Source organism: Antechinus flavipes, chromosome 6, assembly GCF_016432865.1.
Source record: "Antechinus flavipes isolate AdamAnt ecotype Samford, QLD, Australia chromosome 6, AdamAnt_v2, whole genome shotgun sequence".
NCBI lineage: Eukaryota > Metazoa > Chordata > Mammalia > Dasyuromorphia > Dasyuridae > Antechinus > Antechinus flavipes.
In genome coordinates this window covers 257,826,404-257,960,932 of record NC_067403.1, presented here as the reverse complement: position 1 = coordinate 257,960,932, position 134,529 = coordinate 257,826,404, and the positions used below count along the sequence as shown (strand labels likewise).

The window sequence follows — 134,529 nt, the reverse complement described above, 5'->3', positions numbered from 1 at the left end:
AAAACAAATAAGTTTTGTCTTCTGAGTTGGTGTCATGCTCTTTCCTATCACCGTTGGAGTTTTTTAGGTGAAGATTATTTCTTTTTTCTGGCTCATTTCATGGTTTGGCTTTGAGAGCTGAGCTCTGCTCAAGCGTCTTTTGCGAGGTCACTGGCTTTCAGTGGGTTTGATGACTTGTTTGCCATGCTGAGACCTAGTTAGGTTGAGAGCTCCCCCCCCCCATTTCTTTATAGGTTCTGTCACCTCCAAAGCTTCCTTTAACATTGCTTCCGAGGGAATGCCAAGAACAGTGACAGATTTATCTGACCTCCTCTCACCTGGGCTCTCTAGTGCCTTTCTCTCTTGCCTCCTATTCTCTTCTTAACTCTCAGATGTCTGGCTTCTGACCACGTCCTTCAACCAAAGCCACCATCTCTTAAGTGACCAGTGATGTCTTACTTTTCTAAGTCCTCATCCTTTCTGGCCCGGCCACAGCCCATGAGATGCTGCTCTTTCACCTCCGTTTTCCCAACACTTCTCTCTCCTGATGTTCCTCACACCTGTCAGCTCCCTACTCTGTCTCTTGGATGGGTCTTCACCCACATTTTGCCCTCGAGCCACGGGTGCTCTCCAAGGTGCTGGTATTTCTCTAGTATTCTACTGGTATTCTCATTATTGTCCATGATTGTCCCAATGCTGATGATTCTCAGATTTAGATTCTCAGCCCCACCTCTCTCCTGACTTCTGGACTTGCGTCTCTAATTGCCTATCAGAAATCTTCAACTGGGAATCCCATCAATATATTAAAATCAGCATGTTCAAAACTTACCCCTGAAAGCTCTCCCCTCCCTAAGTTCTCTATTACTATTGAGGGAAGCACCATCCTTCCCATCACCCAAATTTGAAACCCCAGTATTGCCCTCAACTTCTCAATTTCTTCCCTCTCCCCTCATAGCCAATCTGTTGCCAATTTCCATCTCTCACACGTGCCCATTCTCTCCTCTGATGTGGCCCCCAACCTGTCACAGACTATTGCATATCCCTGCTGGGGTGGGAGGGTCTGCCTGCCTCAGTTTCTCCCCCCTCCAGTCCGTCCTCCATTTAGCCACCAAATTGATCTTCCTAAACATGTCTGGCCATGTTACCCTCCCCTCTATACCCCCAATCTGCATATCCTCTGTGTTTAATGGTTCCCTGTTACATATGGGATCAAATAGAAGTTATTTCTATCATTTCTGTTACCTTTGTTTCATAGTCTTCCATAAATATTGGGATACTTTTGCTTCTGATTTTTGCCTCTGAACAAGTTTATTTTTTTTATTTTTTTCTTAAAACTTTTTATTTTCAAAACATATGCATATAATTTTCAGCATTCACCCTTGCAAAATCTTGTGTTCCAAATTTTGTTCCTTCCTCTCCCCACCCCTTCCCTAGATGGTAAATGATCGAAAATATGTTAAACATGTGCCATTCTCTATACATATTTCCATAATTCTCAGGCTGCACAAGAAAAATAAGATCAAAAAGGGGGAAATGAGAAAGAAAAAAAAGCAAGCAAACGACAACAAAAAGGTCAAACTCCTAGGTTGTACTCCACATTCGGTCCCCACAGGCCTCTCTCTGGGTGCAGATGGCTCTTTCCATTGGACCCTTCAAACTGGCCTGAATCTACTATTTACAAGGAGCCACCTCTGAGCTAGTTTCCTTTAAACCCCAGCTAAAATCCCACCTTCTACAAGAACTCTCCCTATTCCCTTCAAAACGAGTGCCTTCCCACTGAAATTGTCCTCCAAAAATCCTGTCTGTGACTTGTTTGCCTAAAACTGTTGGTAAGTTCTCTCCCCATAAGATAGGGAGCTCCCTGAGGATTTGATTTTGCCTTTCTTTGAACCCCCAGATGTAAGCACAGTGCCTGACATGCAGTCAGCACTTAATAAATGCCTATTAATATTAATTAATAAATAAAAATTATTAATAAAATAAATTGATCAAAATCAGGAAGAACAGTTGGACAAGATCAAGCACGTCACAGGAATTCTATACTGATGGTGAAACTTTTAAAGCAAAAAAAAAAAAAACCCAAAGGATTATTTTACAGAATATCTCAAAAAGGGGAATGTGCCAAAAGAAAGGGAAAGAACAACTCACATGTAGTATTATTGCCAAGAAAAAAAACAAATGTCCATTGTTTACTCTTCTCGTGAAATTGGACAGGCTGTCTCTTGAATTAGTCTATTAATATTGAGATCAAATTAAAAAACAACACAGACTTAGAGCTGGGAGAGGCTTTCAATGCCATTTGTCCAACCTTTCTTTTTACAAATGAGGAAATTTAAGCCTAGAAAGGTTGTTACTTGCCCATCATCATTTGATAATTAAGTAACAGAGGCAAGATTTCTCAAAAAAATATTTTTTCCAATGACATACAAGACCAATTTTTAGCCTTTGATAATTAGATCTGAGAATCATCCTTATTGAGCTAATCATTAAATCCATGGGCAATAATGAGAATCCTAGTGAAATAGTGTTGAGGACAGTGGTTTAGAGAACATTTTAACATTTTTTTTAAAAGTTTGAATTCCAAATTCTCTATTTCTTCCCTCCCTCCTCATTGAAAAGGCAAGTAATTTGATATACATGTATAATCATACAAAATATATTTCCATATTAGTCATGTTGGGAAAGAAAACAGAAACCCAAAAAATCCCAATAAAAAACTCCCTAACAACAAAGAAAAATGAAGTTTGAAAAAGTCTGCTTTGATCTACATTCAGATTCCATCAGGTTTTTTCTCTGGAGGAGGATGGCGTTTTTGATCCAGAATCCTTTGGGATTGTCTTGGATCCTGGCATTATTGAGAATAGCTGCATTATTCACAGCTGATCATCACAGTGTGCTGCTGTTACTGTGTACAATGATTTTCTCCTGGTCCTGCTCACTGTACTCTGTATCAGTTCTTCTAAGTCTTCCCAGGCTTTTCTGAAATCATCCTGTTTTTTGGGAGAGACAGGATTTGAACGCAGACCTTCTCTCCCCAGAGCCAGTGTTCCTTCCCTTGTACAATTCTTCCCCGGTCAATCAGAAATTTATTTTTATTATTTATTTACATTACTAGCAATTGGTAAGGTCTGAGATAGTGCCTGCTGGCCTTCATGGAGGGTTTCTAGAAGAAGAGGGCTGGAGTGTCCCCCAAAGTAAGACAATAACTTGCCTGGACATCCAAAGTAGCCACCGAGATGAGACCTTCCCCACCCCATCCTTCATATTGGAACAGATGAAGAACTTTTAATTCCTCCATTTTTCAGAGGAAACTGAGCCTTGCCCAGGGACTCAAAGCAAGCAAGTATCAAAACTGGGGCTAGACCCCAGCTCTTTCCTGATTTATTTAATATATATTTGTTGAAGTGGAGCAATCCTCTGGGATCACTTCCTTTACTCACTTGAAGGAGCAAGTGGAGTTCCCAAAGAGCAAAGATTAACATTTTCCTCGTGGTTCTGAGGGATGAGGTTCTAAATACTACAGCTTGTGAGCCCCCATCAGCGTGCTTTTCATTATCAGTCAGCCAATTGAAGCTCGTAAGCTTTTACAAAATAGATTTACTGAAAAGTTATAATAAGAGCAGTTGGTACAAGATAATTTCTTCAAACAAGGTTCACTCTCCCCTTGAACACATAAAGTCTCCAGGTAAAATCAGCTCAAAGTTCAAGTGCATGGGTGTGGAACCTCCAGACTCCCAGCTCTTTTCTTGCTTTATGGAGTCTCACAAAATTCTTAAGATGGAGCCCTTTGATGAGAAGCTCTGGAGTCTACAGGCAGCATTTCTCTGCCACAAAGCTTGTCTTCCATTGACTGTTTTCCCATAGCTACCTACAAGACCTTCTTCTGAGCTATACTGTACTATATTATACTATATACTGTCCTATACCACTCCAACGGAGACTGCCACTGACTTTGAGATCTCTGAGTGTGTGTGAGGCTGCATATGGTAGAACAATAAATAGAGCCCTAGGTCTAGAGTCAGGAAGTCCTAAGTTTAAAATCCAGTTTCAGACATGTACTAGCTGTGTGACCCTAAATAAGTCACTTAATTCACCTGCCTCAGTTTCTTCAATTGTAGAATGAAGAATAAAAACTTAACCTCACGAGGTTGTTGTGAGGACCAAATGAGGAAATACTAGAAAAGCACTGAGTGTCTGGCATACGGTAAACACTATAAAAATGCTCCGTCCATTCCCTTTCCTGCTACTCTGAACAATCTTCTCATCTCTCACAATCTCATGCCTGCACATTCTGAGCAGGAATTCACCTAAAATCAGGAAAGAATGGTCACAAAAAGCCAGGCCACGAGCACATGTTCAATTGCCCTTTCCCCCACTCAGAAATTCACAGAAATTCTTGCTTCATTCAGTGTCAGGAAAGGAAAGAGCCATTTCTGGGCAGTCCCTCTGCTGTGTGAACTCAGTTCTGGCTCAGCATCTCTTGAATTGTTTTTTCTGGCTTCACAGTCAATTAAAAGACTCTCTGTCATCCCACAGTAGCAGCCCTCAAGGCTGCCTGGGTTGTATTGGACCCAGGGCAGGGGGACGTCTGCATGCTTGGGGTGGCCCACTAGGAAGGCCAATCTGCTCACGTCCTGCTGACAGTGACCCCCTTGGTCTGCCTCTACCCCCTTCCCCCACCCCAATTACAAACATTCCCGATAGACTCATAGATTAAGACCTGGAAGGAATATTAGAGATTCCAACCCCTTTGATTTACAGACCAAGGAACTGAGGCCCAAAAGTGACTGGCTCATGGTCACCCAGAGAGCAATGGCCCACCAGGATTAGGATTTGGGCTTTTCATTGTTTCCTGACTCCAGATCAATGGTGTCCCCAATGGCCTTGTCCTGGTTCACCCTAAGTGGGAGGCAGGAGGGATGGCGAGGAGGCTCCCAAGCTAGAACGCTCAGGACTACGCTTTTCCTCTGGGCTCCCTTCCCTTCCTCCTGCCGCTCACCTAAAAGCCAGCCGTCCCCTCCCCACCCCAGCTCCTCACTTCATGGAAGGATTCTCAGAAAGGAGCAATTAGCAGGGGGTGGGATGGCAGTGGAGAGTGGGCAGGAAAACTGCCTGGGGTAAAAGATCAGCAGGCGATTAGCTCTGGTGGAAAGGACACCTGCACTCCTAAAGACCAGGGGCAGTTTGCCTGTTAATGAAAAGTGGGACTGAGCAGACTGGGCTCAGAACTTGTTGAACCAGATTCTGTTCAGGAAGGGGCCAGCTTCTGGGTCAGCTTCATTTTAACCCTTATAGGCCCAAATCATCTGCTGTGTATTTTAGATTTGGGGAGAGCAGATTTCAAAAGTTTAAAGGAAGGAAAGGGAGGTTCTCATAAACTTTAGAAAAAGGAAGCCAAGCCAGTTCCAATGGTTTTGTGATGGGGAGCCATCTGTACCTAGAGAGAGAATTGTTGGGGACTGAGTGTGGATCCCAACATAATATTTTCATTTTTTTGCTTGTTGTTTCCTTGTTTTCTTGCATAATTTTTTTTTCTGTTTTGATCTGATTTTTCTTGTGTAGCATGGTAATTATGGAAATATGTATAGAAGAATTGCACATTTGCGCATGTTTAACATATATTGGATTACTTGCCATCTAGGGAAAGGAGTGTAGGGAAGGGAGGGAGAAAAAAATTTTGCAACACGAGGTCTTGCAAAGGTGAATGTTGAAAACTATGCATATGCTTTGAAAATAAAAAAAAAGCTTTTTTAAAAAAGGAAAAAAAGAAAGAAAGAGGAAGTCAGAACAAGAAGAATGGATAATTCGAGAATGGAAGGCTGAAGGCACAGAGAACAATGTCTCCAGTGAAGGGGCAGCACAGAATTTGTTGACTTGTTGGGGTTTTTTGATTCATTGTTGCTCGGTAATTTTTTTTAATTGAATGCTCTATTTCCCAGTTCACTGATTTATTCTTTTTCTTTTTTATTAAAAAAGTATGTAGAAATTAATTCCCCACTTACAATTTCTTTAATTGAATCCTTTAGAAAGGGGCATATTGTTTTATTAACATTTTCTTTGATGAACTTTTCTATTGTTTCTCCAATTGGCATTCTGACTCACTAGTTCTTTAGAATTGTATCATCTAATTTGCATTTACTTTTAGTTCTTTCCTCAATACCATTTATTGAATAGAATTTTCTCTCATTGTGATCAGTAAATGATGTGTTTAGTATTTCTGCTTTTCTGTATTTGTATAAGGTCTTTACACCCCTCAAAACATTGTCAATAAATTATGTACAATTGAGAAATATACAAATTTGTTTACTATAGCTTAATCTGAAATCATAATTGCTACCTCTGCTGTTTGAGTTTAGATTAAGAGGCTTTACTCCAGTCTTTCATTTGTATTCCATGTGAATCTTTGTGTTTCTTGCAGGCCTATAGTGTTGGATTTTGTTTTCTAATTCAATATGCTATGCTCTTCTCTTTTATAGGTGAATGAATCCCATTCATATTCAGTTATTATTGTTAATTGTGCACCTCCTTTCATTTTGTCCTCTTACACTTATTCTTTGCTTTCATCATCTCTTTACAAATTAGGAGAAGGATAATAAAAGAGAGGAAGTTTCCCCAACATTTGCTTTCTATAAATAAATGACCTGTTTCTGCTCTTTTGTAGCTCTTCTTTTCCCCTTGTATGACCCTGATCCCAGGTTTTTACTCTTTCTTTCCTTTCTTTTTCTCTCCCCTTCACACTTTTCTTTAGCATTTAAATTTGTCTTATTTGTGACTGTTTCCCTACCTATCCTGTCTTTCTCCATCCTTTGTCCCTGCCCTCTCCATTATATTCATAGCAACACAGATTTAAAATTAGGAGTCCAGGCCTCTTCCCTGAGTGCCAAAGAGGGGAAGTGATTTAGCCAGCACCCACATATAGGAAGGAACAAAGCTAGGATTAACATCCAGGTCTTCTGCTTTTATTTGCCAGAAACAGTTAAATACCATTCTTGTATGCTTTGCTATTGAGCAAATGAAATACTTTCGACACGTGATTTGGTTGCCTCATAGATGGTGGGTGGAAGTTTTTGGCTAGAGAAGTTCATCTTCTGGAAGATGGACTGACTGTCTAGAAACAGAGCATGGATTCAGATCCTGCCTTAGACCCTTCCCAGCACTGAGATCTTGTATAGGTGTCCTTCCCTCACTTATTTGGGTCTCAATTTCCCCATCTAGAAAAAAAAAAAAAAAAAAAGGAGAGTCCTTGCACCTAGTACCTACTTGCTCTCAAGATTCTGAGCTGAAATAATGACTGTAAAGTGCTTTGGGAACTTTCCTCTCTGATAAGAGGCAGTCAATGGGGAGAGCCCCCTCCAAGTCAGGAAAGCCAAGTCTGGCCTCTGACTAGGAGACAGCCAGGGCCAAGAAGGACAATTTACTAATTTATTGATGAGAAAAGGGCATGCAGCAGGAAAGTGACAGGCAGGGGTCGAACTAGGTTCTGCCTCCAGAATCTGCCCACTTTTCATGCTTCAAAAGGTCTGGCGCGGAGAGGCCCCTTGATGTCCCAGAAGACCAGCAAGTCCTCGGGACTTCTGATCTGTGTCCACAGATAAAATCACAGGCTTGAGCCTAAAGGACAGATGCTGCTGTACTTTGAGAGCCAAGGCGTGCTCCTGGCACCTGCACCAGAGGGCATAGGCTTTTGCCACCCACATCTTCCTCTCCCTCCTGCAGGGATCAGGGCTGCTGGTCATAGAACAGCCGGGCTGGGGACAGAGGAGCTGGAAGGACCAAGGAGTCCATACAGTTCAGCCATCTCAGTTTACAGCTGGGGAAACTGAGGCCCCAACGGGGTAAGCCTCCTGTCCAAGGTCACTCAGAAGTTCAGTAAGTGGCTGGACCAGGATGCAGATGCTGGTCTCATTGCTACTTCTGGCACCTCGAGGACTGTGTCAAATACTGGGGAGGAAACTACTGTGAGAAAGGCTTCCCTCCAATAGTACTCAAAAATCCCAAGCAATTCTTGCTTCTTGCAAGCAATTCTTGCTTCTTGCAAGCAAGTCCAGGCCCCTGCTGTTCCCACCTTTCACTTGTCCCTGAAATCGGGGCTCACGCAGCCCCCAGCCCAGGGTCTCCTCCCCCCTTCCCCTGCCCCGTCCCAGCTCCTCGTGGCCTCCAGCATCAACAGAGGCCAGCCTCCTTAGTGTTCCCGGCCAATCTTCCAGCTTCTTGGACCTCGCTGCCCACCTGTGAGCTGGACAGTCTGACTGACCTTCCCTTCCTGACCTTCAGGCTGCCCCATGTCACCGAGTCCTCCCCCTCCCTTCAGGCTCTCCGGGCTCCATCTCCTTCGTGAAGCTTTTCCTGATCACCCCAAGTCCCAGAGCCCCCCCCCCGATAATCTTGCTTTGATTTCTGGGTGTGTGTGATACCCACAGGCATAAAAGCATCTGCTTATATGTAAGTATATGTAAATTCATTTAATAATTATGCTGCATATATTTGTATACATTGTCATCCTCTCCTTTAGAGTGACATCAGTTCCTGGCTAGTGGGAATTGCTTCCCTTTTTCTAAATACATCCCCAGAGCCTAGCATAGTACCCAGCACATAGTAGGTACCTAATAAGTATTTATTGATTAATTGGTTTTGCTCATGGGGATTGCTTCCCTTTTGCTAAATATATCCCCAGAGCCTAGCATAGTACCCAGCACATAGTAGGTACCTAATAAGTATTTATTGATTAATTGGTTTTGCTCATGGGGATTGCTTCCCTTTTGCTAAATATATCCCCAGAGCCTAGCATAGTACCCAGCACATAGTAGGTACTTAATAAGTATTTATTGATTGATTAATTGGTTCAATGACGACTTTCTCAGCCTTCTTAGAAATGCAGACATTGCTCTAATCACACAAGTTAAAGCCGCCTAGTGTTTGCACCCAAGTTGCACATCTTCAGGCTAATAGTTCCTGACTTTTATACAGCACCTACTAGATGCCAGGTCCTACGCTAAGTGCTTTGTGAATATGCTCTCATTTAACAACTCTGAGAGATAGGTGCCATTACTGCCCCTGTTTTATAGTCGAGGAAATGGAGATATTCAGAAGTAAAATGACATGCCCAGAGTCACACAGCCAGTAAGAATGTTGGCCATCCACGAGTGCCAGCCATGGTGGCCATCCGTAAGTGCCTCCAAGCTAGGAATGGGGGCACAGATGGACCAACGGGGAGGTGCCCGCCGCCGGGTCAGCGCCTTGTCCCTGGTTGGGTCGGGCTCTCTAGCCAAGGCCTCCTTCTCACCCAGACTGTGCCAGACCGGAGCTGGACCCTCTTTCCCACATCTGAAACGATCTAATTCCTTGGCAGTGCCCGCTGGGATCAGGAGCTTGCAGATGGGCCTGCGGGTCAGCATTCGTGTTGTTCAAGGCCCAGTGACCACAGGCCCAGACTCTGTCCTGGGATCTCTCTGGCCCATGGGCTCAGCTTTTCTCTCACACAGGAAACTGGAGCAGGGAGATACAGGGGTCTGCCCACAGGGCTCCTAGCTGGGTCTCTCCCCACGGCCTCCCCGGGCCAAACTGCTCTGTGACCCTCGTCTCTCGGCATCCATCCTTCCGGCCTCCCCTGATCCTCCGCAGGTAAGAAGCTGGCTGGGTGTTCTGTGGGTAAGGGGACTCTGAAACATGGCGATCCACCCGAGGGAACACTGAGAGGCGACCAGGGGCCGTGGAGGCCTCCGATGGCGCCTCCATGAGGAAGATGCTAGAGGAAGGCTTCCGGGAGAGAAGGGAGGGCTCAGAGGCAGAAGCTACCCCGGGCGCCGTCCCAACCGCTCTACAGACATCACCTCGTCCAGTGTTTCTGGACAGAAAACGCCTGGAAAAAGATCTCGGAGATTGAATGGAAATCAAGCCCTGCTAGGTTCCCTTCTTTGTACTTTTTCCCCTCTCATGGTTTTCCCTTTTGCTCTGATTTTTCTCTCCGAACATGATTCATAAAGCAACGTGTCTTAAAAATAAGAAACAGTTACTACAACAAAAGAGGTTAAAAACAAAGATATCATCGAGATATCATCTCATTTGAGTCTAAGAGTCTCATGACGATAACTAAGGAGCATGTGCAGACATTCTTTGGCCGGTTCTGGGTAACTCCCTCCATGCGGTGGCGGCTCTTTGGCTGCCGAGGCGTCCAGGTGAGCCCGTTACCTGCTGCTCTGGAGCTTGGAGCTCTGGAAGGGAGGGGGGCCTGGGCAGTTCCAAGAGGGTTTCCCGGCAACCCCCTTCCGCGGTCTGGGTCCCGCAGCCCACGGCACTGAGGCAACGGCACGAGGAGTCTCCCTGGCAGGGGCCTCTGGGAGCCCGGTCTGGGGGAGCTGAGGCCCAAGGCCGTCTGTCTGCCTCCGGATGGGAACTGAGCCCAAGTCAGAGAGGAAGTGATGTAGGGAAGACCATGGCTCCGTGCTGTTGTCTTTGTTCTGGCCGGGTCCTTGAAGTATAGACCCCATGCAAAAAATCAATGTTTGTTATTATTAATTATAGCTATAGATAAATGGAACTGGAGGAGCTTGTCCCTAGTCCGTTAACAATGGAGGCGCACAGCTGGTGGGGGCTTGAACTCCGCAGTAGGGAACAGACGCTCCTAACCCCCCTTCCCCAAATAAGCAAGAACTCCCGGGGTGATGTTGGAGGCCTGGAGCTCCATCAATAAATGTGGACGAGTATTGCCTGGACCCAGAAACAGCTTAGCCTGGGCAGGGGGTAAAAGGCGTTCAGGGTGGGGGGAGATGGAAGTTCCCACAAGAGGGATATTTAAAAGGGAGATGATGGGGATGGGGGGAAGAGGTAGGTGCTATTGTGCCCATCTCACAGGTCAGGAAACTGAGGCTCAGAGGCAGGTACCCGTCTCCCCTCTTTCCCCAAGCTTCCTTTTCTCTCATCATAACTGTGACCCGGAATCAGAACTCGGGGCCTCTGGCTTCAGATTCAGAGGTTTTCCCCACTACCGGTGGCTGTGTAAACAAGAGTCTGCTGAGCAGGGGAGTTTCCCCGCAGGTTGTGGGGGCTTTCTGGGAGCCTGAATGAGAGGTGGCAGGTCCTAAAGAGCCCCACGCCATCTGGGAGCAGGGACCCTCGGTCTCAGGCTCTGCCTCCCCCGCCCCTCTTCTTGTCCCCCTCCAGGCTCCTTACATCTCAGAGAATATCTCCGGAGATTCCCATTTCCCTCAATCTCGGAACCTCTTCCTGCTTCTTTCCTATTTATCACATCCTCAGTTTCCTTGGGCATACTTGCTGGCTCTTATCTCCCCTTAGCCTGGGAGATCCCTGAAGGCTTTTGCTTTTTGTGTATCCCCAGTGCTTAGCACAGCGCCTGGCATACAGTAGGTGCTTAATGAATGCTTATGGGCGGATGGAATTCTGTTTGAGTGGACACATGGGCACAGGACCAGAATTAGAGCTAGGGCTCTCAGAGGCCGTGGCCCTTGCTTTAGCAATCCCCAACGTCACGTGGGGAGTCGTCACCATGGTGGGTGGGATTTGAATCCAGATCTTCTTCCTCCAGATCTCACGGCCTTTCTGCTGGTCTGTGATGCTTCCACCACGAGCTTCACCTCTAAATTACAGAGAAGGTGCCGACCTCCAGGGCCGAAGGGGGGGGGTCTGGGAGTCCCCCCTACTCACACAGGCCTGGTCTCTGCTTCTCTGACTCTGTCCCTCCCCCCGCACTGTGTTACATGTGATCGGATGAGAGCACGAGGCCCAATCGAGTCCAAAAGCCACTTTTCACATCCGGGAAGTGACTCTCCAGCAAGTTAGGATCCAGCACGAGGAGCCGGGGCTTCCCAGGACTCTGCAGCTCCAGCTAAACGATCCAGGACAATTCCAAAGAGCTCATGATGGAAGCCCATCTTCTCCACAGAAAGAACCCATGAGTCCAGATGCACATTGAAGGACTTTCACTTTATTCTTCTCGTGGGTTTTTCTCTTGGTTTATTTTTTTAATAACATAACTAATATGGAAATATGTCCTCTCTGGTTGTACGTATGTAACCTATATCCAACTGTTAAACATCTTAGGGAGAAAAGTTACAACTCAAAATTCGTTTTTAAAATGAATGTCGGGAGAGCTGGCTGGCGCAGGGGATCGGATACTGATTGTGAGTTCAAGACCAGCCTCAGACACTTAACCCTTCCTAGCTGTGTGATCCTAGGCAGGTCACTTAACCCCAATTGCCTTGTTCCTCAAATGAATGTTACAAATTGCTTTATATGTAATTGGAAAAAAATTAAATGCTATTTAAAAAGAAAAAAAACAGACCTTTAAGTGATGATGTCATGGAAAGAAACTGGCTTTAAAGCCAGAACATCAGGATTCAAATCTAGCCTCTGCTACTTGCTTCCCCTGTGATTTATCTCTTTGGATCTCAGTTTTCGCATCTATAAACCAGAGCTCACTAATCGTGCCTTTTGACCCACTCATTCTTTAACTGGGGCTTCGTTCTCAAGGTACTAAAAGGGGGAAACAAGGACTTGCTACCAATGGAAAATGAAAATGAAACAACCTATATGGCCAATGAAAGGGGAACAGCTAAATAAATTTATTAATATCATGGAATAAATGGCATTATGGGAGAAAAAGAGAGTAAAAATACCAAAAAAAATTTCAATCAATAATCAATAACCATTTATTTATTTTTTCTTTTTTTAATTTAATTTTATTATAGCTTTTTATTTACAAATTATATGCATAGGTAATTTTTTCAGCATTGACAATTGCAAATCCTTTTGTTTCAACTTTTTCCCTCTTTCCTCCCACCCCCTCCCCCAGATGGCAAGTTGACCAATACATGTTAAGTATGTTAAAGTATAAGTTAAATACGATATATGTATACACGTCCAAACCATTATTTTGCTGTACAAAAAGAATCGGACTCTGAAATAGTGTACAATTAGCCCGTGAAGGAAATCAAAAATGCAGGCGGACAGAAATAGAGGGTTAATAACCATTTATTAAGCCCCTACTGTGTACCAGACACTATAATCAGCACCAAACCAAGCAACGATTTTGTTGAAATCCGATGAGAAACTACGTTAAATTGCATCTTCCATACAAGTTCTAAAAACCAATCTCTAGGAAAGGAGGCAAACAAAACCAGAGCCAGCCTAGACAAACAAGCCCGCAGCTTCCCAGAGATGATTAGGAACTATGGGGGGCATGTAAGGCTTTGTGCCTGGAGGAGCAAGATGAAAAGAGACCCTGGGAAAGCCTCAGGAGCTCTGAAATAATCAGGATCACACAGGGAGCCTCCGGGAAGGTCAATCAAGACAACACCGCAGTGTTTAAATCAGGCCAGCCCAGGCCTAGGGGCACTAATCTCTAGAACACTCTATCTGGATATGTCATAAAGGATGTGAGGGTACAGGACTTTTAACCTTAAAACTCTAGGGGGAGCTGGGAGGGCTAACCCTGGGATGTGGTGTCAAAGCGGGGACCCGGGACAAGGTCAAACCACACCGCCCATCTCCCCTAAAAGCACAATGAGGAGCACAAAGCCCCAGTTCAAAAATCAAAGTGGGAAAGATGAGAAAATACAAGAATACATTGTCCAGTTCACACAATTATTGGAGAGCTGGAGGGTCCCCGTGAGAAGAATCAAGTAACAACTGCAAGCAGTGACTCAGGAAAAATAGCAATGAAAAGAAATGAAGTAAAAAAAAAATCTCTGGAGGAAAGAGTGTATAAGATACACATTATTTATACATATAATTTTTGTTTATATAGTCATTTAATGTTATTTGTAATTGATGTTTATAATATACATATTTAAAAAAATATATATATAAATCTTACCCAAGTAACAGATGCCCAGAATTATTTCATAATAATTCAAACAAACAAAAAACCCCATAATAATTCAAAGATATCAATAACTTCACGAGGAAGAAAATAATAGAACGAAATTGAAAATGAAAAATAGAAAAAAATATAAAATAGCTGATATTTTGAAAATATCACCAATCGACAAAATAAAAATGTTAAATATCATTTGACTTCCTGAAAACTCTGCTTTTTTAAAAGATCCTAACTGCTAAGCATAATGTGACAGGGATAAAGGTGGTTCTTTAATGGAAGAGAGGCCTTTCAAGCATATTTGATGGAAAGAAGAGAACTACGTAAGAATTCTGAAATACAAACACAAGAGTTCAAAAAAACCTTGAGGGTAAATTTCTCTGAGGAACTGGGAAGGGTTGTGCAATGATATAATGCTACCATTCTAAGAAAGAGAAACTTGATCCCTTTAGAGGATATTGAGGGAGTTAGAAAAGAAAAACTGACGTCCCGAGGATGGACTAGTTCTGTTCTGAGGGATTGAAGAGGAAAAAGGGAAGGAAAAGTCAAAAAAATAAACTAACATAAATAAGAAAGCAAATAGAGAATTGTCTCCTCACAGCATGATTTTTAGTTCTGGGGTTTTAATAATGCAGCATCTGAAACTCATTACTTTCTATAGCCAAGTGGGCTCCTGTAATGGGGGAGGGGGGTTGCTATTTCTTGGGGTATCTAAGAAAATTACGGAAATGTGGAAGAAGGAGAGGGGAACCTGTGGGCATCAGATGAACTTCATTCCTAACTGAAATGAACAACGGAGGGTTGGATCCACACACACAGTTTTATGTAGAAATACATCAAAACACATGGGGATTAGGGAGGGCAAGTTAAAAGGAAAATGAACTGAAAAGAAGACTAAAAGAGGGGGGAAATCTAGGATTTTAGGGAGGATGCCCACTAATGGGGGAGCAGCTAAATAAATTACGGTCTATGAGTGCAGTAGAATTGTTGAGTCATAACAAATAAATAAAAGTGCAGATTTCAGAATCCTGGGGACTATGACGTGATGTAATGAGAGTGGAGAAAACAATTTATACAACGTTACCAATGAAAACAACTCGGAATCCCTCAAGAACTCTAGTCCTTCATGTGTCCAGAAGACTGATGAAACAATTTGTCCACCTCTTGACACAGAAGAGATGAGCACAAGGTACAGAAAGAGACCTATTTCGAGTATCTAATCTTCAGATTTCTTTTGTTTGACTTTGTTTATTCATAACAAGGCTTTGGCTTTTTTTTCTCTTGGTTTTTAATGGAGAAGGGATAGAAAAGTGGGGCGGGGGGGGGGGGTAATGGCCCTCTCCCAAAATGACATTTAAAAAAAAAAGCTTAATGAACGATAATTTTTAAAAAACACGCAGAAAAGAACTGACAGGAGGTCAGAAGGGAGCACAGAGGAGCGGGACAGCTTTGAAAGCATGTTGCATTATGCTGTACTTTTACAAAAGGAATGGTATGAAACAGATTCACAGTTTCATCTGCAATCATCTTTTTGTGTCTGTGGCTATATTGTTACTGTGGTTCATCCTTGGTACCCAGTCATGGGTTTGCTCTGACTCACGTACAAATCGGATTTAAGGGAGGCAGAAGGGACGCGCTCCGCTCTTGTTCCCGAGGGGGCCCGGGGATGCAGCGGACGACCTTGGGGCCCCGGATGGCGGACCCAGAATTCCACGCGCCTGCTTTGGCCCTCGCAGTGGCCTTTGGAACAGATTGTTCTCCTCCGCCCCTCCTGCTGGGCAGGCTAACTCCTCCTTCCTGGAAGGTTTTTATCAGGGTGGGGCCGTGTGCAGCTACAGTTTCTAGGAAGCCCAGGTGAGAATCAGGTGACAGGCGGACACCAAAGCTGGTCAAGCCACCCTGGAAAGGCCTCCCGCTCCCTCACCAGAAACACTTGTCCTTCTGACCTTTGTGACAAGAAAATGTGGAAAGACAAGAAGTGACCCAAAAAACGAGGTTCTCAGAACAACGGCATGCGCACCCGTTACCAGCATACTCTCAAAGCACACACTCACACTCAAACCCCAGATGGAGCAATTTTAAACGTACAAAGAGACGCAGAGAAATTAACATTTTTAAAAACTTGTTTTCAGTAAAATGTACATTATGTATTTTTTCCAAGCTCCCTTAGGGTAGGAGTTTCCTAATGCACAGAGGAACTTAAGAGGGCTGTTCTGAAGGGCTCTGTCAGCAAGCAGGATGGACTCGCGTTGCATGGCCCAGATTTTCCCTGACAAGTCAAATGCTGAGAGTGAAGGAGGCCCCGGATGTAGCCCCCCACGTTGTTAGGACTGGAGGAGATCTCAGAGAAGAGGTAGTCTTGCAGACAGGGACACTGAGGCTGAGAGAACAAGAGACTTGGCCAAGATCAAGCCGCTCTGGACAGCAGAGAAAGGTGGGAGCCAAAGTCGGGGGTCCCGAGATCGCCGGGCAGCGGGAGCGGGCACGAGCCCGGAGCAGGCCCAGGCTGGGCTGTGGGTCTGTGGAGTAAGAGAGGCGCATGACATGGCCAGGACCGGGCTGGGAGCTGGGCAGGCGCATGTGGATGATAAGGTGATCCAGGGTGACTTGGACCCAGGCTGGGCACGGAGGCCAGGACTTATTGGACGAGCAGAGAGGGAGTGAACCGCCCTGAGGCCCTGTGCAGGGTAAGGAAAACAGTCCCTCAGTGGGAAGTGGAGAAAGGCTCTGGTCCTGAATTTTAAAAAGGAGAAGGCTCATTCCCCAACAGAAAAGTGCTCCAAGAATATGAACACCCAGAGAAAAACAGCTGCAAGTATTCATGGGTAAACAAAAAGGGATGGTTACACCGAGCAGCCAGCCTTCGTGCACAAGCACAGCTCCCTCGGCCTGCCATCGCCCGCCAGGAGACGCAGGGATCGTGGGTCTCGGTCCTCCGGACCCCTCTGAATAGCCAGCAGTTTGTGGGCTCCCCGGAGCAGGGATGAATTGCCACTTGGTCGGTCGGGTGTCCACAAAGAGGGAGACCTTCTCTCCCCTGGAGTCATTGCCGAGAGCTCCAGGGCCATCGCCAATGCTAGGCCCCCGCTCTCCCCACCCGGGCAGACTTGGGCCTTTCTGTTGCTTCTTTTTCTGTAGGTTCTTTTCTGCCCCAGCCTTGCCGGGGACCTCATTAGTGTGAGTGGGGACAGAGTCTCCAAGTAGATCTAGAGAAGCCTGGGAAGACACAGGATGACGAGATACACAATGACAACAATGATGAAAAAGGAAATAACCAAAAACAATGCAACAAAACTGGAAAACCATCATTACAAACTTATTCCTGAGGAAGACATGTGGGAACTGCCTCTCTGAACAACTCTTTGTAAAGGCAGGGCCTCTACACATAGAGTCAGACTGTTTCAATATGCCGGTTAATTTTGATTAATTGGTTCTTTTTTTTAAAATTCCTTATAGGGATGGCTCTCTGGTAGGGGGAGGAACGAGACAAAGAAATGTAGGTGATGGAAAAACTAAAGATAGCACTTTTTTTTTTTTTTTTTTTAAGGAGAGATAACTGGTAACCGCATGGAACCAGTATGGATTCACAAAGCTTAAGTCAAACCCATTGCCTTTTCTCTGCTAGAATTGCTTGGTCAGTTGGGGAGTCGCTGTGAACAATTGCTCTGGATTTCTGCAAGCACCTGGGCCACGCCTCCCGATAGCCTCATGGACAAGTCGGATAAAGGTTGGCTGAGTAAGCACCTCAGAGGATTTGAGTAATGGTCATATGTCACCCCAGAGGAAGAAATGGTCACATGACAGTATCCTTGGGTCGGTCCCCTTAGGTTCGACCTTTTTTTAATCATTAACTTGAAGATGTGATTGGCCGGGAGGGGACGCGGCAAAGCAAGTCACATGAAAACGACTGGAGGTTTGGTTGGCTGCAAGCTTGTCATTCCATTTCGGTGAGCTGGCGCGCGCAGGACGCCGAACTAGGCCCTGGACGCCACAGAGCCTCGCCCGCCGCGAGAGCAGGGTAAAGCAGCTTTCCCAAGGTCTCGGAGGCAGGGCGGGCTCGACCGCCAGGCCCGAAGCAAGAGGTCAGGGAGGGATGATCAGGCTTCCCTCTGTTTGGAAGGAAGCTGGACCTTTGCTTTAAGAGCTTTGGGGAAAGCTGCCGACCTGCCTCTGGAGGCTTCGCTATGATTGCCCACGGGCACGGCACCCGGCGAATCTGGCCAATGGTGGCACGATGGAGCACCTTCAGCTCCTCCACCTCCTTTAAAGGCCAGGGATGAGCTTTCCCATGGAGGCCGTGGCACCGTGCAGTGTTGGCCAGAGGGGGCCGCATCTGCCCATCCCCCAGCCCCCACATCCAGCCCGGTGCCAGGGTCTGTCCGTCTCCTCCCCCACCCAGGTACAGGCGCTCATCACTTCAGACCTGGGCAAATGCAAGGTGGGTCTGCCCGCCTCCAGTCCGCCCCCTGCCGCACCGAGTCCCTCGCCTGCGCCATCCACTTCGCTGGCTCCTGTCACTTCCAGGATCCATGATTGCCTACCTTGTCCCTTCCCTGCACTCCGAGGCCGGGGGCACCGGCGGTCCCACTACGACTAAAATGGCGGGCCCGTGATTTGCCTCCGGGTCCTGACTCACACCCGTCTCTTCGTTGTAGCACGAAACTTTCCCGGGACCCCCTTTCTCTTAGGGTCGTGTCATCAGGCGAAAAGCACGTAGTGTCTGTGTGTGCAACATGGACGGTGTTCTAGGAACCCCAAGCACGAGTCCCTGGAAATCATTACAGACTTTTTTGTGAAGGCTCGCGTGCGTTTCCTACCGAACCCCCTCCCCCTTAGGGCTGTGGTCACTTAAAGAAACAGTGCGACGTAGACAGAGCTTTAGGAGCCTGGAAGCGGAATCACTGTACATGGTCACTGTTTTGCAGAGGCCAGTGCGCGTTTCCTATGGAGCGGAGACGAGGAGGAAGGAGGAATGGAGAAACGTCAGTGACAAAGGGGTCAAGGAGAGGGGGATGGGGACGAGATAAAAAGTTGGCCGAGGATGGAGCGATTCACTTGTAGAATCATCTGGAGTCCATTAGGTTGGTATTTCATGCTATAGGGAGGCTTCTGGCACGAGAAAGCTGAGGTTCGCAGAGGTGGCGGCGACCCCGGGTCACCCAGCGGGAGCCGAGCCAAGCTCTGGCCCGGACGGACGGCAGGGGCCCTATCTGAGGCCCGATTTTGGGCTGCAAATGGGAGTGTTTTCACCCCCCCACAAAGGAACTAAACCAAGTTCCCTTAATCTTAGAGAGGATGAACTCAAAAGCCCTCAATGAGGAACCCGAAGCACAAAGCCATGCTCAGTGGCTCGGGAGCCAATCAGTGGGCAGCAGGGGAGAGGCCGGGGCCGCTGGCAGCAGCATGGACGCCGTGGGCTCCCACAGCCCCATCCCTGCCAGCTCCTTGCGGGGTCTGAGCTCCTGGGAATCTCTCTAATATCCTTAATGAGGCAGCTTCCCCGTCCCCCGGGGGGCTGCGCTCCCACAAAAGCTACCCTGGCTTTTCCCAGCTCAGCTGGGCAGCAATCAGAAAAGAAAGGCACATTTCACTGGGAATCCTCCTCCCTTTCACAGCTTTCCTCATCTCTTCTTGGGAGATTTCCAGCATTCCTCCCAGATTAACCAGCCGCCTGTCATTGGTTAGTAGGACAAAGGGGACTGTCACCTGGAAGGGCCTGGCAGCCGGCCGCTGCCTCGGAACCTTGGGCTTCCCCCTCCCCAGCTCCCCACCCTGGGAGAAACGACCCCCCTCCCGAGAAGGGGAAGGGCGCGATTATTCCGGCCGTCCCCACCGCGGGCTCGGGCCTGGAGTGTCTGCAGTGGGCGAGGAGGCCATAAAGGCCATTGCTGCTTCCTGGTGGCCGGGCACCTTTGTAAAACGACACCCCGTGGGGAGCCTTGGAACGGGGGAGGGGGAGGGCCCGGGGGCCAAAGGCGGACTTTTGTGACCCAGCTTGGGAGAGAGGCTACAAGTACCCCGGGCCCCAGAGTCCTGCATCCCTGACCCGACAAGCAGGGCCGCTCCGGGCCTAACTCAAGGGAGACTTGGGAGCAGTGGGGTCGGGGCTTCCCGGCCCACAAGGGGTCTGGGGCCAGCCCCAGATTGCGGGCAGTCAGCACCTGGGAAGAGTGAACAGCTGCCCCTCCCACAGCCCGGCGGGGCCTCCCTGGGCTGCAGCCAGAAGTCTCCCGAAAGCCCGGCCCTGTAGCCCAGCTCGGGGTCCTCAGATGGGCCGGAGAGGCGGCCGAGGCAAGGTCCGAGCCCCGCATCCATCTGCCAGGCCGGTGGGCAGGGCCGGGCACCCTTCCCCAAGGTCATCCCCAGCGCCTGTACCAGCCGGCCTTCTCCCCCCGCCCCCAGCCGGCTCATCCTCCCTTTCGCTGATATCACCGCATTTTGGATGGCCCTAAAAAGGCGTCCAAACCAAGTCCTGAGGCCGGCAGGGCCCCTGCAGCCCAGGGAGGGGAGCCCCTCCCCCATCTTCCCTTCTCCCCCTCCCCTCCCCATTTTTCCTGTCTTCCTTTTCACCTGTTTCCCCCTCCTCCGCCTTTTCTCACCCCATTCTCTCTCCTCCTCCCTCTTCTTCCTCCCTTTCCCTGCCCAGTCCCCTCCTCCTAACGTCTCTGTCTTCTCTTCCGCTAACCCTTCCCCTCCTCTCGGGCTCCTCCTCCACCTGTTCCCCTCTTCTTGCCCAGCTCCTCGCCAGTCCCTTTTCCCCTCCACCTGTTCCTCCGTCTCTTTCCCCTCCCCCTGGTATGGCCCCCTCCCCCTCCTCTCCCCTTTCTTTCCTCCCCCCGACCCGGTCCTCTAGCCCGAGTGGCCCCGCCCCCCGCCTTTCCCCGCAAGGCTGCAGAGCCCGAGGCGCCGGGGGGCGGTGCCCGCGCCTTCTCCGCCTTCTTGCCGGCGCCGGCCGCCGGTTGGTTACGAAGTGGGCTCCGGGGCGGGGCCTGTCTCGCGGGCACCAATGGGCGCCGGCGGGCTGTGACGCCGCGGGCGGCGGGGGCTCCTCGTGCCGCGCGCCGGGAGGTGTAGGCAGCGCCGAGCCCGCGACCGCCTCAGACGCGCCGACCGCCGTGGACCGCGCTTCAGCCTCCGCCCTCGCTCCCGCTCCGGCTCCCGCCGCCGCTACCGGCCGCTACCCGCCGACCCCGCCGCCTCGCCGGCAGCAGAGCCTGAGCCCGAGCCCGAAGCTGCGGCCGAGGCGCCCCCACGCCCCTCCCGCCGCCCCGCGCCGCCGCCCCTTTGTGCGGCGTCCCCGGCTCCCGGCCCCCGGCTCCCGGCCCCTCCGCCCCCGGCCCCCGGCTCCCGGCCCCGCCCGCCCCCGGCCCTCTCGGCCCGCGCGCCATGAAGACCAAGTTCTGTAACGGCGGCGAAGCGGAGCCTTCGACCCTGGGGCTGTTGCTGAGCTGCGGGGGGGGCGGCGGCGGGGGGGGCGCGCCCTCGCCCGTGGGGGGGCCCGCGCAGCAGCGCGACGCCGACACTGAGCTCGAGGTGGGGGAGCGCGGAGGCGGCGAGGGCGGCGGAGGCCCCTGCTGCCGGCCCGAGCGGGACGACGAGCCCGACGAGCCGGAGAACACGGCCGACGCCGACACCCCCGAGCCCCGCACTCGCCGCAAGGCCTACCTCTGGTGCAAGGAGTTCCTGCCCGGAGCCTGGAGGGCGCTGCCCGAGGACCAGTTCCACATCAGCGTCGTCAGGTCCGGGCCGGGCCCTGGGGGAGGGGAAAGGAGGGGAGAGAGAGGCCCCGCCCCCAATACCGGGAGCGGGGGTGGGGGTGGGGGTGGGAGAGACTGAGGTCCGACCCCCACTGGGGAGGGCCAGACCCCGCCCCCAACATAGAGATGGGGACTGAAGCTGGGGGAGAGGGAGGGAGGGCCAGGCCCCACCCCCAACATGAAAAGGGGGAGAGAACTATGGTTACAACGGAGAGGGGGAGAGGGGAGGACCAGGTCCCTCTCTCCCAACCAGGAAGAAATGGACTGTGGTGTGGGAAAGAGAGCTCCCCATCCCCCGGGGGAAATGAGGCTCCGACCTTGGGGAGGGGGCAGAAGGAGAACTCTATGGGAAGGGAGAGAGATGGAAAGCATCCCTGAGCCAGAGGGGAAACTGAGGCTCAGTCCTTGGCCAGTGCGGCTGGTGGGGGCTTGGGACCCTGGGCAGAGAGCCTTTGGCCCGTTAGCTCGGACTCCGCCTCCTCCCCGCCCATTGGGGGCCTAGAGATGGGGGGCGGGGATAAGAATCCCAGAGAGCAGGCTGGGACCCAACCCCTATCCAGACTGGGGCCAGCCCCTCACCCCACATTTTGCGGAGGCTTTCGGGGAGGGGAACTTAGGTATGTGAGGCACCCTTCCTCTCCTCCTCACCCCAGCTTTGGGGAGGGGGGGCAGGAATGGGGGAAATTGGCAGGCTAGTGGCGGAACCTTTTGTTTGGGAACCCGGGAACTGCCCACTAAAAGGCCCTGAGGCATCCTGTCCTTATCTGGTGACCTAATTCACTTCCCAAGGCCACTGCCTCTGGGAAGGCCTCCCTACCCTCTGCTGGGGAAGTCCCAGCCTCAACTCCCGCAGAGCCATTTCTAGAACGCGGGGGTCCTGAAGCCCACCGCCCCTTGGATTGGAGAGCCAGGAGATGGAGGAATCCGGCCTCCTAATTCTACAGAGAGGGAAATTGAGGCTGGTGAGGGAAGGCCTCGGGCCCAAGGTCACTCAGGTTACAATCCAGACTATGGGGAATGTCGATGAATTGAGTTTGTCGTGTCCTGTTTGGAAGGTGGCACTAGGCACTGGCTCCCACTGTTTTTTAAAAATCCCTTAAAGGGAAAAGGATTTTCTTATGTAGTCCCAGTCAGTGTCAATCCTAACACACGCAGAAAGCTGTTTCCTTGGGACCTCACCCCAGAGAAGGTGGCGGAGAAGCCGCAGCTTGTGCTTCGGGTCTGCGGGGTGGCTGGTTAGTGTGGGTTCTAGTACAGTAGGCTGAGCCTGCTGGCTTCCCTTGGATTTGCCCACGGGGGCACCGCAGAGAACTCCCTGGGCTGTGGGGCACAAGAGGGGTACAGAGCAGGCTTGCTCTGCGCCCAGCGGGCCCACATCCAATCAGTTTCAATTTCTCTGCCCAGAAGGCCGAGTTTGTGGCACATGGAGCCCGTGGACCTTCACTTCCTCTTTATCCCTCTACAGCGTTGGGCCCATAGAAACCCCCTGACAAGCCCTGGCCTCCCCAGGAAAATATTTCCCCAAATACACACAAGTGTCCAAGAAGGATCCGGCAAGGCACGGGGCGAGGTGGGGGGGGGGGGTCTGAGCGACATCCCCCCCAGCAGCCGACTGCCATTTCCAGAGAAGGGGCAAAAATGAGCGGCCTAAATAAGCTGAAGCTGGCGGCGGGCCACAAAAGGCTGGGACCCGGGTTAGTCCAGAAATGACGTCAGAGTTTTGGAGGGTGATTTCAGGTGTTTTCAGCTGCCTGTGAGCCGGCCTCCCCTGTGTGAAGCCTTGTGGTGGCCACTTGGTGGTGAGGGTTGGAGCTTTTACAGCTCGGAGAGAGTGGCTGCAGTGGGTGCACTCTTGAGTCTGCCATTGTGGAGTGCATTTATTAACTGCCTCTTGTGTGCCGCTTACTGTGTGAGGCAAAGGTCAGGGCTACCAAAGATGGCCCAGGAACTTCTACCCTCAGGAGGGAACCACAAGCAAAGGAGTGTGTCCAGATCAGCCGGTGAACAGGAAATCCTTCACCGGGAGATGGTAGCCGGGAGGCTGAGTCAAGGAGGGGCCTGGGAGCTGAGGGATGGGTGTCTTGCTCATAATAGCCTGGAGTCTGGGATTCCTGGAAAGAAGAGCAATTGTCAGAAGTGAGGTGATTAAAAATCTCTGTCCTGGAGGGGAGTACTGGTGGGGAAGGTTTATCTGAGTGTCAGGCCTTTCGGGGAGATGGATGAGATTGGGGGGGGGGTTGGGGCTTTGGGTTAGGTTTGTTTATTTTATTTGTTTTTTTGGCAAGTTCTGCTAGGCTGCGGTCATTGTGTTGTGTTAGCCTCTTCCTCTGAAATGACTTTCTTTTATCTGTGGAGCATTTAATTTAGTGGATAGAAACTTTTCCTTCTGTCACCTCTCACCAGTGCTCATAGTCACTGTTTAATACATTTGTATTCCATTAAGAAATGACAGGTCGGTGTTTTGGATTGCCCCTCAGGAAAGAGTCCTTTAGAAGATTATTGAGGTGACCCCTCTGAACGGGTGGGTCTTTTATTATGGGTGAATTTAATTTGCCCTTTGGTAGTGGATAGAATTCCTTGCTGAGCTCACAATTTGTCAATCACCTGACATAGTTGATGCTCCCTCCCTGGATTGCGTCTCATGGTGGCCACATCCCTCTCGCATACCGGGGCTGGAAACCGATACTGTGGTAATCTGAGCTTGAGAAGAGATCCATAGCTGCTCCTCTTTAGATCCAGTGTGTGTCTTTTTTCTTGTTTGTGTATAAGAAGGTGGGGCAACCTAATGGTATTCCCTGAGTTAAGAATATTGCCTTTATCCCTTGGTTTCCTATCCTATGTGGTCTGATCTTTGTGTTTATGTTTCAGTTTTTCATAGTAATCTTGTCCAATTGAGGCTTTATTTATAGGACCTTTTTTAAAATCAGTATTGATTATGAGAAGTGCTCATTCTTGTTGGTTTTGAGACATTTCAATCGTGTCCAACTTCCATGACCCCATCTGAGGTTTTCTTGGCAAAGATACCGGAGTGGTTTGCCATTTCTTTCAGCTCAGTTTACCTGGCCTAGGGTCACACAGCTTGTGTCTGCACCTAGATTTGAACTCGGGGTCTCCTGTCTTCAGGCCATGCCATCCTCACCGAGCCACCTCGTCAGCAGTAATACTGGCCACTGCTTCTGGTCGAGACTAGAACGTCATTGTTACAATAGCCCCTTCTAGTGTGTAGATGGCGGCCCTGCCGGGGCTCTGCGCAGAGCTTTGGTTTGTCCAGGGAGACAGAGGGCTCACAAAACCTTGGTGGGACGTCCGACGGCTGCTCGGCAGAGATACGGGCCAACGTCTTGTGCCTCTTGAGGAACGCTGGAGATCCCCCTGCCGTCCTGAAGGAAGAGGGGCTAAACCTTTGGTTGGCAGGGTCTACATGTAGAAAGCGGCTTAGAGATTGATTAATGAAAAAACCCGATTACACTCGGCATCCAATTACTTCTAATGGAGATTCAGTGAAAAGAGGGCTAGATGGCACTGGCCTGGAGTCATGCGGGCCTGAGTTCAAATACAGCCTCAGATACTTAACACTTCCTGCTTGAATGATCCTGGGCAAGTCACTGAACCCCAATTGCCTCAGCAAAAGAAAGGGGGAAAAAAGAGGACTTTACTATCTTCATTTTAGTCTTTTTAGAAAAATTTACTTAAAAATTCTGTGGGAGAAGAAGCTTCAGGGTCAGGCTTATCCATCCCCATGAGGAAATGGTTATATAGCCCTGGCTGGAAAACTTGGGGAGAGGGTTATCTGTTTCCTGAGGCAGCCCCTTTCACTTGGACAACTCTTATTGTTAGAAAGTTAGACCTTGCAGCAAGCCAGCCTCCATCTGCCTTTCTCCCATTTCCTGCTCTCTGGGGCCAAACTAAGCTTTACATCCTCAAAAAGGATTACGGAAAGTTTTTGTCTTTCTGTTCTCTTTTGTGCATAAGACAAAGGGGGCAGCTTTGAAAGAGTCAGCCTGTCGGATATATTATACTTTGATGCATGTCATGGGGACTTGGAGCTTGCTGCCCACTCTTCTGTTTTACTTGATTCACCAAGAAAACTTCTCCAGGTCACATAGAAGGGCCCTCGGAAATGTTCATTTCTTTAACTTTACAGATAAGGACACTGAGGCTCTTTCCCCAAAATCAAGCTGCCACATGAGCTCAGATTTTCCAATGTCCAGTTCTATCCCTGGCATTTGTCCTCTTTCCTCCCCAGATTGTCCTCAGGAGTGCCAGGGGCACATTGCAGTTTGCCGCAGGGACATGCTGAAGCTCATGGCCAGCCAGGTTTTCTCCACCCCGGGCTTGCCAAACTGTGTTTTCAGACCTGTATAACCCAAAAGATGCTCATCCCCATTAAGTATAATAGTACAATATCTGACCCAACATTCTAGTCTGTTACCTCATATATTGGCCGTCCCACCTGACTTGGCACTATACCAAGTCCTTCTGAGGGCAAGTCTTACTGACATAATAACAGCATGGCAAAGTCCAGATGTGAAAATAATAATTATTTTTTCTGGACATGCCTTTTAAAAATCTTAAGTTTTGTGAGCTCCATATTTTATCGACAAGACTCTCCAGGGCTGGTTCCTTTTCTTCCTCATTGGATGGGATGGCCTCAGAATTTGGTGGGCTTGGATTAATTTAAGTCCTAGGAGCCTCAGACCCTTGTCTGCCTTCCTCAGAGGCCCCTAGATCTGACTCTTCAACATTCCTTTCTTTCTCGTCTACCCACAGGTTTTTTTTTTTTTTCCCTTCTTTTCCACCCTAGAACCTGAGATCCAGATGCAGTTCATCAGTTCTTCCATCTTTCTGGGAAGCCAAAACAAGTATTAGGCCTTTTGCTTCAGGCAAAATGTCCCCCTATGTCATGCTTCCAAGAGCTCTTATATTTCTTCCTTCTGCCTAGGTGGTCTCTAATGTACTCCAGAGGTTTTAGGGCTTCAGCTTCTGATGCTTTCCCCAATCTCCTTCCTGAATTTCCTCACATCCAATCACTTTGACCATCTCTTTTTCTTTGGAGCAAGAGAAGAAATTCAAAGCCAAATTCTAGTCCCTTTCCACTAAGCCTCTGTTCTACCTGTGCGGTCAGATGTTCCTGATGTAGTGGATTCTTGGGTTTTTGTTTTTTTTTTTCCTGTGGCATTCTTACGTGGTGCATATTATCTGAGCAGCCTGGGCCATGAATTTTATTGTTGGCTCCTCTCTTGAATTTTATCTCCAATGAATTGTTGGGATTTTCTATTGTTCTCTACCCTGTAGCAAAGCTTTTTGTTATTCAGTGTGTCGACTCATAAAGACAATTTTCTTCCTCTCTTTCCTCTCTTTTGAGTTGGGCAAAGCCATTTGGATTCAGTTTGCCAGACTTCATGCTTATTTACCAGTGGTTGTTAGATATCCCTGGCCAAGAACAAGTCTTTTCTCAGACATCAGCTTTTAAACTTAACACATCTAAGTCTTCCTTTTCTCTGAAGCCCTTGCCTTCAACAGCAACAGTGAGAGAAACAGAAATATCAACTGTCCCCCTCCTAAAAAACAGAGCACTTTGTCTAACTGGATTGTTTGAGCTGAGCAGCATCTGATAAATCCTTACTATAGGAATTAAAAATTGACCAGTGGTCATTTTGGAGCTTTTTGTTATTTTTCAGTCACGTCTGACTCTGTGACCATGGGAACCATACTGTCCAAAAATCTTAGATTAAGGCAAACAGCTAAAGTGACTTGTGCAGGGCCACATAGCTAGTGGGTGAGGCCAGATTTGCTTAACTATCCTTGGAATTATCTTAACGGTCCCTTGTCTTTTTTAATATAATAGGTGTTGTTTATTTTCTAGTGAACATTGAGGCAAAAGTGATAAATAAAATACTAGCAAGATTGCTGCAATAGATCATGAAGGTCATATATTTATGATCATTTAAAACCAGGATTTATACCGGAAATATAGGGCTGGTTCAATATTAAGAAAATTACAAGCATAATTGATTATTTCAGTAATAAAAACAACAATAACCATATGATTATCTCAATAGATTTGCAAAAAATTTTTGACAAAATGCAGTACCCATTCCTATTAAAAAATACTAGGAAGTGTGGAAATGAATAGAACTTTTTTCAACATGAATAGCAAAGACCTGAGTTAAAATCTAGCCTCAGACATTTACTACCTGTATGACCCTTTAATCCCTCTGTGCCTCAGTTTTCTCAAGTGTAAAATAGGAATGATAACAGCATCTACTTTTCAGGATTGTTGTGAGGATCAAATGAAAAAAAAATTGTAAAATGCTTAGCACCACCTTCATGTAATAGACACTTAAGACATATTTGTTTCTCACACCTAAGCTCTAGGCGAGATAGATTTTTAATGACATTTAATTGTTAAATGATAAATTTTTATTTGACATAATTAAATGATAAAAATATAATTTTTAATGAATGAAAACCATTTTGTAAGGGTTTTTGAAAATGGATCTATCTAAAACCAAGAGCAACCGTTATCTGTAATGGAGGTAAACTAGAAGCCTTTCCAGTAAGATCAGGGCGGAAGCAAGCATGTCTCTTATCTTTATTAATTAATATTGTACTGGGAATGCTAGCTCTAGCAATAAGACAGGGAAAAAGAAATTGAAGGAAATTCCCTTTTTATCGACAATATGATGAAATCAACCAAAAAACTAGTTGATAGAATGAACAATTTGAGCAAAATTCTAAGATATAAAATAAACCAATGTAAATCATTAGAATTTCTACTTATTACCAAGAAAATCCAGCAAGAAGAGATAGAAAGAAAAATTCAATTTTAAAATGACTTTAGATTCCCAAGTATTTGTTGTCTATTACTATCTGCCAAGATTCACTAGGATGTTTTTTTTTAATTTTTTTAATTAAAGCTTTTTATTTACAAAACATATGCATGAGTAATTTTTCAACATTGACCCTTGCAAAACCTTCTGTTCCAAATTTTCCCTCCTTCGCCCACCCCTCCTTAGATGGCAGGTAGTCCAATACATATTAAATATGTTAAATCCAATATATTTATACATAGTTATACAGTTACCTTGCTGCACAAGGAAAATCTGATCAAGAAAAAAAAACCTGAGAAAACAAAATGCAAGCAAACAGCAACAGAGAGTGAAACTGCTATGTTGTGGTCCATACTCAGTTCCCAGGGTCCTCTCTCTAGGTGTAGATGACTGTCTTCATCACTGAACAACTGGAATTGGCCTGAATTATCTCACTGTTGAAGAGAGCCACAGCCATCAGAATTGATTATTGTATAGTCTTCTTGTTGCCGTGTACAATGATCTCCTGGTTCTGCTCACTTCCCTCAGCATCAGTCCATGTAAGTCTCTCCAGGCCTCTTTGAAATCATCCTCCTGATCGTTTCTTACAGAACAATAATACATTCATATACCATATTCAGCCATTCCCCAACTCATGGGCATCCATTCCATTTCCAGTTTGTTACTACTATAAAAAAAGGCTGCCACAAACATTTTTGCACATGTGGGTCCCTTTCCCTAAGATGTTGTTGTTATTATTATTATTATTATTTTTGCTGAGGCAATTGGGGTTAAGTGACTTGCCCAGGATCACACAGCTAGGAAGTATTGTGTTATGACCAGATTTGAACTCATATGCTCTTGAATTCAGGGCTGGTGCTCTATCCACTGTACCATCCTGCTTCCCCAGATGTTATTTTTAAAGGACAAATAACATACTATCTTTAATATAGGAATAGGATAAAAATTGGGATATTTATGAATTTATACTTGGTCGTTATGCTACTATAGTACCTATGATTTGTTAAGAGTGAATAGGACTGGGGTGATTTGCTTTCTGAAAAAGAGGAGGTCACAGATAAGGAGAAAAGCTGCGGGAATTTCCTTTCATTTGGTGATGTCCTAAGGTGTGCCACTGATTTGGATCAGTTACAGCAGTTGACATTTAATGCTTTAAATACTTGACCTCTGCATTCTCCTTGGTTACTACAATCCTTGGGAGGAGGGTGGAGACCCTTCCCTTGGAGAAGCATGGGTCAGGCAGCTGATAAGTATCTAAAGCAGGATTCTAACTCCAGATTTAGGTTTGTGATCTCCTACAGCACTTAGTGGGTGGTCTTTGGCTTCTTTTTAACTCCCTCCCAGACTTCAGAATATTGTGTACATAGAGGGAGCGATCAGTGGCCCAGAGGAATCGATCTGCCAGCTTTTAGCCAGCACCCATTGCATGCCCTGTAGTTAGACAATGTGCTAAGTGTTAGGCCTGGATTCTGTTCCCTTATGAACAGTAAGTAAAGTGTACTAAATGGCTCTTAACCTTTCTGAAGGCAGAGGATTTGTTCACACGCTCACCCTAGGAGGCCGACTTTTTGTGGGTGTTGAGGCGCTCCTGAGCAGCCCCTTTGCCTGAAGTGGAAGGTCATCCAGGGAGATACTCTTAGGAGGTTTTGATCAGCATGTGGAAGCAGGAATGACTCTGGGCTGGGACTTCCAGTGGAATGAGTCACTGTTGCCTAATTCCCTTGCCTAAAGGCGGACTGGCCATATAGTAGATAGTACAGACCCACGTGGAGTTGGAAGACTTTAGGGCTGAGTCCCGCCTTGGTTAGCTAGTTCAGGTGACAGTGTGTGCTTCGGGCTGTTACACAGGAAGGGATGGTGGAGGAGAGCTGCTTACTCTGTCAGGGATTGTGTCATCAGTGTCACGGACCATTTTCTTGGGCATTCGTTGTTGGATGTTTTGTGGAACCCACTTGTGGTGAAACTTAAGTTCTAGTTTTCCCGGGAAGAATCAATGAGATACATTGAACAGCCCAGACTTTTGGTCAGATTTCCTAAGACAACTGACCACTAATGAAGATTACGTTATGGGAACAGTATCCTCCCCGGGAGGCGGGTTGTAAGACTAGTGCATGGGAAAAAGGCACTTCTAATTAAAACGGCTCTGGAAAATCCCTTAAATCTCCCCCAATGAATGATCTAGAATCTTTAAATGGAGAGGGAATAGGGTCTTTGAAGAAAGCAACCTGTCTTGGAGGGCAGGTGGAGTTGAGCCAGTTGATAACTAGATCTTTGGAGATGAATTTTCTTTCTTGCTCTAAGTTCTTGATTTTGAGGTGGGGTGAGGGGGAAGTACTATCTCATGGTTCTCAAATGAAGAAAAAAGATCAGTAAAAGGGCTTCCCTCAAAGGGTGGCCCTCTAGGTGAGCAACCTCGCTGTGGGGATGGTTACTTGTGTTCTGGTACCTTCAGCAGTGACACAGGCAGGATCACCTTGAGGAGAAGGGCAGGCCCAATGGTCTGTGCTCTTGGTTACTTACACAGAAGTCCTTCCTTCTGTTTCCCAGCAAAGCCAGCCTGGTAACAAAGACTAAAAGGAGGGAAAGAGAAGCAGTTCAGCTGAGTCTGGTCTTGGCAGTGTCCCTCACCTCACTAGCACCCATTTTTAAGTGCCAGCCGTGTGCCAAGTGCTGTGCTAAGTACTGGGCATAGGAAAAAAAGGCAAAAGGCTTGCAAAGTCTAGGGACAAACAAGTTATGGAGAGGATCCATTGGGATCAGCGTCAAGGCAGGCCCCTTGGGCAAGGGGAGGACTGGGGAGGACTTCCTGCTCAAGAAGCAAAGAGAAGGAGTTCTGCCAGATTGGGGTGGAGTATTTTAATCAAGGAACAGCAAGAGATGCCTGTTTGTGGAGGGAGTGAGGTAAGAAGACTGGGAGGGTCGTTGGCAGGGGCTGGGGGGCTGATGGTTGAGCCTGGTTGTAATAGGGAACCCTCAGGGTTTGCTGAATGGCTGTTTTAGGAAGGTCACTTGGGCAGCTGAATGGAGGACAGAAGTGGAGAGAGACTGGGGGGGGGTGGCTCTTCCCTAAGAGTTATGGCCATAACACAGATGGGAGGTGCTGAGACTTGTACTGGGAAGAGAGAAGAAATACTAGAAGGTGGGAATGGCAGGACTCAGCCACTGATTGATTTGGGGGCCTGAAAGAAGACCCAAGGGCAACCCTTCAATTTGAGGCCTGGGTAACTGGGAGAGTAGTGGGGCCTACACAGGAAAAGGGGAGCATTTAAGTCTGAGAGGATCTTGCCCGGCTTTATCCTTTCAGGTGACTCACGGGCTGGGTTGGCCCGTCAGGGACAGCTGTCCCCAAGGTGGGAGCGATGTCGCAGAGGGTGTGTAGTAGAGAGCAGTCGGTGCTCTTCTAGTTGGGGTTAAAACTGTCTGTTGGCCCAGAAGTGAGTCAGCAAGAATACTTGGCAAAGTCAGCATCAGCAGTGACCAGCATTTAATGCTCGCTCAGTGACGAGGTCCCAAGAAGGGGGGGCAGGAGACGGAAGGAAGAAGTCCGAATTGTCCCTGGCATTTTGGGCCATTCCCTGGGGGGGAGAACTCCAGTTAGAAGGAAGCATCTTCTCCAGGGGAACCTTCGGGAGGTTTCTTGCATCAGTGATGCTTGCACCCCTGGGTCACTAGGCCAGAAGCTGGGTGACCTTCGAGGGAGGCTGAGTTCCAGGTGGCCTTGGATTCTCCCCTTTAGAGAAGCTGTTCACTAACTGGGGACATCCATGTATCAGTGCCCGGAATTTGGAATGGCCACAGGCATTTCTGGGGGTGCTCCCTTTCTAAGGTGTGTCCCTTTTTCCCGAGTTCTTCCTCTTTTCTGCTCCCATTGTGTCTCCTTATTCCCTTACCTTTGCTGGTGGGACTAACAGGCATTATTTCTAGCACTTGGTTGACATTGAAGGTCAGGTAAGTTACTGACCTACTCTAAGGGAGGGGAGAGAGAATGAAATCGAGAGTGTGTGTATGTAAATGCAGAAGGTTCTTCAGAAGTTTGAGAACAAATGTCAGACTGCTGAGTTGGCTCTCGGTGTGGGGAGGTGGCAGGAGGCAGGGTTCGCATCCTGAAACTTTTGAAATGTTTGCAAAGATTTCTTCTGCAATCATGATCCTCTCTGGAAGACAGGAGGTGAGAGAACAGGAGGCCTCCTAGGCCTTCGCCCGCCCTCCAGGTTCGGTGCTGAATGCCGAGCCCGGCCCTGGCCAGTCACACGGGACCCTCTCTAATTTCTCCCAAGTTCCTCTTTATCATTGAATCTTTTGAAGGCACTGATGGCAGAAACCACAGTGAGTCTCAGGCTTCCCGGTCCTTGGCAGAAGGGACTTGGAGTGGCTCAGAGGAAGGATTGTAGCATCAGCTGAGGAAACCGAGTCCCAAATCCTGCCAGGGAGGATACAGAGTCAGAAGGGACCTTTGGGCACGTAGAGGTGACGTGATTAGTTAAGGACTTAGCAGGGTCATGCAGCTGCTAAGGTCGGAGACTGCAGCTGGGCTTTGGCTTCCTCGCTGTGGCTCCGGCTGATGTCTCCCTGGAGTAGACATCCCTCTCTGGCTGCGCTTGGAGGCTGTTGCCGTGCTGCCTCCTGCCCCCATCTCTGCTGGTCCGACCTGCTCATGTCTGAAAGTTGCAGGATAAGGGCCTAGGAATCCCAGAGCGCAGCTGCTGATCGCATATGACCGCATGCAATTGGTCAGTTAATTGACAAAGAGAAGAGACCTTTCATTGGTTGGCAGATGCCTATAGAAGCTGACGCTTGCTGGTGTCAGAGGGGAGATTATGGAGAGGAGGAGAGAGAAGAAATAATAGTGGCCCAGAACACAATGGCCTTGCCCTCTGAATTACATAAAGCAGGGGATTCCTGCAGGTGGAGTCGCACGTGTTAATTACACCCATGCAACCGAAGCGGTCCTTGGCGCCTCCGGAAGCACCACATCGCCCCGGACGCTGGTTGGCGCTGATGGGCAGATGTGGAGCGGAGCAGCCCAGGCTGAGGTGTCTGCCTTCTCTCTCCGCCGGCTAGCACGTGCCGTTTTTCTTTGGTTTGGGATTTGTGCCCCACCCGTTGGAGGATTTCACACAACATTCCCACGTGACACCACCTGCAGAGCTATGGTAACTTGGAGAGCCAAATCACTTTTCTCAAAACATTCTGGGGGCGTTTGCCTATATATACTATGGTAACTTTTTCACTCGTTGGTTCCTTTAAGAGAAAGAGGCGTTCTTAGCTTAAATAGATTTATTCACAAGAGACGTTCTGAAGGAGAACCTGAAAGAACCTCCCAGATTCACTTAGACCACTTGCCTTGCAGCAATGTCGTTAGCTATAATAGGACTTTCCATTTCCCACAGAAGTATTTCTACTTCCATATTCTTGTGTTGTGGAATTTGAGCCAGTTGTGGCCTGACAGGAGCTCATGGGTAAGCAAAGGGCTGGGTTTGGAAATGATGGGATGCCTGTCGCCCAACAGAAGAGCAGTCTGCTTGAAGTTACTTTACTGACTTGAAGTAACCAACTACTTGTCCCGTCTAACTTCCTGCTTCCTGTGAGGCTTACTCTGTGAAACTTGAAATCTGTGAAATTTATTTGATAGAATATATTTATCAATTGAAGGATATCTTAAGGGCTTGCATGGCTTAGTTCCCAGGTTCAGGTATAGTGCTCAGATTTTTAAAAATAATAATAGCTTTTAATTTTTTATAATCATTTTTTATTTTTCAAAATACATGCAAAGATAGTTAAGCAAAACCTTGTGTTCCAAATTTTTCTCCCTTCCTCCCCTAGATAGCAAGCAAAGATAGGCAAATTTCTTCTAAATACTTCCACATTTCTCATGCTGCACAAGAAAAATCAGATCAAAAAAAGAAAACAGGAAAAAAATAAGCTAACAACACCAACAAAGGTGAAAATAATCTGTTGTGATCCACACTTAGTTCCCACAGTCCTCTCTCTGAGTGCAGATGGCTCTCTCCCTCACAAGTCTCTTGGACTTGTCCTGAATCACCTCACTATTGAAAAGATCCATGTCCATTAGAGTTGATCAGTCACATAACCTTGTTGTTGCCATGTACAGTGTTCTCCTGGTTCTACCCACTTCACTTAGCCTCAGTTCATGCAAGTCTCCAGGTTGAGACTGAAATCATCCTGCTGTTTGTTTCATGTAGAACGATAATATTCCATAACATACACATGCCATAACTTATTCAGCCGTTCCCCAACTGATGGGTAGCCACAGTTTTCTTGCCGTTACAAAAAGGGCTGTCACAACTTTTTTTGGACATGTGGGTCCCTTTTCTCTTTTTTATGATCTCTTTGGGGTACGGGCCCAGTAGACACACTACATGGCCCTTTGGGCATAGTTCCAAATTATAGTACTCAAATCTTAGGCCAGACTGAGCACCTGAGCTCCTGCCACCATCTCAGTCACAATGTCCTCCTGTCTTTGAGTGTCTGTTGGAACTGGCTGTTTTAACCTCTATGTCTCTGGCCCTTCTTTACCGTTGGTGCTTCAGCTACAAGGCCATTGACAGTCACCTTTGTGTAACTTAAGCCGTTTGGGCAGTACTTTCAAAGGAGTCACGTAGAGAAAATCCGAGAGCTAAGGTTTCCAGGTTGTCAGGAATCATTTGGCTTAAGCCAAGCTGGCCGGCCTGCCCATTTAGGAACACATTCAGTAATCCCCTGGAGAACAGTAGCTTGTCTGTTTGCTCAAGCTTTTAGTTGCACTTTTCACCGTGTGACAGGAAGGGGACAACCGCTTCCCTTGGAGGTGGTGCCAGTCTTGTTGCTTAGTGACCAGAAGCCCATTTGGATCATGTCTGGCACGACAATAGAATTAGGATGAGGTTGTACCAATAGAGCAGACTGGCTTTGGACGGAAATCTCAGAGCTCTCAAGTGGTGCTTTTCCCCCCTGTATTTTTTGGGTGAATCTGCCTTCCCAAGACTTGGGTCTTTCCCAGCCATGTAGTTCTTCACTCACCCACCTTGATTCCTCCTCTGCGTGGAGACTGGGCAAATAGCTTAGTTGTTTCCTTCCTGGTCCCAGGAGTCCGACACACCAGATGGATCCTTCCCTTCTGTCCTATTTGTTTGACTTCTTCCTCCCCCCAGAGGACTCTGATTGATTCTCTGACTGTGGGTGTGCCTCAATTCCACCCCAAAGCTTTCCAGTAGTTAGTTAGGCAGTGAAAAGGCGGCAAGGCAACTCAGGCTTTACTTCCTCTCTCACTCTCTTTCTTTTTACTCTGTCCTCAAAAAAACAAAACAAACAAACAAAAAAAAAAACTCAAAAGCAAACTATTATCACTTGATGAGAAACTTAATGGAGATTACCATTCTGCTCTTGCAGCCTCAGACAAATGGCTTCTTTGGGCCCCTTTGCAGCTGAGGGAGTTGGATGACCCCCTCCCCCCACCCCCTCAGCTTTGTTAGAAAACACTGCCTCAAAGTTGTAGCTTGAGCTCAGGGTAATAATCAGTATTGCAGTCACCGTGGCTAGAGGGCCGCTTGGCAAGAAGAATGGCCAATCAAAGCCAGTTATTTTGCTTCACCCTTAAAAAAATGTCAACTAGACAGTTGGTGGAATTTTCCCCTAGGGCTTAGAAAGCCCTTGCTTTCTAAGTTTATGCTTTGGAGTCTTCACAAGATTAAATAGTAATTTTATGTCAAAATGTGACCTATAACTTACTGATGATGCTACTCTCTAAAGCTGCTGTTGGGTGACTTTACATTTAGCTTCATCCAGGCTGCATTTGGGAAGTCTGGGCTGCTTTTGTTCTTAGGTGGTTTTCACCAGACTACCAAGAGGACGGGGAGCTTAAATGACGTAGGTTCATCCTGATAGCTTAGTTCTTTTGCCTCAGAATGACTATAGTTTGGGTAGGAGATAGATAGAGGAGCCAGGGGACAAGGGGACTGCCCACCTGACCCCATACCAAGAATCCTGCCTGCTCCTTCGGGACTGATTGTCCTAGTGGGGTCCTGTCCCACGCTGGCTAGGCTGCTATGTATAAGGAGAAACCAGGACAGAAGGTCCCTTTAAGAAGTGAACACTAAATTGTGTTTTTCTGTTTACAAGTTTCTCATTATTTTACTTTTTGTAGATTGGTTGGACTTCTATGGGGGCAGAGCAAAGGCAGGGCTTAACGGAGGAAAAATTTTAGGAGAAGGGGAAGCTGTTGCTGACTTTGGGAGGTACAAATGTGAGGCGAGCTCAGGGGGTTTAGTGCTTTTCCATTGTCCAGCTCGGCCCTCTTCCCTCGCTTTCATCTCTGGGCACCCTAGACCCCAAAGTCTAGGCCTTCAAGGTCATCAAGCGGGAATCTTTATGAGTAAAGAAAAGTTTATGAGGCCAGAATCGGGCAGTGTTGTTACCCAAAGTCCTGTGATTGGGGTTCCAGGCCAGGCTGGCTGGCCCAGACCTAGTGCTCCAGCCACCCTGCTGCACATGCTGCCTCCTGTTCCCCAGGAGTCACCTCGTGTTAAATTACCCAGGTATCCTGAGGGGGCTGTTTGATCACGTTGGTGTCTTTGAAATTAGGTGGGCTTTCATTTTTACCAGTCCTCCCTCTAAGGAGTGTGTGTTTTGAGTATTGAACCCTTGGGATGAGTGGAGGTCAGCAGTTTCCTTAGTCCCGAGTGGTCTTGCTCTGGAAGTAGAAGGGGCTACATTGACTCTGTGACTCCTAGGAGACAATCACATCTTGAAAACCCTCAAGGTCAGTGACTGTTCCTGGTTTAGTCAGATTTATGTTCTCACTCACTCCCCCTCAGCCTGAGGGATCTTGGAGTTTTTTGTAACATTTGTTTAAAGCACAGAGCTCCTACGTGTCAGGGTTGGCCTTGTTCTCATCAGTGAACCAGTGCTTCTGGGAAGAAGCAGCACCCCAGTGGCAGCCCTGGTGTTGAGTAGTGAATGTCAGAGAAGTGATAGCAGAAGGATCTCCCTCCCCTCCCCCCGGAGGGCCCGGCAGGGGCCACATGGACACTGACGAGAAAAGCCTTTCGTGAGCCCAGGTGGTTCTTAGGCAATACTGAAATGAATGTGATCCGTGTTGGTGCCTTTGCCCAGACATCTGGCTCCCCTGGCTCAGAGAAACAACACTTTCCTGTTTTTTACTGCGTGAAAGGGCTCTCAAAGGTGGCCTTGAAGCTGCTTTCCCAGCCTTCCCCACACTACTCCACATGTAACAGTAATGGCATTAACAGCATCTCGGACTAACAACCATGTTGCGTTAGGGGATACAGGCATCGGGCACCATGGATGCTCTGTACGCTTGAGGGAGCTAAGGGTGCCTCAGGAAGCTGTTTGTGAGAATGAGCTGAGCTGGCTTTGGAACCCAACTCCTCCTTATCTCCATGTCTGATGTTCTCTGTGGAAACTCTCCCTTCTTGGGCCCCCTTGATTCCTTCCTCTGTTTGTTAGCCTAGCATGTTGGGCAGTGGCGGAAAGGGCTAGATTCTCCCTCCAGAACTCTCCAGAAGTTGATGCTGCCAGTTGTTAGAAAGCGTACTCGCTGTGCTGTCAGAATGGAGATGAGCTCAGGATTAAGGAGACTTTTAAATCAGCAATGGGTGGATTCTTGGAACTTCCTCAAGGGAAACATTTGCTTTCTTTTTTTGTGTTTAGTAAGCTATGGAGAGAAAGGCTTCAGAATGTCCTATGCATAGCAGTTAGAAGTTACTGAAAAGTTTCTGAAGCTGATTGAGAATGGGACTATGGGAATATGAGAGAACTTTGTTTAAATAATGAGAACTTTTTATTTTTCAAATTACATGTAAAAAGATAGTTTTCTTTTGGGGGGGGGATACCATCAATTTTTTTTTTTCAAAATAGAAAGACAAATTTCAACATTTGTCCTTGTCAAACCTTTTTGTTCCAAAATTTTTTTCCTCCCCATCCCCTAGACATCAAGCAATTCAATATAGGTTAAACATGGGCAATTCTTCTAGACTTATTTCCACATTTAGTCTGCTTCGCAAGAAAAATCCACTCAAAAGGGGGGGGGGGAGGAATGAAAGGAAAAAAGCAAGCAAACAACAAAAAAAAGGTGAAAATACTATGTTGTGATCCACACTTAGCCCCACCACAGTCTGTCTCTGGGTGCAGATGGTTCCCTCCATCACAAGACCATTGGAAATGGCATGAATCCTCTTACTATGTGAGGGAACTTAACAGTAGTTAGCATTATGTGGAAATAGCCAGTGGATACCATTGGATCATTTCTTGGGGTCTCGAATCGATGTTCCAAGAACTGTTTTTTCCTCTTGAGGGAGGAAATAAGCATCCACATGACTCTGTTGTCTCTCCTCCCCACAGAGGCGGCCTCAGTAACATGCTCTTCCTCTGCTCCTTACCTGACTGTGTCCAATCTGTCTCAGATGAGCCCCGGAAAGTGCTTCTGCGCCTGTATGGTGCCATTCTGCAGATGGTGAGTTGATTCTTTGGGAGTGGGGGAGGAGGACGTTGGCCTAATCTGTCACTGTTGAGATGTAGTCATTTGGAGTCTGGTGAGAAGGTACCTGTATTGCTCTGCCCTTGCTAATTCTATTCCTGTTCTGATTTGTGTTCCCCTGGCACGGACCTCCTGTCCCGCCAGACCCCACTGTCCACCAGGGCTGTAGGGGCAGGCTGGGCAGAAATCAAAGCTGTTTTCTAAAACCCAGGAGAATGTTCTCTTCAGAGCCTCCACAGCCTGGAAGAGACTCTTCAGGGGAGGACTTTTGCCTGGCATGGTTGGCAAGTTTTAGAGCGTACTTATCATTAAAACTGTTAAGAGGAAGGACACAGGCTTCATCTCCCCTCAGAGGTTTGAAGTCGAGCTCTGAATTAGGTACAGATTTATAATCCAGCATATCTAGATTACCTAAAAATCTAGTCTTAATTTGTAGTTTGAAAGCCCACTATTTGCTGAACTGCCTTCATTATAATGTTTTTAACTTGAAAATGTGAAATCCTCAATATTTGTTTGCCAGAATATTTAAGCTATGTAATTAATATTTTAATGACCATGAAAAGAAATGTTTTGTAAATATGAACTTTGTTTCTCAATATACTTGATGATTCCATTAACTTGCTTTTGGAAGGGTCCATTCACAGAATTACCAAAATTGGCATTTTACTCCGAAGGAAGCCTGTATACCTGGCAGTTTTCTCCTCACAGTTTCTAAATGTGTACAAAGCCCTTCTTTTAGAGGGGTGTGTGACTTAGCTTCGACCGGTTGTTAGGAGGCTCTCCATTTGCCCCATGTTCTTCCTGGGGGCTGAAAAGAGTCGGAATTGTCCCAGGGCCAGGGTCACTGCTCCCAAGCAGCCTTACTGGCACCGCTGTCCTGGCATCTCTGCCTGAGAATGAAAAATGCTCCCTGTGATCCAGAAAGTCTTACAGCTAAGGGAGAAACTTATGTGAATAGGCCCTTTCATTATGCAAATTTTCCCTTTATTGTGTCAGTGTGTGAAAACGCTGGGAATGGTGTCCTGTTTGGGGACATTTTAGGTTCTCCTTTCCCTTCAACAGTGGCATTTTACAAAGCCTGTCTCAGGGCCTTTGGTTCCTGTGAGCTCTTGCGAGCACGGCTGGGACTCTGGTCTCTCGGCTTCACTCCTAACCCCTGAAAATCCCCTTTAGAAACAAAATAAAACTAACCGACTGAACTCCTGAGGACATCCACCTGGGCCCATGGCAAGGTTTACGGGCTCCTAGAGGGCCGGCAGGAGTAGAAGCAGGCTGTTTCAGCTCTTAAGGCAATTTTAATTAGAAGCATTCAGGCCTCCAAGCAAATGTGAAGCAAGAGACAGAACGTTCTACGGCACTTTGGGGTTCTGTCTTAGCCCAGTTATTTTTAGTGCTTTTTTAAAAAGCATGAATGATTTTACTGGCAGCTGAGCCTTGAACAGTAGCCTAGCATTCCTGCCCAAACCAAGCATTTGCAGGCCTGACTCTGTTACCAAGAGTCAGGTTCTTCTGCTATATTGAATTTGAATTCGCTATAACCCACACCTCATCCATTCTTGAATGAGTAAGGGTCTCACCCCTCCCAGGGCAGCAGAAGTAACAGAAAATGGAGGCTTTCTACTTTCATTGATAAGACCTACTGAAAATGAGAGGGGCTTCAGAGCTACTTGAGTAAAAAGAGCCACTATCAAATCTGCCCATTAAATATCCCCAAATGCTTTAGCTACACACTACTTACCTGATGGTCACTTCCTTAGCATTCCCAGAGGACCCAGGTGAGACAGGCCAGCGTGGCTGGAACCACACACGTTGGGTGGCCACTGGTGATCGAGACGGGCACTGTGGGCCCTTTCTTGAGGTAGTGAAGCATTAGAGACAGACTTTTGTTCCAGTTTATGAAGATCGTACTTTTTAAAAGCAGATTTGTTTGACATTCTGAACCTATAAAATTTGGATTTTTAAGACTCCATTTTATGGAGCCCGAAACCTTAAATTTGACATCTTCCCATGTGGGCTATTTGCTCCGAGAAGAATCCACACTGACTCTCTTAACCACTGTAGGCAAGCCCCGGATGAGGAGACGGGGCAGGCCAGGCTGAGGATGGGATCCGAGGGGCTGCCACTCTCCCGAGGTCTCCCCTCGCTTCCCCTCAGCCCGGCCTCACTGTCCAGATGATCGGTTCTGTGATAGAACCAGTAGGAAATAGAACTCGTTTTACAGAATTTTTAATAAATACCTTCCTGGAATGGTTTTTCACAAAAGAACAGACTCCATATTGTAGCCCTTAAAGGGCGTCCCCACCTCAGAGGCCTGCTGACACCATGGCGTGAGGCAGGCGGTCTTGCCCCATGCCGGGCCAGTCCCTTTGTCCCCCCTGTGTCATTTAAGCGGGTGAACCTTCAGTCCCCGGCCAGACTCCCCCAGTGTTGATGGTTAAGTGTGTGTACGATTGAGGGTTGGCTGACGAGTGGGGGGAGGGGGCCGAGCACCATGTCTCCTCGGTGTTTTGAGATGTCTAATCTCCTTTATTTCCATAGTGGCAATGAAATGACACTAAGGGTTAACTAGCAGAGTCAAGGTAAAACTTTGAGATTGCCCTGAGGGGCGGGTGCACTTTCTGTGCCACAAACATCTGTCTCTTCAGCAACTATTTCTACGTAAGATAAAACCTAAGTAACCTTCTTAACTGTTGTTCTGGAGACTTCTTTGGGGCTGGATCTGTGTGAACGTTTAGGTGGCATGTGCACATGGAGGGGGGTGGGCTAGAGCCAAAGTCGTTCCTTTAAAAAAAAGAGCATAAACAAGATCAACAAGACATTCATGCACTGTTCATTACGTTTTATTTTGTTTGGAAACATTTAGAACATCCCTAGAAAATTAATTGAATACGTTCTAGAATCTAATCACAAAACTGCCTAGAAATGCAACGATTTCAAACTTACTCCTGATGATTCTTAATACAGTTGATGCAGGAGGAAGGCCCCCGCTTTAACAAACGAGACCAACTGGGAAGAGGGAGCGGGACAAAATCTCCCTTAAGTAAAGCAGGGCAGTTTGTGTTCTGACTCCTAGCAATGCCGAGGGCAAGAACAATTTGCCATTCAGAAAGGGCACCACCTAGTTGGTCAAAGAGAATTTGGAAGGAGCCTGTAAAAGTTGTGACTCCCTGTGCTCGCCCGCTTGAATCTCTCCTTTCTGCTCTCGGGAAGGATGAGGAGCAGCCAATTTGGCAAGTTGACCAACCGTCCATCACCAATTTTGGAAGGCACAGACCATCTGTCTCGCTCATTCGGCGGCAGCTCTGTCGATTGATTGCGTTTGCCTCAGAGGAACACTTTGTACCTTCCTCAGGCAGAATTTGGATTCTCTGTTTAAAGCGATTCCTGTGCATGAATGGGAAGATTTGGCCTCGCCATTATGGGCAATCCCCCTGGCATGAATGTCTGTATCCGTACACATCAAGGGCCTCTGAATTGTGGGTTTGAGTCGGGTTTTTTATTTTTTAACAGTAGAATGCTAATATTAGTGCTTGTTTGAGTACTAACTGTAATGAAGTTTAAAGGTTCAAGGCCCAAGGCAGATATGCTTTAATTATTCAAAAAAAGATACTTGGGAGGCGACATTTTTTTTTTTCTTTTTACCGTCCAGCTGGTTTCCCAGGAAACCAATTTCCTTCCCTTCCTCCCTCCTTTCTAATTGAAGATAAATATTTGCTTGTAGTAGCCTATGAACCATTAACTGTAAAGCAGTATGTCCTCTGAAGCAAAGTGACTCCTATTATTTTCCTCCCTTGTAAAACTAGAGCTCTTTAGTTTGGGATCTCACAAATTTTTAAAAACTATCGGTCTCATCCCACTTTGTGAGCACTCCTGTTAATAGATTGTTGTTCTAGACACTACTTCTCAGAAAGTTAATTTGGTTTGTTCATTTCCTTGAGTCCACAAAAATTGGTTTCCTTTGAGTGATGAACATTCTATAACAACATGTCACCATTAACTAGAAATAACTAAATTCAATTTGTTTTCATTGCTAATAGGATCACTGCCTCAGTTACATTTACTTTTGTTCAGTTGCCCAAAAAAAAAAAAAAAAAAAAAAAAGCAAACCGAATCGACCAGGCAGCCCAGTGCCCCTCCACTTGGATGAGAGTCAGGCCGCAGCTGCTTTGATCATCTCAGCCCAAGCCAACTCTCCTCTAAAAACAAGAGTTCCTAGTGCTGTATGTGCCCACCATGTGTCAGTGCCCCCGGATGGTGGCCAGGTCGCTGCCCAGAGTCCTCCCATACCTGCTTTGGTGCCTCCTTCGGGCGGCTCCAGGAGCTCCCGACCATTGTCTAATCTCGACAGTCAGTCTCTTTGTGTTGCTGGTCCTAAATGTTGGGGGGTTTGTCGCATGATGCAAACACAGATGCCTGGTGCCTGGCCGAGCACCTCGGATGGGGACGTGGCTGTGCTGGGTGGCGCGAAGGGGTTGGGGGGGTAATGTACCACTTGAGCTGTATGTGCATGTGTTCTCTGCTGCAGGCTTGCCCATGCGATCGTGCCTAGAGCACTCTGGTTTCCAGGTGACAGACACGATTCACGGTATAGTATATGAGACCTCTGAAGTGGGAGCATTCTCTACAGCTCTAATTTCTTTCTTTTAGTTCTTGGTTTCAAGAAATGCTTTTTTAAAAAGAAAGTTGTAATGCTTGTTTAAGTAGCACCAGCTACATAAGTCTGGGCTGGGTTTGCAGAGCTCGAAAGCAGCTGCCAATCCAGACGGGGGATGCCTGGTCCTTGGGCCGAGGCGAACCAGACACGTGGTTTCTGTTTCCTCAGTAAAGAAGGGTGTTTAATCTCCTAGTCCCCAGTGGGGTCCTCACTTCTCAGGATCAGGTGAAGTAGTGGAGGCTTGGAGGCTTCCCTCCTCCCACACAATTCCAAAATGTAGTCAGCCCCGTCCGTCCCTGTAAATCCAAGTTAGGGACTTGACGCTCTGAGCTCCAACTTCCAAGATTTAACATCAGCCCAGACCCCATAAAGGCCCTCCCCCTCCCCCCAGGCTCTTACTTAGGACGTGACATTTTCAATGTCATTGGGTTTGGGAGGAAGAAAAATGAATTTGAAATTAATTTTCTTAATTGGAGACATTCTGGGGCATCCCAGACAAGGGCTGGAAATCAGTAGGCTGGTTTTTCCCTTGTCACTGCTCCTCGTACCAATTCCTCTGGTGCTTTCACCAAAGGAAACTTTCTTTTGGTGCTTTAAAATTCACTGGGACGTTATCAGAGGAGTCTTGGGAAGCAGGGGCACAGCTACTCAAGTTCAATGGAGTTCCCTGGCCAGAATTCGGTGATAACCGAACAGGGCGATTATTAGACATTTGGAAGATTTTCATCTTAAGAAATAAGGGCGACTTGCCACGCCCAGAACCCTTGAGCCTTTTCTTCTCGGTTCCTTTAGTAACCAAGCACCATTCTCCTGCTTCGGCCGCTGCCAAGGAAACTCATTTATTTGGTCCTGGAACTCAGGCTGACCCTTGGACATGCATGACCTTGACTTTCCCAGCTCTCAGTTTCCTCTTCTGGGAAATGAGGAAGTTAGCTGCCTGCTGAGTTCCCTGTAGTCCCGTCTCCTAGGAGTTGGCTGTGGACTGGCAGCCCCAGCTTCTGTGCGCCCCTTCTGTTTAGCTTTGCATGGACAGAATAGCGACATAAACCAGCTCCAGCCACCATTATGCTTCTTAACGTTTTATTTCCATAGCCATTCGCATTTATTGATGAGCTTTTTTTGACACTACAGCTACTTTCCCACAAATGCTCAGATGGATTCCTTTGGGAATAAATAAGCTTGCCATTTTTTCTGGACTGGGCGCTGCCATGAAAGATAGTTTTAACAACAAAGCCAAGGCTTGTTGGTCAAATGCTTACCCATCTTGGAAAGTCAGTTGTGTCCCATGAGTAGAATTTCAAGGATCCCCCGGTTCTTCAGCTCTTGTTTATTAAAGAGAGAGAGAGAACTGGTGGGGGTCTCTCCGTCCTCGCCAGAGCAGATTTCCCGCTGTCTGTCCTCGGCTCAGGACCCGGCCCACTTCCCCCCACGTGACGTAGAGAAGCCTCGTCTTCTGTACTGAGGAAACAGACCAGACCCGGGCTGCCTTCCTGGTGGTGCTGCTCTTTCAGACCATCTCCCATTCGGTGGCGGGGGGAGGAGGAGGGAGAGAAGGGAGGACGGCAGATTCCTTTGGAAAGGAGCTGACCGTCAAAGGGATGTGGCCTTCACAGAGCAGTGGTGGGGCCTTTGTGGGCCTTCAGGCCTGGAGAAAACGAAGCAATTTGTAACTTTGGATGGAATAACTTTCTTGCAGGAGCACCATTAGGTAAGGCAAAGGGGCTTCTTCCATTGGCAGAGTAACCCTTTAACTGTGTCACCCCCGAGAAGATACAGCTCTTGTTATAACAGTGAGGTAATGACCGTAGCTCTGTTTAGAATTTGTACGCAGGTCAAATCCCGTTACAACACCTTGGAGGCAGAGAGGCCGAGAGCTCTTGGCTTAGCTTTTCTGGAGGGGGAGGGGGTGGCCCTGGAGGGAGGGGCATGGAGCAGGGTGCACCCCCCAGGTGCTCTTGGGCAGAGGCTCGAGGTCACTCGACTCGAGGGTCCCGAGCACTCGCCCAGCTGCTTGGCCTGACTTGGAAGCGTTGCCCTAGCTCCCCTAGCACCTTCCCCTGCCTCCCATCCCCTACAGGGGTGCCCGACGCCAGAGCCTGGCGCCGTGGAAGCTGCCCGGGCCGTGCCTTCTAAAAGCAGAATCTAGCTGGAGGGGAGAGGTTTCCTTGTGGGACGTTTGGAGTCGAGTTCTAAGGTAGTAGACGCTAGCTAACATTTATAATGTTTCTTTAAGGTTTGCAAAATGTTTTACACACATTCTAACTTGACCCTCACAACAACTCTGTGAGGTAGGTGCTCTTTTTATCCCCCTTTAACAGGTGAGAACTGAGTCCAAGAGAGGTTGATTGGCTTGCTCAGGGTAACATGCCCATTAGTAAGTGCCAAGAGGGAGTTGAACTCAGGGTTTCCTGACCCCCAAGTCCAGCACTCTCCATTGCATCGCGCTGCCTCCCACCAGAGCAGTGAGAGAGCTAGAGGGCGGATCCCATTGACTTCACGGAGAGGGATCATTTGAGGATGAGCGCGAGGACAAGAAATAGGTTTCCCCCAACCTTGAGTTGTAAGGCTTTCCTTGTAACGGGATTTGACCTATAGCCCCTTGGCTCAAAGGAGAATAAATTTCGTGAAATTGCCCCATTTGTCCCTTAGTCCAGCAGCTCAGCTGGGTTTCACTCAGTGTAAACTTAGGAAGGGAGGGGTGAGTCTGTGCAGTTGGACCTTGAGGATCCCTTCCTCATGAGGGGGAAGCAGTGGGAGCTTCCAGTTTGTATTCTTGCATCTTGGGGGCCCTTAGCTCTCCCTAAGAATCAGCCCCATGATGTTGCCAGAGATGCTGGCGAGGCTTACCTGGCCTTCGCTTTTTCCAGTCACACGTCCACCTCGGGCACAGGGGTTTTTGTTAAAGCTGGGGGACCAGAAGGTGTGCTGCTCCTGAGACTCCCCCAATCCTGTGCCTTTTTTGAAATTTAGGAAAAAAGAGGCTTCCCTTATGGGCTTCTTTGTGTTTGTTCTCTAGCAGTCTAGAACAAACCGTCCTTGGGGAAGCGCTCTCTGAAGGTCAAGGCTGCTGCCGTGACAATGACCTTGTGGACTTCTTTCTTCCCCATCCCTTTCTTAAAGTTGGCAGAGCCCAGGGGATGGATTGGGCAGGGACCATGGTGGTGCATTTTAAAAAGCTTCTCCGGGGCTTTTAATGCAATCTTTGTTCAGTAGCCTATTGACAGGCATAGAATTTATTCCTCTTTACCAGTAGTTTGAAGTTTCATGGAGGGAAGGGATAGAAGAGGACCTAATTAGGGGGGAACCTAACTAGCTGAGAGATTTCACTTCAGTTCTCACCGCCCCGTCTGTGACGGAGGACAAAGGAGGTGACTACTGGAGTGACTGCTTTGAAAAGTCAATGACCAGCTAGCGGAGCCAGAAGCGTTCCCGCCCGTGCCTGGGGAGAGCTCGCTCGGCAGCTTCCTACCTTTCAGCTCCGGCACGGCCAGGCTTAGGGCCCCCCGAAGCCTTAGCTGACCTTGGACAAGGGAAGAGCGCCCCCCCCTCCCCCCACAGTAGGTTGTTGAAGGCTAGACTTGACAGTTGATTTGGACGCTCACCCCTCCAGCCCTTAGAAATTCTGCCTGGAAGATGGAAGCATTCCAGTTACTTTCCTCGAGCAATGAAATTGTTCCTAGGCGCAAGGTGAAGATGCTATTTGGACTCATGGCTCAGTCTTCTTTTTTTAAAAGATAATTTGGAGCCATTTGTAAGATGTTGGTGCTTATTTATGGTGGATTTTGGTGGCGTAGGGTAGGCTGATGCTGGTCAGATCTGACCTGTTAAGAGGCTAGCTCTTCTAGTTCTGTGATTTGGTTTTGTCTTAATTGTGATGGCTGCAAGTTGAGTCTGCGTTCGCTTTCACCGTCTCACTGGAAGTGTTTGCTTTTTCTCATTCATAGAGGTCCTGTAACAAAGAAGGCGCCGGACAGGCATTGACCGAGAACCCGGGCCAAGTGAGTGATCATGGGAGGGCTGGGCTGGGGAGGGAGAAATCAAGCTGTGCTTGGAGAAGGTCCTCTCTGTCCTGGGCATATAGAGCCTTCTCACCTGGAGTCAGATCGGAGTGTGGAAGGTGCCGGGCTTAGGCTTTGGGATGGGAGGGAGAGGGCAGGCAGTGTTTGAGCCAACTGACAGATGGAACGAGGCTGCTAGGCTGCAGTTCAGCCGCTGGATGAGAAGACACATTTTAAAACCTAGAATTGGGGACCAGTACAAAACGTAGGGTAGCAGTTAGGTTGGAAAGCATTTTGCATGACCGTCTGAGACAGCAGTTGAGAGAGCTTGGGGATCGTGGGCAAGCGAGGCAAGAGGGGAGCAGCCTCCAGGGCCAGGGGCTGCCTTGTCTGCCCTCATCTGAAGTGGCCAGGACACTTTGATGAGCTGGAGGGTCTAGAGCTGGGCAGCCAGCTTGGGAGAGAGCCTTCAGGACTGCTGGACTGAAAGACCCTTCTCGGTAGCCCCAGAGGCTGTGGCCATCGTGCTCCTCGTTCTTTCCTCCTGAGCACTACCTTCTAGCTTGAGAATTCCCATCTGGAAGAAAAACACATCAGGTGGGGACGGGAGTTAGGAGGGAAGTTAAGAGGCAGCCGTCTCGTCCGGCCGCTGCAAGACCTTCAGATGAGATGGGCAGGGGAAGCTCACCAGGCCTTGGCCTCCCTCCATCCAGAGGAATGGTTAGGGGTCAGAGGTACAGGTAAAACAGTCTGTCACAGGGGCCAGGTCCACAGGAAGGGCGCTTGGGGTCATTTCTAGAACAGGGAGAGGTGACCGCTCGTGACTTTGTGTCTTTGCAGGGTGCCGAGGCCATGGTGTTGGAAAGCGTTATGTTTGCCATCCTTGCCGAGAGGTCCCTCGGCCCAAAGCTATATGGAATCTTCCCACAAGGCCGTCTGGAGCAGTTCATCCCTGTAAGACTCCTGCCTTTTCTGCCCAAAGCGGGTCTGATTTTAAGCTTTGCTCGATTCAGAAAGGCCCCTGGATCGGGCCCTTTGGGGAAGATGGCTGTTGCTAAGTCCAGTGAGGATTCCCTGACTTAATTGAGTGTTTAAAAGAAAATTTTGAAGGTCAGGTAGACTGAAGTAGCAGCAGCAGTCAGGGGGCATTTTCTTTTGCAAGTATCCCGTCCTACAAAGACGGCCAGAACAGAAAGGATCTCTCTGCCCTTGTAAGAAAGGCAGTTCCCTCTCTGGTATACTCTGCCAGCTGTTGGCCCCTTTGCTCTCTATCCACTCTGGGACCGGCCCCCTGGTGGTGAGCCTCTCACACCTGTGGCTCTTGAGTGGAACTTGGGAATTATAGGGTCTCTGTTGGAAGGGACCTGGGTGGCGGGCTGCTTCCTCGCGGACTCCATTCTGCTTTGGTGTAGCCAGAGACATGGTCAGCGACCCAGAGCGTCCAGAAGTCTCTGGGGAGGAGCGCGGCTGTTGTCATCTACCGCTAGACTTTTATTTCATAAGATGCTTCTTGGTGACATCTTCTAAGGGGACAGACTCTTGTCTGCCCCAAAGCCTTTCTCTTTCAAGTCTGAGCTGCCTGGGCTGGGGGTGGGGAGGGGATTATTCCTTACAAGTGTCTCCCAGGTTTCCCATCGTTTCTCTGCATCGCACCTAGCTTCTCCCGATCGGTCAGCATCCAGTCCTGAAGAGCAAGATGATTGTTTGTGGTCACATGGTTAGGCTTAGGTGGGAGATAAATCAAGATCTGCCAGAGCAGGGGCTACAGGTCACTGCCTGCATGTCCCATTCAGGGGTGCTGAAATGACCAAATGACTTTGGGTGAATGTGATCGAGAGGCTTGATTTTTAACTGGGATGGAGTTGGGGCTCTTGCTTTCTGCCTTTTCCCAGGTCATGTGAATCTTGCCCTGACCCCCAAGAAAGGGAGCTGCTTTCATAGGGCCAGGAATTCCTGAGATGCTTCTACAAGTTCACCTTGGTCTTAGATGTTGTGTCTCAGTTTCCTCATCTGTAAAATGGGAATCATAAGTAGTGCCCACCTCTCAAGGTGGTTGTGAGGATCCCCTGAGAAACTGTTTTGGCACACAGTAGGGCGCTTCGTGCTTACTTTGTTCCTTCTTGAGCGGAGAACCAGACCGGATACTTTAATGGGACAAATGAACTGTTTACTTTGATGGTGATTAAACCTACAATGGGAAATAGTAGCTGGGACAAGTACTTGGAATCTTGGGCTGCATTAATATCTTAGCTGGAGCAAGAGACTTGGCCAGACTTTCCTGGCCAGACCAGCCCTGGAGCATCATGGTCAGCTTGACCAAGCAAAGGTGATAAGCATGGTGTAGAGGCCCCGGAGAGGTCGTTTTGAGGGTGAGGAGATGAGAGAATTGTCTTCAAATGGAGGGTGATCAGAGAAGGGCAGGTCATACGCATTGTGACTTGGTGTAGGGATAGGGGAGGTCCAGAGCCTGCGCTGGGTGAGGGAGGCAGGCCCTGTGCCCCCCAGAGAAGGTACGAAGGAGATGTGACTCGTGTTTTTGTTTATTTTTCCTCTTAGAGTCGCCGTTTAGACACTGAGGAGTTAAGTTTGCCAGATATCTCTGCAGAAATAGCTGAGAAAATGGCCACGTTTCATGGTATGAAGATGCCGTTCAATAAAGAACCCAAGTGGCTTTTTGGAACCATGGAGAAGTAAGTGGTGGGAGCGGTCTGGCCGCTGTTGCGTCGTCCACGAGGGATGCTTCTTCCTCGCAGTGTCAGTGGTGGTGTAGCTTGGCAGATCCCGCCGCCTCCGATGGGAGACGCGGCGAGCCGCCCCTGCTCTCTCTGCTCTCCTGTACAGAAAGGGTTCCGCCCCTGCCACTTCTAAGTTCCGAGAAATGCCATTAAACAGATTTCTGGCTAACAGGGTAGGGTCATCCCCCCCCAGTCATCCCTGGCTTGGATTGGATGGTGGAGGGTTCTCGCCTAAGAACGTAGGATTGAATTTATGAGCTTAGATTAGGTTCATCAGACTGTGTGTAGAACAATCACAAAAGGGTGAAATCAATTGTCTAAGCTTCCTTTTTCTTTTTTTCACAAAGATATTTAAATCAAGTTCTGAGAATTAAATTTACCAGAGAATCCAGAGTTAAAAAACTAAACAAACTCCTCAGTTATAATCTGCCTTTGGAAATGGAAAATCTCAGGTGAGTTTTCCTTTTATTTTTTGATCCTATGAATTAAGTCTTTCTAAAAGATTTAAGTTTTCTCCCTGTCACCATAGCCACCTCATAATTGACTAAACAATGTAGAGCTGTAAGATCCATTGTTTGCTTTGGAAAAGGCCCTGGGCTCCCATCAGGAGAACACGAGGCCGCCTTAGAACCTCTTTCAATTCGGTGTCCCCGCTTGAGGGTCAAGAACCTTCTGGCCGGAAGGAGAGCCGGTGCAGAGAATAGCACTGAGGCGCGGTGCTCTGGCCCGAGGCCTGGTCGAGTCTCCCCAAAGAGAGAAGCGTTTGGCCTCCCGGACCTCGGGTGAAGACCCAGGCAGGAACGGGACCTCTCATCTCACCACAGCCTGGATGGATGCTCACGCCGCTTGTGTGGCAGCGCCTGGGGCAGGCGGGATCAGTGGGTGGGGAGCTGGGCCCGGGCTGAATGAGGAAGATGAAGTGGACTCGATCCTACGACTGGAAGGCGAGGACATGGTCGCTTGCCAAGAGGGAAAAATGGCAGGAGGAGAGCCAGAGTGGGCTCCGTTGGTACAGCCCCATTGCCCCATCAGAGACGAGGACGACATCTCTCCCCTCGTGGCCAACCGTTGGGAGGGCTGTCATTGGATGGAACTCGCACTCAGACACCTGCCGTAACCGTATTGGACAACCAACATACACTTAATGGAGCATTGCTGGTATTTTAAGGAGTAAAGGGGAGCACCTGGAAAAGGATCCTCCAAAAGCTTACGGGGCCAATGAATGTGGCCTGGGCAACTCTCTGTGGTGCCCGAGACACTTTTTCCTCCAAGTTGTCTGAGAGGCCGTGGATGCTCTTCGGAGGAGGTCACTTTTAGGAGCCAGCCAGATGATGGAAGAGCCGCTGGGCAGCTTGTGGGCAAGGGAAGCTGAGGAGCCCCAGGGCCGGGCCTCCCTCGGGACCTGGCCGCTCGGCCCTGCTTGTGGTGGGGGAGGAGGAGACTCATCTCTTGTCTGCACAGGTGGGGTGCGGGCCACTCGGCTGGCCCCGCCCTTCCCGGCCTCGAGCTTCTGAAGACAGGTGCCTGCTGTGCCCGAGTATGTTTGTGTGACACTGAAAAACTTGTCCTTTTCTAGGTCTCTGCTGGAATCCACTCCGTCTCCAGTGGTGTTTTGCCATAATGACTGCCAGGAAGGTAGGAGGCCCTTATGCAGCTCGGTGCCCGAGGCGGGCAGGGCTTAAACCCACCCTGGGTGTGAGTGATGGAGGCGGGGGGGCTTTTAGAAGTGTCTGTCTCTGAGTCCTGAGAGTAGTGCCCAACCCTTAACTGACAGAGAACCACTCTTCATGTATTTAAATAGAGAGGTAAAAGCAGCTGGGGCCAGCACAGGGCACTGGACCCTCCTCACTCACTAGATGTCACGTCACCTGTTTGCCTCAGTTTCCTCTAAATGGCTAGAAGGACTGGTGTGAAGATCAAATGAGGATGCATGTTTAGGGTGCTCAGCACGGTCCTTGTACATAGTGGTGCTTAATACACATTTGATCCCTTCCTCCAGTAACCTTGCTACAGAACACGGTGGTTTCTCGGTGCTCTTGGTCCCCTGAGTGTCCAGGGCTTAGGGCCACACTTGCCAGTCCAGGATCAGGGCAGCCTTTGGCCCGAAGCCTTCAGTTATATCGGCCCCCAGTTGGGAACCCCACCTGGGTGACTGGGGGGAATGGCAGACGAGGCTAGGCTTGGGGTTTGGTTTGGGCTCTCATCTCTTCCTGTCCAGGGGCACTAGAGGCAGCCTAGAGTGATGACATTGGCGGGCTGCTATCAAGATGTTGCTTTAAGGTTAGAGTGGAAGGAAGAGTTGGGTCATTAATGAAGCTCCCTCCTCATATTCCTGGGGAGGAGGAAGAGGCTGCGCCACCCCGTGTGCACCTGCTGGGGCACCCTCTCCTGAAGGGGCCACGTCCTCAATAAAGGGCCAACTCTCTTACAGGGAACATCCTCTTTCTGGAAGGCAGAGAGAACTGGGAAAAACAGAAGCTGATGCTCATCGACTTTGAATACAGCAGTTACAATTACAGGTAAGGGGTCCAGTGGCTTGGGGGCTGCTGCGGGGGCTGTCTGATGTTATGTTTTGAAATTGCTCCTGGGGAATAGCTGCCCTTGTGGAATGGGAAGCCGGCACTGCTTCTCCAGGGGTGGGCACGCAGAGCCGAGAAGTCACAGCGCAGGAGCCTGGTGAGGAAGGACAGGCAGAGGGAACAGCTATTGGTGAACATCCTTCTTTTGTATGACATTCAAAGTGATTTTGAAGATAATGGGACAGAGGAGAAAAGTGAAATTGAATCCATTTCAGGAAAAGGAAGGGACTATTTCCTTACAATACTAAGAAAATTTGACAATTCCTTAGGGGGAGAAAAGAACTAGATTAGATTATCTAATGCCATAGATTATAATAAGTTTCAGCTGAGTCAGAAATGCACTATTAAAAAGGCATGTTGTTTTTTCAGATGTGAGATTAGTAGGTAATCTCTTTCACAGATAGAGGTAGAATTTTTAACCAATTATGAACTTCAAAGCAAATTAGACAAAATTGGTGAACTTATTATAAAAGGGGGAGGAAATTAGCACAAGTAATGAACCCCAATAAGAAGGAAAGATAATGACAGGGAATATATTTACAACCAAGATTTCCAAAAATATCCAAAATTGGACATTTATGTATCATTTTCTTATTTATTTTTATTTTTACATATAAAAACATTATTTTTTATGTGTGCACATTCATTTTTTACATATAAATCATGTAGAGAGAGAAAAAAACATTGTGGGGAGATGGAGAAGTGAACATAGCATGTGTTGATTTATATTCAGTCTCTGTAGTTCGACCGCTGGCTGCAGATGGCGTTGTCCATCCAAAGTCTATTGGAATTGCCCTAGATCACGGAACTGCTGAGAAGAACTGAGCCTTTCATAGTTAATCATCACACGTTCTTGCTGTCACTGTGTCCAGTGTATTCCTGGTTCTGCTTGTTTCTCTCGGCATCAGTTTGTGTAAATCTTTCCAGGCTTTTCTATAATCAGCTTGTTCATCATTTTTATAGAACAGTAATATTCCATAACATTCATATCCCATAATTCATTCAGCTATTCCCCAAATGACGGGCAGCCACTCAGTTTCCAGTTTCTGGCCCCTACACAAAGGGCTGCCACAAACATTTTTGCATATGTGGGTCCCTTTCCCTCCTTTAAGAATTCTTCTGAATTCAATTCTCCCTGTGCAACAAGAAAACTGTTCGGTTCTGCACACATATATTGTATCTAGGATATACTGTAACCTATTCAACATGTAAAGGATTGCTTGCCATCTGGGGGAAGGGGTGGAGGGAGGGAGGGGAAAAATCGGAACAGAAGTGAGTGCAAGGGATAATGCTGTAAAAAATTATTCTGGCATGGGTTCTGTCAATAAAAAGTTATTAAAAATAAAAAACAAAATAAAAAAAATAAATGGGTCAAAAAGGATGATTTCAGAAAGGCCTGGAGAGACTTACACGAACTGATGCTGAGTGAAAGGAGCAGGGCCAGGAGATCATTAGGTACTTCAACAACAATACAATATGATGATCAATTCTGATAAACCTGGCCATCTTCAGCAATGAGATGAACCAAATCAGTTCCAATAGAGCAGTAATGAACTAAACCAGCGACACCCAGTGAAAGAACTCTGGGAGATGACTAAGAACCATTACATTGAATTCCCAATCCCTATGTTTTTGCCCGCCTGCATTTCTTGATTTCCTTGACAGGTTAATTGTACAATATTTCAGAGTCCGATTCTTTTTGTACAGCAAAATAACGGTTTGGTCATGTATACTTATTTTGTATTTAATTTATACTTTAATATATTTAACATCTACTGATCATCCTGCCATCTAGGAGAGGGGATGGGGGAAATGAGGGGGAAAACTGGAACAAAAGGTTTGGCAATTGTCAGTGCTATAAAATTATCCATGCATATAACTTGTAAATAAAAAGTTATTTTAAAAAAAAAATTGCCCAGATGACCATGGGCAATAATTATTATTTTTATAAATTTAACTCAGATTTCTATTTTAGAAATGAAATTTTTATCAGACATTTTTAAAAGATTTTTTCCAGTTCCCAGCTTTTCTTTTAATTTTAAAACATTTTTAAAATTTTATGCAATAAAAATTATGCACTTTACCTGAAGGAAAAAAAAAAAAAAAGATCTCTTGGGGATACAGACCCAGTAATGGCACTGCTGGATCAAGGGGTATGCAGAGTTTGATAGTCCTTTGGGCATAGTCTCTAGTTGCTCTCCAGAATAGCTGGATCATTTCACAACTCCACCAACAGTATATCAGTATCCCCGGTTTCCCACATCTCCTCCAACATTCGTCATTATCTTTTTCTGTCATCTTAGCCAATCTGAGAGGTGGGAGGTGGTTCCTCAGACTTGTTCCAATATGCATTTCTATAAATCAGGGATTTAGAGCATTTTTTTATAAGACTTTATATAACTTTGTTTTTTTTACTTTGAAAATTGTAGATATGTCATTTTCTAATAAAAAGGTGGTCAGAGGGGTATGAATAGCATTTTTAACATAAAATCCAATCAGTAACTATATGAGAGCAAGGGGGGAAATGGCAATCCCACTCCTAGCTCCGAAGGATGTTCTTATTAACAGGGAGAAAAGACAGCAGATGTGTCTCGGGGTGGGAACAGTGGACTAAATGGGAATCAATAAAACAGAAGGTGGCAGCTCTGCCAAAAAGAAGGTGGATCCTTGGAGGTCCCAGATGCTGCTACTACTACGGGACCATGGTCCGGTCTGGGCAGCCCCATTTGGAGCTTTCTTGGTCCTTTGCTCCTCCAACCTATTTTACAGATGAGGAAACTGAAGCGAGCCAGTGAAGTGACTTGCCCAGAGTCCCACAGCCAGGTGTCTGAGGCTACATGTGACCTCAGGTCTTCTAACTCCAGGCTGGGCGCTCTGTCTGTGAGCCACACCAAGGACAGAACTCGTGTCTGACGGAAGGTTTCAGGATTTGGGGGGCTGTGTTCCCCCCTCTAGCGCTTACCCTGACGTCCGCATCAGGGAGTCAGGTCTCACCCCGGTATTCACCAGGGTGACCTCAGGGCCCCGGTTGCTTCTCTCAGTTTCCTTGTCTAAAATAAGAGGGCTGGCACCCTAGGCCTCCGTGGACAAACAAGATGACAAGGTCATAGGCCACGTCCTGAGGTTGGCGACTTTTCTTATTGCAGAGGCTTTGACATCGGGAATCACTTCTGTGAGTGGATGTATGACTACACGTATGAGAAGTTCCCCTTTTTCAGAGCTAACATCCTGAAGTACCCTACCAAGAAACAGCAGGTACGTCCCCATCTCTGATGACTCCGTTGGCTGGGACCGGGCTTTGCCCGCCAGGCTGAGGCCCTCGGCTTCGTGCAGACGCGGGGTTCCCCGCAGAATGCCCACGAGGGGGCTCTGAGCGCGGGAGGCGCCACGTGGGTGCAGCCAGGGGCTTTCGGAGAGAGTGCGGGTTTGTCGGGGGCCTGGCTTTTCTATGGTAAGGGGGGATTCGGATTCTGTCGTGGAGAAGAAAGGGAGGGGGCTTCCTCTTATCCAGTGAGGTCCTGCTGGCATCCCATAGGGTCTGGGCAGAAATCACCTGGTGGGCCCTTGGCTGGGGTCATCTTTGGCGTCTCAGTCATGGAGCAGGAGGGGCCTGGACGTGGCAGAGGTGCGCGAACGGGAGGCCTTGGTGCCCGGAGTGCTTGGGCTGTAGACTGGGGGAAGAAGAGGCCTTTTGGTGAACTGTGCGCTGGATGGGAGCCTGCAGGCTGGAAACCTGCGCCCAGAGGAAGGAGAGACACAGAGAAAGAGAGACAGGAGAGAAAAACATGGGGATAGAGAAAAGAGAAACATGGAGAGAGATGAGAGATGGAGACATGGGGGGAGACAGACCCTGGGGGTCCGTCCCTCTGTCCCTGCCCAGGGTGCCCTGGGTCCTGCCTTGTGTGCGGAGGCTGCTGCCCAAAGCAGGCCGCCGCCTCTTTCCTCCCTCGCAAACCTCGCCGTGCCCCCCGCACACTGGGTGCACCTGGTCCCCTGGGACTAAGGCAGGAACCACAGGGAGCCCGAATGGGTTTGTGTGCATGTGTCTGGGGGGTTGGGCCGCCTCCTTGTGGCCCTTTAATGGGTGCGTGTTGCTGGGTTGGTTGGGCCTGAAGCACATTCAGAGGTGGGGGGAGGATAGGGAGGGGGAAGAACAGAAGGTTCTGAATGGGGGAAGGGTCCCCGGCTTGTGTCTCATTCAGACCCCCCCAAGACAGTCAGTGTCGTGATGAGGACCCGCGTGGGGTCCCCGCCTCCGGGCCCAGCTCCGGACGGGGCTTCTGGGTGGCCAGGTGGCGGCGGTGCTGCCCCCTAGTGGGCCGCCCCGCCAGCTTCTCTTCCATGGAGCCAGGAAAAAAGTTGGTGATAAAACCCTCCTGACTGGGGAGAGAAGGGCCTCCTGGGAATGTGGGAGAAGGGCAACCGGAGCCTGAATGGGGGAGGCGTAGCCAAGCCCTCGGGGGGCGCTGGGCCCAGGGGACGGCCTCGTTTGGGCGGACTGCAGAGCCCGGGTAGACGTGGCCTGTGCCGAGCCCAGCACTGAAGGCCCCCCGTGTCCGAGTCTTTGCGACCTTAGGGACCACAGCACCCTGCGCCCTTCCGGCCACGCTCCTGCCCGGGGCTTCCGGAGCACTATCGGGCTCGCCCTCCGCCGCCCTTTCTCCTCTTGCCTTCAGTCTCTCCCCCACCAGGGCCCCTCCCCCTTCTCATCCTGCGGCAAGAGCTGCTAAGCTTCAGCTTCATGGTCCTGCCAGTGAAGTGATTCCATCTCCCTGCCGTCCGAGGGGTCTCCAACGTCCTCCCCAGGACCACAGAAGTGTTGATTCCCAATGTTACTTAGTTTTCCTGAGGGTCCAGCTCTCCCAGCCGACGTGACGGCTGTAACTACAGCCCTCGGTCACAAGGTGCCGTGCCCGCCCTTCCGCCGCTGCCCGGCTTTGCTCCCGTCCAGGCAGCAGCGGCTCAGCTTCTCTGCAGGGTCCTGGGCCCGCTTTGAGCTCCGTTTGTCAGGAAAAGACAGGACTTCTCAGAAATATTAACCACCCAAGTGCTTTTAACTTGAACAAGTTGTGGGGATTGGCCTCCCGCTCCCTTGGAGCCCATTAGAATCTTGGCTGTGTTTTGTAGTGTTTTATTTTCCCAAATACACGTAAAGATAATTTCCCACATTTTTTTCTAAGGCTGTTCCCAATTTTTCTCCCTCCCTCCTCCCCAAGACAGCAAGTAACGTGATGTAGGGTAAAGATATTTCCATATTTGTCGTGTTATACAAGAAAAATCAGACCAAAAACCACAAGAAAGCAAACGGAAAGGTGCGAGGGCCGAGCCGGGCTCTGGGGGCGCTCAGGGTACGAGGCCTCCGAGTCCCTTTGCCATCTCATCCAGGCTCACGACAAGCGAGAAGGGTCACGTGACCTCTGTCTCCACCGAGTCACATGTGTAGGTTCCCTTGTCCTGTTTGTGATGAATTCCCCCCCCCCCTTTTTTTTTTAGCTTCATTTTATTTCTAACTACTTGGCTGCCTTCCAAAGTGGATTTGAAAACCTCAGTAACGAAGAGAAGTCCAAGATGAAGGAGGACATGTTGGTAGAGATCAACAGGTGGGTCTTCCTTTTCCTGCGCTCTTTGTTGTCCGGCATGTTGTGGGTGTCTTTGAGGGGAACTCCGGGGGGAGGGGGGATCACCTCTTGGGCACCGGACAGGTTGCCGGCCCAGCCTGCTCCCTGCTGTCACATAAGACCACCTGAAGGTGTTGCTGGTCGGCGTTGAGCCTGCACTGTCTGTTGGCCCACGAGTCTGTTCTGGGATGGGGGGCCTGCCTTGGGGGAGTGATCAGCAGGTCCCCGGGGCCTCTGGTTTGGGATTGGGATCAGGAACGGGGATGGGGGAGTCAGAGGGGTGGGAAGGGACAGAAGCCCTGGGGCTGAGGGTATGCGAGGGAAGGCTGGCTGAGTCTGGGGAAGCTCCATTGGGGACTGAAGGAATCCTTGGGAATACATCTTGACCCATTTGTTTTTGTACAAATTCAACCCTCGCCAAAAATGATCAGATAATTGTATGGAATGAGAAAAGCCTGAACTCCCCCTTGGGCTGTGAGCCCGTCCCTTGGTGGGAGGGGGAGAAGGCTTGTTCGCCCCTCAGCCCTCAGGGAGAGGGACCAGCAGATTTCCCTGGGTGGGTGTGGGACGCCAGAGGCCAGCCTGGGCCTGGCCAGGGCTCCTCCTGCCCTCAGATACCAGCCGGCTCCCCGTCTGTCCCGGAGGCAGGATTCAGGCTCCACCGCGCTAAGCCCCCTCCCCTGGCCTTGTAGGTGGCCTGCAGGACTTTAAAGGCCTGGGATCGGGGCTCAGGCAGGGCTTTGCCATTCGGGGGGGGCGTGTTTGGAGGAGCCCGGCCCTGCTGTTGCCGAGCGAGTCCCTGATGTGTTTTTGCTTCTCGTTTGCCGCTCTAGGTTTGCCTTGGCGTCCCATTTCTTCTGGGGACTTTGGTCAATCATTCAAGCCAAAATTTCATCTATTGAGTTTGGGTACATGGTAGGTGTTGTGTAATTTTCTCCCCCGGCCCCGGGTACTGCTCTGCCTTGGCTTGAGCCTGGCCCCCCGGGGGGAGGTCCCTGAGAGGGGCCCATTCGCTCCCAGAGGTCTTTACCTCTGTCCCTGCCCCGTGCTCCCTCGTGACGGGCATTAGAACGGGGGCGTGCTCTGGCTGTTGGGGGCAGCCCCCTTTCCCTCTTCCCCCGGCACGCTCCCTGAGCCCCCCCTTCTCTTTGCCCTAGGACTACGCGCTAGCCAGGTTTGACGCCTATTTCGACCAGAAGAGGAAGCTGGGCGTGTGAGCCTGGGAGCCGCTTGGAGCAGGGGGTCCCTGCACTTTTGTGTGAAGAGAGCGGCTGGGCGGGCTTTCTCCTCTGTGCTTGACTCCTGCGCCTGCAGCCCGGGGCCCGGCACGCCTCCTCGGGCCCACGCTGGGGGCACCCACGCTGGGGGCGCCCACAGAGACTCTATTAAAGTTGTGAGGCTTCTTGGATCTCGTTGACGATTTCACTGGGAGTCCTTGACATGAGACCGGGAAGCCACCGGGATCGCGTGAGTCGAGCGTCTCATCGTCCTTTCCTCCCTCACCCCCGCCGAGAGCATTCCGGGGGGAGGGGGGCTGGTTCTCACTGTTTCATGGTTATGTGTTTTTTTAAACGTGCCGGTAAAGGCCGGGGCCGGGCCGCCGTCCGGGGCCGCGCGCATTGTAGACACTACTAGCTTGCAGAAGGACACGGGAGCTGCCCCCGGCGTCCCCGCTTGGTGGGCAGCTCCAGGACACCTACTGCTCAACCCTTGGGTCCAAATCGCCGATGCTCAAGAAGGCACACGGACGCAGAGCTCACCCTGTGGCTTCCTTGTGACTGGTGCACACGCTTCGTTACCAGAGCTACCCGACTATAACTGGAAACCTCCCCATCGCCGGGCTGTCAGAGGGCCGGTGGGGGCCCCGGGGGCGGTGGGGAGGAGCAGTGCTCACCCCGCCAGCTGCTGGGGCCCCGCCAAGCTCTCCTGCAATACCTCTGCCCGAGGCCTCCCCCTCGCCTGGGCCCTCCAGAGTTGGGGGGAAAGGAGTCTGCACTTGGTTTTCCTCCTCCTCCTTTTTGTGGGGCGGGAAGGGAATCCTTTAAAAGTCGAGGAGCCCCCCCGAAAATTGTCTTGGGCGGCTGCTTCCACAGCCCCCGCTCTTCCCTCGTGGCACCCCTCCCCCGAGTCCTGTGATTGGGGTGACCGATGGACTGTGCTGAGAAATGGGGGAGAAGAATCGCTGTGAAATGTCCATAGGTATTAAATGACCCTTTGGGGTAAACCTGGAGCTCTTTTTTTACTCTGAACTTTTGAGTTGTTTGTGCAAACATTTCTGCCACCACACAGACTGTACCATACTGAAAATAAAAGATTGAAAATCCGAGCTGGCCCTGCCGTGTTCTTGGGTTTTCACCACGTTGGCTCTCGGGAACCGCAGACAAAAAGATGGGGAGATGTCGGCGCTCGCCAAAAGCTGCCCCGAGCACGCCTGCCGGCCCACGAGGCCCTTCGGAGCAGCCACGGGTGAAGGCCGGGAGGGTGGACGCTCACGCGGAGGCGCCTCGAACTCTCGAGTGGTCCGGCCAGGCCCAGAGTGATCTGGGATTCCACCAGGTCGGCCCCGGGCTTTGTACGCAGCGGTCCTGGGAGTGGATTTATGTTGTGTCCTGCTTTCTAGAGTCCCCACGCCCCACGCCGGGGTCATTAAAATATACCAGCCTAGTGGAGAAGTGATGAGGAGGGTGGAAGAATGGAGTCCGTTTATTTCAAGGGCTTTCCCCTTTTTATAGTGTTAACAAAAACGCACGTGGGCCCACCTGCACTTGGTATTGTCTGTAGTTTGCCACCTGCTGTCACTGCTTCAGTCACGACACGGGTGGTCTCGCCCCTGACTTCCCAGGAAGGCCCAGAACCCCGGGGGAGACGGGGAGCCGAACCAGACCTTGCCAGCAGGTTCCCTCTGGGCCGAAGGGTCTTATACCCTACCCAGAATTCCCCGTCTGGGACCCTTTGCAGGTAGATACCGTAGAGGTCAATGTAGCAGAAATGGGGGGCAGGGGTGACCAAAAATGTGCCCATTGGGGATGGCTCAATGGATGGAATGGGGGTCTTCTCAAGTGAGGAAGATGAAGAGTTCCAAAGGGTTGTCTTGGGGACCCTGAAATCTGCTGAGAGGAGCACGAGGAAAATAGAAATACCCGTCACACTAATCAACTCCCTCTTGCTGGGAGAGGTGGGAGCCAGAGCTGTCCAAGGAGGGCGAGTGGCAGCAGACCCAGGTTTGGGTCACCCAAGCTACAAGAGGAAGTGCTCCCTCATTCCTTCTGCATACACAGGAAGTGCTCCTTCCTCCTGCACTCGGGGACTGTTTCCCATCCATATAATAAAGGCTTCCCAGAATTGGGACCGCGTTAAAGGGCCCTTTGTGGGCCGCTAACCCAGCCCAGACCTAGATGTGAGCCCTTGGAAAACACGGGCCCCTGCCCAGCCACAGCCTCCCAGGAGCAAATGGTGGAGGAAGGTCAGGGGCTGCCGTGACTGGCAAAGGCAGGGAAGGGGCCGGGTCACTTTGGAAGGGCGCCCTCCACTGGAGTGGGCCGAGCTTGGCACTTGGCACACAGTAGGTGCCTAATCAATGTTTGGCACCCTAGCCCTGGGGGGAGGACAAATGCTATTCCCTTTTTTAGAGAAACAAGTTACTGGAGAGGCTGCCACCATCCCCCAACTGAGGAGCCAGATGTGGTGTGCACCCCCTAACACCCCCCCCCCCAGACACCCGCGGGCAGAGGCAGGGCCCCTCCTGCCCCACCTCCCCAACCCAGAGAGCAAACCAGGCAGCCTCAGTCTCGTTCGGGTCTTTTATTCCTGTGGTAGCACTGGGGAGTGTGGTGGGCATCGGGCGTGGGGGTGGGCATAAAGCATGGGCATTGGGCATGGGGTGGTGGGCATTGATGTGGGCACCAGACTGGCACGGTGGGTATCGGGCACAGGTGTGGGCATTGGGCACAGGGATGGTGGGCGTGAGGGTGGTGGGCATCGGATGTGGGCACGGTGGGCATTGAACACAGATCTACAGAGCACTCTCCTCCACCACAAAGGTAAAAGGGCTCAGCTTGTAGCCGGTGCCAGCGTAAAACTTGTTCTGGAACTCCACCCTGTGGGCCAAGCCGGTGTCAGAGGGTCTGCAGCCCCTCCCCCGCGGTCCCGCCTCCCCCCGCCCCCGCAGCTCCCCTCCCCCTCACCAGTGCAGACGCAGCGCGTGCAAGAAGGCCGACAGCCCCTCCATCACCAGCAGGATGGCCACGGTGAGCACCGCGAAGGCGGCGAACACGGGCACCAGCGCCACGCTGGCCACGCCCACCTCGCGGCCCATGCCCAGCCCGATGCGCATCACCATGGCCCACAGCACCTCGGAGAGCTCTGGGGGGACGGCGCGCGCTCAGCCCCGGGAGAGCGCGTGCGCGCCCACGCAGGCGTGCACGCGCCCGGTCCCTGGGAGCGCGCTCACCCCCCCCCCTCCGATCTCTGGGCTCGGCCCCCAGCGTCCCGAGCCGCCCCTTCTCGCGGCTCCTCCCGCCCCGCTCGCTCTTTCCCACAGATCTCTAAGGTCTCTAAGCCTCCTCTGACCCGCCCCGCCCCCGGGGGAGTCCGGACTTTGCCCGAAGGCCCCTCGCCGGCCTAGCACAGGCGGACGCCGCCCCCCTCCTCCCCCGCCCAGCTGAGCGCCCCCCAAGCTCCCGGGGGCAGGGGGGTCCTGGGCCGGGGTCACACTCACGGGCGTGGGCCAGGCTCAGGGCCCAGAGCCGGAGGTAGGAGGCGGTGTTGGAGATGCAGCCCAGGCAGTACTCGATGGTGTGGATGGCCTGGTGCATGAAGACCTCCGAGAAGTCGAACTGCGGGGGGAGGGGGCAGTGAGGCTGGGGGGGGCAGCCCCCCACCGCCGAGGCCCCCACGCCCACCCTCCCAAGCCCCGGGGGCGGGGCCGCGAGCACCCCGTGTTACTGATGGCAAAGCGCGGGCCTGGCCCAGGGTTAGCGGCCTAGACAGTGCCCCGGCCCCCGGCCCAAGGACCCCCTCCCTGCCCCCCGGGAAGCACAGACTGGGGCCGGGGCAGCTGCAGCGGGACTCACTCCGGCCTCCTCTTCCTCCTCCTGCCAGCCTTTCTCCTCATCTTCCTCGGCTCCCAGGCCGTTCGGGGAGGGCTCGCCCAGAAGGCGGCTCTTCTCGGAGGAGCCCTGGTTCAGGGAGGCGGAGGGGGGCGTCAGGGGGGCGGGGCCGCGGCCGTCCCCTCCCCCTCCCCGCGCCCACTCCCGCTCCGTACCTGCGGGCCGCGGCCGGGCCGCCTCCGGTGCCGGGAGCACAGGTAGAGGGGCGTCCCCAGGAGCAGGACGGGCACCGAGGCCAGAGCCACGATCACCAGGAACATCTGCACGGGCTCCTGCGGGCCAGCGTCGGGACCGCTAGTGGCGGAGGCCCGGGCCCTCCCCGCCCGTGCCCAGTCAGCCCCGGCCACCTGCGCCATTGCTCCCCGCCCAGGAGGGGGAACCCCCCCCCACCCTCGGGTGCAGGCGCCCAACCCCCACCCTCGGGGGGCAGGCGCCCAACCCCCACCCAAGGGGGGCAGGCGCCCAACCCCCACCCTCGGGGTCCTGTTCCAGTAAAAAGCGCCATAAGAAAGGAGATGCTGTGGCTGCCCTGCTGGGCCCCAAAGGGAAGCTGGCCCCGGCTCTCCCGGCTGCCGCCCGCGGTGCCTTCCACGGCCTCCTGCTGCCTCCCGGTCCCCAGGCAGTGGAGCGGAAGCTTTTGTGCCCAGCGCCTGGCACGGGGCCCACAAGGCGGGCAGTGCCAGCGGGTGGCGGGAAGCTGGGGCCGCTCCCCCAGGCTCACCTGGTGGGGGTACAGGGGCTTGTTGGTGGGGCTCCGGGAGAAGAGGAACATGTTGATGAAGTGGATGAGGATGCTGGGCGCCCACGGGGAGCTGGCGGCCGAGAAGCAGAGCCACTTGTAGGTGATCATGAACACCAGGTAGCCAAAGAGGCCCAGGAGGAAGAGCATCTCGGGGAGGAACTCAAGCACCAGCCGGTGGGGCTGCCTGAAGTGTCTGGGGGTGGGGCAGAGGCTGCTGCAGGGGTCTGGCCCTGACCCCCACTCCTGCCCGGCCCCCCACTCCTGCCCGGCCCCCCACTCCTGCCCAGCCCCCCACTCCTGCCCGGCCCCCACTCCTGCCCGGCCCCCCACTCCGGCCGAGCCCCCCACTCCTGCCCGGCCCCCCACTCCTGCCCGGCCCCCCCACTCCTGCCCCCCCCACTCCTGCCCGGCCCCCTACTCCTGCCTGGCCCCCCACTCCAGCCGAGCCCCCCACTCCTGCCCGCCCCCCACTCCTGCCCGGCCCCCCACTCCGGCCGAGCCCCCCACTCCTGCCCGCCCCCCACTCTGGCCGAGCCCCCCACTCCTGCCCGCCCCCCACTCCGGCCGAGCCCCCCACTCCTGCCCGGCCCCCCACTCTGGCCGAGCCCCCCACTCCTGCCTGGCCCCCCACTCCGGCCGAGCCCCCCACTCCTGCCCGGCCCCCCACTCTGGCCGAGCCCCCCACTCCTGCCCGGCCCCCACTCCTGCCCAGCCCCCCACTCCGGCCGAGCCCCCCACTCCTGCCCGGCCCTCACATGTGGTTGAAAACACCCAGGATGACCCCAAAGGTCATGTGCAGGATGCCCAGGATCACTGACATCTTCATCTTGAAGGAGTTGAGGAAGCTCAGGTGGTTGATGGCCAGACTCCATATCTGATCAGGGGGGGAAGGCACAGTTGGGGGCTCCAGGGCCTGAAGAGGGGAGGGGAGCTCGGGGACCCCCCAGTCCATCTGTTTCCTGCAGCATCTGAGCCTGCTGCTCACCCCTCCCAATTCACTCTGCTTCCCTTGCCTTCCTTCAACAAGCACCGATTAACCCCCTACTGGATACCAAACCCTGGGCACTGGAGGAAGTGCAGTCCCTGCTCTCAGGGAGGTCAGCCCCAGGAGACAATCGTAAACACGGCCTAGTACATAGTGCCTGAAGGGGGGCAAGTCTGGAGGAAATGGGGGTCCCGACCCGGAGCCTTCTCCCCAGCCGACCGACCGCCCCTTCCTCTCCCTCGCCAAGGTGACCCCTCCTCAGAGGCTGCCACGGGGCCTCTGGGGCAACGGGCCTGCCCCCCACAAGCTCCGGCCCTCCAGATGTGGCTGGCCCTCCTGCCTCGGCCCTCTCTGCTCTGTGTTCCAGGGCTCATTCTGGCTCCGAAGTGACCCCTCGGCTCTCGCGGCGCCCCCAGCTCTGCACTCCTCTGCTCAGAGGTCCCTCCGGCCCCCCGGGGCTAGGTTCCGGGGGCCGCTCTGGCCGTCTGGACTCACCGGGTCGATACCGAAGGGATAGGGTCCTCGGAACACGTCAGTGACGTTGGGGTCCAAGCTGAGCACCGGGTGGCTGGCCAGAAATCCCGAGCTGTAAGACCGAGGCCGTCAGGGGGCTTCGGGAGGGGAGGGGGGAAAGAAACGGGGTGGGGGGGCAGGGCAGGGGCTGCATCACCTCCAGTTGGACTGGCTCGCCATGGTCCTGACGCTCCAGCCCGAGGGGAAGATGGCGGAGGCTCGACTGAAGCACTCGTTGTAGATGAAGCCGGTGTAGACGGAGAAGGCCCCCATGAGGAGGAGCAGGTAGCGGCCCCCGAAGAAGGTCCTCCAGATCTGGGGGCGTGAGCCAGAAACGGACGGAGCTAAGCTCTGGGCTTCTCAGAGGTGGCTGCCCCCCCCAGCCCAGCCCCCCATCCAGGCCCCCCCAGGACCCCCAACCCCTCACCTCATTCTGTGAGGCTTTCATGCCCGGCCGGTTCTCTCCTAGCACCATGGCCAGGGCGAATAGGAACATGAGCAGCCCGTGGCCCACGTCGCCAAACATGACGGCAAAGAGGAAGGGGAACGTGATGATGGTGTAGGGGGCTGCGGGAGGAAGGCCACGAGATGGGTCAGCCGAGGCCGCGGCTCCTCCCTGGGTGTCCATGCCTCCCCGTCACCATGCCTCCCATCGCCATGCCGCCCGTTGCCATGCCTCCCATCGCCATGCCGCCTGTTGCCATGCCGCCCGTCGCTATGCTGCCTGTTGCCATGCCGCCCGTCACCATGCCGCCCATTGCTATACCACCCGTTGCCATGCCACCCGCCTCATGGGCAGGACACTGCCCAAGGCCTGAGGAGAGCCCGGCCTCCCCAGGCCGCCCCACCCGTCGCACTCACCCGGGTTCACCTCCTGGTAGCGCCCCACGCCGTAGGCGTCCACGATGCCCTGGAAGCTGGCGGTGAAGCGGTTGGTGCGGACCAGGGTCGGAGGCGGGTCTCTGGAGGGGATCCGGTGCACGACGGTGCCCACGCCGGCCCCGCTGCGGAGCTGCAGGAGAGGAGGGCGAACGTGGCCGCCGGGGCTGGGACCTGGCTCTGAGCAAGGAGGAGCTTCCGGCCCATGGGGGACACGAGGTGCGGAGCCCCCCCGGGCCGGGCAAGGACCAGCCTTGGGGGGTCCCGGGCAGGAGGGGCCTCCCGACTCACCGAGCTCTCGTTGAGGGTCTGCTGCAGGGCCAGGAGGTCGCGGGCCGGGCACCAGACCTCGGCCACGAGGCACTTGTCTGTGACGCTGAAGCTGCACTGGTTGAGCGTCAGGTAGACGGCCTTCATCTTGCGGATCTGCACCTGCCAGGGGGGCAGCAGGCCCCGCACCCGCCCGAGCACCTGGCCCAGGAAGTGCTCCGTCTCCTGGAGCACCTGGGGAGGACAGAGGCCGGGCGGCTTCCTGAGACCGGGTCCCCCCATGTCGCCAGCCCCCGCCCGTCCGGCTCCTCGGAGACCCTAAGCCCCAGAACCTCCCACAGGGGGACATGAAGTCCTGAGGCAGGAACTGTTCCCATCTGTCTCAAGCCCCCGTACGCCGTAGGTGCTTAATCGCTGAGCCCCGCATGCCGTAGGTGCTTAATCAATGAGCTCCACATGCAGTAGGTGCTTAATCAATGAGCTGCGCACACTGTAGGTGCTTAATCAATGAGCCCCGCACGCTGTAGGTGCTTAATCAATGAGCCCCGCACACCGTAGGTGCTTAATCAATGAGCTCCACATGCAGTAGGTGCTTAATCAATGAGCCCCGCACGCTGTAGGTGCTTAATCAATGAGCCCCTGGTGCTTAATCAATGAGCCCCGCACGCTGTAGGTGCTTAATCAATGAGCCCCGCACGCTGTAGGTGCTTAATCAATGATCGCTGGCTGAGGGGTACGAGGGACTAGGCCCAGAGGGGGCGCCAGGCTCGGGGCCGGGGCAGGCGGGTCCCCGGTGGAACAAGCCCCCTCCCGGCAGGCGGAGGCTGGTCAGCATGGAGGCCTCCCCGGGGCGGGCCGGGCTCTCACCACGCTCAGGTCCTGCTTCTGCTGCTGCAGGTGCTGCAGGCTGGCCACACGCTCCTCCTCCCGCTCCGGGTACGGGAACACGTTGCAGTGAAAGCTGAAGGGACAGCGGGCTGGAGACGGGGCAGGGGGCAGGGGACCGAGGGCCGGGGCAGGGTCTGGGGGCCCCGATGGGGACGGAGGGTCGGGGGCCGGGGCAGGGGACACCCACCAGTCTGTGATCTTGCGGATTTTCTGCCCGATCTGCTCTCCCCAGTACGAGATGAGGAAGATGACCCAGGGCGCGCTCTCCCCCTGCAGGGGTCACCGTGGGGGAGGGACCTTCAGCCGCAGCCCTCCCCCCTCGCCCGCCCCGGCCCGGCCCGCGCTGCCCCTCCTTCGGACGCAGAGAGGAGGGCGGGCTCGGCCCGGGGGGGCTGAGTCTGGCCCCCACTTCCCCGAGGGAGGGCAGGGAACGTTTCTGTGCTTCGGCCTCTGGGCACCAGAAATGCCGCAGAAACGCTCGGGGACCTATTGACTTTTGGGTCCAGTTAGGGTCAGAGAGGCCCGGGGTCAGGGGTCACTCAGTGACCAGGGGAGTCAGGGGTCCCGAGGCAGAGGCCGACAGGCAGGGGGTCCGTGGGTTAGGGTCGGGGTCCTGGTGCTTGACCTGTCAGCACCGTGGCCAGTGACTGGGGACAAGGGGCCTCCTGATCCACTTTGGGCTCCGGGGCCTGGCCCAGGACCTCGCCTCCGGCCGGGGCAGCTCTTTACCGTCAGGGGGTCCTCGAGGGGCTCCTCCATGTCCACGAAGCTGGCGATGAGGTAGCCGCGGCACGCCCGCCACAGGAGGCGCTCGAGGGCCCCCGCGCGGCACAGTGGGACCGTCCCTGCCACAAAACTGACAGAGGGCCCCGTGAGAAGGCCCCGATCCCGAGTCCCTGCTCAGCCCCAGAGGCGGGGAGAGCAGCCGGGACTCAGACTCAGGACCCCCGAAGCCTCGACCCAGAGTGGGAACCCTCACCCCGCCCTGAGCCCCCTCCCGGCTCCGACGTCCCCGGCTCCGAGCCCCCTCCCAGCTCCAACATCCAACTCCCGTGTCTCAGGTTCCCTTTGGACCCGGCCTCTCCAGTACCTAATCCTGAGATCTGCTCGGGGCCCAGTGTGGGGATCCAGTAAAGGGGTCTCTTCCAAGGGCCGGCTGCCCGGAGCATCGGGAAGCTGTGGGAGCCCAAGGACGCACCAGGTTGGGGGGGGCCCGTCGCCCTCGGCCCGGGGAGCCCTTGCCAGTGGCCCGAGTCCCAGGGCACCCCCACCGCCCAGCGGGCCCGAGGGGGGCGCTCACGTGCTGGCCGCGCGTGTGGGGCCCCTGGCGCAGGACGGCGATGTGCTGCTGGAGCTGGTGCATCCGCATGCGCATGGTCTGGTGGTTCCCGCGGACCTCCCGCAGCTCCTGCGCCACCTGCTGGGTCTGCTCCTGGATGTGCAACAGCTCCTTAGGCGGGGGCGCCTCCGGGTTCCCCTGGGGCTCCGGGAGTGTCAGCCCGGCTCTTCTCAGCTCCTCCTGCAGGAAGGCTGCAGACAGAGGGGCCCTGAGAGCCGAGCTCAGCCCCCGGCCCTCGGCTGCGCTCCCGGACGCCCTGAGGCCCACAGTCCCACTCCGTGAGCACCTACTGTGCGCCAGTCTTGGACCGAGCCTCCCCTCCCTCCCCTGCTCCTCCTTCCTCTGGCCCACAGTCCCACAAGCACCTACTGTGTGCCAGTCCTGCAGCAGGCCTTCCCTCCCTCCCCCGCCCCTCCCCCCCCAGCCCACAGTCCCACAAGCACCTACTGTGTGCCAGTCCTGCAGCGGGCCTCCCCTCCCTCCCTCCCCCGGCCCACAGTCCCACAAGCACCTACTGTGTGCCAGTCCTGCAGCAGGCCTCCCCTCCCTCTCCCACTCCTCCGTCCCCCTGGCTCTGGGTACCAGCCACCATGTCTGTGCCGTAGCTAGCGAAGGCCCCCCTAACCCCCAAAAATGGGCCAAAGGGACCAGAGCAGCCCGGGGGCTTCCCAGGAGGCTTTGGGGCCTTGGCTCCGCCGTTCCTCCCTCCTCGGCCTCTGCCTCGGACCGGGCTCCCCCCACTCACAGAAGGTCTTCTCCAGCTCCTCGCAGCGCCGCACTTCCCCCACGTAGCGCCGCTGGAAGGGGCTCATGGAGGCGTTGAGCTGCAGGGAAGGCGGCAGTGAGGGGGCACCCCGCGCCCCCCTCCCCCCGCCATCGGGGTCCGCCTATGCTAGCTGCTCTCACCCCAGCCCTGCCCCCCCCCCCAAGGAGCCCAACCACGAGGGGCAGGACTTCCTAGAAGCCTGGGGAATTCCTCTCTAGACTGAAAGTCATATCCCCTCTGCGGGCCTTCATTTTCTCCCCTGTAAATAAAGAGGCGAGTGGCCAATAGAGCGGTCTCGCACCCAGCTGAAGACTAAGGCCTGGCCAGCGGCCAGGGGGGCTTTGTTTGCCCGGCCATTTGTCACAGAAAAGGGGGAAGCAAAATAAAATGGACGTTATGTCCCAGCAACGGGACGGGGAGCTGGAAGGCCACTGGGAGGACCTAGTCCCGGGGCTTTGCAGGGGGGAACCGAGTCTCGGACGGGCCCGGGGTCCCAGGGCGGATATGGGCGCAGAGTCCCGGGCTCGGCTCTTCGGTCCCCGCAGACCTCGGCCGGTTGTTACAGCCCGGGGGGGTCCCAGAGGCCCAACACGCCCCCCCCTTCCTGGGGCCCCACTCACGTCTCGGAACTCCACCAGGCCGCGCTCTCCCAGGTTGCTCACACAGGTGTAGGCGGCGGCCGTGGGCAGGAACAGCTGGGCCAAGGCCACCTCCTCGCTGCGGAACATGGAGCCCATGGTTCTGCGGGCACAGAGGGGTCGTGGAGTTGGGGGGGCCTCGGCGAGAGGGCGCCCGTCCCCCAGCCCCCCACGTGAAGGCCGACCTCCACCTTCTCTCACCAGCCGAGGCTGTCCAGCCTCCCTCCCCCCAGAAGCCTCCCCTGAGTGCCCACCCACCAGGGGCCCAGGGAAGCCCGGCTCTAAAGGCCCTCTGGGGCAACAAGGCCGGGCAGGATGCCCGGGATCCAATGGGCCACAGAGGTCAAGCCTTGGCTCGGTACGGCCAGAACCCCGGGATCTGGGCCCATCCCCCCGGCTCCACCCTTCACTGCTTCAGGACAGGGTCAGGGTCTGGGTTTGGGGGGGCCCAGAGGCCGTCCTCCATCCCGCTCCCCCATCGGGATCCTCTGGGCCCCCAGAAGCCGACCCTCTCCCCCCCGCCTGCTCCTGAGGAGGCGCCTGCGGGCTCTCTGGGCCCCCGCTCCCTGTTCTCAGGCTGGCAAGCCGAGCTCCGGACACTTTCCATTTGCTAGTTCTGTGTTCTGAGCATGAGAACCCGGGGTCCTGGTCAGGGCCCAGCCACGGGGTGCGCCCCGGGCCTCCAGCCCCGCCCGCTGTGGCAGAGGGGACGGGGTGCTGGGGAAGGGCTGGGCCCCGAGGCCGCCACGTCGGGAACTCTGCTCCCGCCCTGCTGGCCCGGCCTTTATCCCTGACAGAACGGGGCAGCGGGGGCCGGGAGGGGGCTGGTGGGCCGGGGGGCCGGGCCAGGGCCGGCCAAGGAGCTGCAGAGGAGCAGGCCCGGCTTCTGCCGGGGTCCGGACCCCGTGCTGGGCGCCAGGGGCTCACGGATGAGACCCCCACGGCTCCTGTCCATGCGGGGCCCACGTGCCACCGACAGGCCCCGGGGGCCCAGGGCAGGGCCGGAGCTGCAGAGGAGCAGGCCGGGAAAAGAGCAGGCCGGAGAGGAACAGGCCGGCCCAGCTTCTGCTGGAGGCAACAGCACATGGATCCTCCGACACCCTCGCCCAGACCGTGCTCCGGGCCCGAAGGCGCTCCCGCAGCTCTCCGAATCTCTGGCCATTCTCCAGGCTGGGTGCCCTTGCCTCCGGAGTCCCGCTGCCCCCGGCCTGGCTCTGCCACTTAGTATCTAGTCGGCGAGTACTTTGTATCCATTTGTTGTCACAGCTGTGAACTCTCTCGGCTCTGAAACCCCAACGTCTACAACGGGCGGAGGAGCGGCCCCGGGGCCTGATGTTCAGGGGACCGAGATCGCTGCCCTTGTCTGACCTTCCTTTTCCCACCGTTTGTCCCAGCTCCGACACCCCGTGGCTCGTGTTCTCACGTCTCCCAAGGCCCTGAGCTCCCTCGTTCTAAGGTCCCTCCCAATTCTGACATTCTGCATGGGCTGTTCTAAACTCTCCCCCAGCTCAGAATTCTTCCTCCCATGCTCCAGCGTCTCTCTCCTGCTCCGACATCCTCGTTCCATGCTGCAGCATCTCTCCCTGCTCTGACGTTCTGCACTCTGTGTCCCATCTCTCTGTTCTATGTTCCTGGGTCTCTCCCAGCTCTGACATTCCATGTTCTGTGTCCCTCGGGCTCCCCCAGCTCAGAATTCTTCCTCCCATGCTCCAGCGTCTCTCCCTGCTCTGACGTTCTGCATTTTCTGTTCTATCTCTCCCAGCTCCGACATCCTCGTTCCCTGCTCCAACGTCTCTCCCAGCTCCGCTGTCCTCCATTCTTTCTCTGGCACCCAGTGGGCTTTGCGCCTCCAGGTGGGGATGAGCGAAATGCACAAAGCCCCCGCCTCTGTCAGGAATCATCGTTCGTCAGACGCGAGGACACATGAGCGGGATGAAAACTACACATCGGTCTCAATGAAGTTTTCCCGAATATCTGGGAACCTTTTCCCATCATGCCTTTTCTCAAATGAAGGCTGCCAGTGAAAGACACACGGACTGTCATGGGGAAGGGGAAGGATGGCTCAGGCAAAGCGCGGCCCAAGCCCGGGCCCGGGCGCCCTCCCGGCCGTGGGCTCCCCCAGGATCCGCCGTCCCGGCTGAGGCTCCTCAGCCTTCAGTGAGCGGAGGGAATGGAGGCAAGGAGACCCAGGGGAGGCTACTCAGAAGGAAGCGCACAGGAGGGAAGCTCCCCTTCCTTTCTCCCCTCCCCCCCGACTCCACCAGCTTTAGACTTTGGTCTCCTCTGAAAGACAAACAGCAGACACATTCAGAGGTTGGTTTTCCGGCCCCCCGCCTGAGCCCCCCCACCACGCGCAGGGTGTACGTCCCCAGGAGCGCTCTGGTTTCCCACGTGCTTGGGCGGGAGCCCTGGGCCCAGGGATGCTGGGATGCGACCTGGCGGCCCCCGCCCCAAACCTCGGCCAGGTGCCCTGGAGCCCGCCTCGTCCCCAACCACACAGACCAGGGCGGACTGGGACATGGGGAGCTACTGTTGGCCGAGCCCTGGGAATGGCTTCCTGGGGAGAGGAGAAGGGTACCACAGAAGGGGGGGGGTCTGATCCCCGGGCCCAAGCATCCTTCCCTCCCTCGGACACTCCCCGGCCCCCATCACGCCCCAGGCCCCCAGAGGACTCTGGGTAGACCAACCCCAGGCCCTCAGAGCCGGCTCCCCCAGGTCACTCCAGCACTGGGGAAACAGTAAGGCCCTCTGCACGTGACTGGGAGTTAGTCCCCATCTCCTGATGGGGAAATGAGCGGTCATCGGAAGGGGGGAGAGACAGCACCCCGTGACCTGGGGAGAGAGGAGCCTGACTGGAAACCCCCGAGGGGGGGGAGGGTGAGTCAGGGCCTCGGGGCAAGTTCATTCGGGCAGGGAAAGAGGAAGTGAAGAGAAATAAAATCCGCCCGGCTCCCAGAGCATCACTCAGCCAGCCCCCGCCCAGCTCCCGGGGGGGGGGCGGGGCAGAAGGCCAGATTCCTGGGGGGTTGGGGGGCAGCCCTGACCGGCCCCACTCCCTTCTCCCCAGCCAGAGGCGCCGTCTGCCCCCCTCCCCCCTCCCACTCCTCCCCACTGTGATTTTGGGCTCCCAGTTCTCCCTTTCACTTTCACTTCAAAGCCTCCTTGTATAATCCCTGTGCTGGGAACTGGGTCTCGTGGGACCTGGAACGCACCTGGAACGCCCCAAAGCCGCCAGCCCGGGCAGGTTCTGGGTCGGGACAATTCCCGCTGTCCGGGAGCCCAGCCCAGTTCGGACCAGCTCGGTCCCGGGCTCTATTTCCCATTAGTTATCCCTCCCCAACCGGCGGCTTTCACAGTCCCCAGAATTCCCCGGGGCCCTTTTCTCTGTCCCCAGAATCCCTCTGTCGCTGCCCCGCTCCGGCCTCAGGGCCCTCTCCCTTGTTCCCGTGCCCCGCTCCCTTTCTCTGGGCCCCCCAGTTCTCTGGGATGATGGCAAGCAGCCTGCCCTGAGCGCGCCCTGAGGCTTTTGCTCTGACAGCTCCTCCCGGTCTCCCTCGCCCAGCTTTGCCCCCGGGCGTCCTGCACAACAAAGGGAAGGGGAACTAGCCAGCCTCCCTGCCTCCGCCTCCCCACGGGCTTCCTGGTACTGTGCCTCCCCAGGGTCCGCCGGGGCTGGGGACCCCGCTCTCTCTCCCGGAGGGAGGTCAAGGCCAGCCAGACTGTTCGTCAAACCCCGTTTCTTGGGGTTTTAAGTGACATGCCCAGGGTCACACAGCCAGGAAGTGTTAAGTGAGGCCAAATTTGAACTCAGGTCCCCCTCCCCCCCCCCCCCCCTCTGAGTCCTAGGGGGCCCGGGCATGAACATCCTGAGATGATTCCAGGCTCTTCCTCGGGGCTCAGGTGACCACCCCCCCGGGGGGAGGGGCGCCTCTGGGAGGGGGACATCTCTGGGAAAGCGGCTGAGAACGGGCTCGGACAAAGAGCCTGGGACGTCATGTTCCCCAGCCAGGATCTGGGTTCTAGCCCGGGGCACCGCGGAGAGCTGGGAAAGCCCGGTTCCCTTTCTGTGCCTGAAGCAACTTGTGCAGAATGCGGCCCCGCCCCTCCGAGATCTAAGTTGTCAGCCCGACCGGGGGCGGCGGGCTCCGGACACCTCCAGCCCGCGCAGCTTTAGCGAGCCCCGGGCCCGCGCTCTTCGCCCAGCGCCGCCCCCCAACACCAGCCTATGTCCCCCGCGCTCCGGAGCCTCCAGAGCTCTGGGACTATTCTCCCCATTTTCCAACGAGAAAACTGAGGCTTACGGAGGGTAAGCGCCTTTGGCAGGGCCCGGGGGGGGGGGGAGGGGTAAAGCCTGGGGTTAGACCCAGAATGTCGGGTTCTCAGCCCAGGGTCTGGGCGGGGAGCGGCTGGGGAGGCGGAGAGGGCAGGCGGCTGGGGAGGGCAGCGGGGCGAGGCTGCGGGCGGGCAGGTGGGATGCGCATCCCGCTCTCGCCCTGACCCCACTTACCTAGCGCGGGTCGGGCCGCTCCTGCTCCCGGAGATGAGATCCGCCGCGGCCCGAGGGAGGCTCTAACTTCTGGCTGAGGGCGGGGCGGAGCCTGGGGGAGGGGCCTGGGGAAGGGACCGCCCCCAAGCCCGCTTCCTCCGGGGAGGCTCGGCCCCGCCCCCGGCCCCTCCTCCGGGCCCTGCTCCGCCCTTGGGGTCGGGCCGCGGGCCGGGAGGCCGCAGGAGTCCTGACATTGGGCCGAGCTGGGCCGGCCGGAAGAGTCCTGGGGATGGGGGCGGGGGAGGAGTGGCTGGCCGAGTCGGGGAGGAGCAGGGGGAGGGGGCTCCGGGGGACAGACCTGAGGGGGAGCCCGCGGGCGTCTGCCGGCCCCTGCTGAAACCCAGCGGGGGAAACTGGACTGGGCGTCCACAGTGCGCCGGGGCCTGGGAGGCGCCAACATCCCCACACAGCCGGGCCCGGGCCGGACTCGGGGGACCCGGATTCAAATCCAGCCCCAGCTGGCCCGTCACCCCCCCCAGCCTTAGTTTCCTCGTTTGTAAAATGAATCCCAGGAAACCCCAGGGGCTCACGGGGGGGGGGGGGCAAGACTGAGAGGCCTGAAGAACACTCGTGGTCACGCGGAAACACGGAGAGAATGAAGGCAAATAAAGGGGGGTGGGGGGCTTCCTGCGGAGGGCGGCCCCAAGCTGCTGCCCCAAAGGGATGGGAGGGGCAGCCCCGGGGGGGACAAGCCTGGGGGCTGTTTGGGCAACTGAGGCTGGAGCCTGAGAAGGGAGCGCTCCCCAGAACCGGAGGAACCCCGGAACCGGGGGAGCGCTGAGGAGGCGCAGGCAGGGCCCGAGTGCGGGCGGGGGGAGGGCCCTTGGACCCCGGGGCTGCGCCTCCCGGGGCCGCGCCTCCAAGGTCCGCGCTCCGAGAACCTGAATGGGGGAAATGACCCATTTTCAGTAACCTCCCAATAAGCCTCTCCTTGCATGGGCTCCAGCCCCAGCCAGGGAGCTCCAAGGCCCAGGCCGACCTGATTTTACAGATGGGGAAAATGAGGCTGGGGAGGTCAGCTGACCTTCCCCCATCGGGCGGGGGTTCCGGGGGCTTGCCATGGCCTCCCCTGGCGCTGTCCCCCCGCCCTGCCCAGGGCCCGGCTCCCGCTCTCCCCTCCTCTCCCTGGGCCTTTGCGGTTGTTCCTGTGGCACGGCTCCCTTCCTTCGGGTCAGTTCCGCCCCTCTCCCCTCCAGCATCACCGGCCTTCAGCCATTCCCGGGGTCCCGGGCACTGCCTCCGTTTCCAATTCTTCGCCATCACAAATAAAGCCGTGAATGTGCTGGTACCTGAGGCAACTGGGGCTGACTCACCCCAGTGCGGGGCATGAGTGTGTCTGTCCCCTGGGCCCTTCCCCAGTCCCTCGTGGCGCAGAAAAGGGGAAGTGACTCAAGAATAAGGCGGCCCCCAGGCTGAAATTCAAAGCCCTCTCAAGGAGACCCGGTCCTCCCCCTGCCCCGGCCCGTGGGTGCCCTGACCCCTCCCCAAAGCTCCTGTGGAAGGCGGGCGGCGGGCGGCCCTTCTCTAGGGGGCTGCGAGCAGCCAGTCGACAGTCTTTGCCCGAGTGATTTGGCCGGAGACGTCTTAGGGAGCGCTCGGTCCCCAAGTCTCTCAGAGTTTGGGAAAGGGGGGCCCAGAGGGCGCCCCCAGGGTCACCCCGACTCCGGGCAGGCCTGCCCAGCGCACCAGCTTCTCCAGCCCCGGCTCCGGCCAAGACGGCCCCGCAAAGGGGCCCCAGGAGCCCTTTTCTGACCGAGGCTGCGTTTATGTAGCCCCTACTGTGTGCCAGGCTGTGACGCTCTAGCTATGGTCTCTTCAGTTCCCATTTCCCAGTTAAGGAAACTGAGGCAAACGCAGGTGATTTCTCACACAGGTAGGCAGTGGCCAAGGTCCTGTTTGAACTTGGGTCTCCCTGGATCCAGACCCAGCCTGAAGACAAATCTGTCAGAAAAGTGGCCCATCTTCCCCGGGCTTCCCTGGTCCTTCGGGGGAGGAGGTGGTCGGCCATAATCTGAGGATCCCCTGCCCCCCCTCTGCGCCTTCTGCACGTGCGGGGTCCCAGCTGACACACGGGGGCTTCAGCTCTGCCCCGACTCCCTTCCTCACCCCTCACGTGGCAAGCCTGAGGTCAGGGTTCTCGGAACCTCTTTCCTCATGGGCCCATTTCTGGGGCTGCCGTCCCACCCAACTGTGGGGACCCGTCCCCGACGGCTCGGCCCCATCCTCCGGCCAGGGCGGGATCAGAGGCCCCTCCGGCCTCCATCAGCTTGTCTGCGTCCGCCATCCCTCTGGTGCCCAGCGGGCCCACTCCCCATCCTCTCCAGGCCCCCTTCCCGGTCCATGAGAACCATGTCCAGGCTCTGCGAGGGCAGGCCCCGCTGGCTCGGCCTCGGTTCCCAGGACCAGAGGGGAGACCTAACCAGGATTTGGGATGCGCTCCCGCTGCCGTCTCCCTTCAGGGCCACCTCCTCACTCCCTTACCCTCAGTGGCTCCCCTGCCCCGTCCTCCATGTTGCTTAGGCAGGACTGCCTCACCAGGCCGGTGCCCCTCCCCCAGGACCTCCCACCTTCTTCTTAAATGAGGTTTCCTGGGTATGGGGGCAGGCCTGCGGGGCCTCCTCTAGGGGAGGGCGTCCCCCCCCCCCCTGGAGAGTGGGGCTCGGAAGGACCCACGGAGCAGACCCTCCCCCACCTCAGTCCGGCCAGCCCCTCCCTCTTCCCCCCCCCCCGGCGACCCCCACAACAGGGAGGTGGGGGCTGGTGCAACGTGTCCCCAGTGCTGCCAAATGAGACGCCCAGCACACGTTTCTAGGCTTTATTTCGGAGGCCGGGGGAAGAGCCTTAGTCAGAGCGGGAGGAGGGAGGCCGGGGCTCCGGCCTCACCGGTACAGGAAGTCGGCCTGGATGTTGGCGGCGATCTCGGCCTCCCACTTGTCCCCGTTGTTGAGAAGCTTCTCCTTGTTGTAAAGCAGCTCCTCGTGGGTCTCCGTGGAGAATTCAAAGTTGGGGCCCTGGGTGGGGGTGGGAGCCGTGAAGCCCTGGGGGTGCCCCTCCCTCCGAGGACTCCCACACGGCCCCTCCTCCCCGCCTGATGGCCCCTTCTGTGTCCAACCCCCATGTCACCCCTCCTCCACTCCCCTGCCCCCGCTGACCTCCACGATGGCGTCCACGGGGCAGGCCTCCTGGCAGAAGCCGCAGTAGATGCACTTGGTCATGTCGATGTCGTAGCGGGTGGTCCTCCGGCTGCCGTCCGCCCTGGGCTCGGCCTCGATGGTGATCGCCTGCGGAAGGAGCGGCTGAGCAGCGGAGCCCCCCCCCCATGCCCATCCCAGCAGAGCCCCCCCCCCCCCGCCCATCCCAGACGGGCCCCCAGACGCCGCTGCCTCACCTGGGCCGGGCACACGGCCTCGCAGAGCTTGCAGGCGATGCACCGCTCCTCCCCCGAGGGGTAGCGCCTCAAGGCGTGCTCCCCCCGGAAGCGGGGGCTCAGGGGGCCCTTCTCAAAGGGGTAGTTGATGGTGGCGGGCTCCCGGAAGAGGTAACTCAGCGTCATCCCCAAACCTAGGACAAGGGAGAGAGTCCCCCGTGGGCATCTGCCTTGCCTCCTGGCCTCCCTGCTTCCCTCCCTCGCCCCCAGCCTCCCTCCCTTCCTCATCCCTGGCCTCCCTCCCTCGCCCCCGGCCTCCCTCCCTCCCTCGCCCCCGGCGCACCTCGGACGAGCTCGGTCCACAGCAGGGTCTGCGCTGCGCGGTCGGTCACGGACTTCATGTCCATGGGGAACTCCTTCACGTTCACATACTCTGGAAAGAAGGTGCGTCAGCTGGGGGGGCTCGGGGGCACCTCGGGTACAAGAAGGCTGCGCCCCAAAGGAGGACCAGGCCCTGCCCACCCACAAGACCCGCTACTCGTTAAGGTGGCGAGCGAACGGGGACGTTGTGAACCGCGGCTCGCCGGGAAGGCAGTGAGTGGGGTTCTGTGCGCGAGGCCCCGATAAAGGACAGGGGGCGCTAGGGCGCTTTCTGCCGGCCCAGGGACCGGGAGCGGTGCAGGCTGAGGGCCAGTGGGCCCAGAAATTAGTCTGGGGCTCTCTGAGCATCCCTTCCCTGGGTGGCGCAGGGCAGCCCGCCTCTGCTCACAGCCATCCCGTGGGAGACTCCCCAGTCACAGCAGCGCGTCGGGGGGCGGACCCTGCCGGTCCCGGCCTGGCCACTCCTGTTCCACCGTCCAGGTGGGCTGGGTCAGAGGTCAAAGGGGAGAAGACATCCACCCGGGGAATACTCACTGTAGGAGGAGGAGGGGGAGCTGCAGTGCAGGCCTCTGGCCAGGGCTGGACGGCCGGCTGATCCTGGAAGAGGCGGAGGGTCACCGTGGCCCGGGGGCAAAGCCTCCCACCCTGCCCCCTGTGCCCAGTGGGGCTCACCTACCTGCCCCGGCCACCCGGGAAAGGACCCGCAGCAGAGCCATGTTTGGGGAGCTCATCTGGGAAGAGGAGACGGGGCGGGTCAGCGGGGGTCTGAGCCCCAGCTTTCGGGGGCCCCCGTGGGCCCTGTTCCCCAGCCTGGGGGGGCCACCCTCACCCATTCACTTATTCACCCATTTCTTCATGTTCATGCACTCACTCGCGTGTTGATTCCTTCTCATTCATCTGTTCCTTCACTCACTTGTTCTTTCACTCATTCATTCGCCCCTTCATTTCTTCATGCGCTCATTCACTGATTCTTTACTAATTTGTTCACTTCTCAGATCGTTCCTTCACTCGGCGCTTGTTCCGTTCATTCATTCACTCATATTCCTGGACTCCTTCATCCCTCCCTCCCTCCCTCCCTCCCTCGGGGGCCCGTCCGGACAAGAAACCCCTTCCCTGAGCTCTGCAAGCCCCTCGGGATACGCCCCCTCCCCCCACCGCCCCCGCGGTGCGTCCCCTGTGTGTCCCGCAGAGCCGGGCGAGGAGGGGGAGGGGTCCCCATTCGGGGTCGGGGGCCCGGCTCCGCTCGTGACCTTGGACGGGTCCCTTTCCAGGTCCCCGGAACCGAACCTTGTCCGCTGGGCTGAGATGCGGGGGGAGGGGCGGGAAGGTAGAGAGGAGAGGGAGCTGAGGAACCTCACTTTGACCCAGCGACCCCTGACCTCAGGCCGGGCCTCCGCCCCTCCGAGCCCGACTGCGCGCAAGGCGCATGCGCACTGCCAGGGTGACCCTCATGCTTGCATCCCGAAGGACTGCAGGAACGGCTTCTCGCATGGTACGGCCGGTGCTAGAATGCCCGGCCTGGCCTGGCCCGGCCCAGCCCCGGGCCCGCGCTGTTTTCTCCCTTTCATCTCTGCCAGATGAGTTGCAAACCCACCTGGAAGAAGCGCCGGCGCCGCCGCCGCCGCCGCCGCCGCCGCTGCTAAGCCTCGGAGCCGGGTCTGTCATCTAGGGGCGGGGGCCGCCGTCATCGCCTAACAGTTTCCATTGGCTCGCTGGCTTGTCATTTCAGGGGCGCAGGACGGAAATGAAAAACTTTGATTGGTTAAGAGGCAAGAGGCGGGATCATAACTTTGAACCCCCGAATGATTGGCCAAATTCGGGGTCCCGCAGGAAGTCAAGCTGGGCGTCGCCATGCTTGTCCAGGAGGCCCAATGAGCAAAGACGTCGTCGTCACGTGCGGGGAACGCCGGGTATCAGGTGTTTAGCGTCTCGTGGGAGGGGCGTGAGAGCGCGGTCACGTGAGTGACTAATTTCCTGGTCTATAAAGCGGGCCCGGCGGCTCACCTTCCTGAGTGACCTAGTTCCGGCGCCTGGGTCGTGGCGGGGTGACGGAGTCTGCGCAAGTCGGGGTTAGAGTAGTCCAGGCTCGCAGAGCCCGCACGTCCAGGATCCTCCCCGCGGCGCGGCCGCCGGCTGTGAGCCCGCGCCCGCCCCCGCCCCTCGGGGGCCCCTGTGGGCCGTGCTTGCTGGGCCCCCTCCGGCGCCTGGCCCTGCCTGGCCCCTGGAACGAAGCGCTCGGTGTGAGGCTTCCTTTTCTGTTTGGGTCGTTTCTGTCGAGTCCGTCTCTGACCCCGGTGGGGTTTTCTTGGCAGAGAGTGCTCGGCCATGGCCTTCTCCGGCTCATTTTACCGAGGAAGAAACTGAGGCAGGCGGGGGTACCCGGCCAGCAAGTGCCTGGGAGATGCTCAGGAGGCTGGGCGGGACCCCTCCCAGAGGAGTCGGGGGAAAGGGGGGGCGGGGAGGCTGGATGTCAGAAGCTACACTTGGCAGCTCTTTGGACATAGGGAAGAGGGACCTCAAAGGCCGGATTGGGCCGGCCCTGGGCAGGGATGCAGGCTGCCCGTGGGGCCTGAGGGGAACCCTGAGCCAGAAGTCCCCCCTCCCAAACCGGCTTCTCCGAGCAGAAGGGAGACGTTCCCCCAGTCCAGCCTCCTCGGCCGGCCCGCCCCAGCCCAAACGCCCTCCCTTTCTCCCCCGGAGATGCGCCGCCGGCTCTCAGCCTGGCTCAATGATCAGAGGGCTGAGTTTGGGTTTCCCACCAGACCTTTACTTAAACTGCGCAGCGTGGGGCAGCCCAGAGCCCCCCGGCCCAGGTACAGAAGGAGGCAGCCCCCCGAGTCCGAGGAGGCCCCTGCCCCCAGCAGTCTTCGCTTAAGTTCGTCTCAGCCCCGCGGCCACCGAGCCCCGGGCGGAGCCGGCTCAGAGGATCGTGCACTGGCTCTTGCGGCCCACCTCCACCAAGGAGAGCAGCAGCCCCAGGTTGCGCTGGGCGTAGGGCGGATAGCGCAGGGAGTTAAACTTCTCCAGCCCCGCGCTCCGCAGCAGGCAGCCTCGCTGGTGCGAGAAGGTGTCGAAGCTGAACTTGCCGTGGTACCTGCCCATGCCGCTGTTTCCTGCGGGACACAAAGGCGGCGGCCGGTGAGGGGCCGGGCCCTCCGGAAGTGGGGGGGGGGGTCAGCAAAACCCCTCAGCACACCGGGAGGTCCCTTAGTCCGCTGGACAGTTCGTTCCAAGGGCCCCAATGAGAGACCTCTCTGAAGTCCGGGTGTGGACGCAACTAGAATGTTCTCTAGCGTGTGAGAGGGAGACGTGGCTGATGCGGAAATAAGTTTCCCGCTGTTTCTCACGGATAGTTTTTGCTTGCCCCATTAGTGAGCGGGGGAGGCGAAGAAGGGAGGGAGAACATTTGGAGTTCAAACTTGAAAAAAAATGCTTTAGAATTTGACAAGTCTGGTCCCTTTTCCTGCAGAATAGTGAGTCCACGGGCAGGAACTGAGTCTTTTCTAACCTTGGGGTCTTCCAGGGCCCACAAGGGCAGTTCGATTCAGGAAACATTAAAGTTGGGTCAGCCCTGGGGGCAGTGGGGGAGACCTTGGAATCAGGGAAACAGGTTCAAGTATGACTTCTGCCCCTTTAGAGATATGGGGAATGAGACAGGAAATGGGGGGGAGGGGGGGTCTGGAGAACTGGGGGCCCCAGGGGCTGGGGCAGGTGATGGGGCCGAGCACTGGACCTACCTACTCCTCCAAAGGGCAGCGTGGTCAGCGTCATGTGCATGAACCCGTCATTCCCACAGAAGCCGCCACTGCTGGTCTGGTCCAGCATCTGGTGCACCACCTAGGAGAAAGCCAGGAGGGCTCAGGGGAGCCGGGACCCCTGCAAGGGCCTCTCCCTGCGGGCAGCAGCAGCGGGCTCCGGCGATCCACAAAAGAGGACCAGAAGGTCTCATTGAGAAATGTAGAGATCACTACCAAGGCAAGGAGCCAGGGGCAGACGCAGGAGGGTGAGGGCTGGCTCCGAGTCCCCCACGTTCTCCTCCTCCCCTCCCCCTCGCACTCCCCGAGCTGTCGGACCGACTCTGGCCATCCCTTCTTTCCACTCAGCTGGTCCCCAGCAACCCCATCCCTTCTGGCCTGGACTCACAAAGGCTCTCGGCTTCCAGTTCTCCATTGGTTGCCGAAGGAGCCTCCTGAAGCACAGTTCTCAGTGTGCCGCTGCCCTGCTCAAGAACCTGCTTGTCTCCCTCTTACCGTTAGGATAAATTAGATTTGGAGAGGGGCGGGAGCAGGGTTCTGAGACTAGAACCCAACATTAGAAGATGGGAATCCCCTCTACAACACGAGGCAGCCAGGAGCACGTAGGACAAGGTGCTGGCCCCGGAGTCCAGACGACCCAAGTTCAAATCCAGCCTCAGACACTAGCTGGGTGATTCTGGGCAAGTCCCTTCACCCGGTTTGCCTCAGTTTCCTCATCTGTAAAATGAGCTGGAGAAGGAAGTGGCCAATCACTCCAAATCTCTGCCAAGAAACCCCTGATGGAGAGTTGGACACTGGGCAACACCAGCGCTGCTGCTGAGTGGCTGGTCATTCAGCCCATCTGGAGACCTCGGGATGGCCGAGTCTCCGCTTCTCTGGACAGCCCATTGATGCTCGGGCCGCCTCTCCGCGTTAGGTCTCTTTCCCGAGATCCAGCCGTCTTCCTCTCCGCGTTAGGTCTCTTTCCCGAGATCCAGCCGTCTTCCTCTCCGCGTTAGATCTCTTTCCCGAGATCCAGCCGTCTTCCTCTCCGCGTTAGGTCTCTTTCCCGAGATCCAGCCGTCTTCCTCTCCGTGTTAGGACTCTTTCCCGAGATCCAGCCGTCTTCCTCTCCGCGTTAGGTCTCTTTCCCGAGATCCAGCCATCTTCCTCTCCGCGTTAGGACTCTCTCCCGAGATCCAGCCGTCTTCCTCTCTCTATTAGGATTCTTTCCCGGTATCCAGCCGTCTTCCTCTCAGTGTTAGGACTCTTTCCTGATATCCAGCCGTCTTCCTCTCCGTGTTAGGTCTCTTTCCCGAGATCCAGCCATCTTCCTCTCTGTGTTAGGACTCTTTCCTGATATCCAGCCGTCTTCCTCTCAGTGTTAGGTCTCTTTCCCGAGATCCAGCCGTCTTCCTCTCTGTGTTAGACTCTTTCCTGATATCCAGCCGTCTTCCTCTCAGTGTTAGGTCTCTTTCCCGAGATCCAGCCATCTTCCTCTCTGTGTTAGGACTCTTTCCTGATATCCAGCCGTCTTCCTCTCAGTGTTAGGTCTCTTTCCCGAGATCCAGTCGTCTTCCTCTCAGCGTTAGGTCTCTTTCCCGAGATCCAGCCGTCTTCCTCTCAGTGTTAGGTCTCTTTTTCGAGATCCAGCTGTCTTCCTCTCAGTGTTAGGTCTCTTTCCCAATATCCAGCCGTCTTCCTCTCCGTGTTAGGACTCTTTCCGAGATCCAGCCGTCTTCCTCTTTGTGCTTCCCATTTCCCGGCCCTCTGGGGCTGTGCTGGACAAAGCGAACCCCACCTCTGCAGGACAGCTCAGCCCGAGTAGTTTTGTCCTTCGCTCGTGGAGCCCAGGCAGGAGAGGGGAGGAAACCTGCTGATGGCCAGGGCCAGGCTGGCGCTGAAGCCCCCCCAATCCTCCCTGCATCGAGACACCCTAGAAGCGGGCTGGCAGTCCGACTCCGGGATACCCCTTGTGGAAGGATGGCCACCCGTCCGGACGCCTCACTCAGGGAACGGGCCGACCAGAAGTCCGGCCCCTCTTGACTCGGAACCTCAGCAAGGCATGAAATTTGCTCAGCACGTGAGGGTGACTTAGCTGCCTGAGGAGAATGGCAGCTGGGGCAGAGGTGGGGAGCTACGCAGGGAGGGGCCGGGAGGTGAGGCTGTAGGCCGCAGTCAGGGTCCCCTTGATTCCTGCCCCTCGGACCCATTTCCTCCTGGCACTTCCCTTACCTTTGAGTCATTGGAGAAGGCGTACAGAGCCAGGGGCTTCTCCCTCTTCCTGATGAAGGCGATGGCCTCCTCGACCCCGCCCACGGTCAGGATGGGCAAAATGGGCCCAAAGATCTCTTCCTGCATCACGGGGTCCGTCTCCTTCACATCCACCAGCACCGTGGGGGCTGCCTCGGACCACAGAGGAGACTTCAGGCCGGGGACCCACAGGAATGGGGGGTGGGGGGTGGGGATTATGGAGAGGTTGTGCTGCCGGTCACGGAGACCCCAGGGGAGGGGGGGTCCCGGGTCCTGGTCACCCAGAGGCTCTTCCCTCAGCCTGACAGCCCCGGGACCCCACGGGAGGGGGAGGGGAGCACTCACCGATGTAGCGTTCCTGCTCGTCCGACTGGCCGCCGAGGGCCACGCGGCCGCTGCCCAGCAGGCCCCGGAGCCTGAGGAAGTGCTTGGGGCTGATGATGCGGGCCAGGTCCGGGGAGCTCTGGGGGTCCTTCCCGTAGAACTGGGTCACGGCGCGCTGCAGGGCGGGCAGCAGCTTCTCCCGCGTCTCCGGGCTGCACAGCACGTAGTCCGGGGCCACGCACGTCTGGCCCGCATTGAAGAAGCGGAACCAGGCCACGCGGTTGGCCACATTCTGGAGGTCGCAGTTGTCGTCCACGTAGCAGGGGTTCTTGCCCCCCAGCTCCAGGGTGATGGGGGTCAGGTGCTGGGAGGCTGCGGCCATGACGATCCGGCCCACGGTGGTGTTCCCTGGGGAGGTGGAAGAAGGGTAGAGCGCCTAAGCACCTCCTGCAGACCAAGGAGCCGGGTTCTCAAAGGCCCCGGGCCTGAGCTCTGCAGAGGGCCCGAGACGGCCCCAGCCGCTTCCTCGGGCCGGCCCTCCTGGTGACCCTTCGGGGCGGGCCTGGTCGCCCCCTGGACCCTCCCGGACCCACCTGTGAAGAAGATGTAGTCGAATCTGTTCTCCAGGAGGGCGCTGGTCTCCTGGGGGCCCCCCAGCACCACAGCAAAGCAGTTCTGTGACACAGGGAGGAGCTGGTTCCTTGGGGCAGCCCAGACCCCCTGCCCGGCCCGGAACGCCCTCCTTCCCTCCATCACCTGGACCCCTGGCTAAAGCGCCCGCCCGTCACCCCCGCCCAGCTTCGAGCTGCTGCTACGCTCTTGACTTCTCGGGTCCATAGGGAGAAGCTTGGGGCCCCTCCCCCAAAGCCTCAGCCCCGCTTTCCCCAGGAGGGCCCCGAGGCCAGAGGGGCCGTCACAGTCGGGGGGGGGGGGCATCTTGGGCAGCTCTAGGCTAAGCCCTCACCTTGTCCAGGTAGCGGGGCAGCACCTCCCCTATGACCTTCTCCACACCGCTGCTCAACTCGGAGGGCTTTAACACCACACAGTTACCTGAGGGGAGGGGTGGGGGAGGCAGGTTCAGCCGGGGAGCCCCCTCGGCCTGGGTTGGGGAGATGGGATGGCAGCCTAGTCCCCGAGGCTGGACCAGCCCTTCCCCCCCACCCCCACCCCCGGCCCGGTCTCCAGCATGGGGCTGGCAAGGACAGGTCTGGGAGGAAGGGAGGGGAGGAAAGGGGGATGGACTCGGGCAGATCTGGTCCGCTTTCTGAGGCCTAGGGGGAACTTTAGTGCCCTAGAACCTTTAGAACCTTAAAACCTTAGTGTCTTAGAACCTTAGAACCTTAGTGTCCTAGAACTTTAGAAGCCAGAGCATCAGAACTGAGCCTGAGAACCCAGAAGGGAGCTGCAGGGAGGGGACGTTCACAGCTGCAGATGATGTGGTCAGGCGGGGGCGGCTCACTGACCACCATTCCTGGGCCTGGGGGGGGGGGTCAGGAATAATAGTGATGTCACACCCAGGGTTTGCTTTCCCATAAAGCTCTTCGGATCGAATCCCAAGATTCCTGAGCTAACACTCCCCCCCCCCCCCCCGCCCTCCTCCTGCGCTGCCTCCCGCTCCCCATGAAGGGGCTTTAGAGCTCTTAGAGACCTTAAGAGGACCCGCGCTCAACCCCAGTCTGCAGAGGCAGGAAAATGGAGGAATCTTGCGCAAGGTCCCCAGGGTGTCGGGCGCTCTTGGACAAGAATTCTGGGCCCCTCACTCACGCTGGCTGCTCTCCTCGGACCCCCATCTCTCTCCCTGCAGCTCGGCCCGGGAACGGCAGGGGAGGTTCTGGGGGGGGGGCAGTGCCCCCGGGGGTCCGGGCCCTCAATCCTCACCTGCTGCGATGGCCCCCACCAGAGGCACCAGCATGAGGTTCAGAGGGTAGTTCCAGGGGGCGATGATGAGGACCACGCCGTAGGGCTCCTTCCGGATGAAGGCCGAGTCCAGCTGGGTGGCCTGGCCACAGAGACGCCCTTGGGCCCTGAGCCGGGTCTCGGCCTGGGGCCCTCAAAGAGCTCGGGAACCAGAGGGAAGAGGAGCCCTGGGAGGGGAGCACCTGCAGGGGAGCCTCCCTCCGGCCCCGGCCTCCCTCTGGCTTCCCACCGGGGCCCCAGCCTCCCTCTCTCCTGCCTCCCACCCGGCCTCACCAGGTTTTTAGACACATGTTCGTCCTTCATCCAGCTGTGCAGGCTGTTCAAAGCCAGGTTGATCTCACTCTGGCAGATGCTGATCTCGGAGATCTCCGACTCAAAGGGAGGCTGCAGGAAAAGGGGGTCCGTGGGTCAGGCCCCAGGCCCCTCCCCACGTGTCCCAACACAGGCCCCCCCAGCCTGGCTTAGAGGCCTGGGCTCCGTCCTCTCCAGGACCGAGTAGTGTGTGGGGCGGCTAATTTATTTAAAATAGATGTTTATCGATATCTGTTGGTTTTATGTCATCTACCTCCCTCCCAGAGAACTGTCCTTTATAGCAAGGAGTAAAATTAAAGGAGAAACATCTTTTTTTTTTTTTTTTCCTGAGGCAATTGGCCCAGGGTCACCCAGCGGGAAAGTGTTAAGTGTCTGAGGTCAGATTTGAACTCAGGTCGTCCTGACTTTGGGGCTGGGGCTAAATGAGAGAAATCCAGCAAAACTAACCAACACAGCAAAGAAATGTATGACGTTAGATACCTCCAGTCTCCCACTTTTGCAAGAATGGAAGGAAGGAGAGAAGAAGGATGGAAGGAGGAAAGGAAGGAAGGAAGGAAGGAAGGGAGAGAGGGAAGGAAAAGGTCCTTAAGAGCCTAATCGGCACGAGGATTTATTCCAAGTGGGTCAGGGGTGAGGAAGTTGAGGCAGTGATGGTTGACAACACTTAGCCCTGAAAGAGGTGATGATGGGAGGGGGGAGAGTGGGGGGTCTTGGGCACATTTGTGGGCGCCACGGGAGATGAGAGCAGGTGAGTGAATGACAGACGGGGCGAACTCCTGGAGGAGATGAGAAAGGACGAGAATGACCCCGAGTCCCGAGAGCTGGGAGAGAGGGACTCGTTTTCAGACACACATAGCTGGGGGGGGGGGGAGGGTGAAAGACCAGACTGAACAAAGAGTTGGAGAGAGGCCGGGCTCACTGCGGAGGCTTGGTGGAAGGAATCTATCCGGGATAAAAAACGGAAAAGCAAAGGGGAGAGTCTGTAAATTGTGGCCTATGAGTGTCATGGAATATTATTGTTCTGTAAGAAATGACCAGCAGGAGGATTTCAGAGAGGCCAGGAGAGACTGACAGGAACTGATGCTGAGGGAAATGAGCAGGACCAGGAGATCATTATATACCTCAACAACAAGACAATACCATGATCAATTCTGATGGACGTGGCCCCTCAGCAATGAGATGAACCAAATCAGTTCCAATGGAGCAGGAATGAACTGAACCGGCTATACCGAGGGAAAGAACTCTGGGAGATGACTAGGAACCACTACATAGAATTCCCAGTCCCTCTATTTTTGTCCGCCTGCATTTCGGATTCCCTTCACAGGTTAATTGGACACTATTTCTGAATCCGATTTTTCTTGTGCAGCAAAATAACTGTTAGGACATGTATACACTTATACTTTAACATATTTAACATGTATCGGTCCACCTGCCATCTGGGGGAGGGGATGGGGGGAAGGAGGGGAAAAGTCGGAACAAAAGGTTTGGCAATTATCGATGCTGAAAAATTACCCATGCACATATCTTGTAAATAAAAGACTATAATAAAAAAAAATAACTCACCAACCAACAAAAATAACTCACATTTATAGCCCACTTCAAGGCTTACGAGGCCCTTCCCTCACCTCCACCATGTTTGCCAGATCTGAGGAGCTAGGTGACCTTCTCGAGTCTTACAGCCAAGTCCCTGGAGACTCCAAACCAGAGAGAGGGAGAGGGAGAGAAAGAGAGATGGGGCAGGAAAAGAGAGAAAGAGAGAGCTAGAGATAGAGAGAGGAACAAACAGAGACAGATGGGGGAGGGAGAAAGAGAGGGAGAGAAAGGGACCCAGACAGAGATGGGGGGATCGGCAGGCCTCCTAGCAGGCCGGGGATCTGGAGCCCTGGCCAACGATGAGCTCGATTATGAAACAGGCGGTTTTGAAATCATAACCCGAGCTCAGGGCTCCACACCAAGTGCCCACAGTTACCCACAGAGCATCGTTACAAACATGCTCTGCCCAACGAGTCACTTATTTTAACTTTATAGGGTTATCACACTGCTAGGTCAGGGAAGTTCTTAGACACAGAAGCTCGGGATTTCACTGAGGCAAAGGATATTTGTGGACTAGACCGAGAAATATGGATGGGGTGGTAGTGGGGGAGGGGGGGTAATTTATAGCTGAAGAATTGTGTTGAGTGATGGATGCATGCCAGTCTGGAATGAAGTCTTCAGTATTGGGCCACAGGACTCTACCTTATGATCTGACCTGTTGCTTCCTCCTTCCCTCCCTTCTTTCCCTCATTCCTTCCTTCCTTTTCTTCCTTTCTTCCTTCCTTCTTTCCCTTCCTCCTTCCTTCCTTGCTTCCTTCCCACCCTTCTTCCTTTCCTTCCTCCCTCTTCCTTCCCTTCCTTCCTTCCTTCCTTCCTTCCTTCCTTCCTTCCTTCCTTCCTTCCTTCCTTCCTTCCTTCCTTCCTTCCTTCCTTCCTTCCTCCTTCCTCCCTCCCTCCTTCCTTCCTTCCCTTTCTCCCTCCCTCCTTCCCTCCCTTCCTTCCTTTCTCTTTCTTTCTTCAATACCTCACTCTCCTCATTTCAGATTTTCATCAGTGACTTAGAGGAAAGTCCAACTAGCACGCCGCCCCAACATATGGAGGCCATAAGTCGGCTAACACAGACGGCAGACTTCAGATCCCCAAAGACACTAAAGGTTAGGATGATGAGTTCGAGTGAACAAGAGTGAATCGAAGATCCCGAATGTGGGTTCAAGGACTCAATGGCGAAGTAGGGCTAGAAAACTGTCCCTGTGCAAATGTCTTGGGAGCTTTGGTGGCCGACCCCTCACGTGCATGTGACACGGACGCCAGAAGGACGCGTGATGTCCTTGGCCACGTGAAGGGGGTGGAAAGTGCCACGGGCCAGAGCTACCCTGATTGAAGGGGAGGAGTTTTTAACGAGGGCAAGGACTGACTTGTGAGGTGACGAGCTGCCCAACCTCAGGAGTGTTCAAGCAGAGCAGCGGGGAGGCTGACAGAGGGGCTCGTGCTTGGGAGCGAGACTGGATAAGACACTTAGAAGAGCCTCTCCATGCCTGGGGGCTGAGATGCCCCGACTGGTCTCCAGAGAAGCCTTTCGGGCCTTACCTTGCGTAGATCCTGGGCCAGGGCAGCCAGGAGGGAATCTCGGTTCTCCTTTAGAAAGCGGTTCAGCCCTTCGAGCTGGGCAGCTCGGAACTCCGCTGGGCGGCTTTTCCCGGAGTGGAAGGCCTCCCGGAGGCTCTGCACGGTGTCTGCGAAGGGATTCATCCCGATTCTGGAAGAAGGAGGAATTGGCCTGGGGCTGGAGCTCTCCGTGCCCTGCAGTCCCAGGCCCAATAGAGACAGGAACATGTGCCCCGTTCATTAAATGTGGATTCCCCCAAATGCTCAGTACCAGCTCTTCGGGGAGCCGAAAGCCTCTGATCCCTTTAGGGGGAGCCTCAGAATCAGGCTGCACGACCTCAGGCCTAGAACCGGGCGGGGCTGCAGACCCGAGCCCGACCTCCTCCTTTTACAGAGGAGCCGGCCAAAGCCAGGGATGGCTCTGGTTCGGCAACGGATGATCTAGGACTCAGATCCAGGCCGTCTGGCCGGAATTTGGGCGGCTGATTTTAAAAGCAGCGTGGCTGGGAACGAGGGCCCAGGGTGCCGCCGCAAGGGTCGCTGACCCTTCTTGGGGAAGGCGGGAAAGAAAACTCCAGCATCTCAGAAAGGTTTTCATGAAGGACTGAAACTACGTCCTCCCAGGGGGAGGGGGGGGTGTGGATCGGTCAGCCTCGATCTGCGAAAGGGAAGAAATCATTTCCGCCTCACAGCCGGGGAGACCTGGGTGAGAACGCTGGGTCCACGTAAACTATTTCTAGGAGAGCTGCCCGCTGGGTTTCAGGCTGACAGAATCCCTGGTCTGCCCCCAGAGATCCTCACCCCCCGGCTCTCCCCTGGCTTCCCAGCCCCGTTTCCCCTCCCACCGCCTCCGTCCCAGACCCGCCTGCCAACTGATTCCTGTCAACAACATTCCATCTCGGGCCTCCCTGACTCTGTGTAAATGCTCTCTCTCCTCCCTCGCTCTAGAAGGATCTCTGGCTTCCTCGAGACTCAGCTGAAGGGCTGGCACCTCCTTTAGGCCTTCAATGAGCCTCCTCCCTGAATGTTCCCTCCCTCTTAAAAAAATATGTCTAGCATTTTTAATTCATGGATTAAAACAAGCTTTTGGTGTGATTCTTTAAAAGATGATTTCACGCGAAACTGCAAATCTATAAACTTCCGTTTACGTCTATAACGTTATCTCCCTCTTGAGGTTCCTTTTATTCTCCATGGTTGCCATGTGTGGTATTTATGCTGCAATCCCTCAGTCAGACCGGGAGCTCCGGGGGCCATTTGTGTCCCTCCCCCTTCCCCCCTCCCCCCATTGCCACCATAGCAACAAATGTTTGCTGACTTGACCCTTGGGTTTCCCGGAGAACTGGCTCCAAAGGACCCTCCCTCTCCATTCACCGAGTGACGTCCCAAGGAGTCCAGACTTCCCTCTTGTTGACTTACTGAGTCACAAGCAACCTCCACAAACAGACCAAGCCTCTTTACCATGGAGATAAATGCCCCAAAAATGCCAGGGCCAGCCCCGAGAGCCCGGGGGCACAAAGGCACACTCTCGCCTCCCTCCCTCCCGCCCTCTCATACCTGCCTGCCCAGGACTAGGGCAGAAGAAGCAGGAGGGCTCGGGACTGGCTCTGAGGCCGGCTAGTGGTGTAGACACCAGGTGCAGTGACAGTCAGCAAGTGGATTCTGAGGACGGCTAGCAGTGTAGACACTGAGTGCAGTGACAGTCAGCAAGTGGGTTCTGAGGACGGCTAGCAGTGTAGACACCAGGTACAGTGACAGTCAGCAGGTGGGCTCTGAGACCAGTGAGCAGTGTAGACACCGGGTGCAGTGACAATCAGCAGGTGGGTTCTGAGGCCGGCTAGCAGTGTAGACACCGGGTGCAGTGACAGTCAGCAGGTGGGCTCTGAGACCAGTGAGCAGTGTAGACACCGGGTACAGTGACAGTCAGCAGGGGGTTCTGAGACCAGTGAGCAGTGTAGACACCGGGTACAGTGACAGTCAGCAGGGGGTTCTGAGACCAGTGAGCAGTGTAGACACTGAGTGCAGTGACAGCAAGTGGATTCTGAGACCAGTGAGCAGTGTAGACACCGGGTGCAGTGACAGTCAGCAGCCAGCAGGGGATTCTTTCTGAAATAGATCAATGACACAGACAAATGAAATTGACCACAAACCCGCGATTGCCGGGGGATTCTCCCCTGTTCCGTCTCCTGCTGGGATATTCTACTGGATTATTACCAGCAAGAGTGAGAGAGGGGGGAGGGTTGCTGGGAAGCTTTCTCAGCCCCTCCTCCATCTCAGGGAAAAACCCCTTCATGATATCTATGCTCCTCCATCACTCTGCCAGAAAATCCGCCATCAAATCCCACCTTGGATTCCTGACCTTCTCTCCCGCCAAAGCACACCCGGCTGGGTCCGAGCCCTTAAGCTCCCGCTATCCCTTGTGCAGGGCCTGGCGGCCCCAACCCCGGCCCTGGGCTAGTCCATGAAAATTAGCGACACGAATGTGTTCGAAAATCACTAACACAAGTGTTTCCACTCGCTGGAGGAACATCCCCCAAAGCTGTTCTGCGAACCAGGAGCCGAGGAGAAAATAAGTGACAGACTTGCCGGGCCGCAGAAGGGACGCTTGCCTGCTGGCTGCTCCTCGGGTAACCGGGTACCGAGGGGCCGTTTTGGTTGTTTTTAAGAGATCCGGTGACCGAGCTGTCGCCCGAAAAAGATTCCGTTTCTATGATTCTGGCGGTATTCCCAACATGGCTTAGAGCCACAATTAGGGTCTAAAAGCTTCCTTGTCCCCGACCCTAAGTGTCCCCGACACCTAACGGTGTCCGTGCTCTGGGGCTTCCTGCTCTGCAGAAACCAAGGTTTGGCTTAAAGAGAATCCCGTGGCTCCGAACCAAATGCTCTCCTGGTGCAACACTATGCTATCCACGGGACTGCCATTTATCCACCTGCCTGGGTTGGGTGAAGCGGGGATCACCCCCCCAAGTACCAGAGCAGGGAAGATATTATTGTTATTATTATTAATTTTAACTTATGTATTTAATATTTTCCCCAGGTACATTCAAAACAAATTTACATTTTGTAAATTTTTTGTTATAGATTCTCTCTTATCCCCCTCCTCGATTAAGAAACCGCGTGATACATTTCTATAGAAAACAGATCTCCTGCTAATGAAAATGAAAACCCTCAAGAAAAATAAAATAGAGAGAGAGAGACAGAGAAAGAGACAGAGAGACAGAGAGAGAGGAGGAGAGACAGAGACAGAGACAGAGACAGAGAGACAGAGAGAGAGGAGGAGAGACAGAGAGACAGAGAGAGAGGAGAGAGACAGAGACAGAGACAGAGACAGAGAGACAGAGAGAGAGGAGGAGAGACAGAGAGACAGAGAGAGACAGAGACAGAGAGACAGAGAGAGAGACAGAGATAGAGAGACAGAGAGAGAGGAGGAGAGACAGAGAGACAGAGAGAGAGACAGAGACAGAGAGAAAGAAAGAGACAGAGACAGACAAAGAGAGACAGAGAAGAAATGAGAAGGGAGAGGAGAGAGAGAGCGATTTTCAGACACAATCGGTTCCTCAGAGAAGATATTAATCAGTAGTTCCTATGGGAAAAAAGCTGAGAATTGTAAGGGATAGTTCCCAGTCCCCTCCGAGTCCGGCCTCCCCCGCTCTGGCCTTCACTCTTGTAACAGCCTCCCAGCCGCTGCCCAGTCGCTCCCCGCTCCACTCTCTCCTCTGAACAGCTGCCACGGGGGTTTCCTAAGGTCTGGGGCGGCCACGTCACCCCTTCACTCAGCAGCGACATTCACTGGCTCCCTGTTGCCTCTAGGACCCGAGAGAAACTCGTTAACTCTCTGGTAACTCGGCTCGTCACCTTCGCAGCCTTTTCCCCGTTAGCTCCCTGCGCGCTCTGAGCCAGCCTGGGGCTACTCGCCGTTCCTTGCACATCACGTCATTGCCCATCTCCGGGTCTTTGTCCTAGAAACAATCTTCGGCATCCCCCCTCCCCTCCCCCCCAGGTTAACCCAGACTTTGTATCTCGAAGGTGCCCATTTTAAGCATAGAATCTTTTCCCATCGAGATGTAAGCTCTTTGGGGCCACTAGGGGGCGCAGTGGACAGAGCCTCAGCCCTGAATTCAGGAGGTCCTGAGTTCAAATCTCACCTTAGATACTTAGCACTGCCTGGCTGTGTGACCCTGGGCGAGTCCCTTACCCCCGACTGCCTCAGCGAAAACTAAATAAGTAAATAAATAAAAATAATAACAAAAAAAGATGTAAGCTCTTTGTTTCCTTGTTCGTCATTCCAGGATACTTAATTCACGCCTGGTGCACAGAAAGTGCTCCCTCCCGGCTCTAAGCGAGCAGAGCTCTGGAGTTCAAGTCATGGCTTCACTATTTAGATTTAAGGTCAATCACTGAACCTCTCCTTAGGTCTCAGTTTCGTTTTTCTTTTTTTTCCCCTGAGGCAACTGGGATCAAGTGACTCGCCCAGGGTCACACAGCTAGGAAGCGGCTGAGGCCGGATTTGAACTCGGATCCTCCTGACTTCAGGGCCGGTGCTCTCTCCACTGCGGCGTCCAGCTGCTCCAGTCTCAGTTTCTTTAAATGTAAAAAGGAAATAGTTGCACTGGAAACCTTCCACCCTGAAGTCGGATCCCGCTCTCACAAAGCATCGGGGTCAGGACGCGGGTCCCGCTGTCCCGGGCCCGGCTGGGCTCCAGAGGAGGAATGGTGCTGACAAATGGGGGGGAGGGAGGGGAGGGTGTCCAGGAGGTGGGAGGAGGGGTGTCGGGGAGACCAGAAAGCCCGGCCCCAGGAGGGGCAGATGTACCCCGAATGTTGGGCTTTTTCTCTTCTCAGAGGCCAGGGGAAGAGCGAGAGGGAAGAAGAGATCCTGGAGCTGGAAAAGTAGAGGCAGCGGGCAGCCTCAGAGGGAGCGAGCTCCCCGTCGCTGGAGGGTTACAAGCAGAGCCTGGTGGGAATCCCAGCTCAGACGTGGACTGGGCGATTCTGCGTTTCCAGGAGCCAGCCCCAGTGTTTGGGGAAGGGGGGAGGGAGGAAGGTCCCGCCCCCGGGAGCCTCCCCAGGGCCACGGCCCAGAGGCGCCCACTTCCTAATTCTGCCCGAGACAGTTGGAGCTGAATCACTTGGTTGCTCCAGAGGGGCCAGCGCCTTCCGAGTCCTCCAAAGAAACGCCCGTTTCGGGTTCGACGCCCCCGGCCCCAGCGTTCGTGCCCGCGCTCGGCCCCCCTGCCCCTCATCCCTCGGCTGACACACGCCCCCTCCGCCGGCCCCAGGCCCGGGACACACAGGCAGGAGCTGCGTGGTCAGGCCCTGCCGCAGGCCGAGGGGGCGGGGGCCTCCAAGCCTGGCACTGGCCCCATCCCCGGCCCAGGCTCCCCTGGCTGCCTCTGGGCTCCTGGTTTCTGGGGGTTGGGCTGTAGGGGACTCTGCCGGCTCCTCCTTTCAATCCAAAGGCTTGTGACCTCCAGGAAGGTCTGAGCCAGAGCAAACTCCGAGCCAGAAGGCGCAAGGTGGCGGAGCCCCTGCCGCCCGGGGAGCGGGGCCAGGCCGCAGCGGGGAGGCTGGCGGCTGGGACAAGGCCGGGGGCAGGGAGCCAGGGAGGAGGCCGGCAGTGGGGACGAGGCTGGGGGCAGGGACGAGGCTGCAGCCAGGGAAGGAGGCTGGCAGTGGGGACGAAGCCGGAGCTGGGGCCAGGCCGCAGCAGGGAGCCAGGGATGAGGCCGGAGCCGGGAACTAGGTGGCAGTGGGGACGAGGCCCGAGCCGCCTGCTCTGCTTTTCTGCTGCTCCCAAAGGACACCTGGCCTCGGGCGCCGGGGCAGGGGGAGGCCTGCAGTTCGGCCCAGGCCCCTCTGGCTCCGGCGGGAGGCCCCGGGGCCTCGGGCCCCCTGTTAGCAAGGACCGGCTGCTCCCTGTCCCTGCCCAGGAGAGGTGGGAGGAGCAGCCCCACGTCGGGGAATCCAAGAGTGATTTAATCCAAGACTGATTAGAGACCTCTCCAAGTGAAAGTGAAAACCAGCAGGAAGGGGCTCATCCAAGGTCGCGGCCGCCGGGGCTAAAGACCGAGTCCCGCCCTCCAGCCGCTGGAGGGATCATTGTCCCATCGGGGCGGCGGTAACGTCGTGGACTCTGGCTTCGGCTCGGGTGCGAATACCTCCGAGCAAGCTGCTTCAACGCTGTCTGCCTCAGTTTCCTCATCAGTACAATTGGAGGGGGAGGGGCCCACGCGCTGGGCCGTCCGCACTTTGCCCCCTCACACTGCAAGGGACGCTTTCTCCGGTGACTTTTTAGCTTTGCACGCCCAGAACCCGGGGCCGGTACCAAGTAGGGGCTTAATAAATGCCGACTCCAGCCTCCCAGCTCCCCGCCCCCCGCAGACCGCCAAAGTCCTCCCGAAAACCAGAGCTTCCCCCAACCCCCGGCTGCCTCGGCCCCCGAGCTCCTAGAACTGACGGGCCAAGTCGGCCCCTCCTCCCCTCGTCCCTCCATTTGTACAGAAAGAGAAACTGAGGCTCGGGCGGCCGAGGACTGCCCTGCGCTCCCCGAGCTCCGGAGGCGCAAAGCCGGGATCTGAACCCAGCCCGCCCTGGTCGCACCCCGAGCAAAGCTCCCCAAGCCAGAAAGCGGAGCCCCCTCCCCGTCCCTACCCCCACCCCCCCACCCCCACCCCCGCCGCCGTGATTTTCCTCGCTTCTTACGGGAAAACAGCCGAGCCCGTTCCGGCCTCCGGCGCCTCCCTCCTCCCTGGGAGGACTTTCGGAGGGAGGCCGGGCCGGCCGGGAGGGAGCCAGGGAACACGCGCCCGAGTTCCTTTCCTCCCTTCCCTTCCCGACGCCCCCGCGTCTGGCTGGGGCCGAGCCACGTGGGAAGAGCCAGGCGGCCGGGGAAGGGGACGCGCGCCCGCTGCCCGCCGGGACGGAGCCGGGCCGCCCCCCGGCCCGCGCCCCCTCCGCAGCTGCGGGCCCCGCTCCGGCCGCTCCGAGCCCGACGGCCGCCCTTCCCGGAGGCAGGCTGAGGGGGCGCAGTGATCCCGTACCCGATCCCAGTGATCGCAGTGATAGCACGGACCCCAGTGCTCCCAGTGCCCGGGGCCCCTACCTGCGAGTGTCGGTCGGGCCGCTCCCTCGATCCTCCTCCTCCTCCTCCCTTCCCTGCCCGCTCTGAGGCCGGATCCCTCCTCCAGCCTTCCCGGGCTGCTTATAAAATCCTGCCGGTGGCTGGCCCGGCCCCCGGGAGGCGGGGACACGGCCCCCCCAGGCCAGTGGGGAAGGTTCGGGGCCGGGCCGGGCTGGGTAGTTCTTGGCCCGGGGGCGGCTAAAGGCTTCCTGCCTGTGCCGGCTCCGGAGCCCGCAGTTCCCGGGCGGCCCCTCCCCCACCGGCCAGAGACCTCCTGGCTCGGTCATCGGGCGGCCCCGGGGGCTCTTCCGGAGGGGGGGCGGGGCCTCGGGGGCCAGGTCCCGGCAGCGGTTCCAGTCCCGCCCCAGGTCCCGCAGCCCCGGCACCGGCGTCTGGGCCTCCTGCCAGCCCGTTACCCTGAGCGCGCCGCCAGCCCAGGTCAGGGCCAGGCCCGGCTCCCTGACATCACGGGCGGCTCCTGGGGCGCTCCCAGCCGGGCCCCCGGGGCCGCTTCTGGGGAGAACGGGGGTGACTCCCCCCAGTGCCGGGGCTGTCTGACACCGATGTCCTCCGGGGGCCACGGCGGAGCCGGCAGGGAGCCTGGAGGCTCGGGAGATGCGGGGGTACAGAGATGGGGGGATCTGAGGGTGCAGAGGTTGGGGGGATGCTGGGGCTCAGAGATGGGGGGATTCTGGGGCTCAGAGATGGGATGCTGGGGTTCAGAGATTGGGGGATGCTGGGGTGCAGAGGTTGGGGAGATGCGGGGGTCAGAGATTGGGGAGATTCTTGGGGTGCAGAGATGGGGAGGGGGATGCTGGGGCTCAGAGATGGGGGGATTCTGGGGTGCAGAGATGGGGGTTGCTGGGAGTTCAGAGATTCTCCTTTCCCTGTCTGGCTCTGACAAAAATAATGGTCACAGGTGGCGTTTCCTGAACATACATGGTGGGCTCGGGGCTGACCTCCACGACCTTCCCAGCTCCCTGTCACTCAAGGCCTTTCCACTGAGCTCCAGGCCTCCCCCCAGTCCCTGGGGGAAACCCCGGGCCCCTGGGATCTGGCGACTCGGAGCAGACCTCAGGCCTGAGGAGGCAAAGGAGCCGCTCTGGAGGCGGGAGCGGTGCCCAGGCAGGACCGACAAGGGGGCGCAGTCAGAGCTGAGGGGCCCTTCCCAAACGCGGGCTGCCTGGGAGCCGGAGGCAGGGGCGGCCACTTTAGCGGACGCAGCATTATGGGAGCGCTAGAAATCCCACAGTCCCTGAGGAAGCTTCTCCGAGTGGGAACGGGGCGCTGAGGCCGCTGTGGAGTTCAGGGCTCCTTGGAAGGGGCGACACGGCTCCTTGGCTCCCCTCGAGTCTCACTACAATCCCGCCTCCCAGAGGAAGGCTTCCCTCCGCTTGGCTCCTGGAGGGCAGGAGGCCCTAAGCCTTGGCCTGCAGGGTCAGCAGAGGCTCCGGAGCCTCCCCTGAAAATCCCCGTGTCCTCAGTGGCTCGCACACAGTGGGTGCCTAATCATGGTGACTGATTGGAGCTGGAGCCGGGAAACCAGTCTGGAGGCCCCAGAACCGCAGCACTGCGCCCCTTTCAGCCCTCTCTGGCCCTGAGGCTGCCACCTCCTCCCAGAAGCCCGCCCTGACTGCTCTCCCTGGCACTCACGGGACACTGGGTGTCTGGCCGCTGGGCGTCCTGGCTCCTCAGGCCTTCCCGGGCCTGTCTTTCTGACTCTCCCCGCCCCCTTCCCCCAAGCCTATACAAACACTGAACACCCTGAGGACCGGGATTGGCTCAAGTCCATCCTTGTCTCCCAGAAGGCACCTGGCACCTGCCCTGGCTCTGAATTAAACCTCTGGGACCTGGAGTGAAAGCGGATCCCATGAATCATCCGGGCCGGGGCTTCTCCCAGGCCAGCGCCCCCAGTGGGAGAACAAGTGTCCGGGTTCAGACCTGAGGGACAGGACCGGGAGAAGGTCCAGCTGCCCATCTTACAGAGGGGAAAACCGAGGCCCCCGACGCAGAGCTCTTTCTGCCGTAATTTGTCACGGGCGGGGCTAGTGCTGGATCTCAGCTCCCCTTCATGCCCCTGACCGTTCTGAGGCGCCGCTGCCCCCTGCGGTGTCCCCGGATTCCGGCCCTTGGGACCGAGACCCCCCAACCGTGATCGGCTCCATCTTGCAGATGAGGGATGGAGTCAGACCCTTTCTTTCCTGCCCCCTCCCCGCTTCTATTTCAGTGTTTTCCTATTTCCTGGCAAATATCATCGACAATATTTTATTTTCTACATAAAGAGTTTTCACTTCTGTGAGATCCCGGGTTCCAAATTTCCTCCTTCCTTTCCTTGCCTCCCCCGCCCCCCAAGACAGCAAGTGAGGGAGGTTAACCTTGTCCGGCTCCCAGACAGTCCCAGAAGCAGGATCTGCCCCCGAGTCGGCCCCGCCGCCCCTCAAGGCCACGCCCTTAGATGTCCCTGGTACACGCCTGACCCTCCGGTCCTCGGGCCCTGCAGCATCAGGAGCCGGAGCAGCTGCCCCCTGGCCCGGCCTGGGCTCCTCCTTTCCTCACTGGCTCCGCCCTGGAGGGCCAGGAAAGGTCAGGGGGAGCCCCGAGCCCTTGGCCTGGCAGAGGCCCCAGAGCTCCCTTTGACAACCCCGCGGTCTTCAGTGGGCGCCAAATAAAAGCCTCCCAGGGGCAGCCTCCCAATGCCAGGATCCCATGCTGCCCGTGTCGGGGCCGGGGAGGCCGGAGGACCTGGCAGCCTAGACTCTCCTCTCTCCGGCCTCCCGCCCCCTCGCCGGGCCCCTGTGCCGCCCCCTCAGCCCTCTCTGACCTTCTCAGGGTGGGCGCCCACAGCTCCGTCCGGCCTCCTTCCTCCCGTGCCTCTCTCAGTGACCTCCTGAAAGGCTCCTTATCCTCCCTACGCAAGTACCTGCTGACTTCCTCCCATCAGCCCGCTCCCAGTGGACACCCCTGGGTCTCCGTCAAGGCAGCCAAGGCGGAGTTGCCTCCGCCCCAGTCCGCTCCCCTCCTCAGCTTCCCCCTTTCTGTAGCGCAGGGGGAAGCGCTTCCCCCTGTGAGCCCCGGCCCAACTGCTATCCTCCCCCTAACCTCCAGGCCCAGGCCTGCAGATTCTCCCCGGGCCCGTCTGCCACCCGGGTGTGGGCACCTCTGCCACCCGGCCATGTCCACCTCTGCCACCCAGACATGGGCACCTCTGCCACCCGGCCGTGGGCACCTCTGCCTCCTGGCCATGGGCACCTCTGCCACCCAGCCGTGGGAACCTCTGCCACCCAGCTGTGGGAACCTCTGCCACCCAGCCATAGGCACCTCTGCCACCCAGCCGTGAGAACCTCTGCCACCCAGCCATGGGCACCTCTGCCACCCGGCCGTGGGAACCTCTGCCCGCTCCCGGGCACTGTGGCAAAGGCTTTCTGGGCTCTCCCGCTTCCACCCAAATCTTCGGTGAAGACCCGAGGCTGCCCTCACTCTCCCAGCCCCTCGACGCACTCCCAGCTCGGGTCTGACAGGCTCGCCGACTGTCCCCTACGCCCAGCGCCCCACACCCCACCTCTGCCTCTGAACGCGCAGCTCCCTCGAGCTCGATGGCGGGATTGTCGTGGCCGCCCGCGGAGACCTTTCCTGGTCCCCTGCCTGTCCGCACCTGCTCCCCCTGGAAGTCGCCAGCTCCTCGTGGACAAGCCTCCCCCCGTGTCCTGGAAGGTCCTCGAGGGCAGGGAGGGCCGGTTTTCTGACTTCCCAGCGCCCAGCGGGTGCCCAGCTCAGTCTGCTCTTAAGTCGGATTGAGTTCTACCATGTCTTACCTTTTCTGTGCCTCAGTTTCCTCTTTTGTCAGATGGGGGAGACCCCTGCCCGCGGCCTCCCGGGCTCGCTCCGAGCAGAGCTGCTTGTGCAGCTGGGAGCTGGAAAGGGGGGAGCTGTCGCTCGGGCTCCGGCGCTCGCTCCCTGGCAGCTCATGGGCAGAGGCTGGCGCTTCTGGACGGGAGCCTGGGGCTGCAGGGGTCAGAAAGGGAGAGGTGGGCTCTGGGGCCTCCCGGGAGGCTGCGCCCCACCCCCGGCGCCCGCCCCCACCCAGGGAAGCCAAAACAAAGGAGGAAGATTTCTCTGTGCAGCTGCTGAGGAGACAGGAGGGAGATTGGGTTACGAGTGGGTGGGGCAAGGAGCGCATCCTCCCTGCCCTCCGCCCCCCGCAGCCAGCCAGTGCCCACCGCCCCCCTCCTCGCCCTGGCTGCCCACTGCCCCCACACCGCCTGCCCTGGCCCGGGGCCCCTCGGGGGGCCCTCACCCCCCTCTGCAGCCTCTTTCTGCTCACCTGGCCTGTTCCTCCATCTCCTGGAAGGTCCCCATTCCTGCCCCCAGGAAGGGTCCCCAGGGAGGGCTGGAGGTGACTGGCCCTCCTTGGGCGCAGGGGGAGGCGGGCGACTCTCCTGGTCTTCTCGGAGAGACCCACAACTCTCAGGCTGCCAGCCCGTCACGTGAGCCAGCATGTGACAGCACTCCATCCTTGCCACCTGGAGAAGAGCCAGGGAGAGACAGGGAAGGCTGGGCCAGGGAGCAGGCGCCCGGTGGCGCCCTGGCCCGCTGGCTCCTTCCCCCTCCCCCGGGGGGTGGTTCCCCTGCCGCAGCCCAGGGCCCGGCTGAGAGGGGCCGGAGCTGGTTCTGGCCCGCCCTCTGCCCCGCGTGGTCCTGACGGTGATGGGGACATCAAGGCAGAGGTCTGGGTTCAAGCCCAGCCTGAGACAGGATCCTCGGGCTGGCCGTGTCATTTTCTTACCTGCAGGTAAAGTCTCTTAGACTCCAGGTAAGTGGCTGACCTGAGGTCACACGGGGCATCGATGGCGGAGTCCTCTCGGGCACCCTGGCTGCTGGCCGGAGGCCCCCCGGGACCGCGCCGAGCCTCCCCCCGGATTCTGAGCCTCCTCACCACGGAAAGGGCTTAGCTGCCAGCATGGACTCGGGGGAGGGAGGGCCAAGGCCTGCCTGTTTCTGGGTCTCTTGGGGGCTGTCATCCCCCTCCCTGGAGCCCCCCCTCTCCCTCTGAGCGCCTCCTTCATCCCCCCCACTTAAGGAGGGCTCTCCTCTCCCCACCTGGCGTGGCCCTGCCTCCAGATCCCCTTCCCTTTCCTTCTTCTCTCGATGGGTTGAAAGTTCTTTTGTATCCTCTGAGCTTAGCCTGGGACTCGGCATGCAGAAGGCGCTATATAAATGCTTATTGATTCAGCCGCCGATTAGCCATGTGACCGACCCCATGAAGGACTTAGCCACGGTCCCGGAGCGAGGGCCCGGTGCCCCTGGCAGGTGGGATCCCAAGCCTTGGGCCGAAGGGCTCCGCGGCCTCCTCGCGCCCCACGCCTCCTTCCAGGACCTGGACAGCCTCCAGAAGAGCGGGGCCTGTTGTTTTCCTCCTCACACCCTGGCTGGCTGGGCCCCTGCCACCTGGCTCCTCCCCAGAGACATTCGAGTCGGGGGCCCCTCTGCTAATCCACAGGCCGGGGGCCCTGCCCAGCTCCTCCGCCGTCAGGGCCCTCCCTTCCCCAGCCAGCCCAGCCCGGCCCCTTACAAACAAGCACTCTTTCCTGCGAGCCTCCCACAGCTCGAGCAGGTCGGGTGTTTTGATGGCCATTGTGTAGACGAAGCGACCGAAATCTCAGCCCCAGCCCGCTTGGCGAGCAGCCTCCCCCACTTGTCTCTGATCTCGGGGCCTTCCCTCGTGGATGCTCTCCAACTTGGGCCGTCCCAGGCTTGTTTGTCCGCTGTTGTTCCCATGCTCCCCCTCCCCCATGAGGCTGACCTGGAGGATAGGGATGGGTTTTGCCTTTTTTTTTTTTTTTTAATTTTTAGTGCTCAGCCTGGCACACAGTAGGTGCTTGCTTAACAAGTGATCATTGACTGGTTGAGACCCAGAGAGAATGGCCGATCGTCCTGGGATCACACTGTCTCAGGCCCGGGCACCAAGGCTGGCACTCTCCCAACCAGGAAATCCATCAGCCAGATTGAGGCGGGCGGTTGGGGGGCGGCTGGACCTCTCCAGCGGGGCATCTGGAGATGTTTCAGTCAAAACAGGCCCTGGGATCTTCCCCCCAAACCTTCCCCTCTTCTAAACCTCCCCCATTTCTGCCGTCCTCCCGACAACTCAGGCTCCCAAATTTTATCCTTCACTCACCGCCCCCCCCCCAATTCCCTCAGTTGCCGAGTCTTGTCATTCCTACTTTCCAGCATGTCTCACATCTAGGTCCTTCATTCACTCACATAGCACCGGCCTGACTCAGGATGTCATCCCCACGGCTGGACCATTGAAATAACTTTCCCAGTCCCACGGTGAGCCGGGGCTGGGCCGGAGCCCCCTGTTTGTACCCCAGTCACTCAGTCTGGCCCTGGAAGGGCAGTCATGGATGGGAGTGAGCCCCAGAGCAGCTGAGCCAGGGAGACATGGCAGCCTGCGGGGAATCCGGAACCGAGGGAATTATCTAAGGAAGCCAGGACTCCTCTCTCTATTGCTGTAAAAAAGTTTTTCTTTCTTTCTTTCTTTCTTTCTTTCTTTCTTTCTTTCTTTCTTTCTTTCTTTCTTTCTTTCTTTCTTTCTTTCTTTCTTTCTTTCTTTCTTTTTTCTTTCTTTCTTTCTTTCTTTCTTTCTTTCTTTCTTTCTTCCTTCCTTCCTTCCTTCCTTCCTTCCTTCCTTCCTTCCTTCCTTCCTTCCTTCCTTCCTTCCTTCCTTTCTTTCTTTCTTCCTTCCTTCCTTCCTTCCTTCCTTCCTTCCTTCCTTCTTCCTTCCTTCCTTTCTTTCTTTCTTTCTTTCTTTCTTTCTTTCTTTCTTTCTTTCTTCTTTCTTTCTTTCTTTCTTTCTTTCTTTCTTCTTTCTTTCTTTCCTTCCTTCCTTCCTCCTTCCTTCCTTCCTTCCTTCCTTCCTTCCTTCCTTCCTTCCTTCCTTCCTTTCTTTCTTTCTTTTTTCTTTCTTTCTTTTTTCTTTCTTTCTTTCCTTCCTTCCTTCCTTCCTTCCTTCCTTCCTTCCTTCCTTCCTTCCTTCCTTCCTTCTTTCTTTCTTTCTTTCTTTCTTTCTTTCTTTCTTTCTTCTTCTTTCTTTCTTTCTTTCTTTCTTTCTTTCTTTCTTTCTTTCTTTCTTTCTTTCCTTCCCTTCCCTTCCTTTCTTTCTTTCTTTCCTTTTATTTTTTATTAAAGCTTTTTATTTACAAAACATATGCATGGGTAATTTTTCAACATTGGCCCTTGCAAAGCCTTCTGTTCAAGAATCATTTCACATACTGAGCAAAAGACAGAAGATGCTGGATGAATGGTCTGGAGCCATAGAGACAAAATGGAAATCGAACATCTCAGGAGAAAGCTGTTGATCCCTAAAGCGTCTCAAGCAGAAATGTTTGAAATGAAAGGAGACCATTAGCGTTCTTTGGCTGAGATTCACTGCGGGTGATGGGTCAATCCCAACAAGCAAATCAGAAGCCTTTGAAATAGGCCAGAAGAATCTCCCACCCGTGCTTCCTGTGAGCTGGGTCTGACCCCGAATGTCGGGGTAGGAGATCCTGGACTCCCCAGAGAAAGCCCGCAAAGACAGGGAGGAAGCCATCGTGGAGCCGGCCACATACAGCAAGAAGTCCTGGAAAGTCAGCACGCCGAGGACACGCTCATCGAGAGACAATCCGACCATTGGATGCTCCGAGAGATAGGGGAGAAGGAGGGGAGCCCTTCGCTAGCGTTTCTCCTTTGTTTTTGGAAACGGGGGTGGTAGTGCATCTGTCATCTGTGCTTTCTCAGGATAAGTTCCCAGGACTTTTATTTTGGCTTTCCCATGTGCTTTTATGTTTAATATCAGGGGACAAAAGCTAGTTAACCCAGAGTTTTCGGTTTTCATCTGAAGTGGTGAATATGGGAATACGGGCTTTTTATACACCATGTTTGGCTTAATAATTCTAGTACATGGTGATTTCACAATGTCAAGAGTTTCCATGGTTATATATAAACACACACACACACAAACTCACCCACAATCACACACACACACACTCACACACATTTACACACACACACTCATACTCACACTCACCCACACTCACCCACACTCACACACACACACATACACCCTGACTATATATTAGCCATGGTAGGGGAAAGAGGGGAAAGGAGATCACTGGTTCCCGCCCCAGGCACAGTTTTTGTGGTTATCTGAGGGTAGCAGCTCCTGGCTGGTGTCCGGTGCGGTGCTCGGTCCTTCCGTGAGCATCTCTGTGCCTTATATCATTTCAATGTGTCCACCTTTATGAGACTGCAACTGTAAAAGTGTCTTTAAGGCAAAGTTTTAACCAGGTAATTTAGCCGGAGAAGGGCAGAAATAGTCCACATTCTATTAGCTTTTGTCTTTCATGATACATTGTTGGTGAAACTGTGAACCGGTCCAACCATTTTGGAGAGAGACCTGGAATTAGGCCCAGAGAGTTGTGTATACCCTCTGTGTAATCCCCCCATTAGGTCTGTCTCCCAAGGTGATCAGGGGAAAAGGAAAAGAAAGAGAGCTGGTGCTGTATCCACTGCGCCACCTAGGTGCAGTGCAGGGAGTGCCAGCCCTGAAGTCAGGAGGACCTGAGTTCAAATGTGACCTCAGACACTTAATGCTTCCTCCTGTGTGACTCTGGGCAAGTCACTTAACCCCAATTGCCTCAGTAAAAGAGAGAGAGAGGAAGAGAGAGAGAGAGAGAGAGAGAGAGAGAGAGAGAGAGAGAGAGAGAGAGAGAGAGAGAGAGAGAGAGAGAGAGAGAGAGAAATGAAAGAAAGAAAGAAAGAAAGAAAGAAATGTGTTAAGTAAGCCCAGCGACATCATTTGTATTCTAAATGATTGTGTGGCTAAGATGCACAGGCTATGTAATAAAATAAAAGGGGGGATGACACCCACATTTTCTCCATCTTTCAAAAAATGCTTCTCATGATCCTTCCCTTCCTCTGGCCCTGAGTCTGTGCCCCCTCCCGTGGCTAGGCGGTGTCCCCGACAGGTGTCTCCCCTCCCTTTTCTTTCTCCTCCGAATTCCGGCCAATCAGGCTCCGCACCTCCGGGTTCACATAAACTACTCTTCCTAAAGTGACTGGTGATCCCCGAGGAGCCGAAAGCAACGGCCGCTTCTCATCCCCATCCTTAAGCTCTCCACAGCCCCCGCTGCTGTTCCTTCCTCTCCCCAGAATAATCTCTTATCTCTGAATTTTCACAGCTGTGAAAACCAGCTTTTAGCACCGTGCTTGGAACTCGGCAGGAGCTTAATTAATGCACATTGGATTGGAAAGGAGGAGTCGCAGCGTTCCCGAAGGGTCCTCAGGGAGGGAAGTACGGCTTCAATGTAGAGTGTGTGGAGGGAGGAAAGTAAGATTTCGGAAGGGAACAGTTTGTGCGGGGACTTCAAAGCCAAAGGGAAGGCTTCCTGTTGGTCCTGGAGGCCGCAGAGAACCTTTGAGCTCCTCAGTTCCACCGCTGGACTCTCCTGGTCCCCGCCCACCTCTCCCACCGCTGCTCCCCAGACTTTTTCTGGAACCTCTTACAGGCTGCGCCCCCCCAAGGCCCTCGCCTCTCCCGCCGGGCTTCTGGGGGGTCCGTTTCTCGGGTCTCCTCCCACAAGATCGATGGCAGCATTTCAAAGTAGGTGTTCCCAAGACAGCTGAAGTGAAGTCCCCCAAAAGCTCGCTTCTTCCAGTGTCGTGGAGGGCGCCACCATCTTCCCAGTCTCTAGGCTCACACATTAGGGGCCAGCCATGACCCCTTACAAGTTGCTAACTCTCTCTCTGTCTCTCTCTCTCTTTCTCTCTATCTCTGTGTCTCTCTCTGTGTCTCTCTGTCTCTCTCTGCCTCTCTGTCTCTCTCTTTCTGCTTCTCTCTGTCTCTGCCTCTCTGTTTCTCTGTCTCTATCTCTATCTTTCTCTGTCTCTGTCTCTGCCTCTCTGTCTCTCTTCCTCTCTCTCTGTTTCTTTCTATCTCTATCTGTCTGTCTGTCTCTGTCTCGCTGTCTTTTTCTTTCTCTCTCTTTCTCTGTCTCTGTTTCTCTCTCTGTCTCTCTCCTTCTTTTCTCCAGACACTGTCACCCTCCTGTACAAGCCCTCATCTCCTTCCTATCCAGACCACGAACCTCCCTGACTTCCTTTAAGCGCCAACTGAAATCCTACTTTGTACAGGAAGCCTTCCTTAAGCCTTCTTACTTCCAGTGTCTTTCCTGGGTTAATCACTTCCTTTTCATCCTGTGATAGCTGCTTTGTATATTTGCCTGCTGTCTCCCCTTTAGGCTGTAAGCTCCTTGAGGGCAGATATTGTTTGTTTGTTTTTTGCCTCTTGTGTATCTCGGCACCAAGTCGGTGCTTAGTAAGTGCTAATGGGTCAATTAATTGGCTTAGACTATTGCATTAGCCCGCTGGGGGGTCTCCCCGCTCCCTCGTCTCGTCCATGGGTCCTCCTTTCTGACATGATCTGTCAGCGTCCTTGTTTCCGGCCTTTAAAAACAGCTTTTTAAGCTGCCATCTCTAGAAATGCCTTTTCCTTTCACCTTCCTGGACTTTAAATTCTTTTCCTTTCACCTTCCTGGACTTACTGCTCATGCGCCTGCCTCGGTCTGTCTCCTCCAGTTAAATTAGCCCCTTTTTGTCCCGCCCTCCCCCTTGGCCACCCCCAGAACTGTTTTAATAAGAAAAAGCAGGAGAGAAACAATCTGGCAAAACTGACCAATACACTTAAAACTACAGGCAACGATCCGGCCTCCTGGGCCCCAGCTCCGCCAAGGGGTGGGACAGGGCCGGGCCCTTCTGGCCCTTCTGTGTCTGTGATTCAGACGCTGTCGTCCTTTGGGTTAACACCCTGCAGTTTCTCGGCTCCGCGACTTCATTTTGCATCAGTTTATGTGAGTCTTTCTCTGCTTCTCTGTCGTTTTTTCCGTCTGTTTCTCAGAGTTAGCTCAGTCATAGTCTATCCCATTGGTGGACAATTCCTTCAGCCGTTGCCCCATCGATGGGCGTCAACTGGCTTTCCAGGTCTTTGCCTACGCAGAAAAAGCGCTGCTATAAACACACATTACATACATGTATACACAAACATACATGCACATATAGCACACGCACGGGTATGCATATAAACATACGCGCACATGTGTGTACATAAATATGATCACACATATGTATATAGCAATACACGTGTATGCCTATAGACATATATGCAATATATGTATATAAATACGCATACATATATGTATATAAACACACAGGCACACATAAGCATATAAATACGCACTCACATACATGTATATATAAATACGCATGCACATATATGCATATAGAATATACACATGCACGTACATAAACACACACAAATACATACATGTGCATGCACACATACACGCATACAATTTCACAACACGCGTGCACATGCACATACATGTGTGTACACGCACCCACATGTATGTGTAAATATACACACATGTATGTGTGTATGTATGTATAAACATATATTCACAGACAGATATAATGGTGCCTCTGGAGCGCGTGTGCATGTGGGCGGTTCTCTTGGGCGCGCGTCCGGTAGTGGAATCTCTGGCTCAGGGATAAGGCCATTTTAGCGACTGCTTTAGTGCCTCGTCCAGCGTCACGGCCAGGAAGCGTCCGAGGTCATTGTGGAACTCGGGAAGATGAGCCCGGGGCGCGGGGCGCCATGGCGCCACCTAGCTGTCTCTCTATGAAGCACTTTGGGCTGTTCAGTCCCGTTCAGGGTCTGTGATAGAGACTCAGTGCTCGTCGCCGGCCGGGCTGCTTCTTGGGGGTTTCCCTGCCCCCAACAGCAGAGGGCCCTCTGGGGGCTGCCCTTGAGCCCCGGGTTCATGATCTTGCCCTTTTGTCTGGGGTAGCCCCCCTTCTTCCCGGCCCCCGGACCTGCTCGCCCCCTCGTCCCCGGACGCCGCGGGTTCTCTTTCTGCGGGGGGTTCTAGACTCTGGCCGCCCCTTCCGACGCCAGGTGGCCCCCCGGGTCCTCAGCGCGGCCTCTCTTTAATAGGTCGCAGGGCGTTCCCCGCGTGCCAGCTGTCCCGTAGCCTGAGCCGCCGCGGCGTGGGCAGCATCCCGGGGACGGGCGCCTCACTCCCCAACCACCCCCCAGCTGGGCAGCTCGTTCTCCCCCCCGCCCCACCCCAGGCCGGGCCTTTGCTCGTCAGCACACGCGGCTGGAAGCGGGGTCCGGCGGTTCTCGCCCGAGCATCACTTCCCAAGGTGTCTCTGGGCAGTTGGGAAAGCCCTGTTTCCGTGGCGTCCCCGTCCTCCAGATCCATCCGCCGACAGCTCCCGTAGGGCTGGAAGTCGGTCAGCAGTAGCCGGAGACACAGCGGAGTTACCTGAACTCCCTCACCAGCTGTGTGACCTGGGAAAATCACTGAACTTCCGGATGCCTCAGTGTCCTTACCTGTAAAATGGGAATCATAATACCCCACCTCCCAGGGTGTGAGGACCCGAGAGCCAATAACCGTACAGCTCTTAGCGGGAGGCCTGGCACACAGCAGACGCTCTGTAAATGTGAGCTATTAGCTCCTCTTCCCAGGCCGGGGGGGGGGGGGGGGGGGGAGCCTTCATCTAATAACTACTTCCGCACAATTATACCATGACATTTCGACACTCGTACACTTACGCAACGCCTGGAGCTCACGGTGACACAATGTTGCCGCAAAACCGTTACAGAGCAATCTCCGCACGGTCAGACAGCAGGTCTTCCAGTCAGTTTCCAATTTGTTAACAGTATTTGTCCAGAAAAACAAACAAACAAACAAACCTCAACTGGACTGCAACCAAACGGGGCCAACTAATGACATCCATTAGTACAATTGGTCTCAACTTGACTCCCCCAAATCCGTTAAGATTCAAGATACATCCTCGTGGATGGAACCCACCTTCCACCCAACCGGAGATTTAGGGGTTAGGTTCAACGTGAGGAAGGGCAGCCAACCATTCACCTAGCATTTATTAAGCGCCTACTGTGTGTTAGCCACCGGGCTAAGCCTTGGGTAGGTATTCTGCCTTATTATAATGCACCTAATGTGGAAGCGCCGAATTGGGACAAGGGGACACAATGTGTGCATTCGTTTTATCTGAATTTGCTTACTTGGACAGAGATTTGTTTGTTTTCTCTTTGTGGGGGAAGGGTGTGGGAGAAAAAGGGGAGGAGCGAGGGTGCTAAAGAAAAAGAAAACAACTTAAAAAGGAGAAAAGAGGCCCATTGTGGCGATACAAATAGCGTATAGAAGAGAGGCAGAGGAGCAGGACATTTGGAAAAGCCATGTGGAATTGGTCCTAGAATCTGGAAAAACAAAGCCAGCTGTATGAGACGGAAGTGCAGCCTTCCTGTGCTTCTCTTTTTCTGTTCTAGTGTTTATGGATATTTGCCAAGTTAAGAAGAACAGAAAGATAGTATTCATATATTATGGGACCGCATCATCCCAGGAAAGATTAAATTTTCTGGGGGTGGAGGTTCAGAGTAATGACCAAATTACTGGATTTTTTTTTTTTTGGTTCCTCTCTTGCATAAACATATCCATTTTTTCAATGAAAATCAAAGCCAACAAAAATCTAAATTAAATCAGTGAAGATTCCCAATAACTCCCACTACAGTGAGCACCAATGAGATCAAATTTGAACTGTGAATGGGGGCATCTCAACAGGGGCACAGCATGCCATCCTCACCAGCAGTCTGTATTTTATGAAAAGAAGAGGAAGATGGCACATGATTTTTGTTGTTTAAAAGCTACGGATGTGGCTGCATGAAAAGTGGAAATGACTGTGAAAGTTCACTCACTAGCACACACCTAAGCACTTCCTGAGGTCATCTGAGGTCTCCTTGTACCTCGTTAATAGACCAGGAAGGAAATGCACATTAAGAAATCAAAATATTGGGGGCAGCTAGGTGGGGCAGTGGGTACAGCACCAGCCCTGAAGTCAGGAGGACCTGAGTTCAAATCAGGCCTCAGACACTTAGCACTTCCTGGCGGTGGGACCCTGGGCAAGTCACTTAACCCCAATTGCCTCAGGGGGAAAAAATCAAACTATTTAATTGGGCAGAAAGCAAAGCAAAAGAAAAACATATCTCAGAATTTATCCTCCTTCTTTCCTACAAAGAAAGCCTGAGAGAACGACTTTTCCATTTCTACCATTTCTCACCAAAGAAGGAGGAGTCTTTGTTTCTGCCTCAGGAACAAACACACCGGGCCCCTAAGTGATGGATGCTGTCACTGCAGCCTTAGATAATGCTAATCCACTGAATGGCTTCTATTTTTCCCAGGCTGTTACTCGCCTCATCTTCCTGTAACCCAACCTCCCAGGGCTGCAGGCCCACAGTCTCATGGGAAATGGAGTCTTAGAAACTTCTCCCATTTCTCTGAGACCCACTATTCTGGGAAATGCACTACCTCCCGTGGTTTCATTATTCCACGCCTTCATTATTCTTTCACTGCGCCTCCCACAGGGAAGATTATTAGAATAATTACATCCTTTGCCTAAATGGTTCCATTGTTGAATAGACCCCGATGGTGTTACAAAACCTCACAAAACCCCAACTCCTGACCTAAAGATTGTAATAGTAGCCCCGTATATAATTGCAAAAACCAAATCAAAGCAAGAACCCCTAACCTGAAATCGACTTAAAAGTCCCACAATAAGTCAGTGGTTGAATAGATGGTGGTATATTATTATAAGAAATACTATCGTGCAATTAAGAGCAGCTAATCTGAGGAATAGAAAGAAATCTGGAAAGACTTTTATGAAATAATTCTTTATTTTCCTCAAATGGAACAGACGTTAATTAGATACATAATTATAACCATATAGGAAAAAAATAAAAGGAAAAAACATTTCTATAGTACCCACGACGTGCCAGGCACTGTGCTAAGTACTATACAGAGATCTCATTTGATTCTCAGAACAACCTCAAAAGGTAGGTATTGTCCCCATTTTGCAGCACAGGACATCGAGATAAACAGGGTTAAGTGATTTGCCCAGGATCACCCAGTTAATACTGTCTGAGATCAGGTTTAAAACTCAGGCTTAAAGACTTAGAGAGCAGGATGGAGTATTACTATCCCACTATATGCATTGAAACTTATTTCAATGTATAATTGGTTGTACTGATGCTTAATATTTTTTAAAATAAAGTATTCATTGGGGAGGGGGGTAGTTTGGAACCCCGAATTTCTCAGGGCTCCCCTGGAGCTTAAGACCTGAGCATTTCAGGGGGAGGCAGAAGCTGAGAGTTGGGATCCCGATTCTGCTGCCTTAGGATCTTGGTACCTCAGCCCATTGCATCTCCTTTCTGGGCCTCAGTTTCCCATCTGACAAATGAAGGAATCAGACTAGCTGTCCTGTAGGAACTTGCTTGTTCTTTTTTCTCCTTAGTACCTGGCCCAGAAGGTCTCGGATGGAGAATTATGAGGCATCTGCCCGCCTCCTTCACCTGACACAAAGGAAATAGGTTTAAGAAAAATAAGAAGTACCGGCAGCACCACTACCGGGTCTATCCAGAGAGAGCAAAAACGGAGAAAGGACTGCCATGTAAAAAAAAAAATCTTTGCAAGAACTCTTTTTGTAGAGGCAAAGAATTGACGACAGAGTGGATGCCCAGCAGTTGGGGAATGGCTGAATAATTTCTGAGATGTGAATGTAATGGGACACTGTTGTTCTATTGGAAATGATGAGTGGGCTGTAGTATGATGGAACACTGTTGTTCTACAGGAAAGGATGAGCGGGATGTAGTGCGATAGAACATTGTTCTATATGAAAGGATGAGCGGGCTGTAGTGCGATGGAACACTGTTCTATAGGAAAGGATGAGCGGGATGTAAGTGATGGAACACTGTTGTTCTATTGGAGAGGGTGAGCAGGCTGTAATGTAATAGAACACTGTTGTTCTACAGGAAAGGATGAGTGGGTTGATTTTTGAAAAGCCTGGAAAGACTTACAGGAACTGCTGCTGAGTGAAGGGAGCAGAACCAGGAGATCATTGTATCCAGTAACAGTAAGATAATGTGATGATCAACCTTGATGGACTGCGTTCTTCTCAGCTATCACTGCAGTGATTCCAGACAATTCCAATAGACTCGGGAGGGAACATCCAGGGAGAGAACCACGGAGACTGAATGTGGATCAAAGCATACTATTTTCACCTTTTCTTTCTCCTGTTTTCTTCTTTCTTTCTCGTGTTTTCCCCTCTTCGCTCTGATTTTTCTTTCACAACAACTAGCATGGCAATGTACTTAAAATGGGGGGGGTAGGAAGGGCAAAAGAGAAAAATTTGGAACTCAAAGCTTACAAAAATCGATGCTGAAAAGAAGCTTTATGTGTAATTGGAAAAATACCTTTAAAACGTAAAAAAAGACAAGTCAGATCAGAGCTGGCTCCCAAGCTTTATTCCTGACTGTAATTAGCATCTCTCCAAGCGCCTCCCGGGCCGCAGAGCGCTTCCCCGGCGTCGTCTCCTCCGAGTCTCTCCCGGAAAGGAGCTTGTGTCACGGGCACCATTTTCCTGAGGTACCTGAGGTCCTGCCAACGCAAACAGGGATCCGAGTGGGCTGCAGGGCGGGGCGCTCGGGGGCGGGGCGCTCGGGGGCGGAGCCCGTCGGGACGCCAGGGATCAAAGGCTGCACCTGAGGCTCTCCGGGCCGCGCGCGCTTCTCCGCCTCCAGCCCCATAATTCTTGGGGGATGATGGAGTGGGTGCTTTGTGGCTTGGGGAGTAGCGCCTGAACTTTTCGGGCCTCAGTTTCCCCAGCTATCGAGGGGGCTGGACTAGAATCTTGTCCTCTGGGGACCGCCTTCGGCGGGGGCGGGAGGGGTGACCGCAGCCGTCGGGGATCCCCGGGACCCGGCGGACGCCCCTTCTCCCGGGTTTGGGATCCGGCCGAGAGCTCAGGTGCCGGGATGGAGGCGGGGACAAGTTCTGGTTCCTGGTTCCTGGTTCCCGGACCCGCCCCCGGCCCTGCCCCGGCCCTGCCCCCGCCTCCCGGCCCGGCAGTCTGGCTGGGAGGTAGGACTGGGAGATCTGGGTGCGCTCCGGGCCGGGCGCCTCCGGGGTCTGGTGCGGCGGCTGGAGAGCCGGGGCGGGCCGCGGGAGATCCATCCTCTGGGGAGGCTCCGGACTGGGTGAAGGACAGCAGCCGCCCGCAGCCATGGAGGCCGAGCCTCCGCTGTACCCCGTGGCCGGAGCGGCCGGCCTCTTGGCAGAGGAGCCCGGAGCTGGAGTTCCCGACGGGGTCCTCCCGGACGGGCCCGAGGTAGGGCTGGAGAAGGGCGCCGTCCCGGGGGGCCTGGACTCCTGCCTGTCCTGCTGACTGTTTGGGTCACTCGGGGCAAGCCCCATCCTGCGCTGGGCCTCAGTTTCCCCATGTGTGCATCTTGCCTGTGGTCTTGCCTGTGCCCCAGGGAGCCGGGTTCCTGATGGGGAGGGGCCCCGGGCGGGAGGAGGCCCCAAAGTCCTGGGGTCTATCCTGGGCTAGATGGGGGAACAGCTCGGCTTTGGGGACCAGAGCGGGAGCCCTTCCTCTCCGTGGCCGTGGCCAGCCCGGGGGAGCTCCCTGACCCAGGCCCTTGTTGTGGCGCCCACAGCTGGACGAGTTCGTGGGAGCCTATCCCGACTACAATGAGGAGGAGGAAGAAAGCAGATACTATCGCAGAAAGAGGCTGGGCGTCATCAAAAACGTGGTCTCCGCCAGCATCGGGGGGATGCTCACCTACAGCGTGTACTTGGGTAAGAAGGGCCCTGGCTCTCCCTTCCCCGGCCCCTCTCCTCAGCCGAGGCCAGCCTTGGGGCCTCAGTTTCCTTATTTGTAAAAACGATCTAGTTGGACCAAAGATCCCCGAGCTTCCTTCCAGCTCTCACAGGGCCCTTAAGAGAGCCCCAGAGGTGGCCCCTGAGGGAAAGTGGGGTCCAGCCGTCCTTACTCCTTTCCTCTTTCTTCCTCACTGGGGTCCCGGCCCCGAGATACATCAGGCCAGTGTCTGCCAGAGGTCCGGCCGAACCGGCTGCAGCCGGAGATCAGCGGGGATTTACTGGGAGCTCCATTCAGTGACTTGTCTAAGGGACCTGCTCCTGGACCGGCCTCACTCCAGGCCTGGGAGGGAAGGGGAATGGGGCCATGTGGGCCTGGGGGGAGGGGCAGGGGTTAGTCAGTGAGAGCCCAGGGCCTGTGTGCTCAGATCACAAGCATGGACCCCACTGGCAGCTAAGGCGGCAGCTTTGCAAAGCTCTCAGGGCCAAGCTCCGGGAGCGCAGAGTAGGGTTTGGCTGGCTGACTTGTCCCAGCTGCCTCCATTCCGGAGGGTCGGGGCTCCCTGCCTGTCCCAGCTGCCTCCATCCTGGAGGGTCGGGGCTCCCCGCCTGTCCCAGCTGCCCCCATTCTGGAGGGTCGGGGCTCCCTGCCTGTCTGTCCCAGCTGCCTCCATTCCGGAGGGTCGGGGCACCCCGCCTGTCCCAGCTGCCCCCATTCCGGAGGGTCGGGGCTCCCTGCCTGTCCCAGCTGCCCCCATTCCGGAGGGTCGGGGCTCCCTGCCTGTCCCAGCTGCCCCCATTCCGGAGGGTCGGGGCTCCCTGCCTGTCCCAGCTGCCTCCATTCCGGAGGGTCGGGGCTCCCCGCCTGTCCCAGCTGCCTCCATTCCGGAGGGTCGGGGCTCCCCGCCTGTCCCAGCTGCCCCCATTCCGGAGGGTCGGGGCTCCCCGCCTGTCCCAGCTGCCTCCATTCCGGAGGTTCGGGGCTCCCTGCCTGTCCCAGCTGCCTCCATTCCGGAGGGTCGGGGCTCCCTTCTGGAGCAGGGCTGCCTGCAGGGAAGGGGCCCGGGGCTGGAAGGTCTGAACCTCGGCCCAGCCCAAGTCCCAGCCCCGGGTGATCTTGGGCCAGTCACTTCTCCTTTCTAAGTTTCACTTTCCCCGCCAGACGGGAAGGCCACGCCCACTCACCCTCCCCCGGGGCCGCGAGCCCAATGAGAGCAGACGCAGAGGATATTATTAGCTCGCCTCTGGGCAGGCCTTAGAGATGGGGAAAAGGGGGGACAAGGCGGGGTTCTTCCCCCACTCCTCCCACGCTGATGAGGAAGCGGGCCCTGGAAAGCCTGTGAGAGACCTTGACCCTGGCGGGGCCGCAGCTGGGGCCGGTTCCTCTTCCACTTCCTCTCCCCCACGGCTGCGGGAGCTGGGACTGCGGGCAGAGCAGCAGGGGCTCTTCTCCCCCTCCCCTTCCCCCTCCCCCCACTGGGGCCACGTGGCTCTGGGGCTGCCTGGGCCTTGGCTGCCCTTGACTGGGAGCCCGGGTCAGGAGAAGCAGCTCAGATTCCCGGATGTTGAGAGCTGGGAGGAACCTCCGAACCCAGAAAGCCAGAGCTGGGGGGGAGGGGGAGGCCTGGAGCAGGGAGCCAGGGGTCCAGGCCAGTCCTAGAGGCGCCGGCCTTTGCCCCTCCCGGCCAGGTCCTCTGTGCCCCCCTGACTCCCCCTTTCTGCGCCCACCGTGGTTTGTGTGCACGGCTGCCCCAAGTTGTGCTGGGGGTCCTTGATGCTTTCTGGGCGCCCTTCCTGCCCCCCAGGAGGCAGCGCCCCCTCCCTGGCAAAGAGCCGCCACCTGCTGCCCCCGGCTCATCGAGCGGCTCCTGGACTCAGGCCCCAGACGCCTCCTCCCCCAGCGAAGCGGGGCTGCTCCTGGGGGGCTTTGGCTCAGGGCGGCTGAGTTGGGGTCTAACTCCCACATAAATCCCCCCCAGGGCTCCTCCAGATGCAGATGATCCTGCACTACGACGAGACCTACCGAGAGGTGAAATACGGCAGCATGGGGCTCCCCGACATCGACAGCAAGATGCTGATGGGCATCAACGTGACCCCCGTGGTGGCCCTGCTCTACACCCCTGTGCTCATCAGGTGGGGAAGGGGCGCCCTCTGACCCCTGCTGCTGCCCGTGGAGGGGGGTGGGGATCAGAGCCTCGGTTTCCCCTCAGTCCTGAGGGAGCCCTTCTTGAATCCCGAAGCCGCCTCTGCCTTTTCCTGCTGCCTTCAGTGTCACCTCACAGGAGGCTCAGCTCAAGAGGCTCCTCCTTCCCACCCCCTCCAGTTACTAGTTTCCTTCTGCCTCGACATCATATGCAATTTGTATTTCCCCGGGACCCTGGGGTCACCCCCCCACCCTGCACTGGAGGGCCGGCATTGGTTCATTTTGGTCTCCCCAGCTTATCCTAGCATGCAGTAGGTGCTTAATAAATGCTTATTAGGTTGAATTGCATAGCGGTCTCCTTGCCACCTTAAGGGAGACATTTCAGGGCTGGACGAACCTTCAGGGATCAGGTCCTTGGTTTACCATTTGGGAAACTGAGAGCCAGACAGAGGGGCGGACCTGGCCCAGATAGAAGCAGTCAGGACTGGAATCCAGACCCGAGCTAACGCTGAGCCGCCCTCCCTTCTCCTCCTGTCCCTTCAGGGGCTGGTCCCGAGGTGCAAGGACCCGACTAAAGCTGGAAGGGGCCCGAGAAGCCCCTCTCCCATTGCCCAGAGACGCCCTGTGGTCAGGGGAGGTTAGTGGGCCTGGTCCAAGGGCACACGGGGCCCAAGAACTGGAAGTGGGATTTGAATCCAAGCCTGAGACACGATGGGATTCAGAGACTCGGGGTGCAGGTGGCTGCTGCTCCCTGGGGACCTGCCGGGCTCTAGTGGCCGCCTTGGCGCCGGATGCCCGAAGGCACAGACTGGAGGGCACCGCCGGGACTGGGCTGGACTTGGTGCCGGCCCCGAGGGTCAGGGTTCTACCAGGGCCAAAGGCTAAAGGTTCTGTCCTTGGCAGGTTCTTTGGCACCAAGTGGGTGATGTTCCTGGCCGTGGGCATCTATGCCCTCTTTGTCTCTACCAACTACTGGGAGCGATACTACACGCTGGTGCCCGCCGCGGTTGCCCTGGGCGTGGCCATCGTGCCCCTCTGGGCCTCCATGGGCAACTACATCACCCGGTGAGTGCGGCCGGTGGGGGGGAAGGGGGACGGGGGGGGCCTGATCCCTTTACTTTGCCAGGGGAGAGGTGTCTGCCAGGATCACGCTGGACACTCGCGGGGGGCAGAGTTTGCAGTCAGAAGGGAGGTCCCAGATAATGTGGGTGCACAGAGACATGGTCACCATGGTGATGGGGGGTGTCCCCAGAAGTGGGAGGATGGCCAGTTGGGCGGGGATTTGGAGCAGGAAGCGGTGGGAGCTGCAGCAGGAGCTCAGGGTGGAAAAGCGGGGACGGCTGCGGGGATCCCGGGGTGGGGCCGGGGCTCCTCGGTGCCATGCTCGCTGTTCCTGGCAGGATGTCTCAGAAATACTACGAGTATGTGAACTACAAGGAGGAGCACGTGCAGGAGCAGAGGCGGCCCCCGCGGGGCACCCACACCTCTTTCCTTGTCATCTTCCACACCGTCTTCTACAGCTTCTTCCATGTGAGCATGGGCTGGAGGGTCGCGGGGGCTGGGAAGCCTTGGGCCCCGGGGCAGTGCCCTGAGAAGACCCCCCCCCCCAAATCCTCCAGCCTCCCCTGGCTCTGCCGGGGCGCCCGGGCCTTGGAGCCCAGTGAGCGAAGGAGTGCGGGGTTGGGAGCCGGGAGAAACTGGGGTTCCAAGCCTGCCAGAGTTCTGCCCCCTCCAGCCCCTCCTCTCTCCTCCTGCAGCTCAGTTTTGCCTGTGCCCAGGGGCCCATGGTCTTCTTCCTCAACAAGTACTTGTATGATCGGAACCACACCCTCTATCACGTGCATAACTGTGGTGAGTCTGAGACCCGGCCGGGAGGGAGGGGGCCCAGCCCCGATTCGACAAGGTCTATGAAGCACGTGTGTCTGCAGCCAAAGTCAAGTTCGTCGTCTGTAAAACGGGGATAATAACAGCCCCTCTCTTACAGTTGTTGTGAGGTTTCGGTAAGATCACGTTTAAAGAGCTCAGCACACAGTAGGTGCTATGGGAGCGTCAGCTACGAAGATCTATCACTTCCTAGTAATTGACCTCTCCCCCCCAAGAAGCCGTTCTTTATAACACATAAATCTAGTCAGCTAAAACAAGCTGACACATTGGCCGAATACGCAGCGCGCACATTTAGGGGCATAACGCGGAGGGCAGGGAGAGCCCGAAAAAGTCTCATGTGAGAGGTGGTCCCGAGCTGCCCCTTAAAGGAGACTAGTAAGCTCAGAAAGGGAAGATGAAAGGCCTTCTGGGAACAGTGAAGTAGACAGGTTTGGTTGGCACTTTTTTTTTTTCTTTTTCAATTTATTTAAAACACACATTGCTTTATGAATAATGAGAAGAATCAGAACAAAAGGGAAAAGCCATGAGAGAGATAAAAAACAACAGGGAAAATACAGGAACAGAGCATGTGCTGATTTACATTCAGTCTCCATGGTTCTTTTTCTGCCCCGATTCTATCGGGATCGCCTTGGATGCTCGGCACACTCGTGGAGATGAAGGCTTGTGGCTGGGGTCCGGCAGACAGCTGGCAATGGGGGATGGAACTCGGGAGAGAGGTTAGGGCTGGATGCATAGCTCTGGCAGGGAGATGGCCACTGATGAGATCCCCAGGCAGGACAGGGGACACCCAGGGAGAAGAGAAGAGGGAGTAGGATGTCTTTGGGAGACCTCCAAGAGTAGGAGATGATCAGACTAAAGGCACTGACTGGCCAGTGGGCCAATTTTGCCAGAGGTGTCCTCGAAGGTCAAGGAGAAAGCATGGTGGGAATGCTGATTGACTTAGGGTTATGGTACCCGAGTTCAAATCCCTGGCTTGCTATTTATGTGATCCAGGGGCCTCATTTTTCCCATCTGTAAAAGGAAGATTTGATGGCCTTTGAGGTCCCTTCTGTTAATAATTGTGCTTCGAAGGAACCTGTCAAGGACTGAGGTGGTCAGGGAAGAGTTCCTGGCAAAGGGGGCCTGGAAGGGCAGCTTGGGTGGGAGAAGAGGGAATGTTGCTCTCTTTAGAGAGATTTTGGACCCTCCCCAAAGCCCCTGTTACTCCTGGTCCAGTGCAGTCGAAGCCGGGGCTCCGGGTGTCTCAGCAGCCCTTTATCTGGGAGGGGAACCCTGCCCGCCCGGGCTGGACGTGTGCTTTGGGCTGTGATCTCGGGATGGGAAGGGTGCTTTGAATCATCCACATCTTCCTGCCCTGTTTTCCTCAAGAACAACATCCTGGGTTTGTAAGATGGTTCACGGAGCCCTGGGTCAGGCCTTTGGGCCCAGCAGGGGCTGGGCTTGGGGTGCAAAGCTCGGCCTCTGGCATTGGACGGAAATTAAAGCTTAGTGGTGCTCCAGGAGCGGTGTTCTAGGCAACAGAGCCTGCGGCCTTGACCCCGGTCTCTTTGGGTGTCCTGTCCCGTCCCACTGTGACTTTGTGGCCTCTCGTGTCCCCCAGGCATCAATAGCTCTGGGATCCTCGTCGGCTTCAACAAGACCGTGTTGCAGAGATTGCCCCACAGCCGGAACCTCATCGTGGTCGAGAGCGTGCTCATGTCGGTGGCCTTCCTGGCCATGTTGCTGGTAGGGACTCCCTCGGCCCGGGCCCTCCCCGGGAAAGCTGGAGCAGAAAAGGGCAATCTGACAAGATTTGGGGCAGGAAGGGTGGGGAAGGCAGAGAGAACTGTGGGATGTCTTCCAGAAAAGGTGTCCCCGTGGATAGCACAAGCTGGCCAACTCCTGCGCCCAAAGGAGACACTGAGCCCGTCCCAACCCGTGCAAGAAGTTTCCTGACTGTCATCTGGGGGAATTGCTTAGTCATTCTGTGGGAACCCCAAGTCAGACATGACCTCTCTCCTCGGGGAGCTCATGGGGCGAATATTCAAATCTCCTCTGGAAGGTTTCTTAAGGACACAGGCTCTGGAGCCCTGAATTAAGTCCCATATTACCTTGGGTTCTAGAACACCAGGAGGGTCTCAGCAGGATATGGGCCTGGTGGGCTATAGAATTGAGTAGAGATTGGGGCTGGTGGGCATCTGAACATCCCTCAATCTCAATCTAGATTCCCAGATTTGAACTCAGAGCCCTCCACATCCTGGATCTGGTACCTGACCTTGATCCCTTATGACCTTGGGCAAATCCTTAGCAAGAACAATAACAATATTAGCTGACATCTTAAATATACTTATTTCTTTTCACAACCATTTATTGTCTCTCTCCTCTCCTGAACAATAAAAAAGAGAAAGAAACCCCTCACAACAAGTACGCCCAATCCAGCAAAACCCGTTCCCTCATTGGCCACGGCCCGAATGCATGAATCGTTCCTCATTTTCAGTCCGACCCCTATCGGGCGCCAGTTTGGTGACACGTTTCATCTTCAGTCCTCCAGAATCCCGAGTTATCATGGTCTTGAACAGAGATCCAGCCCTTCAGAATCATTCTTCCTGTATACGTTATGATTATATGAAGTGAAGCTGTCTTCCCACTGCATCCTTTCATAGACGTCCACCCAGTTCCCTCCAAAATGAGCTATTTCATCATTTTTTAGGCCACAAAAAGATTCCATTTATTCAGAGACATAATTTGTTCAGCCACTCGCCAAGAGAATGCGGTCTCTTAGTGGCCATTTTTGACCATGAATAATTTTTAGATCTGGGCCTTTTCCTCTTTGATCTCATTATAGCTCACCGATAATTTTGTAATGTCTTAAGCACATGATCCAACTCGAACCCAGCAGCCGCTCTGTTATGATCACCATTTTACATATAGAGTAAAAATGGTTAAAATCACTTTCTGATGCTCACCTAGACACTAAGTATCTGAGATGAGATTAGAAACCAGAACTTCCCGAGCCAGTCAGGTACGCTATCCACTCTGCCAGTTGGAGCCTGTTTCCACTACAAGTTGCCAGAAAACCTCTAAGGTCTATTCTAGACCTTTGTCTTATAGTGTATGCTCCTTAATCGGAAGGTAGTATGGTATATACAATAAACATTACAGAGACTAACGATGGAGTGTCAGGAAGGTCTGGGTTTAATAATGTCCATTTTTTCCCCTTGATTGATTGAACTTGGGTTTACAAGATAAACTGTTATTTTGAGCTGTAGCTTGAGTACCTTTGATTTTTGGAACAGGCTATTTCATTCTCTTCTGTGCTTTTTCATGACTGTGGAATAATCCTGAGGTTTTTTTTTTTTAAGTCTTTCTCTTAACTATTTATGGACTTTATTGCTTGTTATTAAAAAGTCCCATCTAACTATTCCTTGTCATGACATTTGAAGTGCATTTTGTTTCCTGGTACTGATTTGTAGATTCTCTTGATCTGTATTTTATATCCTATGTTCAGAAGTTCTGGACAGTTTTCTTGAGCTGTTTCCTGCAGGATGGTATTCAGGTCCTTAGGTTATCTCGCCTTTAAGGAAGACTCCTGATCCTTAAGTTAACTTTGCACATTCTGTTGTAGAGAATTCATATATTCTTTTACTTTTACTTCTCTTTTGCCAAGTTTTCTTCTCTTAATTCTCCTTTCTTTCTTCTCTTAATTTTGTGTTTCAAATATATTATTTTCTTTCTCAAAACTTCTACTTTTCAAAATTCCCCCATGGAACATTCCATTTTTGCTATTATACTAATTTTTTTGTTTTTAAATTGTGCATTGAGAGCACGGATTTCTTCTCTTAAGTGTCCTTACTCTGTTCTCACTCTTTCATTTCTCTCTCTTTCTTTTTGTTTCTCTCTTTCTCTGTGTGAGAGTCTCTGTTTCTCTTTGCCTCTATTTCCTTCCCTTTCTCTGTCTCTGTTTCTCTCTGTTTATTTCTCTGTCACTGTCTCTGCCTCTCTATCTCTCTTTGTGTTCCTGTTTCTGTGTGTGTGTCTCTCTCTCTGTCTTGTGGATCTCTTCATTTCTTTCTTTGTGTGTCTGTGTTTCTCTTTCTATTTCCTTCCCTTTCTGTCTGTTTCTGTTTCTCTGTTACTGTTTCTCTCTACTTCTGCTTATCTCTCTTTTTGTGTGTCTATGTCTCTGTGTGTGTCTGTTTCTCTCTGTGTGTCTCTTTGTCTCTGTTTCTCTGTCTCTCTCCATGTTTCTCTCTTGCTATGCATGTCTGTTTCTCTCTGTTTCTCTGTGTGTCTGTTTCTCTGTGTCTGTTTCTGTGTGTCTGTTTCTCTCTGTGTGTGTGTTTCTTTTTCTCTATGTGTGTCTGTCTCTGTTTCATTGTCTCTTTCCATGTTTCTCTCTTGCTATACATGTCTGTTTCTCTCTGTTTCTCTGTGTGTCTGTTTCTCTGTGTCTGTTTCTTTTCCTCTATGTGTGTCTCTGTTTCTCTCTCTGTCTCTCTCTGTGTTTTTCTGGGTCATTCCACCAAAAGTCCTGGGGGGGGGAGGGGTGTTCCCAGAGCAAGGGTCCCAGAAGCTGTGCTTGCACCCCTAGGTCCTGGCCCTGTGTGGCTCTGCCTACCGGCCCACGGAGGAGATTGACCTTCGCAGCGTGGGCTGGGGGAACATCTTCCAGCTCCCCTTCAAGCACATGCGCGACTACAGGCTGCGCCACCTTTTCCCCTTCTTCGTCTACAGCGGTTTTGAGGTGCTCTTCGTCTGCACCGGCTTCACTCTGGTACGTTGTGGGCTCCCCGGCTCCAGGACCCTCTCTTCCCGGGGGCTCAGGGCGCCCTTGGGGTCTGTGGGTCCTGATCCCTAACAGCTCCCAGCAGTCTGCAGGCACGAGCCTGAGTCTAGGGGCTCGGCCATGGATCCTGGAGGGGAGGGCGGCTCCCTGTGACTCACTGCAAGGGGGGCGGTGGCTCTCTGGGGCCCAGTGGCTCGGAGGCCTCCATTCTTCTCTCTCCGCAGGGCTACGGCGTGTGCTCCTTGGGGCTGGAATACCTGGCCTACATCCTCATGGCCTACGGCTTTGGAGCCGCCATCTTCTCGAGCCTGGGGCTCCTCCAGCTGTGGCTGCCCCGCCAGGTGCCCCTGGTGGCCGGGGCGGCCGTGCACCTGCTGCTCATCTTGGTTTTCTTCTTCTGGGCCCCCCACCCGCAGGTGGTCAGCCACAGCTGGATCTTCTACATGGTGGCCGTGCTCTGGGGCGTGGGCAGCGCCCTCAACAAGATTTCGCTAAGTAGTGAGTACCCGTGGTGGGGGATGGAGGGGCGCGTCGTCATCCGGTCTCCGCGTCGGGCCATTTTAGTCGCGTCCCCCTTTGGGGGCTTCTTGGCAAAGACACTTGTTTTTGTCATTGCCTTCTCATCTTACAGATGAGGAAACTGAGACAGGTAAGGGACTTGGCTGAGGTCACACAGCTAGTAAGACTCCGAGATTGGATTTGGATTCGGGAAGCTGGGTCTTCCTAACTTTGGGCTGGGCGTTCTGTCTGCTGAGGCAGCTAGCCGCCCCTCCTGAGAATAGCTCCCCTTGTAGAGCCTCATAAGGTGTGAAAGCCTCTCTGAGAGGCAGCGGCTACAGGGAGCTCCCCTCGCTTACAGATGGGGAAACTGAGGCTAGGAGAGATCCAGCAGGTCCCTCAGGTTCCATGACTAGGAAGGACTGGAGCCCGGGTCTGTCCTCGGCTCTTCTGCCTCCTTGTGGAGGGCTTTACTTATTATGCCCCCTGGGGCCCCGACTGCTTAGAGACAAGAGGAACAGAATTACGGGGCCAGACTTACAGATGGGTGGGGCTTGGGGCAGAGAGGGGGCCCTGCAGATGGATCGTGGGTGACCAGGCCACCGAGGGACCGCACAGGGGTGCGACATAGGGCCCTAGAGCTGGGGTTTGAAGAGGGGGGAGATATGGGGGACCCGAGGGGCAGGCCCAGGCCGGGGATCCTGGGCAGAAAAACAGGCCGTGCCCTCTGCCCCCCACAGCCCTCCTTGGGATTCTGTACGAAGATAAAGAGCGTCAGGATTTCATCTTCACCATCTACCACTGGTGTCAGGCCCTCGCTATCTTTGCGGTCTATCTGGGCTTCAACCTGCCCATGAAGGTGAGACAGGTAGTATGTGTGTACGCTGGGGGGTCAGAGTGGACCCCTGGGAAGGACCAACAGAACAACTCATTTTGTCGTTCAGGCAGCTCGTCTTTGTGCGGTTTACGGAAACCTCCTTTCTCCCCCACGTTCATTTCCAAAGAGATCTGTATCCTCTCTCCCCCATTCCTGCTAACTTTAAACAAAGAGAAAACTAGGTTAGCAAAAGGAGCCGGGATTCTCCTGACTGTCGCCCCTGGGTGTCCTCCCGGAATTCCTGGGCACCCTATGGCCCCTGGGTGTCCTCCCGGGCTTCTCCTGGCGCCCTGTCATCCCTGGGGGTCCTCCCGGAATTCCTGGGCACCCTGTGGCCCCTGGGTATCCTCCTGGGTTTCTCCGGGCGCCCTGTCGCCCCTGGGCATGGGCCCTGGGAAGGCAAAGGCATTTGCAGAAGAGGTTCTCTGGCAGTGCCCCCCCCTCCCACTTCCGAGGGGAGGCCTGGGCTGGGAAGGCCCCGGGGCCGCCTGTGGGGGGATCAGCAGGCCTGGCTCCTGGGAGGGGATGGCTCAAGGGCCTGAGCCAGGGCCTTCCTAGCAGGACTGGTGCTCCCGTGGTGGGGAGAGGGGACACGGAGTCCAACAGGGTGGGGGTCAAGGGCACATCCAGTGTGTGTGTCTGGAGGGGAAGGGTCACCCCACCCGAGCTGGGTCAGCAGCATGTGGTGGGGGAAGGGCAGCACTAACAACTGGGGTCAGGGGCATGTGGGGGGTAGGGCAGCCTCTGTCAGGCTGGGTCAGGGCACGTGGGCTGCACCAGTCCCAGCAGCCCCTGCTTCTCCCCCAGGCCAAGCTGGCCATCCTGCTGCTGACCATCATGGCGGCCGTGTTCTCCTATCTGTGGATGGAAGCCAAGCTTAAGCAGCGCGTGGTCTACCGCCTGCCCCGCATCCCGCGGCCGCAGCACAAGGTGTGTGGCTACCGGTACCTGGAGGACGACAACTCGGACGAGACGGGCTCGGAGAACGAGCAGGACTCCCCCGGGAGCCAGGAGGGCTCGGCCGACGAGGACGGGGATGGGGAGCCCGCGGGAGCCGGGGCGCCGGGCCCCGCCCGGAGGCGCTACCCTTATGAGCAGGCCCTGGATGGGGAGGACGGGCCGGGGCAGGAGTAGGGCGAAGGCCTGGGCTCCCTCCGCCCTGCGCCCCTTTGTGTCCCGCCCCTCCCCACCTCAGCCGACCAGAAGTAAGCCCTCTCCCTGGACTCAATTAGCCCATCTCTGAAATGGGCGGCCTCCCAGAGACCCTCGGACGCCCCTCTGACCTGCCAGCCTCTCAGTGGAAGGGGTCCACGAGCCACCGAGCAGCCTCCCCATTAACCCACAGCCTCGAGGAACTGGAATTCCTTTTGGGGAGGGAGGGTCAGCGCGAGACAGAAGGCCCAGAGGCCGGGCCGGGCCCCACGTGGTCCCGCTGCTGTCATTTCTGCCCGGGCCCAGAGCGGGGCTGCCGAGGTTCCCAGCCTGAATCCCGCGGTCCCTTGCGCTGACTTTGGGCTCCGGGGGCTGGGGGTGTGGCTGTGGTCCCCGCCCCCCAGGTTAGGGAGACTTCTCTGTCCCTTTCCTCTCCCTTCCCCCCTTTCTGCCCCCCTTTCCCCCCCCTTTGGGGCGGGCTTGGCCGGGAGGGCTCCCGCGTCTGCTTTTGAAGAACCACTTTTTTCAGTCCCTGCCTTATGTGGGAGCCATCTCTGCCGGTGGAAGTGGAAGGAGAAGGGACATGGTCATGGGGAAGGGCGAGGGTGGAGTGGGGGAGGCGGCTCAAGACGGCTGCAGCACCAGAGGCCCGGGGAAAAGAAGTGGGCAAGGCCCTGGCACTGCCCGCTGCCCTGGGGCAATCACCCAGTCGGCCCCTGCTTGAGTACCAGATGCTGTGCCCAAGACTCCCGAGGACTCGCCATCCAAGGGGACCCTCCCCGTCCTGGCCCCCGAGTCTCCCCGTCTGAATACCAGGGGTGGACTGGATGACCTCGGGCTCCGTCCAGTCCTAAAACATGGAGACCGTTGGGTGGGAGAGCCAGTCGGTTACTGCTCCCTTGTTTGTGACCAGAGAGCGCGGATGCTCCGGGGGATAATCGCAGCCCTTCCGAGCCGGGAGAGGCCCCAGGAGGATCCGACCCGGCTATTTCTGCGGCGCCCCCTCCTCCCCACTGCGGGGGCCATCCGGCCCCTGAACCCCAGGCCTGGGGTACTGCCTCCTCAGGAAGCCCAGGCACTTCCCCCCTGCGTTTAACAAATGCTTATTAAGCAAGGGATGGGGAGCCGAACGTAAAATCCTCCCTAACCTGCCCTCAGGGAGCTTGCGGTCTCCGGGAGAAAACGTTATGTAAATAGATAAGAGGAGGATGGTGAGGTCCGCTCTGAGGCTAAGGGGTGTGCTCCGGGCTGGGCCGCCGGCCAAGGCAAACGTACGGCAGCTGGAAATGCCCCCTCCCCCAGCCCTCCTGATCCGGGGCCAGTCGGACAAAGTCTAGTTTCAATTCCTCATTGCGACTTTCACAGAGTTTGAAGGAAAATATTAAGTTCCCTTAATAACGCCAGTCAACAGAATGAAGGAAGGAAAAGAAGCCTTTATTAAGCACTCACTATGTGTCACTATGCGTCAAATGTCTGACCCGGAATCCAGCTCCTTCGCAAGCTCCAGAACTCGGCCGGACGAGAGGGGCGGGAGGCGGCCGTTGTCAGTCGTGGCCCAACTTTGCTTTCGCTCTACTTACTGATTGCAAGGGAGGGCAGCCTTGTATTGGGGGAAATCAGTGCAAGATGACTGAGTTCATCTTAAAAAAAAAAAAAAAAGCATGAATAAAACCACTTAAAACACACAGAAGAAAACAAAGCTAGGAAGGGTACAAACATCGGGGCAATTTTGTTACAATCTCCTTCAATTTAAGATGCACTTAAAAACCAGAAATTGCCAATTTCATATATAATCCTCTTTTGAGTTCTTTGTCTATTGAAATCATTGTGTTTTTGATCATTTTACATTTCAAATAAAATGTTTCTTTTTTAAAAGAGAGATTTTTTAATTAACTTAAAAACCAGACATCGACAATTTCATATATAACCCTCTTTTGTGTTCTTTGTATATTGAAATCATTGTATTTTTGATAATTTTACATTTCAAATGTTTCTTTTTTATAAGAGAGATTTTTTTTAAATTAACTTAAAAACCAGACATCGACAATTTCATATAAAACCCTCTTTTGTATTCTTTGTATATTGAAATGATTGTGGTTTTGAATATTTTAAATTTCAAAGTAAAGAAATGTTTCTTAAGATAGATTTTAAAATTAACTTAAAACCCAGAAATTGACAATTTCATTTATAATTCTCTTTTATGTTCTTTGTATATTGAAATGATTGTGGTTTTGATCATTTTAAATTTCAAAATTAAAAAAAAGTTTCTTTTTTTAAGAGAGATTTTTAAATTAACTTAAAAACCAGACATCGACAATTTCATATATAATCCTCTTTTGTATTCTTTGTATATTGAAATGATTGTGGGTTTGATCATTTAATATTTCTTTTTTAAGAGAGAAATTTTTCAATTAAAGTCCAGGATGGTTGGGGAGATAGAGGGCACAAAGCTTCTCTAAATGGCTCCCATGAACTATGTATCAGGGAACTGAAAGGTAGTGAAACTGGACTCTTTGATGAGTTAAGAAGGATTGGGAGAGGTGCGATAGAGTGATGGTGTTATGGCTTAGTTTTCTGAAGGCCACAACCTGCTAAGCTTATAGTGTATCCTTGGCAAAATGTTCAAGCAGACTATCAACGGAAGAGGATGGGATGGCCACGTCTTGGTGAAGCTGAGCTACCTTTTAGTGACTGTTAGCTCCATTTCTAATTTTGGACAAACCATTCCCCATTTTTTTTTTTTTTACATTAGAGAATTTTGCTTAGGATTCAGCGTGAAGCTCTATGGCAGGGGTCCTCAAACTTTTTAAATAGGGGGCCAGTTCACTGTCCCTCAGACTGTTGCAGGGCTGGACTAGAGTAAAAACAAAAACTTTGTTTTGTGGGATAAAGAAACTTCATAATCCTGGGTGAGGGGGACTGCGGGCCGTAGTTTGAGGACCCCTGCTCTATGGCCTACAGAGAATCTAGATGTTCCCAATCCCTCCCCTTTTATAAAGATTAGAACTCTCTGGTTCTAGAATACTGGGGCAGTTTTCCTTTATAATTTCTTGAAGTATGGGGGCAGCTAGGGAACGCAGTGGATGGAGCACCAGCTCTGAAGTCAGAAGGATCTGAGTTCAAATGTGGTCTCAGACACTTAACACTTTCTGGCTGTGTGATCCTGGGCAAGTCACTTAACCCCAATTGTCTCAGGAAAAAAAAATCTAGAGTGCTTGTTAGTCTTTCTCCTCTTCTGTCATGACTTCTAATTTAGCAGGAGCCACCCAATGGGCATGTGTGGCACTGAGTTCATGAGGCAATCTTCCTATGGATACCACGACCCCACAACTGCAGCAGGAAGTGTCTGTGTCAGAGCATTGGTCACAGATCACTCACTCACTCATTTACTTGGCTTTAAAGGGAAGTGATTCTCTTACTCTGTTCTTTCTTCTCTTTGGAACATGATAAGGAGCTCTCTCTGGATCTCCCTGGATTGAGGGAACAATGGGTACATGTGCTACTTAGGCAAGTATGATCTCGGGTCTTTAAACTTTGGCTATTCTTTCTACTTTGTTTCCTTCATGAGCACAGCTGTCTAAGCAACCCAAGTGGATGGGGGTTTCCAGCCTGGGAGATAATCTCTCGCCTGGGAGATAATCTCTCGCCTGGGAGGTCAGGAGCTTCGGGGTCCCTCAGGTGATGCTGGTCACACAGTAGTGAAGTGCTCCCTGTAGGTACTACAGGGCTTTTTAGGGCATCAAGTGGAGGAGTCCGGCTCTGTACCAGGGCCTCGGGGGAGCTATCCCACCAGGGCAGAGCTGAGGTCAAGGTGAAATATCCATTCTTGTAAAAAGTCCTGTTTTAGTATCACTCTCCTATGAGAATACAATAGGAATTATTGTTTCATATTTGAATTCTATCAATGTGCATATAAGAGTTCTTTGAATTTTAAGCTTTTCTTTTCTTTTTTCTTTCTTCCCTTCCTTCCTTCCTTCCTTTCTTTCTTTCTTTCTTTCTTTCTTTCTTTCCTCCTCCCTCTTTCTTTCTCTCTCTCTCCCTCTTTTTTTCTCTCTCTCTCTCCCTCTTTCTTTCTTTCTTTCTCTCTCTCTCTCTTTCTTTCTTTCTTTCCTCTCTCCCTCTTTCTTTCTCTCTCTCTCTCTTTCTTTCTTTCTTTCTTTCTTTCTTTCTTTCTTTCTTTCTTTCTTTCTTTCTTTCTTTCTTTCTTTCTTTCTTTCTTTCTTTCTTTCTTTCTTTCTTTCTTCCTTCCTTCCTTCCAATAAATAGCTGTTCTCTATCCTTTTTATTTTGTACAATGAGTACTTTTTCTGATGCCCTTTGGAGGCATCTTAGACAGGAGTCAAATTTATGCTTAGGGACACTAGAGGGCACCATAATGCACAAGGTGCTGAATTTGGAGTCGGGAAGTTCATCATCCTGAGTTCAAATTTAGCCTTAGATACCTATTAGCTGTGTACCCCTGACCAAGTTGCGTTACCCTGTTTGCCTCAGTTTCCACAACTTTAAAATAATCTGGAAAAGGAAATGTTCCACTGCTCCAATATCTTAGTCAAGAAAACCCCAAGTGGGGTCACAAAGAGAAGGACCTGACTGAAAACAACTGAACAAAATTTAAACTTTAAGTCATTTTCCTCTGGGCTTTGGGGTGAGAGCATAAAGAACCAGGAGTGTGAAAAAGTCTCAACTTCTGCAGGGCTGAACCTATTTTACATGAGAGCCCAGAAATAAGGGCTCCTTAGAGGGAAAACGTGGAGGCCCCAACCTCCCTGGGCTCACAGGATCTGTTTTTGTTCTAAGATGGAGTTTCTGTCATTTTTATTTCAGCATTAGTTTTTCCCTGTTGAATAGACCAATGCTAATTAGATTACTTTTAGCAGAAATAAATGGGCAAGTGAAACAAGGACCTTTCCCCCACCTTCAAGAAAACAGGGGGAAATGACCAGTTCTACAAGGGATCTGTTTCCCTTTAGTATTGATACATACCTCCTTGAGTCTTCCAGAAGCTTTTAGGTAATTTGCTTGGCCAAGGTCTTAGCTCTCAGAGGCATGATGGGAGTTGAAAGAAATTTGATCTCCCAAACTCAGCTAAGAGCGAGGGCTGGGGAAGGGGACACTGTTTCAGAGATGACTTATTTTATTTTATTTTTGCAATGACATTAAGCAGAGGTGGATGTGGCGTGGAGTTATGTATATTTGGAAATCAAAATGCTATAAGAAAGATATCAATAAAATAAAACAAAGAAATGGTCTTGTTAGCTATCTTTTGTCTGCTTTGACTATCTCTCCCAGGCAGGTTGACCAGAGAAGAACAATATCCTCCTTCCACCTTCTTGAGGAAAAATAAAAAGCTGAAGCATGAGTGGCCCATTCCAGCAGATGGCAGCAGCTTACCACGTACGTCACAGATGGGGTGGCAAGGCTGTGGAAAGGGGACCTCTAGGTCCATCCAAGCCAAATTACAAGAGGTGGAGGCAAAGACTCAGGGAGAATGGCCAGAATGGGAAGCTACCTTTCTTTTGGGGGGCTTGAATATGCAGGAAATGCTCCTTCCTCTACTGGTATGAGGAGCTCTGGGAGATTCCATTGGCTTCAATGTAACAGACATCTATGTAGTGCCTACTGCATGTAAAACACCTCTCTAGGCACAGTGCCTAACAATATTTAATGACGCATTTTGTTCCTTGATTTTTTGGTTCCTGCCCAGTTTATTGGTGGTAGTCTCAATCCACATTTGCAAACATTCAATCTGGAGAAAAGGGAGAGCTCGTTATGTTGGAACTGTGTAATCGATGGGAAGTCCTCAATTTTAGTTTAAAAAAACAAACAAACAAATAAACTGAAAAAGTGCAGAATCAGAGCAAGAATAAGAGGCTTAGATGGAAATAATTTGGAGTATTTAGTTGACGTAAACTCAATGAGTCGACATGGGTATCCCAAAAAGTTAATTAGACCCGAGGGACCAGTGTTATGTAGGAACTGAGGTAAGAAGATGTCCCTGAGGTGCTGAGTCGGGGGAGGTGTTTGCACACTTGCTCTCGTTTTAGCTTAGAAGTAAATGGTTCTTTGGAAAAGTTAATTGATGTGAAGAGCCAAAATGTAACGGAGATCTAGTCACTCCCCACTAAGGCGGAGGGAAGGAAGCAGGAAGGCACGGCCAATGGGAACTTGAGCCCATGGCTCATTAACAGTTGTTGTTCAGTCTGATTCTTCCCTGAGGAGTCTGTCATTTTCCTCTCCAGCTCATTTTATAGGTAAGGAAACTGAGGCAGACAGGGTGAAGTGACTTGGCCAGGGTCACACACAGCTAGAAAATGTTTGAGGTCAGATTTAACTCAGGAAGAGGAGCCTTTCTGAGTCCAGGTCCAGGATTCTGTACCACCCAGCTCCAAACCTCTGAGAGTACCCCAGAATCCTGAAGGGAAGATGTAACGGGGACAGTGAGTCAGAATATATTTTCTGCATGTGGGTCCTCATCTGAGATAAACTTGAGCCCTTTAAATTTTCAGGAATCTTGCAGAAGCACCGAGAAATGGGTAAAAAAACTTTTTTTTTCTCCCTTGGTCTTAGCTTATAACTGTACAGTTTTTAAAATATTGTTTTTACTTATAATTCAATAAGATGATTCCATCTGAAATGATTTTTTCAAACTTTTGCATTTGGTACATGTTTAATAATTATGACTTGCTGTATTATTATTTTTCCTTTCCTTATTTTATTTTTATACAGCCTTTTATTTTCTTTTTAAAAATTATAACTTTTTTTTTGACAGAATCCATGCCTGGGTAATTTTTTACAGCATTATCCCTTGCACTCATTTCTGTTCCAACTTTTCCCTTCCTTCCCTCCACCCCCTTTCTTAGATGGCAGGCAGTCTTATACATGTTAAATATGTTATAGTATATCCTAGATACAACATATGTGTGCAGAATCGAACAGTTCTCTTGTTGCACAGGAAGAATTGGATTCAGAAGGTAGAAATAACCCGGGAAGAAAAACAAAAATGCAAGTAGTCTACATTCATTTCTCAGTGTTCCTCCTCTGGGTGTAGCTGATTCTGTCCATCATTGATCAATTGGAACTGATATGGATCCTCTAATTGCCAAAGAGAGCCACTTCCATCAGAATACATCCTCATACAATATTGTTTTTGATACAGTAATGATTTGTATAATGAGCTGGTTCTGCTCATCTCACTTAGCATCAGTTCATGTAAGTCTCCCCAGTCCTCTCTGTATTCATCCTGCTGGTCATTTCTTACAGAACAAAAATATTCCATAACATTCATACACCACAGTTTATTCACCCATTCTCCAATGGATGGGCATCCATATATTTTCCAGTTACTAGCCACTACAAACAGGGCTGCCACAAACATTTTGGTGCGTACCTTTCCCTTCTTTAGTATCTCTTTGAGATATACAACGTTTTATTTTCAAAACGTGCATAGATGGTTTTCTACATTCACCTTTACAAAACCTTGTTTTCCAATTTTTTTTCTCCCACCCTTTCCCCTACTCCCTCCCCATGTGGCAAGTAATCCAATATATGTTAAACACGTGCCATTCTTCTATATATATTTCCGCAATTATAATGCTGCACAAGAAAAATCAGATCAAAAAGGGGAAAAAATGAGAAAGAAAACAGAATGCAAGATTATATTGTTGAAAGCTGTAGAATGTGTTTCTATTGAGGCTGCTGTGAGAAGTTTGGAACCTTTCCCATTGCTCCTTAATCTCCATCCTT

The 134,529-nt window shown here is 54.0% G+C and overlaps 6 protein-coding genes and 2 long non-coding RNA genes across 22 annotated transcripts; 3 read left to right on the top strand and 5 right to left on the bottom strand.

Annotated features, from left to right (window-relative positions):
• Positions 1-15,915: 15,915 nt before the first annotated feature.
• Positions 15,916-21,555, bottom strand: LOC127540202 (uncharacterized). The gene is made up of 2 exons (XR_007948110.1): positions 21,476-21,555; positions 15,916-17,026 (listed from the first exon to the last, which is right to left on the bottom strand). It is a non-coding gene; the product is annotated as an uncharacterized LOC127540202 (long non-coding RNA).
• Positions 21,159-60,805, top strand: CHKA (choline kinase alpha). Of its 2 annotated transcripts, XM_051964807.1 has the most exons (12): positions 21,169-21,549; positions 38,760-38,871; positions 47,494-47,547; positions 48,388-48,501; positions 50,104-50,237; positions 50,630-50,734; positions 51,859-51,917; positions 52,714-52,801; positions 56,008-56,116; positions 58,355-58,461; positions 59,313-59,394; positions 59,637-60,805. In XM_051964807.1, the coding sequence occupies exons 1-12, from the start codon at positions 21,197-21,199 to the stop codon at positions 59,694-59,696; spliced, it is 1,377 nt and encodes a 458-aa protein (XP_051820767.1). In that variant the 5' UTR covers positions 21,169-21,196; the 3' UTR covers positions 59,697-60,805. The 2 variants fall into 2 exon arrangements, with proteins under 2 accessions (XP_051820768.1, XP_051820767.1); XM_051964808.1 differs by lacking the exon at positions 50,630-50,734 and having other exon boundaries at positions 21,159-21,549.
• A 1,460-nt stretch (positions 60,806-62,265) lies between these two features.
• TCIRG1 (T cell immune regulator 1, ATPase H+ transporting V0 subunit a3) lies at positions 62,266-75,206 on the bottom strand. The gene is made up of 20 exons (XM_051964249.1): positions 75,115-75,206; positions 70,590-70,710; positions 69,949-70,027; positions 69,165-69,394; positions 68,955-69,040; positions 68,594-68,720; positions 68,052-68,134; positions 67,844-67,937; positions 66,998-67,210; positions 66,689-66,839; positions 66,255-66,394; positions 65,985-66,142; positions 65,810-65,900; positions 65,085-65,203; positions 64,309-64,522; positions 63,743-63,859; positions 63,552-63,656; positions 63,197-63,314; positions 62,664-62,841; positions 62,266-62,576 (listed from the first exon to the last, which is right to left on the bottom strand). Exons 2-20 carry the CDS (start codon positions 70,704-70,706, stop codon positions 62,492-62,494), a joined length of 2,505 nt encoding a protein of 834 aa, XP_051820209.1. The 5' UTR covers positions 70,707-70,710; positions 75,115-75,206; the 3' UTR covers positions 62,266-62,491.
• Positions 75,207-77,954: 2,748 nt separating this feature from the next.
• NDUFS8 (NADH:ubiquinone oxidoreductase core subunit S8) lies at positions 77,955-80,596 on the bottom strand. 2 transcript variants are annotated; one of them, XM_051967528.1, is made up of 7 exons: positions 80,496-80,596; positions 79,578-79,632; positions 79,436-79,498; positions 78,864-78,953; positions 78,542-78,714; positions 78,306-78,434; positions 77,955-78,164 (listed from the first exon to the last, which is right to left on the bottom strand). In XM_051967528.1, exons 2-7 carry the CDS (start codon positions 79,630-79,632, stop codon positions 78,033-78,035), a joined length of 642 nt encoding a protein of 213 aa, XP_051823488.1. In that variant the 5' UTR covers positions 80,496-80,596; the 3' UTR covers positions 77,955-78,032. The 2 variants fall into 2 exon arrangements, with proteins under 2 accessions (XP_051823488.1, XP_051823489.1); XM_051967529.1 differs by lacking the exon at positions 80,496-80,596 and adding an exon at positions 80,189-80,269.
• Positions 80,597-81,646: 1,050 nt separating this feature from the next.
• ALDH3B1 (aldehyde dehydrogenase 3 family member B1) lies at positions 81,647-92,286 on the bottom strand. 3 transcript variants are annotated; one of them, XM_051967521.1, is made up of 10 exons: positions 92,134-92,286; positions 90,562-90,730; positions 87,403-87,513; positions 87,091-87,211; positions 86,177-86,262; positions 85,806-85,887; positions 85,234-85,620; positions 84,871-85,037; positions 82,639-82,738; positions 81,647-82,014 (listed from the first exon to the last, which is right to left on the bottom strand). In XM_051967521.1, exons 2-10 carry the CDS (start codon positions 90,721-90,723, stop codon positions 81,821-81,823), a joined length of 1,410 nt encoding a protein of 469 aa, XP_051823481.1. In that variant the 5' UTR covers positions 90,724-90,730; positions 92,134-92,286; the 3' UTR covers positions 81,647-81,820. The 3 variants fall into 3 exon arrangements, with proteins under 3 accessions (XP_051823481.1, XP_051823482.1, XP_051823483.1); XM_051967522.1 differs by lacking the exons at positions 90,562-90,730; positions 92,134-92,286 and adding an exon at positions 89,026-89,136; XM_051967523.1 differs by lacking the exons at positions 85,806-85,887; positions 87,091-87,211; positions 87,403-87,513; positions 90,562-90,730; positions 92,134-92,286 and having other exon boundaries at positions 86,177-86,256.
• On the top strand, positions 82,747-84,863 carry LOC127542057 (uncharacterized). Of its 9 annotated transcripts, none has more exons than XR_007948538.1 (5): positions 82,747-83,777; positions 83,901-84,023; positions 84,146-84,186; positions 84,228-84,268; positions 84,310-84,863. It is a non-coding gene; the product is annotated as an uncharacterized LOC127542057 (long non-coding RNA). The 9 variants fall into 9 exon arrangements; XR_007948537.1 differs by having other exon boundaries at positions 84,105-84,186; XR_007948540.1 differs by lacking the exon at positions 84,146-84,186.
• An 82-nt stretch (positions 92,287-92,368) lies between the features above and the next one.
• LOC127542055 (uncharacterized) lies at positions 92,369-102,695 on the bottom strand. Of its 3 annotated transcripts, none has more exons than XM_051967526.1 (4): positions 102,018-102,695; positions 101,509-101,698; positions 92,616-92,682; positions 92,369-92,456 (listed from the first exon to the last, which is right to left on the bottom strand). In XM_051967526.1, exons 1-4 carry the CDS (start codon positions 102,469-102,471, stop codon positions 92,445-92,447), a joined length of 723 nt encoding a protein of 240 aa, XP_051823486.1. In that variant the 5' UTR covers positions 102,472-102,695; the 3' UTR covers positions 92,369-92,444. The 3 variants fall into 3 exon arrangements, with proteins under 3 accessions (XP_051823486.1, XP_051823487.1, XP_051823484.1); XM_051967527.1 differs by having other exon boundaries at positions 92,397-92,489; positions 92,649-92,682; XM_051967524.1 differs by having other exon boundaries at positions 92,445-92,682.
• Positions 102,696-111,490: 8,795 nt separating this feature from the next.
• UNC93B1 (unc-93 homolog B1, TLR signaling regulator) lies at positions 111,491-128,663 on the top strand. The gene is made up of 11 exons (XM_051964452.1): positions 111,491-114,973; positions 115,305-115,446; positions 117,447-117,600; positions 118,514-118,675; positions 119,011-119,140; positions 119,368-119,461; positions 121,095-121,219; positions 124,065-124,247; positions 124,484-124,757; positions 125,498-125,616; positions 126,442-128,663. The coding sequence occupies exons 1-11, from the start codon at positions 114,869-114,871 to the stop codon at positions 126,766-126,768; spliced, it is 1,815 nt and encodes a 604-aa protein (XP_051820412.1). The 5' UTR covers positions 111,491-114,868; the 3' UTR covers positions 126,769-128,663.
• Positions 128,664-134,529: the final 5,866 nt, after the last annotated feature.

What these genes read in the sequence shown, in the direction of transcription:
- CHKA (XM_051964807.1), top strand. Translation starts at nt 21,197, where the DNA reads ATGAAGACCAAGTTCTGTAACGGCGGCGAAGCGGAGCCTTCGACCCTG. An exon ending in TTGGAAATGGAAAATCTCAG is followed by an intron (nt 50,735 to 51,858) that starts GTGAGTTTTCCT and finishes GTCCTTTTCTAG; the next exon opens with GTCTCTGCTGGAATCCACTC. An exon ending in CTATTGAGTTTGGGTACATG is followed by an intron (nt 59,395 to 59,636) that starts GTAGGTGTTGTG and finishes TCTTTGCCCTAG; the next exon opens with GACTACGCGCTAGCCAGGTT.
- TCIRG1 (XM_051964249.1), bottom strand. Translation starts at nt 70,706, where the DNA reads ATGGGCTCCATGTTCCGCAGCGAGGAGGTGGCCTTGGCCCAGCTGTTC. An exon ending in ATCCCTTCGGTATCGACCCG is followed by an intron (nt 65,204 to 65,809) that starts GTGAGTCCAGAC and finishes CCCCCTGATCAG; the next exon opens with ATATGGAGTCTGGCCATCAA. An exon ending in AGCCCCTGTACCCCCACCAG is followed by an intron (nt 63,860 to 64,308) that starts GTGAGCCTGGGG and finishes GCTGGCCCGCAG; the next exon opens with GAGCCCGTGCAGATGTTCCT.
- ALDH3B1 (XM_051967521.1), bottom strand. Translation starts at nt 90,723, where the DNA reads ATGAATCCCTTCGCAGACACCGTGCAGAGCCTCCGGGAGGCCTTCCAC. An exon ending in CGACTACATCTTCTTCACAG is followed by an intron (nt 85,621 to 85,805) that starts GTGGGTCCGGGA and finishes CCACCTCCCCAG; the next exon opens with GGAACACCACCGTGGGCCGG. An exon ending in CCTTCTCCAATGACTCAAAG is followed by an intron (nt 82,739 to 84,870) that starts GTAAGGGAAGTG and finishes GCTTTCTCCTAG; the next exon opens with GTGGTGCACCAGATGCTGGA.
- LOC127542055 (XM_051967524.1), bottom strand. Translation starts at nt 102,471, where the DNA reads ATGACACGGCCAGCCCGAGGATCCTGTCTCAGGCTGGGCTTGAACCCA. An exon ending in GAGATGGAGGAACAGGCCAG is followed by an intron (nt 101,699 to 102,017) that starts GTGAGCAGAAAG and finishes TGACCCCTGCAG; the next exon opens with CCCCAGGCTCCCGTCCAGAA. An exon ending in GAAACTGAGGCACAGAAAAG is followed by an intron (nt 92,683 to 101,508) that starts GTAAGACATGGT and finishes GATCTATTTCAG; the next exon opens with AAAGAATCCCCTGCTGGCTG.
- UNC93B1 (XM_051964452.1), top strand. Translation starts at nt 114,869, where the DNA reads ATGGAGGCCGAGCCTCCGCTGTACCCCGTGGCCGGAGCGGCCGGCCTC. An exon ending in TCTTCTACAGCTTCTTCCAT is followed by an intron (nt 119,141 to 119,367) that starts GTGAGCATGGGC and finishes CTCCTCCTGCAG; the next exon opens with CTCAGTTTTGCCTGTGCCCA. An exon ending in TCTGCACCGGCTTCACTCTG is followed by an intron (nt 124,248 to 124,483) that starts GTACGTTGTGGG and finishes CTCTCTCCGCAG; the next exon opens with GGCTACGGCGTGTGCTCCTT.
- NDUFS8 (XM_051967528.1), bottom strand. Translation starts at nt 79,632, where the DNA reads ATGAGCTCCCCAAACATGGCTCTGCTGCGGGTCCTTTCCCGGGTGGCC. An exon ending in AGGCCGTGTGCCCGGCCCAG is followed by an intron (nt 78,435 to 78,541) that starts GTGAGGCAGCGG and finishes CTCCTTCCGCAG; the next exon opens with GCGATCACCATCGAGGCCGA. An exon ending in CCGTGGACGCCATCGTGGAG is followed by an intron (nt 78,165 to 78,305) that starts GTCAGCGGGGGC and finishes ACCCCCACCCAG; the next exon opens with GGCCCCAACTTTGAATTCTC.